Raw genomic sequence first — 144,179 nt, forward strand, 5'->3', positions numbered from 1 at the left:
CAGATCCCAATGCAGCGTAAAACTGACGTGATTAGATATCCACTGATGCGGCACAGAACCAGCTCATTTAACCGTACCTAAACCTTAACGTTTCACTATTTATAACCATCTCCTCTCCCTCATCCTAACCTTAACCCTCATTTAACCGATGCGGCACCGAATCAGCTCGTTTAACCGCACCTAAACCTTAAATGCGGCACCGAACCAGCTCATTTAACCGATGCGGCACCGAACCACCTTGTTTAACCGCACCTAAACCTTAACATTTGGCTATTTATAACCTTCCCCTCTCCCTCATCCTAACCTTAACCCTCTTGCTACCTAAAACGTTACTCTCACTGCGATCAAGCATTTGTTTCCCCTGCATTCTGACTCTGACAGTCAGAGTCTGACTGTGAATTTTCGTATTTGCCGCCCAAGGGGAACGTTAGAACATACCATCTGGCGAGAGGGAGATTACACATACCCTCTACTTTTAACTTCCACCGTGGTAGTTGAAACCTCCCCCTCGCGTTGGCTCGGTCCAAACTCGACCAATCATGAGGCGGCTCCTGCCGTTCACTTCATAGAGCCGGCTTTTAGAGCGATCGACACATCACCAACGTGTTCGCTGGCAAGATGGTTAAGGTTAGGATAGGGGTGAGGGGAAGGTTAAATAAGAGGATAAGGTTAAGGTGAGGTACAATGAGCTGGTTCGGTGCCCTGGCTGCGGACATCCCATCGCTTCAGTTTTACACTGCATTGGGATCTGCAGTCAAATAAGGGGAAAACCCCTTTTCGCACATAAGTAACGAAAAAGGGCACTTTTGGCGTCAGGGGTCTGACGTGGAAGGTGGCTGACCAAGCGTTTGTTTTTGACGCGCTGGGAGTGAGAACGTGTTGCAAGAACACAAAGAGACACATAAATGAGATGCAGACAAAGAACACATGAGGGCGCTAGGAGACACAAAAGGAGAACCTAGAGAGGGATGGAGAACACAAGGAGACACATGAGGGGAGACGCAGACGCAGACCGTGACACCATGAGCATGTGAGGGATTTCACCCGATGCATTTAGAGATTTTTAATTGATTTCAGGTGAGAGTACTACTTGGAGATCTTTCAATAAAATAATTTACTGTGATATTAAAATCTACAACTGAATATGAATAATTAATGTCATTTAATTAAGCTGAATCTATCAAAATTACAGCAGATTTGATTTTTTTATGTCATCTAACTCTGACTCTTTTCCAAAGTTTCCCATTTTAATATTACAAAATAGGATTGAGGCCACTGAAAAAATGATAACAAGAAAAGAAATTCTGACTTTTTTTCTCAGAATTCTTTTTCTTTCCATCCATCCATTCTGTTCCACTTATCCGGGATCAGGTCATGGGGGCAGCAGCCTGGGCAGAGAGGCCCGAACTTCCCTCCTCCCAGCCACTTAGACCAGCTCCTCTGGGGGAACTCCAAGGAGTTCCCTGGTCAGCTGACAGACATAGTCCCTCCAGCGTGTCCTGGGTCTTCCTTTAGGTCTCCCAGGCTGGATGTGCCCAGAAAACCTCACCAGAGAGGCATCCAGGACTGGAGGCATCCGATGCCCAGGCTACCTCAACTGGCTCCTCTCGGTGTGGAGGAGCAGCGTATCTACTCCAAGCCCCTCTCGTGCGACCGAGCTTCTCACCTCATCTCTAATGGAGAGCCCAGACAGCAATCCTCTTGAGTACAGAATGACTAACGAATAGAACTGAGGAAATTAATCAAATAATTGATGTATCGAGTTGCGAACATAAATAATTATGAACCATTGAAGAAGCATATCATAACCAATAGTGTAAAGCGGTTTGTTTGTTTTTCAACCGTGGCATAAATATGTTATTCTAAAGATGTTAAAAGCCAATATATGGACCCCAGGTATTAATTGGACATGTACTATAGGTTTTCAGTCCTTTTAAAGGTGTGTGTGTGTGTGTGTGTGTGTGTGTGTGTGTGAGGTTTATTTGCGAAGCATCTATAAAAACAATGCATTGCTGCTGACCTAAGTGCCGGACAAAGTAATCAATGCTCACAAGACAAATCCTTCAGATCAGGTATGAAAACCTCTGTAGGAAATAAACTCACACCCAAAATTCCATCCGAGACGGTACCAGAATGTTAACAGCGTCTCACACTCTGAAAGAAGTGTACAATCTCGCTGGTTTCCTATAGTTACATAATCAGATTGAAATAGAAAACACTAGATTGGAGGCTTTTAAAATAAATTATCCTAAGATTGTTGCAGCAGGAAAATGTAACGTTTCCTGCGTGCAAAATTAAAGCATTTGAAACATTAAAATACTAATCCCAAATGTATTAAAAACGCTATTCTGGCCCAGTGAAGACAGTGATAACGTGTATGAGTGCCGTTTTGGACATTTGACCACGTACGCACGTTTTCCCCATCGACATATAAATATAAAAAGGTTTTCCCGAGCGGAGTTAGTGGTCGTGTTTTATTTTTTTTATCTGTGGGTGGTTTCGATCTTCTGATTGGCTGCCAGATAATATAGGCCATTCTACCTCCTCTGATTGGCTGCTGAACAATGTAGGCGGTCCCACGCTCTGTGATTGGCTGCTGGACGACGTCTCCTCCGCAGCGTGTAGTTCCTCCCACAGCGGTCACTCAGGCTGACGTAAAGGAAGCGGCACGCAGAAGTCTCGCTTTATACTCTAAAATACACACATTTAAACGTTTATTTACAGTCTTTTATCCACCAAGGTGATACCCGAAACTCAACGGGAACTTGTTTAACCGAAAAGGTAAGTCTGACGCCTGTGTTTACTTCAGAACATTTACAGATGTGTCCGATGCTACAGTTATTACCTCAGCTGGATCCCCCCAACCGAACCTGCTCTGGTTCTGTCCTAAATATCCAGTTCATTCTCTTTCTATGAATTTTTGCATTCATTAGATTAAAGAAGCGCGAATGTCCCGCTGAACGTTGCTGAAGCACGAGGAGAGGCGTTAGCAAAGCGAGTGTAGGTGTTCTGTACAAAACTGCGGTTCAGTTTAGATGAAGTTCATTTCTGTGCTGCTTCATAGAAGTGCGACATAAAAAGATCGGCGTTTTCCTCGCGGTTCCTTCCCGTTTAACGAGTCTTTAAATAGCGGCGCACGTGGCTGATATGTGGCATAACAACTCTATAGGAAGTTGTAGTCGGGTAAAAGGGTACGAGGCCTGTCACGATGCTTTACGGTAAAGAATCCAGCTAAAACAATAAATCCATCAAAGTAACAGGTGAGATACACGCATAGCTCTTACACGGTGTGGAGGAAAGGTCATTCAGTTCATTAAACACAATGAAGCCCAAGTTTTATTGTTTATATAGAGTAATCTAATTTCAGCTAGTCTCTAATTTTGACTGGATTAGAAGAGGAATTACACATGACGAGAAAAGCGTGATTGTAAATCTCTTTTGGCAAATTTTTTAAACTAAAACTTCCTCCTGCATCTGGACCCATTCTCCATAATTATTAACCAGATTTGTCACTTTTACAGGTACATCACCCTGCACGTGACACATGATGGATGGCAATGTCACCAGTAACATAGGAAGGTCACACAGGGGTGTGTGTGTGTGTGTGTGTGTGTGTGTGGTATTAAAACTGCCATCTTGGGCTGTGTTTAGGACCACGTGTCGTGCACTAATGTTTTTTGGTTATCACTGATTAAATGAGCCTACTCGGGTACCAGGAGATCATTGTGACCTTACCGCTGAGTGCTACAAGTCTGTGAGTTTAATCCAGGAATCTTAATATCTTCTGTACATTCATTCTGTGTATCTTTTCAATTAGCACTTCTTGGTTCTTTTTAAACACAGAAAACGAAACGTTAGCATACAAGGTAAAAAACAACTTGTCTTTTCTGTGTTTAAAAAGACCCAGGGATCTAATAATTACCAGTCTTCTGTTTTAGCCTGAGTGGCTCTGCCAGCCTGTCCTCCCTAATGTCCTTAAAAGCACCACGTGGTTTGAATAGTGTTTAGACAACAGGGAACAACCAGGTTTTTGTTTTCACTCATAACAGATCACCAGGAGATCACAATCTACTTCTTTTTAGGAGTTAATCTGTGAACCCCACTCTGCAGGATTATGAACAGTTAACATTTTATCTGCTGTAGATGTCTTTGGACAGCCTGAGTTTGGGCGGAGCATGGACGTTTCCATAATTTCAGTTTTTACGGTTATTCTGTCAGTCGTGCTGAGATCCCAGCCTATGTCTGTCCACAGCTAATCTGCGCTGAAATGACCAGAACTAGATCTTTAATGTAATGTTTAGGCAGATTTAAACATTTACATGAATTGCTATGAAATAATCTGAGATTAGTGTATCTCTGAGACTCCAGAAATGCCCTGTTCAGATTAGCCCATAGCTAACTTTTCAGATCATAACTGGACTAAGCATTGGGATATATTGTTTGTACTCTTTCAGTCCCCATGAATGAGAGCCGGGAGCATGTGGCTGGTTGATTATTACCCTACCATATCATAAGACTTCTTCACCTGTGGGGAAGTTGATCATTAATCCACATCATCATTTGGGTCGTAGCATCTGTAGAGAACTCTTTATCTGGACTCTTGATAGTTTGGTTGTGGAAACATTTACTTTGTTGATTAAAGCAGTCAGATCAGCTGATTTTACCTTCCCTCTGCTCTAAACAATTACAAAGTCAGCTGTGTGTGTGTGTGTGTGTGTGTGTGTGTGTGTGTGTGTGTGTGTGTGTGTGTGTGTGTGTGTGTGTCTGTGGTGTTGACTCTGCTACGGCCTTTTCTGGATTACAACATCTTTTCTGGATTACAACATAGACTTGATGTGTTAGGAGGAGGATTGTGAGGACATGAAAAGATGCTCTTGTGGAGGAGAGGATTTCCTGCTGCTGAGGCACAGATGAACGTCAGACTCTCAGGGGATGGAGGCGGTAATTAAGCCTCGGTGCTGACAGTCAGTCTGCCTTCTTTTCACTTATGGGCCATTCCCATCTGTACCGGGTCGGCCGGGTAGCGTAGGTTGTTTACATATCTGGGTGGCCTGGTATTTTTCCGGGCCAACCAAGGCTCATTCTCAGCCCTCTTCTCGAGGGGGTCTGCTTCAGGCCGACCAGGGCCAACACACCCACTGCTGACAGCAAAGTCACACCTTCCATTAGAGCAAGCCTCTGATTGGTGGGTAGAATCAGCCCACATGGACTTAAGGCAAGGATGTGTGGAAACAACCGGGCCAGGCTGGGGCAGACTGGGGCTACCCGGCCCGGGCCGACCCGGTACAGATGGGAATGGCCCATTAGACTTCAGCCTTTACCAGAGAAAAGCTAAAACCTGACCCGTCTTCTTGACAGAACCAGCCAAAAAGGAAAGGTTCCAGAACCTGCTGCTGCTAACCGATCTGTCCTCTGCTCCGGGCCTGGGTTCTGTTGGTTAACATCTTTTTAAACTGGACCAGCAACAGGATGATCCTGTGTTAAATGAAACATAACCCTGCGGCCTGATAACCAATGTTCATGAAAATGAGGCCAGTCTGTTGGATTCTGTGATTTCCTGATTTTCTTCAGGCTGCATGGTGGTGCAGCTGGTAGCACTGCTGTTGGTTGCAGGTTCAAATCCCAGCTGCTTGGAGTTAGCATGTTTAGCACATTCTCCCCATGTATGCGTGGGTTTCCATCCACAGACCAGAAGCAGGGGTGACGAGTAGATTGGAGAATAATCGATGCATCCAGTTGCGAACATTAACGATTCTGAATCGTAGAAGAAGCACGCGATAATCGATTATAGTGGAATGCCGTTTTGTTTTTTTAACTGCAGCACTAGCGTCCACATTTACCGAGTAGGTAATATTGGTCCCACTTAATGTGGTGTTGCAGGGCTGAGCGCTGGAGTTCTAACCTGAGACTGAACAGAGTTAGCCCGATGGGTTGAGTCAGATTTGGGCCGATGAATTATGTTAAGTGGGTAGAGTCACGCTCGGCTTGAGAGAGATGCATCGGGTCTCTGCTCACACAGCAGAGGAATGGAGAACCACCTCTAAACGCGTCATTTATCCTCCTTGGTGTTTTAAGAGGTGCTTAAAAAGCTCATGTTCAGTCGGGCTCAGTCAGGCCGAGTGTTGGGAGTGCTGGGATGATGTTGGGAGATCTGGTGCAGGATCTGATCATCTGTCTCTTATTTAGGGACATGGAGAAGTTTACAGGAGAGTGAGCTCCACCCTGCAGAACTTCTTGTTGCGCTTTATTTTCATGGTGATAAACTGATGTTAAAGTCAACATCAGAGACTGGGAGGAAGCTTTGGTTCAATTTAAGTTACAGGAGATCTTGTGTCCCATTTGCTCCTCCAGAGACACCATGAGGAGATAAAAGTCCCACAGTGAAGGAGATCCATCAGATGCGTCATTTAATCCTAATCCAGCCCACAGCCTCCTGCTGGTGTTATCAGCAAGAATAAAACCAACATCTCATGTAATACTGGAAGTAGGGATGGGACGATAATCAATACGTGGTTATTTTGGTCTCTATGTCGACAATAACGTCATTTTTCATCAATAATTTGTTGGATATCGTCCAGCAAAGTGAGTTATCGTCCCACACCTAACTGGCAGTTTAGGATTTTTCTGAATATTTTAGTATTTTCTGCATTAAACAGAACTTTCTGCTACATTTCTCAAATGAGACCTTTGGGTTCAAACAAAATAACAAACCACAGTAAGCCAAACATTTCATTTGGTGTCGTTTATTTCTTACACCCTTGAACTGCAGCATTAATGTTTGACTCTAAAGCTGCTCAAAGACATTTAAAGAGACAATATGTAGTTTTATTGTTAATCTCTGCAAATATCCATCAAAATGTTGTTGAAAATGAATGAAATGATGCCCAGTTGTTGAAAATTATTGGCACCTCTGTTGTTGCTTGGCTTCCTGGGGCTGGAGGCTAGGAGGGAGATCTGGCCGTCTGGTTGGGGTCTGGGGTGGTGGGTTGCTGTGCTCAGCGTTGGGCGGGGGAGCCTGCTCATCAGCATCCCAGCAGAAAGGGTCAAACTCTGGTTACCGGTGATGTTTGTACCCAATGTGCAGCAGTACCGGGACCAGAGTGAATAGGGTGTGTATGTGTGAGCATGAGGGAGGGAGTGTGTGACTGTGTATGACTGTATATGTCAGGTGGGGCCTTTGACTCCTCCCTTCTCCTGGGACTTCTTTTGATCATATTGATCTTTGTCTCCCCTCCCCCTGCCACACCTGGTGAGGAGTGTGGTGCCTTGGTCTGCCTGGGTCGTGGCTCCCGGGTCAGGGAGTTTAAGATTTTTGGCGTCTGCCTGACCAATCCCGGTGGCTGCCTGGTGGGGTCTGGGTCCCTGGGCTCTGCTGGGTCCCCGGCGGGGGTGGTCGCCCCTAGGTCCCGGGCTCGGCTGGCTAGGGGGTGGGAGGCTGCGGGCAGGCCTGTGGGCTTGCCGCCGATATCTCCCGGGACTCTGCCGGCTGCAGGTTGTGGCCCCCCCGGGGCGATCCTCTGCGCCTCTCGAGGGGGGCGGGGGCTTTTCTGGTCGTAGTCTCCCTGGAGTTCCTGTGCTCTGGGGCAACTCCTGGATCACTGGGAATTGGAGCTCCCTCTGTCTCCTGCACATCTTTAGGGGGCAGATCTGTGGTCCCTCACACTCTCCAGTGGACGCTCCTATAGAGAAACCTTACATAAACAAGCGCGTGTACACACACAGGTGCTCACATGGTGCTCTCATGCAGTCTTAAGGCTATGGTTGGCACTTAATGCACTGTGATTTATTATCGTGTGATTGTTCAGTTAAACAATGTTGATTTTATATTTCTTCATGTTGACGCAGTGATAGCTTGATCTTGTATTGTTGTTGTGTCCCATTTTTTTGTTGTTTTGCTTTTTTTCTTCTTTCTCTTTCTGCAGGTCTAGAAGCAGACTCTTGTTCATTATTGTTTATTTTTGTGGAACCCACCCCCACACCCACACACACCTTTTGTCTCTTCCTTTCTCTTTCACCTCTGACTCCGTGTCTGGTCGGAATTACAAAGCATTCAGAAACAATAACAATAAAGTTTTAAGTATCAGGCGTGACATTAAAAGCAGACGCTTTGATGCTCCACCTGAGAGTAAATCTGTAAGGCTTGTTACCAGCATTCAGACATCAATTCTGTTTGCTTCACAGCCAGACAGGACACACACACACACACACACACACACACACACACACACACACACACACACACACACACACACACACACACACACACACACACACACACATACAAATTCTTGGCAGCTTCATAACATATAACCAAAAAAATCAGGTCTAAAATACATGGGAGCAGGTCTAAGTCTCTGGGCAACGCCATATTAGATACCATGTTTCCTTCTATGGGAGCCTGTGAGGACAAAATGCATTTACTGATTTGTAACAAACGTTTACAAAACTTTCATCATTCCTAAATGTTGTTTTTCACATTTACCTCTTCATTCCCAGGGATTTTTTACCCTAGTGGCCATCCTATGGTACGGTCCTATTCCAACACAAAAATACTGCTGCTTGCAACGACTTAGGTATGCACTATTGCCAGGTAGAACGCATGTTGTCACTAACGTGGACCTGTTTTGGATTTTATGACCTAAATAAAGGCAAGAACTGGACGCATCCTACAGGTTCTCAGTGTTTTTTAATTTTTTAGCATCTGTAGAGAGTAGAACCGCTGCTCCTCCGGATCGAAAGGAGCCAGTTGAGGTGGTTTGGGCATCTGGTCAGGATGCCTCCTGGACGCCTCCCTGGGGAGGTGTTTCGGGCATGTCCTGCCGGCAGGAGGCCCCCGGGTCAACCCAGGACACGTTGGAGAGGTTACATCTCCAATCTGGTCCGGGAACGCCTTGGGGTCCTGCCGGAGGAGCTGGTGGAGGTGGCCGGGGAGAGGACGGTCTGGAGCTCGCTAGGTGGGATGCTGCCCCCGTGTTCTAAAATAAAATGTTTTATTTTATTTTAATTACCTTAAAAGACTCAAAGTCTCTTTTTACACTTTATATTTATTTAATCAGGATCGTTGTCAAGTCGACGCCAGAAACAATGAAACACAACTTGAATATCAGATGAACAACAAGGCTTTATTCAACCGGCATTCATACAAGTTATCAATCATGAACAAAACATTTCTCTTACCGTTGCTTATGGGTGGAGAGCTGAACACCCCAGTTAGAAAACGTAATCCATGATAGGTGAAGAACTGAACACATGTAATCCATGAACCTCGTCAGGTAGAATCCTTCAAGCAGCTCTAACCCCCTGAGCCCTGCTCTGCTCCTTATACGTTCCCTGATGTGCGTGCAAAGCTGCACACCTCCACCATGATTACCTTGATTACATCCTCATGATCACATTATGTTCGGCTCTACCATGATTACCCTTGATTACATCCTCATGATAAGTGTGATTGACAAACAGTAGTGATCAATAACTTATATAAAGCAATTATACAACAGATGACAAGTTCATTTTTATTACATTCCACTCTTGAACTTTTCATCTAATTTATGTAACATATCCATCACCATTTCCCCATCAAAACCAACGTCATTTATAACATACCTTGTAGTTCCACTTTAATTTTCATCGTAGTCTTTGCATTATTACCCAATTTATTTCTCTTCTTAATCGAATAACATACCAACAAATAATAAGATTACACAATGTTAGAATGCTGATTATAATTAATGCTGCAATCATAGGTGGAATTAGCACTTTATTAGCGGTACTCGACATGCCTGTAAATATATCCCACCAATGATGAGCGGAAGCCTGTTCAATCAATGTAGCAACGTGTTTTATTTCCCCTTGTGCCACAAGAGTAGACACCATGAGCCTGGAAAGGTTGGACCTATGAGAGTCAATCAATTTTGCCACTTCAGTGGAACCATCCAATGCGCATTTGAATCGTTCCAGTGAGAGTGTCCAAGGGGAGTGTAAAACCTCCCATTGTATCTTAGTCAGCCGACTAGATACAGTGTAATTACTCAACCAATAGGTCACGTTATTCCATTCCCACATATGTATACCCTTGAGACAACCTGAAAAGGGAACTGAAGGTACCTGTGGGGAATTGGTCATTGTAGCCACGCATAAGGTGTTAGGACCCACCTGCCAAAACTGTTCCTCTGGGGGTGTGACCGTCCAATCACAGAGTACGACCCTTGAATCAGTGAAACATGGATTGCTATGTCCTTTTACCAATGGGCAGGCTAAACCCTTATCAGTCTCATCACAGTGTTTTACTTCATATGTTCGATTTGTTTTAACATCCCACCACTCTCCACTAACATGGAGATACCAAAACCCTTTAGTGGTTATCACCGGCAGTATCTGATATCTACACACAGTCATTACTGATGTCATATTATACTGATCCCAGTATCCAGTACACATAGATTTATTACAAATCGTCATTTCTGCATGTGGCTGTAGCCATAATGAACTACTGATGTTCCATAATGTTCGCCATGCATGATAGTTATTACTCATTACCTGTATTTGAAACCTATTTCTTTGTGTCTCAGCATGAATAGTCTGCAAGGAACAGACTGTCCAATTACCTATGTGTGACAAATTATGCAATGCATCATAAGTTTCATTCCAAAGCTTTAGATTCCATTTAAATACACTTTTCCACACATCACTTCCTTCTACCTGACTAGATACAGTCGAAGGCATCCATCTTGCAGTCTTGGTGACAGCTTGTGCGGTGTATTCTCCAGTGTTGGACAGCATAGTTCGTGTTACCTCATTGTCTGCTGTGTTAGCCAGACCATACAAAGTTCCAGTTCCTCCTAGCACGGTGTCATACCATGCTCGCCTCCTCCTGTTGCAAGGCGGAATAGGAGGGAATTTCACAGTCCATCGCACATATTCGGCTACCCTTATTTGTCCCATTTGTTGACAAGTGTGAACCAGGGGAGCTACAGCTGTCTGCGTAGCTCTAGCTGTGTCGGGCAGCACCCAGAATATGTACAAATAGGCGTGTCCTCCTGTGATTACAGTTCCATTCCTGATCCAGAAATCGTGATCAACCTTCATACTCCAATTTGTGCCATTTTGTATGCAAGTACCATTCCCCTGATGGTATGCACAGATGCGCGCTGCAGAATTAAAGGTTACTGTTGATCCTTGAACCAACACCCCCGGGCTGATCATCCTTCCTCGGAATTTAAGACATCCTCTGCACCGGTACATCTTACCGGTAGATGTTAGGTTTCCCAAGTAGCAAGCGTCATTTGCTCTGCATGTGAATGTGCCTTGAGTGCGGTTGGACATACTGCTAACCAATTCCAGATGGCCCATGACCCCTTTTTCCAACACTTGTCCTTCCGTGAGCCCCCAACAGAAATGTGCCCTCAGTGCGATGACAGCGAGGACATGGAGGACGATGACCAAACATCCGACACCACCAGGTCCGCGGAGCCCATCCATCGCCTCGACAAGGGTTCAATCCTTTTGTAGGGGAAGGGGACCCAGTCAACCACCGTCACTCAGACACCCGCCTATGGGATACATACAAAACTGCAGATAGAATGACAAGCATTAATTTTCTCTCCTGTAACATTTGTTTATCGGAATATTAATCCATTTTTCCTCTCCGGGGAACAATACACTTACCACAGCATCTTTTCCCTGTGCAATAATCTCTCCAGCTCTGGGAGGACCATTGAGCTGCTCCACCCACACTTTTGCCCCCGCAGTAAAGTCTGATGATCCAAACCCAGTTTCACCCCTCTGAGTGATAGTGGTAGGTTTAGTAATCTCTTCAACTTTAGACATTACACACCGTTTGATTACTAACTGAGCTATCTTGTTTCCTTTTTCCAGTACCAACGGTTCTTTACCTGTATGCTGACACACCACACCTATTTCCCCTTGATAGTCTGAGTCTATTACCCCAGCTAAAATGGTTAGACCCCTCAAAGCTAAACCACTTCTTGGACACACATGAGCATAAGTTCCTGGTGGACATTGAATTCCCAATCCTGTTTTTACCACTGTCACTTTATTGGTTACTAAAGTGATGCTTTCCAAGATTTTAAGATCTAATCCCACAGAGCCCGCAGTTGCTCTAACAGGGAGTTCTGCCTCAGAAGTTAGTTTCCACATTCGTATAGGAGGGTCAGTAGAAGTTGTTTCCCTTCCTGCCCTGGCAACCATTAGCATCAGTGGAGTAACTCCATCCCCCACGGGTCTGTTATTTAACTGATGTACTGCCCTAGTCAGATTTTCTCTCCATTTGTCCAAAGAATTAGTAACCGATAGTTTCCTTAGTTTCTCTTTCAGTAACCCATTCATTCTCTCAATGAGTCCACTAGCTTTCGGGTGATATGCTACATGATAGATCCATTCTACCGCGTTGTTCTCTGCCCATTCTTTGATCTTATTTCCAGTGAAATGGGTACCATTATCAGTCTGAACCTGCAAAGGTAGTCCATAATAGGTCTCTATTAATGACAGACATTTCAATGTAGCCTCCTGATTGGCGTTATGACACGGATGCACCACCAGTACCCCTGACACCGTATCCACGGCTGTGCATGCATACTTACAGTTTTTACTTTTTGGCAATGGTCCAATGAAATAAATCTGCCAACACTGTCCCGCTTGTTTACCTCGATGTATCTGTCCCTGTATATGTCGAGGGATTCTCTTTTTCTGATGTTGACAAGGTTCACAATCTTCTATGGCAGTTTTAATATCATCAATGATGAGATCTATTCCTCTGTCCCTCGCCCATTTCAATGTTCCCTGCACACCCCAATGTCCAGCAGTAACGTGAGCCCATTTGGCTAATCCAGGACTTGATTGTCTTACAGCCTGAATTTTCACTATCTTATCTACAGTCTGATTATGCAGGGATTCAGGATCATTGTTATTAGTATGAGCATCCACATGTAATACTGACACAGGAATATTTTGGCATTTCTCCCAAATGTCCTTCCATAGGTCAGCTCCCCAAACCTCTTTTGAATGTATCTTCCATTGTGTAGCATGCCAAGTTGGCATCCAAGTTAACATTCCTTGGGCTACTGACCAGGAGTCAGTATAAATACTTACTCCCTGCACCCCAGCCGCCATTATTACCATGTGTACTGCTTTCAACTCCGCCCATTGACTACTCTTTCCTGTCCCTGTGAGTTCCATAACTTGTTGTGTACCAGGGTTAAATGCCCCAGCCTTCCATTTCCTGGTTCCTGCCACATATTGACAGGAACCATCAGTGAACCAGGCTCGCTCCTGCTGCTCTGGGGTGAGTTCGCTCCATCTTACCCCCAGTTTCACAGGAGAATCCTGGATTGGTTTTACCTCAAAAGGCACTTCATCCATTTCTGGAACGTCTGCCACTTGCTCGTGGAGCATTGATACTCCTTTTTCTCCTGGTTTCATTCTCTCAGAAACATACCACTTCCATTTTATGATGCTAGCCTCTTGAGCTACCCCTATGCGGTGAGTTGTAGGATTGCTCATGACCCAAGTTAGAATGGGTATATGTGTTCTCATCATTACTTCATGCCCCACAGTTTGGGCTTCTGTTTCCAACAAAGCCCAATAACATGCCAACAACTGTTTTTCAAATGGAGTATATCTCTGTCCTGCATCAGGCAATTTCCTAGACCAAAAACCCAAAGGTTTTCTGCACCTATCTTGTTTTTGCCACAAACTCCAGTTAGCATAATCATTTACTGCAGAAACCTGTAACTCCACTGGTCCTGACAACATCTTCCCCAAAGAAACAGCTTGTTGGATTGCCTCTTTAGCTAGTTCAAATGACTGTTGTTGATCAGGCCCCCATTCAAACTGCTCCTTCTTCCGAGTGCATCTGTACATAGGCTGCAAGATCTGTCCTAAATGAGGTATGTGGTGTCTCCAGAACCCGAACAACCCAATATACCGCTGAGCATCTGTCTTATTCTGTGGTATTGGGAACCGTGCTATTTTCTCTTTAGCTTTAGTTGTTATCTCTCTTTCCCCTCTATTCCAGATAATTCCCAAGAACTTCACTGACTGTGCAGATCCCTGCACTTTCGCTGGATTTATCTCCCATCCATGATTCTTCATATGTGTTATCAGAAGTGGGAGCAATTGCTCAACCTCTTCTTTAGTGTTTCCCTGAATCATGATGTCATCAATGTAGTGTGATAGCAATATGCCTGATGGGATCTTTAAAGTCGACAGATTTTCAGCCACTATCCTATGACAGATTGTGGGTGAATGCAAATACCCTTGTGGTAATCTGGTGAAGGTGTACTGTCTTCCTTCCCATGTAAAGGCAAACTGTTCCATCTTGTCCTCAGGGATAGGTATGGTAAAGAAAGCATTGGCCAAATCTATCACCGCATACCATGTACCAGAGTGATGCTGCACCCTTTCCACAATCGTGATAACATCCGGAACCGCAGACGTTAAAGGAGGAGTATGTTTATTCAGCGCTCTATAATCCACAGTCATTCTCCATGAACCATCTGATTTCTTCACTGGCCATAAGGGATTATTCCACCGTGTGGTGCATGTTTTCAAAACTCCTGCCTCCAGATATTCTTTAATAGTGTCCGTAATTTCTTTCTGACCCCCAGGCAACCGGTATTGTTTTTGTGATACCACCTGTGTTGCTTCAGGAATGGGAAAAGGTGTCATTTTGACCTTGCCTACCAAAATGGTGTGGATTCTGTTTATACCAAAACAAAATCGACCATGTTTCAGATGAAGAGTCATTCCGGCCAATATATCCATTCCAATAATCCATTCCCTTGCAGGAGCCACTACTACACTGTAATTTCTAATAGGTTGATTTCCTATTTTTAAGGGCAAAGTTACTCCCTTTCCTACTAACATCTGCCCCCCAAGTCCAGTCAAAGGTACAATGTTTCCCTTTATTTTATCAGGATTGCCATGAATTACCGAGGCCTCCGCCCCAGTGTCAACCAATGCCATTACTGTCTGTACTGATTTTTTCCAATAAATCTGTAATTCCACATGTGGTCTGATATCATTTATTGACCATCCTGAGGCACTGGCAACAACCCGAGCTTGACCTTCATCCTATTCATCATCATGTTCCCTTCGGTGCTGTTTTTCCTTTCTACGCTTCACTGCCGCCACCTGATAACACTCATCTGAACTCTCCTCCTCTGAAGATTCCTTGGGAGGGGCGGAAGGTTCAGCAGGCTTCGACGCCACCTCCCTGATCACATTCTGCAACATTCCAGCCAATTCTGACACAGACATCCTGTCGTCCTTTTCAGGACAATGTCTGAACTGACAATGGACCTTCAGTCCCATTTGGCTGCATTTCTCCATCAATGCATTAGTGGGCAATCCATCAATCTCCTCAAACGGCACTCCCGCTTGTCGCAGTGCCCTCCACAGATCTGTTCTAGAGGGGCCCATTGCCCCCCCTTTACGACCCCTTGAATGTGGATCAATCCTGGGTTTATTTTCAGTTCTAGCTCCCTCTCTCCTCGTCTCAGACCAATCACCCAGCGTGGTGAGTTCGCCAAGACGATCTTTTATCGCGGCAAAAGTCTGGTCTGCCGCGCCAAACAACAAGCTGGTCACCATGGGTTTATAATGTGGTGGGGCATGTCTGATGAGGTGATCTCTAGTTGCCTTAGAGATGTTACAGTCCACCACTCCAGCTCCCCCGTTTCGAGCCACTTGCTCTCTAATAGTGAGTCTGGTGAGCCGCTGAATGGCATCTCTCACTGTCTGCCATTGCCCTTTAATCTCAGACCAGTCCGCCGTGGTAGGATAGATTACATGACATGCCAGAGCATATGCATCCCCCACATTGAAATCTTCATCAGCTGGCAATGCCCGGACTGTAGCCCGGTATTCAGCATTTATCTGTGCATCAGTACTTAATCCTGAAAATCTCATGGCATCACCGGCATCTATGGCTATATCACACGCGCCATCCTCCATAAGGCGATTAAGCCAGGAGTCAGTTGGTTCGCCTGGGCGCTGTTTCAGCTTCCCATTCATGTGATTTAACTCATCTTGTGAATAATCCTCTAGCGTTGTTAGCAGCCTAGGGGCGGGTTGTGGCTGCTGTTGTAACATCCTTCTTATATTACCCGCCTCATCGAGTTCCGGCCGTCCCTGATCATCCACCATATCTACCAGTATTGGTGGAATAATTTGCTGTTCTCGCCGACGCCTAGTAATAGGTCTTTGTTCTGACATCTTTATCCCCTGTAATGATGGATACAAGGGCTGAGGTGGTGGGTCAGGTTTAATCGCCCACTCCTCCTCCTCATCATCCCCCCAAAGATCCCCGTTCCATTTCTCCGGGTCCCAATCTTCACCAACATTCTTTACAAACGCCCGGATCTGAGCAGGACCTGTTCTACGAGGTCGCTTCTTTTCCTTCCTTTGCGCTCGAGACACAAAAGTCAGCGTTTTATCCAAAACATTCTGAGCATGCTTTAGCTCTTTCCCCATCACACACACTCTCTGCTCAAACTCTGAGCATGATTTTCCAACTTCTTCAGCATGGATTTTCTCCTGCGCCGCTCGCTCTCTACAACTGCTCAATTCTAACTCCTGTTTTTTCCATGCTTCTGCAAAAAGCCACATCATATCTCTCACTCCTGCCAGCGGCGCTTTTTCTTTAACTTCTATCCGCGTCAAACGGTCCAGCACCACGGCGGGGCTGACCACTCCATTTAACTCTCCCCACGGCCCAGGGCGTCCACCGCGCTGCCTTAACATATCACCAATGGTTCGGAACTCCTCCGTTTCCCAGCCGGGAATCGGCACGGGAATCGGCGTTCCCTCCCCAGAAGCACTCGGCTCCTTTTTGCTTCTCCAAAAACACTTCATTGTTGCTGGAATAGCTTGACTGATCCTGTTCGTGACGCCAAAAATGTTCTAAAATAAAATGTTTTATTTTATTTTAATTACCTTAAAAGACTCAAAGTCTCTTTTTACACTTTATTTAATCAGGATCGTTGTCAAGTCGACGCCAGAAACAATGAAACACAACTTGAATATCAGATGAACAACAAGGCTTTATTCAACCGGCATTCATACAAGTTATCAATCATGAACAAAACATTTCTCTTACCGTTGCTTATGGGTGGAGAGCTGAACACCCCAGTTAGAAAACGTAATCCATGATAGGTGAAGAACTGAACACATGTAATCCATGAACCTCGTCAGGTAGAATCCTTCAAGCAGCTCTAACCCCCTGAGCCCTGCTCTGCTCCTTATACATTCCCTGATGTGCGTGCAAAGCTGCACACCTCCACCATGATTACCTTGATTACATCCTCATGATCACATTATGTTCGGCTCTACCATGATTACCCTTGATTACATCCTCATGATAAGTGTGATTGACAAACAGTAGTGATCAATAACTTATATAAAGCAATTATACAACAGATGACAAGTTCATTTTTATTACACCCCGCGACCCGGACCCGGATAAGCGGAGGAAGATGACGACGACTGTAGAGAGCATGGTCCTCCCACAGCCTGAGCTGTTGAATGAGGACTTTGTTAAATCTTAAATGTTTCAGATGTTTTGCACTTTTACATTGTAAGGGCTGTTGTGGTTGAAGAGCTTTTGGGGCGTGGCGTGTTGTGTCAGACATGCTTTTTATTTAATAAAGCAAATATCTGACATCTATTGATGAAAACAAATCCATGTGAAATAATCGTGATGCGTCGAGATACGGAATGGTGAGACTGAAGATTCAGACCTCTAGATGGGACTGGTTTGTCTGTGTGTCCCTTTTGATGGACTGGAGACCTGTCCAAGGTGTCCCCTGCATTTTGTCTGATGATGTTGGAGACAAACAGCTCCCAGAGACAGAAGAGTCCAGAGGATGGAAAAACGAGTTTGGAACGAACAGTTGAAGAAACCTTTGAATCACTCTTGGAGGTAGACGTTATCGCTACTATTGATGGCAGTAGGATTGCATATATAAATGGACAAGAATGGATGAACTGAGCTGAAACATTCCACCATGCCTCTCCCAACTTTTAAAGTCAGACGGAAGCTTAATTTGAAGTCACTTTGCTGGTTTGGTTGGTTTGTTCTGATCGCTCTATGGCTGGTTGTTTTCATATTTTTCACTAGGGATGCACCGATGGATCGGCATTTGATCGTTATCGGCCGATAGCGCCCCTATCGATTTTGATCGGAATTTTCAAAATAGATCAAAGCAGACCGATCAGGTAGGGTTGTCACGGTAACCAGTGTAGCGGTAAACCCCGGTAAAAAAAAAAAAGTTGACAATAATAACCATCTTGTTTTTAAAAAAAACTATATTATCTTGGTGGGTTTACCGTGGCTGCGGTGTACCGGTATCGGTGATCGGCAACAAAAAACCTGATCGGTGCATCCCTATTTTCCACCATGTTGTTTTGGGTGCTTTTGCACCATGCACAGCCCCTTGGGCCTCAGTGGTGGTGGCACTCTAAAAATAAACAATTGGATTGATAATGAAAGTGGAGATAGTTATTTTGGTCAAGGCTTCAGAGCCTTCCTGTCATGCTGCTTTACAGCTTTTATTACAAATGATTCATTAAAGGTTTGCTGTTATCCGCAGAGTCTGAGATTTAAATCTGTATCATCATCATCATCACTTAGACACCTGCTGTGTGTGTGTCTGTGTGAGCCCGACCCTTCTCTCTGTAACCAAACAACATAAGTAATTTAATCTGCCCCAGTTTGGAATTACAGGACAGAAAACAGCTGATCCGTCTGTTCTGTTCTCTCGTCAGCAGCTAGAGCTTGGTTTCATCAGTTTCTCAGTCTGTCTGTTTCACCACAGCTGAAGTGAATGTTCATTGTTCCTGTTATGGCAGTAGCGTGATCAGCATCTGAGGTGGCTTCCACACATTTTGGTGACACTTATCTGATGGATCACAGCCCAGCTGGAGGAACTCTCTGTCTTTATCAACACCATCAGCAGCAGTGAGTGAGCCGTGAGAGGCAAAGCACAGGTGTGCGTGTGTGTGTGTGTGTGTGCGTGTGTGCGTGTGTGTGTGTGTGTGTGTGTGTGTGTGTGTGTGTGTGTGATTTTCCTGCTGCTGTGGAAGTTGAACTCAACCGCTGCTACTGGAGGGCTCTGCATTGCGTCGGCTTAAGTTATAAAATAACTTCACATCATGGTAAAAAGGGGTCACTAAAGTTCAGCACCACCACCAGCTGGGGGGGGGGGGGGGGGGCGCTCTCTCAGAGTGGTTGCCTAGGGCACCACCAGCCTCCACTGAGGTGCTGGAAGAGCCTCGTCCGTGTCTCTCTGGGAGATTGAATTGTGGGTGATCAGTCATCGTGACAGTCAAGCCGACCACTCGGATCAGTCTGTTAGCAGGCCTCTTAGCTCGGATCCACACACGCACCTAGAGCCCTGTGTGTGTCTAGACCAAGCCCCCACAATGCGGCTCAGAAAATGGTCCCAACCCGGAAGTACCAAAAATTGCAGTTCCACCCTCATCCACTAGGGGCTGGTGTCAGAAGTGAGCAAATCCTCATTGACTCCCATGTTAAAAATACCAATTTCACAGCAGAAATAAACATGTTTACAGCCTGGTAACAAAACATGTTTTTGGTTTAAATGATCTAGTTTACACTCATGACAACTCTGAGGGGGTGAATTTTTTCTCACTCTTCTGTTTAAGTGTATTAAAAGCCTAAAACTCTGTATAATTAATGAGCATCAGACCCACGTGACCACAGAGCTAGCTCTGTGGAAAGGCCTCAGTAGAGCCTCGGTCTGGCCTGGAAACTGTTTCGGGATTTTGAGTCTCTCTGTTTGTGTATTCTGTTTTGGATATTATTTGTGCAATTGTTGGACAAAATGACTTGCTGTGGCATTAATTGCATTAATAAAGCGTCCACGGAGTCTCCACTTCATTTATTTCGGTAAGTAAAATTATACTTATGTATTTTATGTCACTGCCGCATTTAAACTAGCTGAGTTTATCGAAGTAGCTAGCTAACTATCATTTTAACATGTAGCATGTACTGTTTAACCATGAAATTTAAATGTAAAATACGGTAAAATAATTAATAGGGCATATGTCGATGGGTAAAAGGGTAAAACCCGGTACATTTAACATAAAAATGGGTTGAAATATGACGGAGCTCTCGGAGGGAAACTTCTGTGTTCCATTCTTCCACCCGGTTCTCCCCGGCGGTCAGCCCGGTGCATGTCTGACCGATGCGGTGCCTACTAGCTGCTGCGCGGGCTGATCGCTCTTGGAGCTCTCGAACGGGGCTGACCGCTCGTGGAGCTCTCAGACTCGTAGAGAGACCTGACTGCAGAAATACTGCAGCTCAGTTTCCTACCTAAATGCAAAGTTTGAGAGACGTGGTTCACTTAGGTCTGCACTGCTTTCGGGCTAATTTGTCAAGTTCACAAAATGTGGAATGGGATGTAAGGTTAGAATTAGCGGCGAATCAACATATCTCGAAGCCCTGGCCTACAAAATGGTCCACATGACTATTTGTGTCAGGCTCGGAGAAAATTCGGGTTGTTTTTGTGTCAGTCGGTAATTCTGCAACAGTGACTAACTTACGCAGCACTAGTTGACAGACATCATTACAGCGTGAAATCCAGCTTTACACCACAGCGTGACCCGGTTCTGTACGTAATTCTGTTCAGGAGGTCGCATTTCAGGCTCTCCACATCATATGTGACTGACTTTTACGTTATAATAACGATCTCACACTAGGAATGTTATAACGCGCCTATATCTGACAGTTTCTTTTGTATATTATCTGACTTTATAAACTCCAACAACAATGTGCTTCTATTTTTTTTCAGGCTAAATCTACCCAAGACATTGGCTGTCAGACTGATTTAGTCTGCAAGGATGCACTTGTCCAGCCTGACGTGAAGCCTTAACCGTAGCAAAGGTGAATTATTTTAAATAATCTTCTATGTAAACCTTTTATTATTACCTTTTAGTTTTAATTAGTTTTGCAGATTATTGTTACACGTGATTTTATGCTCTTTTAAACATTTATAAATGTGCTGTTTCTTTGTTTTTCATATAGCCACCCAGTTTAGAGCTCCCAGCTGCTGTGTGTCTTGTGACACAGGGACCATGACGGAAATTCATCTTCCAGAAAGTCTGGCTCATCATTTAGCCAGATTTCTAAGGTATAAGCCAAAAATGTTTAGGTTAGTTTTGATAAGGTCTGTGCATCTCTCATTTCATGACCTAACTTTTCATATTTTAGTTCCTGGGTGCCTTCAATGTGCAGGGACTGTCCAAGCGGACATTCTGTCGACATCAGGCAAAGCTGTTAATTCCAACAGTGAGCTGGCAGTGGCAGCTACAGCAAGCTGATTTCATCCAGGAGGCTACTGAATCTGGACCTGTGACTCGGTGGTGACATGCGAGCTGATTCACCTGGTGAATACGTTTAAATTTATTTATTTTATTCCTTTGCTATCAAATGTAAATTAAGTAATAACTTGCATTTCTGAAGGACACTCAGCCAAATATGGCAGCTACACCATGATGGATCTCAAAATAAACAAAGTTATTGATATCCAACTCGTACAGGTACAACATTACCTGATGATTATAATACATTTCATGGTTAATTATTCACAGATCAATGGAGAATTATGTTTATTTTCAGAGCAATGAAGTTGGAAATAGTGACCGAATGGAGAAGGAGGGATTTGTGAGAAGTCTGAGCACACTTTTGGAGAGGGGGGTCGATGTGCAGCAAGTTGTGACTGACCGCCACACAGGGGTGCAGATGTATTTGCGTGAGGAAAAAAAGGAAATCAGTCACTACTTTGACCCCTGGCACATGGGAAAAGGTAATCTTTGGGGATGTATATAGTGAATATTACAGGATTTTTTTTTCTATTTTAAATGTGGGTCTATTTGGCTCTCCATGAATTGGTAAGAAAATCGAAGAGCTGGGGAAGAGAAAGACGACCCAGGATGTGAGACTGTGGAAGCAAAGTGTGGTGAACCACCTCTACTGGTCAGCATCCCTCTTTATTCCAGATTGGTTCAGCATTTACATGCTAATGTGGCGACACATAACCCAAACCAATGTTACAATAACATAAACTCGTACACGAAACGCTCCTCTTGATAGAGCAAATCTGTTCAGCACATTCTGACAGACAGACTACCTTTCTTCTGTCATGTTGCTGTACAGGACATTTTTAGTTTTTCTTTTTAAAGATAAATAGTATTACATTTAAAGAGCAATACTTTCACATTATCGTTTTCCCACACTTTCTGTATACCTGTATTTTGTTGTTTTTCAATAAAGAATGACAAATTATTTAAGTTTATGGTTTTTTTAGCACACACATATCTATCTGTAAAAAATATCTACAAAGCTAATATTTACATAACAAGTATGATTTGGTTTTGAAATACAGCACTCTGTTTATTTTAGTAAGATTTTTAAACCAAGTGAAGTTAGTAAAGAACACATTTCTATTGGCTGCTAAGAAACTGTTGGACTTAAAACAGGCCTGTTGTAGAAACAACTTGGCATAAATGATTCTTCCTTTTTTGTCTTAACCAAAGAAATTCCAGTAATTGAGCAAAAACATTTATTTTTTACGTCACATTTTATAAAATAACAGGACACAAAGTGTCGGGACATTTAAAAAATAATTAAAATAATAAAAGGGGCCCAGAGAGCTGCAGAGTGAGTGGAACATTGGGTTGTGAAGGAAGAACAGTTCTCAACAGTGTGATATGAGGGTGTAGAAGGTGAAGCCGGTGCAGGTCCTTCATCATGTTGACCACTGCTGACCACCCCCATGTCATTGGCGCCACAGTAGATGAGAAGAAAATCAGGAGCTGCTCTTTCATGCATGGAATTGAAAAAGAAGGTGAGAAGGTCTTTCCACCTCAGTCCGCCCCAACCGAACCAAGAGACACAGACGTCAGGGAGGCCAAGGTTGTCTCCGAGGGTCTCTGCAGCTCTCTGGGCACCACGCCTCACTCAGCTGTCACCGATGATCCAAATGGCTATGGAGAAAAAATAACAGGTTTGGCCTAGCTGTTCAAAGTACAAAACCATACATGAAGTGGTCAAGACAGGTATTTGGAACTTACACGCTGCGTCGTGTAGCTGACGTTGGAGACACACAGGCTGCCATGGTAACCTTTTAACAGATCTAAGAAAAAAAATGTAATAAAAGAATGAAACTTAAAACTCCCAGACCTCATTTCATATTTACTAATCAGCTATGGCTAATTTATTGTTTGGATCACAGTGAGTTACACAAATTCTAATATATTTTTATTTCTATTATACATACATACTTTTTAATTATTATTTTCACATGACTGTTATCAGGCTGTCTTGTTCTGGTTCTCATGATAATAATTCTGTTTCTTCCAGTAAGTTATCTTGTGCTTACTTCATCTGTATAATGTCTCTTTACTTTTGGTGAGTTGTACTGAGTCCAGAATAAAGGCTAGTTGGCTGTACAAGATACAAACAAGGATTACGTTTTGGAAATATATGAAATGTATTTAGCTTGTTAATTTATCTCAAATACTAATAACTACCGTATTTTCCGGACTATAAATCGCACTTTTTTTTCATAGTCTGGCCGGTCCTGCTACTCCGGAGCAACATATATAACAAAATATGTACGCTATACCGCGCTGCTGCGGGCCGACTCCGACCCAAGAATGAGTTCCCCTGTCCCGCTGGGAGGGTTTCAAACACCGCCTTCCTCTGCTGGAGACCGTGGCGCGCTGCTGCGGCGCTTTATTCGGTTATTGTTACCGGTACTTGTCTTGCAATGTGAAACGCTTGGTCTCAGATTTTGTAAGAAAAATAAAATTTCCCCCCAAAATACGACTTATATATGTTTTTTTCTTATTCATTATACATTTAATGGCTGGTGCGACTCAGGAGCGACTTAATAGTCCTGAAAATACGGTACGTGAAAAATAGTGAAAACTTGCTCAAAGCAAAATATATTTTCATTACGGAAATAACTTATAAACTTACCGATTTAATATTTTTTATTCATAGAAAGGTACTTCTCATGAAAAAGTGCTGCAAACCTCCACCTGAACTCCATGCGGTCGGTGGGTGTTCCACAGAGTTAGCTCCGGTTGTAGCTAGGTGGCTACATCCGTTAGCTCGGCTCCCACCTCCGCGTTAGCTTCAGATTAGCTTGTAGCTAGTTTGACCGGGTGTTGTCAGTTGATCCCAGCCTTACAGCCCCACCCTCAGCTCCTCCTCTCTTCCCTTTTTTGGAATTGTCTGGGCTTGACGGAACCTGTGACACGGTCAAAATGGCGGTGGTGGCCACCTCCCATTTTAGTACAAAAACTTATTTTTGGAGCCTATGGAAACCCATTGTCCATATATTTATGTCGATGGTCCAGACGGACATCTTTGGGCTCGAAGGCTTGTGTGACTCTAATGTCCCAACACCCCCCCCCCACCACCACCCCCCCACCACCACCCCACCCCATACACACACACACACCTTGTTGAGCTGGTTCTGTTATGTTGTGAGCTGGCTGGACCCAGCGCTGCTTCTTCTGCTGCCCTTGTCTGACTATGGTCAGCAGATCCAGCTGGTACTCCAGCAGGACACCACTGCTCTGACTACTCTGCTGGCTGTGACTGAACACACACATACACACTCGAGGCACTTTGTCTTTCTCCGTGCTCTCTGCACAGCCGAGCATGGCAGAGGAAATCCCAACAGACCCGCAGCCAGAGACAGGTAGTCTATTAGCAGCTGAGTGCAGGGCCGACGGCTGCAACCCTTTGCTCTTATTTATAGCTACATAGAGAAGAGACGCCCTCAGACCTCACTCCCACTGGTCCAAAGATACACACGTTTATCTTCTGTTAGTGATTCTTTAGTTTAAACCCAACCTCACCCATTTCCTGCTCCTGCATCAGAGTCCTATTCTGTTTTACGTATTAAAAACATGCAGCAAGCAGCCAGTAATGCGGTTTTTCTGGGTTGTCTTTGAAAAGGATGAGGCAGGTCGGCTTTTAGTTTACATACTCATCCAAACTCCTCCTTTCATTCTAATGATGAACTTAGACAGTTGGGTCTCATACAGATGCCGACCGGTCTGCAGGAATAACGAAAATCCGATTTGGCTCACGTTGATTTCTTCGATGTAGCCAAGACTCGGGTTTAAGTAACTTCATAATTACTAAGCTAAATTTATCTTAGATCGTTGTTCATTTTCTTAATTTTTTGTAATATAAATGGCTTCAGGCGGTGATTTAGCTTCCGGGAACAACTTTTGAACTAAGATAATGAACCAACAGGCAGGCAGAAAGAAACGAGCAGCTAGCTTTGGCTTGTTTTAGTTTGCAGGTGGTCTGAATGTTTCCTGGCAACTCCTGCTTCATATCTTTAACCATCTTTATTTGAGTTAAAGTAAAGATGATGTAATTCAGGCTTTTCCATCACTGATGCAGATGTGTGCTACAGATTATTTTAGGGCCAATTTTCATCCTCAAATGAAGGTTGGATGATGCATGCAAGTCTTTCAAGCCACATTCGTCAGTAAAATAAGTGACAATGGGCAAAACATTCTTGAATGTGATGTTTAGACATTTAATGGGCCTGACACACACTGCATGAACGATCCACCAATCACAAATACTTAAACGGACCAGAATAGGGGAAGCACTTCTGACCTATTGGCCGAAAATTGACCGTTTTGCCACAGCAGGGGAGATACCTGTTGGATTAGTAAGGTGTCGTTCAAAAGTGGAAACTAATATGACGACGCCAACAGAGATTATGACTAGATCAAGACACATCGGGAGGATATTTAGATGTTGTAGCTTTGGAATATGTTGGGTTGTGAACATCAGACTTTTAGTAGACTAACATTTTATTAGAGGACATTAGTCTGACCCTTAATGAAAAAAGACCATTTTTGTTCAAATTTGCTTTATTCTTTCAGTGATTTGAGACTTTGAACAATATGCATTGTTTATCAACCAGTGGAGATTTATTAAAAATGGTAACTATCAACCTGAGATATCATTCTGTTCCTTGATCAAAGTTATAATTGAGTCTCTTAAAGTTTGGCTCTTGGCCTTGTTTTACCTGAATCCACCCGAACAGGTGGGTAGGTAGGCTCCGTAATCACCTTTAGGTGCATTTTCCTGATCCATCTTGATTGTTGCTTCCAGTTCTCCCTTGCTAAATTTGGCTGTTTCATCTCTTGCTTTGGGACCTTCACACACTGTAGTCCATTGAATTGCAGTCTGGAGCTAGGGCTGGGCGATATGACGATTTTAGACCGTTTTACGATCTACACATCTGACGGTCTGTCATTTTTGAGAGACCGTTTTATCACGATTCACAGCTCTGCTGTTGAATTTCTGCCTCTGAATGAAAAGGGAACTTACCCCAGGCGAATGACACGCCTTTGTTTGATCCTTAACCAATCAGAGTGAGTCATAGTAATATATTAGTGCCCCGCTTGTTTTCATTTGTGTGTGAACAAACATGGCTTCGGCCGCGGCTGAGAGCGACACGTTCCGAAGAGGAACGCAGGGTTTCCTTAGCGCGCGGTGCTAACAACTTAGCGACGTGACATGTCTCGGAGAAAGCGTAAAAACACGTTGGACGCTTCTTCTGAAGCAGGAAAATAACACTGCTTCTTAAGCAGAGCACGACGTCGCCTCGGCTCGTTCACCCTCTGCCGAGCCGGTGTCGGTACCGGACTGAGCTCGGTCACCGGGTCGCTGGAGCTGCCCCGTGACTGCCTGATGGAAAACCAGCGGGTTTCATCAGACTCGTTGTTTCTTGTTTTTGTTAGGGACCTCTGTATTTTACCGCTCCCTCCTGCAGTCTTCCCCTATTAACATTTAAAATGATTCTGTAAACTCCGTGTATCAATAGAAACAATCTCTGCCTCTGCCAGCTGCAGTAAATGTAGTTTCCAAATAATAAGAGGTGCATTCATCTGTGTATCTCCTTTGATCCGCATTAGTGATATTCTCAGCACCAGAACAGTGAAGCAAAGAAAGATTCCTGAGTTTGTTAGTAATTTTATTTATTAGGTGCATCTAACCTGTTCTATTTTTCTCTGAAATGAGATCAAATCAGTGCTTCTATGGGTTGTCTCCAATCTGCACTGGAAAATTTTACTTTATTTAGAGACTTGTTGCAGAAAATATTCAGAATTCGCAGTTATTTGCTACCACAAGCGATCTCTGGTCCAGCCGCACATCAGAGCCGTATTTGAGCTTAACTATCCACTACATGAGCAACTGGGAGCTACATAGTATTTTGAACAAGTTAATGTTTGCACAATACGTTTGCAATTGACATGTTTGCACTTTAAATATGTTTACGATTTTAATTTATGTTAAGTTACTTGAAAAACGAGAAAAACTGATTTTTGTAATTGTTTCTCTCAGGGCTTTTATCATCTCTGGTGTGAGTTTAAAATATAAGCACTGTGCGTATTATCCCTAATATGAATAAATGTTTATTTATTCAATGTTTCTCTTCTTTAATACACAATTAAAGTTATGCTATTCATGGATAAAAAATCGTGATAAAATCGAAATCGTGATAAAATATTGGAAAAATCGTGATATTCTATTTTTGCCATATCGCCCAGCCCTATCTGGAGCCCACTCATTTTTTATTAATGCAGAAACCTAATTCTCTTGGCTGGAGTCTCATGTTGTTCCAGTCATTATCAGGACTGGAGAGGTCCATGGGATGCACCACTTATGCATCCCAGCATGCACCCGTATCAAAATGGTACAAAGGTTATGGTGTTTCAGTGGCTTACTGTAAAACCTTGCAGGTGACTTCTATCTGTGGAATTGGGGCATCTACAGATTTATGCTGCATTCGATATAATCCACATGTTCATGTTCCAGCAAACACTCAGTAAAACCAGTTTGTTTCTTATTACCCCACACGGGTCCATCTGCAGTTTTCATTCCGTCATTGAGGCTTTTTAAAACATACGTTAATTTTTAGGATTTTGATGAACTGATAATTGAACTTGGTGCAGGAGATGGTTCTTTATTAATGCATGAAGAAGACTCAGTAGTTTTGTTAAGCCAAATATACATATGGGGGGTCATGGAAGACTGTCTCACATTCTAGCACTTTAGCTGCTGCATGCACTTATTCCCTTTCTGGTACAGGAATAATGACTGGATTAAGTTTCCAGTCTGCTGCTCTGAAGCATCACTCCACCAGCAAGAAGTGCAGCTTTTGGTCTTGGGTCTGGTTTATCAAGTTTGAATTAGAGGGTCTGTATTGGGTCAACATTTGTGGGTCTGCATTCATGAGTCCATAGTGGATCTGCATGAGTGGGTCTACATCAGTGGGTCTGAATGAATGGGTCTGCAACAGTGGGTCTGCATCGGTGGGCCTGCATCGGTGGATCTGCATTACTGGGTCTGCAACAGTGGGTCTGCATCAGTAGATCTGTATTAGTGGGTCTGCAACAGTGGGTCTGCATCAGTGGATCTGCATTGGTGGGCCTGCATCGGTGGATCTGTATTAGTGGGTCTGCAACAGTGGGTCTGTATTAGTGGGTCTGCATCAGTGGGTCTGTATTAGTGGGTCTGCATCAGTGGATTGGTGGGCCTGCATCGGTGGATCTGTATTAGTGGGTCTGCAACAGTGGGTCTGTATTAGTGGGTCTGCAACAGTGGGTCTGTATTAGAGAGTTAAACCTGCCACAGAAATATATGGCAAATAATTTCATGAACTGCAAGACTCCATGTGGGAATCCACTCAGTTTATTTCTCATAGCATGCTTCCTCCAGAGGCCAAGTTGATGATGATACAGTAAACGAGAGGTTAGAAGGGAAGGATGATGCAGCTGTTTATGCTCAGTGGACCTCTTTGAAAGCTCCTAACATAATGAAAAGGGTTTTGTATGACCATGCTTCTGGCTGCACGCATGCCGAGTTTATAGATGTCTGTTGAGATCACGAGGCTGTTGGTTAGTTATTATCTGTGAGGGCATTCCCCAAGTAGAGCTCAGGCTCCGGGTGAGGAGAGGAGCCCCCCGACCCCCCCCCCCCCCCCGACCCGACCCCCCCCCCCCCCCCCCCGGCAGGCAGATCAGCACACATTCTCTCATGTTGTTCTAGTTATTATCATTGCTAACAAACCAATATCCCCACAGACAATCTGACATGCACATGTTTGGTTTTTATATTAAACACACCCAGACACACTAGATTAATGTTCCTCAGGCTTGTTAACAGAGTTGAGACGCAGTCATACATAGCATTGAGTTAATGCTGTGTAGCTTGTTGGTTCATCATGTCTTCCTTTTGTTATCTGTCCAGGGAATAGCCATGACCTTGTTTAGGGATTCTCTACTTGGCCACAAAGTTTGACAACGTGTTGGTGGTAGTGGTGGTGGGGGTGGTGGTAAAGATGATGGTAGTGACCAGACCGCATTGCTCGCCACGGCGCCCTTGTTTAATGTCACGTTCACACATAAGATTTGTGTGTGGAGGGTTTGACAGCTAAGCGAAGTTAATGTGTTCCTTGTTAGCACATCGTCCCTTAGCCCTAAAGCAGTTAGCAACTGTAGCTAACCCATCATGGACCTCAGCTGAGTGGTCACCAGAATTGGGTGCTTGAGGTGTGGGAAACATGTGTGAAACGCCGACAGAGTGCTCAACAGAACCATCTGATGAAAACACTGTTTCAAAATCCTGTACTTATGATGTGAACATGAAAATAACCACACATACCTCCTCCAAAGAGTCATTTTGGCTGGCAGGGAGCGTGGAGGCCTGCCTCCACAATTAAGTAAATAAACAGTACCTGTCCGGTGTAGAAGAACAGCTCCGGTGGACATGACCCTTTCCAGTAGGTTGTTCTTGTCGTATAAATCCTGGGGAGCACAAAGATGTAAAAAGGAGACAAGCTATGCTCGCTGTGCCCTTTTTGGTGGCCAGGAACCGCCTAGGAGGCGGGTGTACACAAAAGCTCTTCAGTGATTGGTTAAGGGGATGGAATTAATCCAATAGGCGATGGCTTAAAGGGCAGTGCTATATGAAATGGAACTGCTCAACACTGGAACGCTGCGTCATTACCTTCAGCCATCTTGGATTTTATTCCTGCCGTTTCAAGGCAACCAAACCGACACTACATGCAGCCACTAAAGGGAGCTGGGCTAACTACAACCCCATTATCCACTGTAGCTTACACAAGGCAGAATAACAAGGGTCAGAGTTCAGAAAACAGGAGAGGTGGAGCGATGTTGAGTAAACCTTCTACAAACGGTCCTTTTTACATTATAGGTGATTTACTTGGAGTTGCGTTTATTTACACACATAAAAATCGCAGCAGTAGCAAAAAAGCAGTGAGTGCATGAATGACAGAAAGCACTTTGAGTTCTTAGGAAAACTCTTATCTATTATTATTATTATTATTATTATTATTATTATTTTAAAGTAAATGTCTCCCTTCTAGTGCGTTCAGGGCCCAGGTTGACCACTGTGAAGTTTAGGAAACTGCTGATTTATAACCTTTGCACTCCTGACTAATCTATTGACTCTATAGTTTTAATAGCAGTGTTAAATAGATGCTGGTTATTTTCTCAGACCTGAAAACGAGTGATTATTTCAGGTTTTTACCTTCATCCCATCCTGTTACATTAGTTTTGCTATATTCTTCAGCAGCAGAATTCTTGTAACTAACTGTCTGGCGTTTTAACGACGGCGCTTTTATTCTTGGAGGTTTTTCCAAAGGGTATTATTTTAATGTCGCGCTGCGGCATCACTCATTTCTCAGCTGCCAGGTCGGCTCAGCGCTCCAGTGAGATTCAGTGAAATAATAAGATAAAGGTGAGCTTGAAGTGTGTGATGATTGACGGCTCAGACACCTGGATTCGAGCACCTCAAACAGAAATAGGAATATTTTATTCAGCCCTGTCCAGTTAGTCTGTGATAGTTTAATAATTTGTGAGATGATGGTGGAAGAGGAAACGGGTCCTATCAGAGGTGTATTTTATCATTCTGATAGTCTAACGGTGCGTTTAAGGCTCAACAGTTTCCCTCGGATAAGAACTGATTATATCTCATTCTGAAAAGGAGCAACTTCAGAACATGCAGTTCACACATCAGAGGATTTTCTAAAAACGAGACCCTACACATGATGGTTAAAAATCAGATAGAACAGTGTTGGTCCTACAGTGTGTGGTGTGTAGCCACACACTGCACATGAACCGATCAGATGGGAACTGTCACAAGACCTTGCGAGGAAACGTGACCACACAGGTAGGACTCAAGCTTGGTTTATGCTTGACGCATTTACTTTCCGCTTGGTGACGCGGCTCGCGGATGGAACGCGCTTCACAACTCGCAGCGTTTATGGTTCATGTGGCTCGTCTCTGCGGTGAGCCAATATTCTCCCAAACTGTAGGGGGCAGCATGGAGCTCTACGGCATGCATCCAACACTACACCATAGTAGAAGTAGAAATGACTGTTGTTTACAACATGGCATTCCAGCATTATTTAACAGCGTTCTCGTCTTTTCCGACAGTGCGAGCTATTTCTCTCCAAGAATTATTAACAACATGTTGATCACGGTGATCTCTGAGAGCTGAATCATACAAATGTCCGTATTGACGAACCTCTGCCACACTAGTTCTTGCCGGTCCGCCATGATTTTCCGCGTTCGACCATCTGCGTGGTTAGAAAATTTCCTAGGTGCGCGGTGCGGAAATTTTGGGCCATGCGGAGGCGCGGTGGAGGGGAGTGGTTGTTAAAATGACGCAATTTCGCCACGCGGAGCCGTGCGGACCTCGCACATGCGTCAAGCATAAACCAACCTTAAGCAAACATGGTGAATGAGGAGCTTGCTTCTGTGTGTGTGCGCGCGCTCACATGCTGCCATGAGCTATAACGAAGGACAAATTCCTCTGCAACAGAAAACGTTCTCAAACTAGACACTCTCTCAGATGATTTTAGGTTTGAGTTTCCGCCTAATCTGTCGGTGTGCATCTTGGAGAAGCGCCTAACACCTCATGGACAATGCCAGATTAACAAGCATACAATCACACAAAAATCTAATCTGTGAGGCTTTTGCCCTGTTGATGCAGTGTCACAAGCCAGAACCTCTCACACTGCAGCTTACCAAACTTGTGCACCATGTCCACGTTTCCTTGTCCATCTCTCTTTCTTTTTACACTTTTTTCACCACACTAAATGGCATGGAAGTGCATTTTAATTATGAGTGCTTTCCCATTCTTGGACAAGCATCTCCTCCCTTCTGGGGTTTCCTTTTTCTTCGTTGCAGCTCTAGATTAAGTAGTCAGACGCGTGGCGTGTGAGCGGTCTGGCTGAACTGAGCATCAGGTCGTACAGAAAGAGAACAAGACTCGTGAGTGGAGTCTTTGAACCGTGTGGTAGTCGTAATGCTCAGCTGGAGTTCACACAGCCCAGCCTCAGATGTTCTCACACATAAGTTAACAGAAACCAATTTTGTGTTTTTCTTTAGTAAAATGTAGACATTCAACGTGAGATTGTGTTCAAAGACCTAGTGGGTCCTAAGTGGACGCCTGTGCGCAGACCCAGTGGCGAGTGTGGGTCCTAAATCTCAGCAGCTGTTTCTGTAGTATTGATCCATCATGTGTAATGCCCCATGTTCTGTTCTAGTACGCATGTTTTATCACTTATCTATTGAGTAAGTCTGACTGGAGTGGAGGCCCAAAGACACCATGTCAGACTCTTTAAAATGTGATCTCAACAAACGGGAGATTATTTAGTACAGATGGAGCAATGGGGATTGTGTTTAAGGTTTACAAATAAACCGTTATTAGGGACTCTCTGACAATATGTTGTAAATATTTTTATTATTTGTCAAATTGTTAAAAGAAGAAACATGCTTTCAGGATGTATTATGACACTCCTGTGAGCAGAGGACCGCCCCTCAGGACAGTGAGCTGTCATTTAATTAAGCCTGTGTGTGTGTGTGTGTGTGCGTGCGTGCGTGCGTGCGTGTTCCAAAGCATCATCAGGGAATCCTGACCTCATTAGCTTTTCTGCCACTAAGAGCGAAAGATCAGATTTCCTGCTGAACCTCCTTGATTTCCAATAAATTTAGTAAAATCGGTTTATGTGAGCCTGAAGGGGAGGGCAGGTGGGGGCTGCAACCCCACTCAGAGGGATTTCTCTTCCTGTAATTCTCTGTCCACATGGCCCAGGTTGGAGCAATAATCTGGACCTCAGCCCTGTCATAGTCCATTAGTTTTACTGTGGTGCAGACGGCTACCTCTGCAGACTGGAACCTGTAAACACCAGTCAGGCCTTGTTTAGAAAAGTTGGAGGATAAATAAATTGCTGGTGGCGTGGTCTTGGAAGCCTAGTCAAGCACAGTGTGATGATGCAGAAAGGGGTTGTTTACTTGTGTTTGTGGCCATCGTAGCAAAGCAGAAAAACAGAAATGAGTCTGCAGGAAGAACACGTCTGTGTGATGAGGCACTCTGACCAAGGACTGTGGCTGCTGAGAGGGACAAATGTCCTCTGATTAGAGGAATTTCACTTACAGAGAGCAGCACTATCTAAAACCAGGCATGATGGAGCCAATTAAAGTGGATCTGTAGAGAAGCTGAGAGCTTTGCTGAACACATGTCTGTCAAAAGGTATGCACACTGGTCAACTGAAACAATAAGATGAATGTGTGACTGACTGTAAGTTACCAGTTACTTTTGCACACGTCCTGGTCAGAAAGCACCTTATTGCAGTTGCAGGTAAAACGTGTTTTGCATGTTTTTCATTCTTTGCAGGCTGAAGAACTTTTCTGCACAAAATCCGTTGAGAGCAAAAACATTTATGGAAATTCATGCACAACTTTGATGCAAGAAATTCCCCCAAACATTCTTCAAAAACATGCTTTAAGTAGAGCTCTGTGGTGAATGTGAAAGTCTAAGATGGATGAAAAAAACTATAAATAATTTAGTTTAGTTCTTCAGTTTTCTGGGCTAATATTAAAACCAAATTTAATTTGTTGTTTAATATAAGCAGCTTGGTGTTTCCAATGTAGGGAAAGCCTGTGCCATCTTTGACCTGCTTTCCTAGTGGGATTGGCCAATTGGGCTGAATTAACCGACCATCTGTGATTGGTCAAGCCCTTCGCCAATCATTTTTATGAGCGATATTTTATGTACCTATGAAGTAGTCTTGCAGATGGGACATTGCATACTTCCACATCAGCAACTTTTTTGTGATTGATTCTATATATATATATATATATATATATATATATATATATAAAAGGAGATATATATATAAGGATATATATATATATATATATATATATATATATATATATATATATATATATATATATATATATATATATATAAAAGGAGATATATATATAAGGATATATATATATATATATATATCCTTATATATATATATATATATATATATATATATATATATATATATAAAAGGAGATATATATATAAGGATATATACATCCTTATATATATATAATAAATATATAAGGATATATATATATATATATATATATAGTTGTGGTCAGAAGTTTACATACACTTGTAAAAAATATAATATAATGGCTCTACTGAGTGTCCCGTTATTTCTAAAACTCTGATTTTTCTCTGATAGAGTGACTGGAACAGATACTTCTTTGTCACAAAAAACATTCATGAAGTTCGGTTCTTTAATGTCTTTATTATGGGTTAACAGAGAAAAGTGATCACATTTGCTGGGTCACAAATATACATACAGCAGTGCTAATATTTGGTTACATGTCCCTTAGCCATTTTCACTTCAATTAGGCGCTTTTGGTAGCCATCCACAAGCTTCTGGCAAGCTTCTGGTTGAATCTTTGACCACTCCTCTTGACAGAATTGGTGAAGTTCAGTTAAATTTGATAGCTTTCTGACATGGACTTGTTTCTTCAGCACTGTCCACATGTTTTCAATGGGGTTTAAGTCAGGACTTTGGGAAGGCCATTCTAAAACCCTTATTCTAGCCTGATTTAGCCATTCCTTTACCACTTTTGATGTGTGTTTGGGGTCATTGTCCTGTTGGAACACCCAACTGCGCCCAAGACCCAACCTTCGTACTGATGATTTTAGGTTATGTTGAAGAATGTGAAGGTAATCCTCCTTCTTCATTATCCCATTTACTCTCTGTAAAGCACCAGTTCCATTGGCAGCAAAACAGCCCCACAGCATAATATTCCCACCACCATGCTTGACTGTAGGCATGGTGTTCTTTGGGTTAAAGGCCTCACCTTTTCTCCTCCAAACATATTGCTGGGCACTGTGGCCAAAAAGCTCTATTTTTGTTTCGTCTGACCACAGAACTTTCCTCCAGAAGGTCTTATCTTTGTCCATGTGATCAGCAGCAAACTTCAGTCGAGCCTTAAGGTGCCACTTTTGGAGCAAAGGCTTCCTTCTTGCACGGCAGCCTCTCAGTCCATGGAGATGCAAAACACGTTTGACTGTGGACAATGACACCTGTGTTCCAGCAGCTTCTAATTCTTGGCAGATCTGCTTTTTGGTGATTCTTGGTTCACTCTTTACCCTCCTGACCAATTTTCTCTCAGCAGCAGGTGATAGCTTGCGTTTTCTTCCTGATCTTGGCAGTGATGAAACAGTGCCATGCACCTTATACTTACAAACAATTGTTTGCACTGTTGCTCTTGGGACCTGCAGCTGCTTTGAAATGGCCCCAAGTGACTTTCCTGACTTGTTCAAGTCAATAATTCGCTTTTTCAGATCCATGCTGAGCTCCTTTGACTTTCCCATTGTAGCGTTTGTGGGCGTTTGTATCCAATGAGCCCTATTTACCTGGCCTAAGAGAAGTCACCCGCTGTAGTCACTCATAATCACTCACAAGAAGTTAAGAGGCCATGCTATGAAGCTCAGTTCACTGACACGTTTCTAAGCCACCAAAATTGCTAGTTCATGTTGCTGTATGTATATTTGTGACCCAGCAAATGTGATCACTTTTCTCTGTTAACCCATAATAAAGACATTAAAGAACCGAACTTCATGAATGTTTTTTGTGACAAAGAAGTATCTGTTCCAATCACCCTATCAGAGAAAAGTCAGAGTTTTAGAAATAACGGGACACTCAGTAGAGCCATTATATTATATTTTTTACAAGTGTATGTAAACTTCTGACCACAACTGTATATAGGATTCAACCTCAGGGTTTCCCTTACATAGGCGTAGCCGTGGCGGTCCGCCACGGCTGAAATCCCACCGCCACGCCTACAACATCCCAAGTTTTATTGATGTTTTTTTTTTTTTTTTTTTTTTTTTGCGCCGTTTCCCGAAGAAGCAGCAGGAACTACTGTGTTGTTGCTTGTGATCACAGCCGGCAGGTAGCAAGGAGGAGGAGGCAGGGCAGGGTGGTTACAGCTATGAGCGTACGGATAAAGCATTTTTCACGAATACGAGCAAGAAACGAGTGTAAAACTCGGAAATATCTGTAATCGTGCTGAATGAAATTCTCATTGGGTAACTGGCTGTCTTCAAGCTCTGTGATTGGCCAGTCGGATAGAGCGCCCGCCCCTCCCTACACGCAAAACTGCAGCCGGGAGCTCCGTCAGCTCGATCCAGGCATCAACGCACACACACACAGACAGTAAAGCCGGGCGGACACTGTGCGACTTTTTCACTTTTTTGAGCAGATTTTCCACTCGTGCGAGAATCCACAAGATCGGGGCGAGTTTTGCGCTGAGCGTCGAGAGGCGATTAACACCACGTGACCAGCTACCGATCAGCAATCGTGAGCTCGCACGGACTTCTGGAGTGTTTAATATTTATCTCGTTCCTCATGAGGGTTGAAGCGGCGCTGCGACCCAAAAAGTATCAGAACCGCTCACGGCGCATTCGCAATCCTGCATCAACGCCGCTCCCCGCTATTTCCCTAATAACACACGTTGTTCATTTTTGTTTCTACACGTTTTTTTACTCACAAAGATTGTCAAGAAAGCGTGTTTGTCGTGTTCATGTCAAATTAAACTGATCACAAAACACAGATTTACTTTCTTTATTTCGTTTCCTCATCCAACCCCCATAAATCCCTGTGTCCTCCTGCAGCACTCCAGAAGGACAACAGGCAACATGACAAAAAAGTCTGACGTGTTGTGTAAAAACTGCTATTTTTAGCATATTTTAGGTCCGACGTGTTGCTACCAGACGTACAGTGTGAGCACATGACTCGTGAGATCTACCCTGCGCTGAAGTCGTACAGTTTGAGCTGAAGCTGTGTTATGAGTGAAAAAGTCCCACAGTGTCCAGCTTATTATAATGTTCACTGTAATGCATCTTGATGTTCTTAACAAATAAATCAAATCAAAAATATTGGTCAATAATGCCAAATAGTAAATTTGTGTTTCAGTCATTTTTATACTGGCTTAAAAATACTTCATTAAGTCTACTAAGCAGGGGTGTAGAACGTTTTTATTAGGGCCAGCCCAGTAATGATCTTGGACCAAAATAAAGGGGGCAGAGAGTCAAATAAAGGGGGCAAAAGATGTTTTTCCAGACGCCAAGAAAAATTAAATGCCAAATCCACCCTGCAAAGTGTGTCACTGAGAGTTTAAAACAGAAATTATTATTGTGCAAATATTGGTGTACTCACCTTTAATACTAGTTATTACAATGCAGCAGTTGCTGGATTGGTGCAGTTCAAAGTGGAGTGCGTCAAATAAAACATAAAGGTGAGACGTGTCATTTCCCCCCCCCCCCCCCCTGCCAACACCACCACAGCTGGAAAAATTCCTAGGGGAAACACTGAACCTTAACTGTAGACATTTTGTCAAACCAGCAGAAATTTAAATTAATGCTCAACTCACCATTCGAAACCTACTGACAAAGTAGAGCCATCTCCAACAACAATGAGTGCGTTTACATGCAGCCAGTAACCCTTTTAAAACCCGAATATTCACAATAACCCGGTTCCGCACGGCCATGTAAACCCCGCCAAAAACCCAGATATGCTCATAACCGGGTTTTTAAAAACCCGGTTACTACACCTGGGGTAACCCTTTTCTAACCCGAATGTTTGGTCGTGTAAACGCATAACGGGATATCCCCATCAAAGCGTGTGTTCTGCGCATGCTCTGTTCGCAAGGAATCTTGGACTTTTGAGTAGCGAGACGTCTTGTATGCGCCAGAACACCGGAAGTAAACAACAAGTTGGGGACAAAATGGCGAGTCGTGGCACAGCACCACACATTTGGAGTGACGAGGAAACTAAAGCGCAAAGAAACGCGGTCGCTATCTCTTCCGAACTGGGAAACATGTTGTTGTTTTCACGGATACCGGAACAAGAAGAACCGGAAATGACGCACATTGCATCTGGACGTAGTCCATACGTCCTGGCGCTACCCCAACGTCCGCAGTTAAATCGGGTTATGCAAGTTAGAGGTAACTCTTTCTATTTATGCTTGTAAACGGGTTATTCTGATCAACTCAGAAACCCGAATCCCGACCTTAACCCGATCATAACCCGGATACTGGTTGCATGTAAACGTAGTCAATGTTCCTGAGCTACCACTGGTGGCTGTAAGATCTGTCCCTACCTCTAGATCTCTTATCGAGTCACACATCGAGTGCTGAACTTTCAACACCATTAAAGCCGACAAAAGCAGATGAATCTGCTCCAAAAATATCTAAATATGGTAAAGCTTTTGGAAGAGGGATTTTTAAGATCTTACCATTTTTTTTGCTCACCTCAACTGAACATTGTTAGACTCGTTATTGATGGCAGCCATGCAAATCTTCCAAAAAGCACTTTTTTGGTTTGTGTTTGCTTCCGTCTTTCATCCTTGCTGTGCATTGAGCCGATAAGTTGTTGGGCACAAGCACAGCAACGCGTGCATCCTTGGGACCGTGCACGATTCAATTCCATTCAAGTTTATTTATATAGCGCCAAATCAGGACAAGAGTCGTCTCAAGGTTCTTCACACAGTAAACATTCCAATTCAGGTCAGTTCATTAAGCCAACCTGTAAAAAGTTTCCTATATAAGGAACCCAGCAAATTGCATCAAGTCACTGACTAGTGTCAGAGTCTTTACATCAATCCTCATACTGAGCAAGCAGTTAGTGACAGTGGAGAGGAAAACTCCCTTTTAACAGGAAGAAACCTCCAGAGGATCCTGGCTCAGTATAAGCAGCCATCCTCCACGACTCACTGGGGATGGAGAAGACAGAGCAGACACACACACACACACACAACATATATACCAAGTCATGTTTCTATGGTTACATTGTGATGTCTTAGTAAATATTCTATTTGGTGAGAGATAAACTTTATTGTATTTATCCTAGTGAATCTATAATTAAACGGGTAAACTAGTAGTAGCACATTCAATGTCAAAGAAAGTAAAAGTTATTATCAGGAGAGGGAGAATGTATTAGTGGTTAGCAGCAGTGTGCTAGATGATGGCCCCCACCATGAGGCCACCACAGCTCAGCAGAACATCATTGTAGCTTCTTCTGGGGAGAAAAACACTTAGAGAAAAAATAAAGTTAACAGCTGAAATAGCAGGAAATAATACAGTTAAAGAGCAGATTGTAGAAGAAAGTAGTCGAGTGTGAAAAGTGGTCAGTATGTCCACCAGCAGTCTAAGCCTATAGCAGCATAACTACAGAGATAACTCTGGATAACCTAGCCTTTTAGATGGAGGCATGTTGGAGGCAGGGCATGGGAGAGTCGTCTTTACCGACTGTACACTCCACCTCCCTCTACTCCCCCCACTGGACAGCAGTAGCTCAGGAGGTAGAGCAGGTTGTCCAGTAGTTGCAAGGTTGCAGGTTCGATCCTGGCTCCAACCAGAGAATTCTGCTGTTGTGTCCTTGGGCAAGACACTTAACCTGCATTGCCAGCTGCTGGTGGTGGTCGGACGGACCGATGGCGTCAGTACCTCTGTCAGTGCGCCCCATGGCAGCTGTGGCTACATCGTAGCTCATCCCCACCAGTGTGTGTATGTGTGAATGAATGACTGTGTTGTGAAGCGCCTTGGGGGGTTGTAGAACCCTAAGAAGGTGCTGTACAAATATAGGTCATTTACCATTGATGATATACCCAGGTGCAGCTGCGACTGGTCCTAGTGTGAGTTGGTGCAGTCACTAACTCCAGTCATTAATCCTGACTTGGCTAAGTCAGGTGTAAGAGTTAAAACTGGCTTAAGTTGGGACCATCTGGTGCACTCCACTCCAGAAGTTCAATAAAATAGGCTCAATAAAATAGCTGGTCCACAACAAGTCTTACATTCACAATACAGCAGAAAACATTCCAATTTTCCCTCAGATGTGTCTCTCTACCTCCGTAAGCATCTAAATGCTAGCTTAAAATGTTTGAGCGACATCTTCCCATACCAATAGGGGAAGGTTCCCCCCCCCCCCCAAACATTGGTCAATGTAGTGCCAGCAGCAGAACGCCAACTCAAGCTACTGCCAATGCTAGCTCAAGCTGCTGCTAACGTCACTGATGGACAAGTGGTAAACTACAAAGAGGAATGTGGGTGCTCACATGTAACGTTCCAGGATGCACTGGGAATGTTATCCGGATTCTGTACACAGCTGTACAGAGAGCCATGGGGTTAAACTGGCCAATCAGCACGCAGCTCATTTAATATTCGTGTCCTTGCAGAGTGGGCGAGGCAAGCCAGTCTTTCCACCGTGTTTGGCAGGGCTTCTGGGCTCAAAAAACAATTTCCAGTTGGTCCTGCTTTTGTCTCGTCGGTCCACAGGATACTTACTCTGATGTCTTTTGCATCATCGAGATGTTTTTGTTAAACGTGAGATGAGTCTTTGAGTGATTTTGCTCAGCGGAGGTTCTGTTCTGAACTCTCCTATGGAGGCCTGCACAGCTTTAGATGCTTTTCTGGGTTTGTTTTTGGGGCAGGGTGAGTTGCTTTTTGAGATCTCTTAGCCTGATTAATGTTGCCAGACAGGATCTGGTGAGGTGGTTGTTAATTCCACGGGTTTGTTGTTGATGAAACTTAACTCGGCTTTATAAATTTGTTAAAGAGGTCAGATCCTTTTGTTGTATAGTTTTCTTCTTAAGAAGGCAAATGATCATCTGAACCTGCATTTTCTGTGTATTCTAGTTTTTTGCTAGCTGTGCTGATCCAAACCAAAAACCTGAACAAAGCTGTAAGGAGCAAATGCCTTTTTACAGTAGAATATTAAAAACATGAAATCCAGTCCAATAGTGTAAACGTTACTAAAGCAGAATTGTGCTTTGTGGCAGTTTAACGGCAGCCTGTAACTCAGGCCTCAAGCATCACCACAGCAGAGTCGGGATGGTCACAGAGACGACTTGTCGCCACGTTCAGCTTCAACCGGGAGAGTCAAAGTGCAGCCGTGACAGTAATGATGACGTTAAGCAATTCTGAGGTCATGGTTTCCATGACGACAAACAAGGAAGGGCGCTAATTGAAGAGGCTCGGGGTCAGTGGCACACCTGGGCTCTGGGTCCTTCATCACGACGCGTGCTTAGACGTTCTGACGGCCTGAGGTGTGGGGAGGAGATGAATAGGCAAAAGAAAGGATGAAGATGAGGCAGGGAGGTAGAGATGTGCTCATGACTCACTCAGGGCCATCTGCTGACATGACAGGTACACTACTGGATGGATAAATACTACGTAGGTGTTGTTGCTGTAGATGTCACAAACTGTTCTCCTCTCCTGGTAAAGTCTTTTGTTAGAGTTAAAACCACACTGCTGCCACTAGCTGTAGTAAATCTGACCTTTACGACACACAAGGTCTTCCCCCAACATGATTGTTCATTCAGCTCAGCCTCCTTGCATGCTAGGAACTCTGCAGCTGAGCTGAGGCTCCTCTCAGCGCCACGCCGTATGGGTGGGATCCACCACCACAGAGCTGATGGTAGGAGGTCTTTCTGTCCCGCCTCCATCCTGCTACACATTCTTGTTGTGGTGAGAATGTGGGACAAACCCCTATGAGCTGCACGATCGGAATTCCCCCCCCAGTCATCTGGGACCACATTTGCCGCAGCGATCCAGATCTGCAGAGCTCCGCTGTCATATCAAACGCCTGTCAGGAGGTGAAGCTGTGAGTTCCATCACCACCCCTTCTTCTCGCCTCACATCTGTCCCATGGGTCTATCCCAGTTTAAAATAAACACCGGCTGCCAGCCTTGTTGCTATGGCAACAGCATTCAATGCTGAAAGATGGAGCAGACATGAGGTGAGAAGAAAACTGTGTGTGTGTGTGTGTGTGTGTGTGTGTGTGTGTGTGTGTGTGTGTGTGTATGTGTGTGTGTGTCTGTGTGTCTGTGTGTGTGTGTGTGTGTTAGCAGCAGATACCTGGCCACCCTGACCTTTACCTCCCATTAACCCGGTCACCAGCCTAACCAGCTCTGATTAAAGCTGTCTTTGCCCCGCTCCTGTTTCCCGTGGCAGCCTGAGGAAGTGTTGGATTTATTCGCCCAATACTCTCAATCTGCTCAGGCATGCAGAATAAGAATATTTGTTTTCCTTTTCCTTCTTCAGTTGTCTAAATATTGTTGCGTTTTACCCCTTGAGCTGGATTTGTCAGCAGGGATTGTTCCAGGCGTGTTTTCACGTCCCCCTCCTCAGTGTGCGCTACCCTTTCTCAGCAGTTTCGTGTTCGTGCAGGATTGTGCACACTTGTGCCCATCTGCTTGTTTTCATGCAGAATGTGATCTGTAGCCAGAGCGCGGTGACCCCTGACCTGATTATTCCACCAACAGGCAGATCATGGCTGCTGTGTTCCTGCTGGAAGTTGGCTCATCTCTACTGACCTTGGAAATTATCCGACACCAGCAGCTCAAGGTTGTTCAGGGCTGACTGACTCCGGAAGTGACTGTAGTCCTTCCTCTTATTTCCTGCTTCAATGTATAATTGCTCTAATAGAGATTCTGACTTGACCTCTAATAGTTTTGAAATTGTTGACCTTGAAGAGCAGCTTGATCCACCTTCATGTGCACCTGATAGCAGCGCCTTGGCACAGCCAGGTAATTCAACTCTACTTCCTGTCCTCGCCTCCTGCAGACAGGCAAGGCTGAGGAGGTAGCGTTTCGGCTGGTCTCAAGGAGAAAACGAACGAGCTTGGCTGTGCAGCTCTGATCCAGCGCGGTGTGTTTGTGGGCATGTTTACTCCCCTCCTGTGTGGGCCAGAGACCTCTCTGTCGCTGATCCCGGGATGGATCATTTCTAATCGTTTTACATGTGACGATTAAGGGATTTAATGTAACTGAGATAACAAACTGATGAAGTTTATTCCTTCCTACATTATAAACATGCATTTACAGCAGTAAGAGTTTCATACAGCTATCATAGACCCAGGATTGTGCTGATTCAGGCTTATGCCAGATTACTGATCAAACTGAGGTTTCTAAATTAAATCATTCACAAAGATGAGTTAGAGATGAACAAAATTGTAGAATGTTCTCTACTAATCATAACCTGTAATGAATGTAAGTGTGTAAAGCAGTGAACTTCAGCTGGCGGCCCATGGACCACATCCGGCCCGCCAGACCTCTCCACCCAGCCCCCACCCCGTTGGGTCCAAACGCACCCATTTGGGGGATTTGGAAGATTAGCAGCTAATTCATGTCTAATTGTTTACGTTCTCCAAACACAACTAAAACTACAATCCAAACAGTTTAGAGGTGAAACAGCCATTTAAATATTAATACTGTACATTAAGATACAATAATACTTTATTTTAGAAGATCATCTGGCCCTTCAGCCCTTGAACATATTTAGTTGAAGACCCCTGATGTAAAGCATGACTTGTTGATGACTTGTATTTTAGAGAATGCTGCAGAGAGCGCACCATGTGGCTTTTAGAGGAACTGCAGTCAGCAAAATGCACATTCCTGCGATGTTGTTGTGAGGATAAAAGAAATTAAAGGAAGAAGCGGCAGACGATGAGAAACTAATCTAGTTATAAAATAAAGATGTAAATAAACACGGCTTCTGTAATTGGAACAGTTCCACAGAGCTAGAGTACACACTTGTTTAGTTACTCATGAGAAGTGTTTGTCTTTAGTGATTTATTTGGTATAATTTTTTAACTGAAGTGTGGTGCAGTCTGGTGAATCACAGGTGTAGCCAAACCATGAAACTACATTTGCAGAAATGCTTCAAATGTATGATTTATGGATGAATGTGTTGCTCAGAAATGCACCACTGTCAAAAAGCTAAACACCTCAGGACCCATTACTGCCACCTAGTGGTCATGCTCGCAGCATGTTGCTACCAAGTACCAGAAGCGTTACTATGTATATTGTAACAGTCACTGCAGATTACCTCTTGGAGTCAGCCCTATTCAAGATGGCCGACAGCTAATCAACATTGGCACACACACTAAATGCTTCTGCGCGGTCTGTTTTACCGACTTCAATCTCATTTTTGATGTGAGTCAGTCATAACACTTCCTCCAAATGAGATTGTAGAATATCACGTTAAATTAGATATTTTAAAGGTGTGGTTCACTAGGAAAACATGTTTTAATGATTATTTCTGGTTATAATCTGCCACTCTTGAGTTTTTCATGCAGGCTGAACATGAAAATAGTCTCCTACAACTATCTCCTACACAGTGTTGGGAACGTTACTTTTAAAAAGTAATTATAGTTACTAATTACTTTGTCAAAAAGGTAACTCAGTTACTTACCGAGTTACGAGATTATAAAAGTAACTAATTACCATGAAAAATAACTACTTAGTTACTTTTTTCATTAAAGAATGCAAGAAAAATGGGTTCCCCATTTAATTAAACTTACTTAATTTACTATGAATTACTACAGTAGTGAAATATAAATGACTGACTGGAACATAATAAAATGTATGTTTTATAGTAACCTGAATAATTTAAATAAATAAGCACTTAACAGGAGGAACTACTAACAGGAACATTACACTAATCTAGACTATTAAAAGGTCACTGTGTGATATTTAACAAGACCCCAATCAGCTAAAATTTAAAATTGCTAATAGAAACACCTGTAAACTAGGGCTGCACAATATATCGAAAAATTATCGTCACCGGGATAACAGGACGTGCGATAGGCCCATCGCAAAGCACGTCAACAACAGCGATAAATGTTTGGTTCAACATTTCCATCCGTGTCATACATCAACTTTTTGTAAACCAGCTCTGTTTTTTACGCAGAAGTAATATTTGACCAATCAAATGTAGCCCTTCTGATATGCGGCCAATCGGATGGGTCCGTTCACGTAATACGCCCGCCCCCTACGTAGATCTTAGGATGGAAAGCAACATCTGAACTGAGTTAGCGGCGTCGTTCCCTTGTTCGTCTTGCTGGCTCAGAGCAACGAAAGCACTTTGTGCTGATGTTTCTGGAATCAGCGCTGCTTTCAAACGTGAACACGAGTCCGCTCGGTGTCGTTAAGCAGCTGATAATAACCGGGCTGACTCCGACACGTGCCAGTGAACCAACCCACCTTCATGTCGCTAGTGTTCCACCGGGTGGTGACGTTAGCCCCAGGCTCCGGTTAGCTTCCAGCTAAAAGGCTACAGCACTCTCCTCCCAGTCCCACCCTGCTAAAGAGGGCCTGGAAAAGTTCCCCCACACATCAAAGTGATTTTTCATTTATGAGCTTTTATAACCTTGTTAATCAGGAGAGTTGATTTGCTGCTGCACATAAACTGTCAGTCAGAAGCTCTGCTAGCCGGTTATCTTAGAGGAGCTAGTTCAATTTGTTAGCTTGTTATCAGAATCATAGTTGCAGTTTCAACATCTGAGCTGCTTTTTAAGATCTAGGTAAACTTGTTCAATTTGGGGTTAAAAACAAATGTTTTCACATATTTTCCATGTAGTTTTTTGCCAGTTCCTCTTCTGAAAGGTAGACAATTGTTTTTCCCTCAGAAAATCTTAATATTCTCCTAGTTTGGCCCAGCACAGTTCACTTCCCAATAGCAGCAACAGCCTTATATCATAACCACATAAGTGGAGAAAATGCTCAGTAGCAATGAGAGAATTTGCTGTTGCATTTAAGTGATGTTAACTACTATTTAACATGTAAACTTATTTTCTGATTTTTTCATTTATTCTAAAAACCCTGGTAAGGGATGTTTTTCTGTATTTGGAGCATCAGAAAAAGTTTTATGGTGGTGGTGATGTTTTAAAGTCACTGAGAAACTGCATGCATGCAGTTTGTTGTTTTGCTGCTAATACAGCAGCAGGTGCAGCTGCTAATACAGTAGCAGGTGCAGCTGCTAATACAGTAGCAGGTGCAGCTGCTAATACAGCAGCAGGTGCAGCTGCTAATACAGTAGCAGGTGCAGCTGCTAATACAGCAGCAGGTGCAGCTGCTAATACAGTAGCAGGTGCAGCTGCTAATACAGCAGCAGGTGCAGCTGCTAATACAGTAGCAGGTGCAGCTGCTAATACAGTAGCAGGTGCAGCTGCTAATACAGCAGCAGGTGCAGCTGCTAATACAGCAGCAGGTGCAGCTGCTAATACAGTAGCAGGTGCAGCTGCTAATACAGCAGCAGGTGCAGCTGCTAATACAGTAGCAGGTGCAGCTGCTAATACAGTAGCAGGTGCAGCTGCTAATACAGCAGCAGGTGCAGCTGCTAATACAGCAGCAGGTGCAGCTGCTAATACAGTAGCAGGTGCAGCTGCTAATACAGTAGCAGGTGCAGCTGCTAATACAGTTGCAGGTGCAGCTGCTAATACAGCAGCAGGTGCAGCTGCTAATACAGTAGCAGGTGCAGCTGCTAATACAGCAGCAGGTGCAGCTGCTAATACAGTTGCAGGTGCAGCTGCTAATACAGCAGCAGGTGCAGCTGCTAATACAGTAGCAGGTGCAGCTGCTAATACAGCAGCAGGTGCAGCTGCTAATACAGTTGCAGGTGCAGCTGCTAATACAGCAGCAGGTGCAGCTGCTAATACAGTAGCAGGTGCAGCTGCTAATACAGTAGCAGGTGCAGCTGCTAATACAGCAGCAGGTGCAGCTGCTAATACAGTTGCAGGTGCAGCTGCTAATACAGCAGCAGGTGCAGCTGCTAATACAGCAGCAGGTGCAGCTGCTAATACAGTAGCAGGTGCAGCTGCTAATACAGTAGCAGGTGCAGCTGCTTATACAGTTGCAGGTGCAGCTGCTAATACAGTAGCAGGTGCAGCTGCATATGTTTGCAATAAAAATGTTATGTTGTAATGGAATTCATGCATTAGTTTTTGTTTGCTTTGAACCCAGAGCAGACGTCACACGCCAGATGACATCAACACTGCATACTTTTGTATTTGTTCATTTATCTTGAGTAATATCAATATCGCAATATTAAGCTCTGTTACTGAATATCGCAGGTTTTCCTAATATCGTGCAGCCTTACTGTAAAGGTTCCTGAGCCTTTTGATGGTCTCTCAGTTTAGTTAAATTACAGAAATAAATGTAATTATGACAAGTATATAAATTTTTCCAGCTTCACATAATTGTGTGTTATTAGCAGCATTTCTGTTGCTGGTAATCTAGTAATGGTTAAATAAATAAATAAAATCCATTAAAATGACACTAGAAGAGGCACAAGCCTGATGGAGGACTTACATTTACTAATGTGGGTCAGACCCAACCACAGAAGAGCTGAAGCTGGGTGGTAAACACACACAGGTAGTTCTAATAACACCTGAGCTCCATGACGTCTGAGACTGACGCATCAGTGCTACAGCGGGACTAAAGACATGATCAGAAACAGGTTACAGCTGGATGATCTAGGAAGGTAGAAGATCAGGACGTCTGAGCGGTGAACAGGTGAGCGGACCTTCGGGGCATCCCGCTGTCAAGCTAAGAACGGCACGGCTGCAGATCCACACCTGCAGCCGTAGATATTCATCACGTCTTCCTCGTTCTTCACGGCCGTGATGCGCTTGGATGAACACATCTTCCTCTTTAGCTCCTGATCAGCTGATGATGACAGCTTCAACACACCGCGCTGCTTAACGCACGCATTTCCTTATCAGTAACAGAAACGACCGTTTTGTTAAAAGAAGACGTAATTAATTAGTTTGCTCGTTACTGAAATAAATATTTTTTTATTAACGCGGTTATTTTAAATGGCGTTATTCCCATCACTGCCCTGTTGGGTCTACAGCATGCAGTGACAGTGAGAACACTGAGGGTCTCCGCCCACCCGGCCAATCATCATCGTGTTTGTAAGTGTGTTACCGACACCTCTCTCCCTTGCTGCAGCTGAAGTGTGGCGGTCAGAAAGCCTCACACTGTTGCTCATCGTTCGACAAGCACATAGTAACGCACAACCTTCCGTCCCCAGTAACGGTAACAGCGTTGCAACAGTGGGAAAAGTAATTAGATTATTCCGTTACCTAAAAAAGAACGCTGTTAGTAACGCCGTTATACTTAAACAGCGTTACTCCCAACACTGCTCCTGCATTAGCTTGTGATAGAAAACAGACGGTGAAACTGTAGGATTAGAAGATCCTGACAGATCTCCGTCACACTGTCACTAACATTCATGGACTCACCCATCTTGACTCACGACGGGGAAGGCTGTTGCTGGTTTAGCGTCCAGGAAACCGCAGAGAATGTCTCTGCTAATAGAAGCTAATTGTTTGCGTTAGCGCTCCACCACACAGCAGAACTCCTCCAGGTTTGTGCATTTGTGGAGATAAAACATCAACGTTGCAGAGCAAACAGAGTCAGTGGTAGAGTCGTGCTGCTGTTAGCCAATCAAAGGACGGGTGTGCAAATATCAGGAAATAAGACTCCGTATCCTGTCGTCTAAAGCTACGTTCGCCTCTAGCTGAATTATCTGTGCTAAAACAGGCGCACCGGAGCTTTTATTCCCCAGAGATCATTTTCCAGGCACTCATTCCTACTACAGACCACTGCAGATGTTCTGATGACACGAGTGTCCCACACCTTTAACTTGAGAAGAGAAGAGTAAACTTCTGTTTTACCACAACAATGCTTGGCTAAATAACTAAATGTCTAATTCATGCCACTGCTTCAATGCAACATCTGCATATAATACATACACTAATACAACATAATAAATAAGAATTAGTTTAATTACTTGGATTCATTTTCACCAAACACAGAAACTTATGCAAACTGATCTGTCGGCCCAAATAATCACTCCCAGCTGGTTACATAAGGTCCAAACAGCGTTGTTGGGAGATGCAGGCTGTTGTTGCACGTGGACCTGACTGTGCGGTCGTCCCGCTGGAGAGTGATACGTTCTTATTGCTTTAACAGAGGGGTTCTTGGAGATCTGACAGGAAGATGGATGAGCTGCAGGATGTACAGCTGACTGAGATCAAGCCGCTGCTGACCAGTAAGGTGAGTTGTTGTGACATCATGTTAAGACCAGCTGCTGCACACATACAGATGTGCACCTGAGCGCACGTGGGCCAAGTCACACCATGGTGGATTCTGAAGGATGTTAGGCGTGCACACACTGCAGTCCTGGTCATCAAAGTGAATTATTCATAAATGCTGAACAGGCAAGGAAATATTACTGCACTAGTTGATGTAAGAAGGGTCTAAAAGGATGGAGGCGTGAGAGGAAATGAAGGAAATGGAAAATGAACAAAGAGATCAAAGGAGGAGCAGCAAGAACTTTAGTTTGATTTTTTTCAAATCTCAAGAGTCTGGATAAAAGACGGGCAGAATAAACAAACGCCTGGCTCAAAAAGCAGGATGTGAGGAGGATGAGCGTGACCGGTAAAAGCTACCATCCTCTTCTGGCGTCGTTCTCATGTGACCATCATCTCAATTATGACACAAAAACCACGACAGCCTGGGAGTTGGGACTGTTTCTGACGGTGTGAGCAGACAAGAGGCTGTTGTACCTCCAGACAACATCCAGCGTGATGCGGCTTTGTCCCTGTGTTGATCTGAATAAAGAGAAAATCCCCCTGGTGCTGCAGGATGAGGAGAGACATGATGGATTCAACACATCAGAAGACTGCTGCTGACCTCTCACCCCCCCTAGTGGCCATCTCGTCTGACACTGGCCTGAAAACAAAGTTAAACGCATTCACAAGGACGAGCATGTTGTTGGTGTAGTAATCACTTATGCTAACGTCTGTGGAGACGTGAACACCTGAGGGGTCAGATCAAACGGATCAGCTTTCATGCAAGAAAATGGGATTTATATAACCCATCTTAATCTGGGCTGTTACAAATGTACAAACTATAAAAATCTGGTCAGATTATTAAAGGATTAAATTGGGAAATGCCACAGTTCAGACACTGCTCAGAAGCCATCAGACCTGAATGAACTAGAGATGTTTTGTAAAGAAGAATGGTCCAAAATGCCTTCAGCCAGAAACCAGAATCTGATTGGAAGCTATAGGAAGCATTTAGAGGCTGTTATTTCTGCTAAAGGAGGATCTACTAGTTCATTTCTTTTTATTTATTCACCTGTCTAGTTTAGTTTAAACAGTTATGGCACACTTTCTATAAGCAACCCTGTAAACTTAGTTTCACTTCTCAGACATCACTGTGTGTGTCTCCTATATGATATATTTACTGTAACAACCAACGATTTATCAAATCATTAAGATTAACAAGGCCGTCGAAACTTTCGCATCCCACCGTGATGCAGACATCAGCAGCATGTTCTACAGTTGACGTCACTGCACAAGTGCTGGTGGGTGCTAATGCTAGACAAACCAGCCGCCTTTGCCAATAGCACAAACGGAGTGCTTGGACGTGGATGAAAGCAAAAATTCAAATGTTTATGCTCAAATAGTGATTGATGACTTTCCGTGCTCAACATTTTCTCTTAAGCTCTTTTTTTACTCTTCGGTTACTTTTGTCACTACTTTTTACAAACCGGCCGCCCTTTCGTCCACGCTTGGATGCTGTTTGGCCGAGACGTGCAGCTGGACCTCTTTGTTTACACCACCTGGCTCCTGGATGACTTCACATCTGAAACTGTTGCTAGTTTCAGCGTTACGTTCGACAAAAACAGATGAAGACCGTAGTCCTGAGTCGGAAAAGGGTAGAGTGCCTTCTCTAGGTCAGGGAGAGAGCTGAGCCAGAAGGCAGAGCTCTCGATTTACCGGTGGATCTACGTTTCTACCCTCACCTATGGTCATGAGCTTTGGGTAGTGACCGAAACAACGAGATCACGGATACAACCGGCTGAAATGAGTTTTCTCTGTAGAGTGCTTGGGCTCTCCCTTAGAGGTAGGGGGAGAAGTTCGGTCGTCCAGGAGGGGCTTGGAGGATCTGCTGCTCCTCCACACCGAGAAGAGCCAGTTGAGATGGTGCGGGCATCTAGTTCGGATGCCTCCCTGGTGAGGTTTTCCAAGCACATCCAACCGGGAGGAGACCTAAAAGGAAGACCCAGGGCACGCTGGGAATTCCTTGGGATTCCCTGCAAGAGCTGGCCCAAGTGGCTGGGGAGAGGGAAGTCTGGCCCTCCCTGCTTAGACTGCTGTTCCGGCGCCCCGACTCTGGATAAGCAGCTGAAAATGGGTGGATGGATGGATAAACCAGATGCACCTTGCTAAAACACATCTCACTTCCTGTCTGGCTCATATCATTTCTTTAAATTGACGATTTGCATGCTTTGGCTTGAAAGGTGGAAGCTTTCCAGAGCTCTACATCCAAATCCTGACCCACCGACACCTTTAGGTTCAGGATCAACAGCTGTCCAGCTGATCTCCATGGCTACAGATGAAGTGGAGGCCAGGGCATGACTCTGGTGCTGCATCAGCTGAATACACGTGTCTCATAAATTCAGTGTGAATTGTTAACGCCTAATTAATAACCAGGTGCCTCTGAGTGTGCTCTAACATTTGGTCTTTTTTTTTCCCATAGAATGCACGAAACTTTCAGGATTTTGACTGCCAGGTGAGTTCTGCCCCGTCCTACAGCTGAGCTTTGTGTCAGAGAAACGTTTTAAAGGAAAACTATAGAAAACGAGTGTTATTCTGCTCCACTTGTTCTCCTGCTTTTGAGTAACCATCTTTTCCTCGCGTGTGTCTGTGGTTCTGCTCTGGACTGGGAAAAGCAAATGTTCCCTTAGAACAGTGGTCCGCAAATGGCGGCCCGCGGGCCACATCCGGCCTGCGAGCCCTCTCTTTGTGGCCCCTAAACTCCGCGCTCATCCCCCACCCCCGACGGCCGACCGGGAGGTGTAGGATAGAGCTGAGGAAAATAATCTAATAAACACTGCGTGAGATGCGGGCATAAACGATTCTGCATCATAGAAGAGTACCATAATCAATCATAGTGGAGGAGCATCCACATCTGTCAGAGCGGGCGTTCTCCACATGTGGTACTGGAGAGAGAGTCAGAGTCTCTACTGTTTCTCCTGTGATGTCGGGAGAGCCGGTCTTGGGGCGGGGTCAGTGATGGCGGGTCCAGCGATCCAAACAGCAGCAGCACCCTATCCCCATCCCCCCTCCGGCCCTCTTGCTTCTGGGTCTTTTTTGAGAGTGGCTCTCGGACCATTATAATTGAGGACCCCGCCTTAGAGCGTGTTTGGCAGACACCATGGTGCAGCAAGTCAAACTCATATAATAATCCCTAACATGAATCTGGGGCAGGATTACACAACGTTCCTGTTTAAATCCTCCTGTTACAATCTACAGGAAAATCACTGGAAAACATGGATTTTTAGTCTTGGATGTCGACACCCCTGCGATTAAACTAGCTTTACTGAGGGAGTAAGGCGGCATATTTCCCACACAGATCATCAGGTTTAGGAGCTGAATGAAGATATGTTTATAAGTGATCATGTTGGGTTTGCCTGAGAGGGATCGGTGGGATTGAGCTACGTCTTTGTCTGAGGATCATGGCTGCAAAGGGTTAAAGCATCCCTCTGTCTATCTGCAGCCACGCCTGCTTCCTGCATCCCACCACTGCTAAATATAGCTGCTGCAGGCAGGGAGACGGAGGAAGCATGTTCACTGGAACGGATTATCTGCGGGATTATTAATATGCACACACACACACACACACACACACACACACACACACACACACACACACACACACACACACACACGATCTGACGCTCTTTCTCTCAGTGTGACATTTCATTCCAATCATGTTTTTGTCATTGGATTCAGGTCGAGCAACTGCTGAATGGTACCGAGGCGTTGCGTATGTGACCTTATTTCCTCAGCACCTCGTTTACCTCAGACAGGCCTAACTGGGAATGTTTTAACAGATTACATTAATAGATTAAAGTTTCTTTAAAGAAGAGCATTACACCTGACCCATCTCCTGATGGGATTTTAGTCTCAGTCCTACGTGCAAATGTTGGATAGTAGCAGCTGGTGTAAGTCCTCTTCAGTCTGAGAAAAGTCAGAATGACTCAGCCACACCGAATTCTACCAGGTTACCTGATTATCTGTAAAACCGTAGCTGCTCTTGTGTTTGCTGATTAACGCAGATGTGTGTGAGTTTCATTTAAGATCATCCCCAAGAGGTTTTCTTAACACACACACACACACACACAAGCAGAAACATTTAGTGGTGGGTATTAATAATCCTAATAAGCCTTTGATAAGTTGTTCCAATCAGCTGAACTCGGCTAACCCTGACCCCTGACCCCAACTTCTGACACGTTCTCCACATGTAAACATCCCTCAGTGAGGTAGGGGTCCTTGCTGCTTCATCATCACCTGAGCTCTGACTCCCCAGCAGCAGCTTCCCCCTACAGGTGGCCTGGCGGTACTGCAGCAGGGATGCTGCTGTGGCGCAGGAAGAGGTCGGTGCTGAAGGACCCCCAGCAATGTCCTGCTTATGCCACGGAGTGGAGAGAGGCGTGAGTCAGACTCCCACGAGACACTAAAGCAAACTCCAGAACATCAAGTTACCTCAGGGGCTAAAAAAGGCTGAATCAGCTGACTGAGCACTTAAAAATAGAACATGTACCTGATGTCTGTTTTAGTGTTCTACTTACTCAGCTGCCCGAGTATCATTTAATAACATTTAGACTCCGTTTTATCTGTAAGCATTTACTAATTCACCATAGCTCCGGGCTGTAACGGCCTCTAGAACATCAGATGTTTTTATTGTTCCCGATCTTGGAACCATTGTGTCATTCATTCATTCATTCATTCATTCATTCATTCATTCATTCATTCACTGCATCGTCAATCAGACATTTGACCTCACTGTTTAACTTTGTCCCAAGAATCCAGCGGAGGGCGCCATACGCATGTGTTGTAATCACTGAGCGTCATAAATGTCCCATAACCATGAATACGTTGTGAAGACTGCTCTGACCTGTCCTACAGCCCATTCAGCCTGGCTGTAGGAGACAGAGACGTCTCTGCAGGACAGAGCTCAATCAATCAATCAAAGCTTTATTTATAAAGCGCCTTCCGCAACCCTGTCAGGAAGCCCAAAGCGCTGAACATGGTACAGTTGTAAGTAATTATACTGAATAAATCAACAATAAAAGAAATTCAAATTACAAAATACAAATTACAAAATACAAAATGGAAATAACAAGATAGATGAAACATTCCGGTAAAATACAAATGTGTGAAACACAATTGGATTGAGTGTACCAATGAAAACTGTGGAATGGATTCAACATAATAGAGGGCCACAATCAAACATGTTCTGGAAACGCCAAGCGGAGGAGTTGTGTTTTTAGGTGATTCTTGAAGACTGGCAGAGAAGGGGACAGCCTAACTGAGGGTGGCAACTGGTTCCAGAGTAACGGTGCTAGGACTGAGAAAGCCCGGTCCCCACGGGTACGACACCTAGACCGAGGGACAGCGAGCAGGCCTTGGTCAGAGGAGCGCAGAGCGCGTGATGGGGAATGTTTGTTCAGGAGTGTGGCCAGATAGGGGGGAGCACTACCCTGGAAGAAATGATAAACAAAGACGAGTATTTTGAACTGTGAGCGATAGCAAACCGGAAGCCAGTGCAGGGAGGCCAGAACTGGACTGATGTGGTCCCGTTTCCTGGTCCCAGTCAGGAACCTGGCAGCGCTGTTCTGCACAACCTGTAGGCGACGCAATGTTGACTGACACAACCCTGCATATAGAGAGTTGCAGTAGTCAAGCCGAGAAATTACAAAGGCATGCAGTACCCGCTCCAGGTGGGCTCTCGACAGCATAGGCTTGATATGCGTTACAGGACTGCAGTGAGTTAATAAACATCCGGTGTTTGTGTTAGGATAGACTGAAATATCATTCAGAGAATTTATCGGGCCTAAACTTACCATTTTACACACACACGTGTATAGGCGTGTGTGTGTGTACACTGCTGGAAGAAAAGGAACACAAAAATCAAACATCCTAGATCTAAATGAATGAAACTCAAATAAAATACTTTGTTCCTTACATAGTTGAACGTGCTGACAGCAAAATCAGCAATTCGGATTAGGAGTCTCACTCTAAAGTGGAAAAACGCACCAGAGGCTGATCCATCTTTGATGTAATGTCCTTAAAACAAGTCGAGGTCAGGCTCTATAGCGTGTGTTTATGTTGTTTATTTATTTGGCAGACGCTTTTATCCAAATCGACTTACAATGTATAACCTATAGGGCATGTTGTGATCTGTGGGGGAAACCGGAGAACCCGGAGGAAACCCACGCATGCATGGGGAGAACACGCAACTCCACGCAGGAAGGCCGCAGCCGAGTTTCGAACCTGCAACCTTCGTGCTGCGAGGCAACAGTGTTAACCACTGCGCCACCATGCAGCCCACGTGTTGCCTCCACATGCCCGTATGACCTCACTACAACGCCTGGGCGTGCTCCTGGTGAGGTGGTGGATGGTCTCCTGAGGGATCTCCCCCCGGACCTGGACTAAAGCATCTGCCAACCCCTGGACGGTCTGTGGTGCAACATGGTGTTGTTGGACGGAGCGAGACATGACGTCCCAGATGTGCTCAGTTGGATTCAGGTTTGGGGAACGGGCGTGCTAGTCTATTGTATCAATGCCTAGGGCCAGCCGTGCCAGCATGTGGTCTCACAAGGGGTGAGGCTACCTCATGAGCACACGAAGGGCTGCATGCCCCCCCCCCCCCTCCCCAAAGAAATGCCACCCAACAGCATTACTGACCCACTGCCAAACCGGTCCTGGTTGGTGTTGGTCTGTAAGCAGAACCTCCTACCACCCTCGTGGAGTCTGTTCCTGACCGTTAGAGCAGACACATGCACGTTTGTGACCTGGAGGTCATTTAGCTGGGTCGTGGCAGTGCTCCTCCTGTTCCTTGCACAAAAGCAGAGATGTTGGTCCTGCTGCTGAGTTGTTGCTTTCCTACAGCCTCCTCCATGCCTCCTGATGTACCAGCCTTACTAGAATGTCTTGCTATCTGCCGGTTATTTCCACCTGTTGTCTATTCCATTTGCACAACAGGGTGTGAAACTGATTGTCAGCCAGTGTTGCTTCCTAAGTGGGCAGTTAGATTTCACAGAGATGTGATTGACTCGGAGTTGCATGGTGTTGTTTAAGTGTTCCCTTTATTGTTTGAGTAGTGTATTTACACAGGTAAACAAAACAGGACCCAAAAAGTCTGTGCATACAAGCTTGATCAATAATAATAATAATAATAACTATTAAATTCCTGGAGAATTTTTAAAGGGACCTGCCCACTGGCACAAGATAGTGGAAATGTCATAATGATGTTTAGGTGACGTTGGGTAAACAACCCAAAGTCAGGACATGCCACTCTTCCCACGGCCGAGACCGTTTTGGTGTAACATTTGTGGGGGTGCGCACTCCAAATCAAGAGATGTCCGGTGAAGTAGAGTAGTTGGCTGCACACGTACGTCGGTGTGTTACCTGGCTAGGCAGATTGACGCTTGCACACACCCACTGATGGATGAAGCACGGAGCCTCGGCTCTTATCTGGAGCTGGTAAGTCTTATGAGGCAGGACCAGTTCCTCGTGATGTTTAACAGGTTGTACATAAAAATACACATATCCTTTCACATGAAATTGGACACTTTTTCATGTGCCGTCAACGCCCTCTATGGGTCAGAGTCGTATAGGAAGGAAAAGCAGCAGTTTACAGCCAAACGTGCTGCTTCACTCACCGACCAATTAAAGCCCCTCCTGGTCCCAGAGTTCCCAGTGGCTCTGTGGCATTCCATTGGCTGAAACAGCAGCTTGTCTCAGGCAAAGTCGCGATGCCCTGCTGCTGGTAGCATGCAGAGGAGAGAGGCATGACGTGGATCAGATGACTTAAGCAGAAATTCCTGTGAGGGGGTGTGGGGTCATGGGGTGTGAAATAAGCAGCCTCTTGTGTTTTAATGCTCCTATTAAACATGGTGGTCAGAAGGCTGCTGTCACGCTGCAGCAGCAGCCTCGCTCCTGCATTTAGAGGTCATCAGGTGGTGCTGCTTGTCCTTCACACTGATGAGTTTAATTAGGAGGTTAAGGAGTGGGTTCTGCTGCTGGTACTGGGTAACCGGACTATATGGAGCCATTTTGCTGATGCAGAAACGGCCCAGAGGAAGCTGTCAAAGTCAGCCTCCTCCATCAAAACCAGCGTGACGTCAGCAGCCTGCCCATTTTCCTGGACTGCTTTTGCATCCTTTGCACCCCGTCACCCCACTCACTCCCACCCACCGCCCCATTCTCCTCCAAGCCCCACCCCCTCCCAGTACCCACCTGACCCTCTGCAATCCAATTGGATGCACCGGTGGCTGAATGCACGTACGCGCTGTGACTACCAAGCACAAACTGCAGTCTCACTCTCCTCCTCGTCCACTGCCTACTGTTTTGCTTCCTATCTCTCCTGCCTCTCCTCCACCCCCTCACTTCTCCTTCTCTCCTGCTGTTCAAGTTGTTCACCCGTTTTCTCCTTGCTCCTTCTGCTCCATCATTCTCCTGCACTGCTTTCTCTCTTCCTCTGCTGCTGCTCTGGCTGCCTCTCCCTACATCCCTCCCCTCCAACCAAAGCTCCCTCCCTTCTCCTCCTCCTCCTCCTGCTGCTTCTTGGAGCTCTTTAGAGCTGCCCTGCACAGGCTTGCACATAGAATAACACACTCCTCTGCTGTGTGGGTAAAACATGTCAACTGTTCTGGACCTGGAGCAGATTTCATGCACTGGGAATGAAGTGGTGAGTGGCTTCGCACACCTGGCTGGGTCTTTGCAGCAAGAAGGTTTTGCTTCAGATCAGGAGAGTTGTGGGGTTTGGTCTTAGGAGAGGCTGGCAGTAGCTTCTGGGTCGGTCCTGGCTTCTTCATGGTTCCTGTGTGTGTGCGTGCGTGCGTGTGTGTGTGTGTGTGTGCGTGTGCGTGCGTGCGTGTGTGTGTGTGTGTGTGCGCATTGCCTAAAGTTGAGCAGGGTGTGGTGATGTGTGTTAATCTGATTACAATGATCCCTAAACTCTGTGTTTCAGGTTATGTTTAGGTGTGTGTGTGTGTGTGTGTGTGTGCGTGTGCGTGTGTGTGTGTGTGTGTGTGCTGCTCTCGCTCTGACCAGCATTCATGCTCCGTGGGTTTTTTATTTAGCCATCAGTGAAAACAGGCAGAAAGGCGGGTCACCCACCCTGACACACACTGTGGCAACAACACATCAAAGCCAGTGGTGAGGTTGCTTCGCCTCCCTGCAGAGACCTTAATGTTGTAGTCTCAGTCCGCTGCTTGGATCACACATGCAAGCGCGCGCACACACTCACACACAGAGGTTTCTGGCAGAACGGGGCTGACACCGCCACAGGATATAATGGGACGTATGGATGTTTGCATGACTCAGTCATTTACCAGCCCTGCGCCTGATGCCTTTACTTGCAAGGCAAACATAAGGAAGGAGGGGTTTATAACACTGCAGGGCACAGGTGAGCATGACTCTGAGCTTTTTCAGTAACCAGAAAAAGGGTCGGCCCGTAAACATCCCAAAACTCCCGATAGCAGAGTCCTGCTGCAGCCTGTGAACACTTAGGTCTAAGTGTTTTAGAGGGAGAAGACATGATGCCAGGGCCCTGTCCTCCCTATCTAACCCGTTCATCTGTTTAACCCAGCTGCATAAATCCATGTCGAGGTTTTTCCACAGATCTGTCTGTGCCTTGGTCCACCAACATGCTGAGAGGAACAACTACAGCTTTCTAACCAGCTGTCCCTCATTATTCTCTGTCTTTGTTCCTGGATGTTGCAGCAAAAGTCATCAGGAATGAACACAGCGCGTCTCTTCTGTTGTCTTTGTCCCCATCACTGCCTTCATGCTCTGTTTCCTCTCATCTACCTGCAGACTCTCTTATCTCCTGATACACCTGTCCCATCTTCACTCCCATTTCTTCGCACAGATGTTTTCATTTCTTATCACCACGGAAGAGCTTGGTCCTGCTTTTCTAGTGCATGTTCTGTGCAGCACACAGTCTCCCACACTCCACAGAGAGCAGGGCAAAGCCTGTTCCTTACTTTTAAGAGTGTCCTTGACTTCATCTTTGCCTGAAAATGAAAATTATGCAGTGACAGAAGTGGAGAGAGAGTCAATTCTTGATGTGTAACGGGTTGTTTTGTCATCCCACCAAGCTGAGGTGGTTGGGTGTTTTATCATCGGAGGAAAGGCTCCAGGGCTTCCTGTCGGCTGCAGCTCTTCGTCAGGGTTTATCTAATCTCAGAAAGAGAAATAGCATCTAGTGAACTTGTAGATCCGTGTTTGACTCCCACTCAAATGAAAACATCTCATCCGAGCTTTTCAGCGCTCCACTGGTGTTGTCCATTTTAGACAGCAGACACAAATAATTACTGCTGCTGCGTCTCTGAGAATTAGCTTTTGTCTGACGGGAGGAGGTTGTGACACACGTCCGTCTCGTGGTGCTGGATAAGCATCGGGGAAAGTCAGGCTTGATCTCTATATTATTGATGACCAGCGGGCTTTCAGACGAGAGCTGGTGGACCACACCCGCTGGTCTGTGCACTCACAGATGTAACGTCGTGCACAATGCTGTTTGCTACATCCACGCTGACCTTGGAAAGTGTGTGTGGTCTTTATAAAATGATGATTCTGTGATTTGTAGTCAACAAAAACTGCTGAGGTTCTGATGTGCTATTTGTACTTCAATTTCGCATTTAGCTCCAAACAATCACAAAACAATCTAATACACAAAAATTGTGATTATGACAATGATTCTGTCACATTCTGCTCTTATTTTGTTACGCCTCCCTAATCAGGTGCACTTCCATCCCCTCTGAAGTCTAAACTCACACCTTTCATCTTGTGTTTTAAAAATAAGACCAAGGACAGATGGCAGAATGAGGGTCAAACATACAGGCAGCATACGATGCTTCGTAGGGCTGGACGATAATTCAATAGATCAATATTTCTATCGATAGACATGTGGTGCGATAGAAAAAAATGGGTAGATAAAACTTTGATTTAAAAAATATTCCTTTTTTCATTATAAACTTTTTTCCTGTCAGGTAGCAGCATACTAGACTCACTACTTACACCTAACCAATCAAAACCACAGACTTGGGCACGCTGCGTCACCAGGCCCTCTCCTCTCAAAACAGAGCATGAGGCAGCAAGATGTTGCAGCAAGAAGAGGCGGAGAAAAAGTAAAATGGCCATGACTGCACGTAAAATATATTTTAAACAGTATTTTTTTTATTTTTAAATAATTATCGGTCAATATAAAACATTTCTTTATCAATTTACTATTTATCTATTTTGTTCAGCCCTAATGCATAGCATAAAGTACTCCAAATATTTTGTTATATTTAAGTATAAACAGTCCAAGTTGATGCCAAAGCCATCTTTTTTTGCTCAGTTACAGTAACATCCTGTCCATGAAACCGATAGAGCGCTGTGATTGGCCCACCAAACCGATAGAGCGCTGTGATTGGCCCACCAAACCGATAGAGCGCTGTGATTGGCCCACCAAACCGATAGAGCGCTGTGATTGGCCCACCAATCCGATGGAGCGTTGTGATTGGCCCACCAAACCGATGGAGCGCTGTGATTGGCCCACCAAACCGATGGAGCGTTGTGATTGGCCCACTAAACCGATGGAGCGCTGTGATTGGCCCACCAAACCGATGGAGCGCTGTGATTGGCCCACCAAACCGATGGAGCGCTGTGATTGGCCCACCAAACCGATGGAGCGCTGTGATTGGCCCACCAAACCGATGGAGCGCTGTGATTGGCCCACCAAACCGATGGAGCGCTGTGATTGGCCAGCCACCAGACTGGCCAGGGCTGTGGAGGTTCCAATGTAGCGTGGCTAGACTGACTTGCAGAGCAAAATCATTTTTGCTTTGCCCACACTTTAAATTGTTTGTATCTACACTAGTGTTGAAATGTTACATTAATATGAATTTTCTATATTTTATTTCGTAAATGGGCTCGGACATTTTCCAGGAAATCCATCTTTAGCTAGTATTATAAAAGTTATCATGTTATCTTCATTTTGTTTTCAGAGATTTTAATAGAAGTTTTACTTCCTGCTAAATTAAATGTGTGCCTTTATGATTCATTCCCCTTGTTTGCGTCTTCTGACTGATCCGAAACTAACTTTAGTTGTGTCTTTAGCAGCAGCGTTGTCTGAGTGTTAATAATGTGGGACCTCCATGACAGAGACCGCTGCTATGAACCCTTTTTGAATTTGAATGAGACTCATTCAGCTCTAAAACAAATGATGCTGGCGTTTTTGCAGAGTCATCCTGAGTCATACCCCGTAGTTTAAAATCCCTCCAAGTAAGAAAAGTTCTGCAGAAAACTATCTGCCCTGTTTTCTCTGCTGGGCCTTTGGATCCATAGCATCAGATGTAGGGTTATTTAGGAACTTCCTGTCCAGGGTAAAGGTGTTCTGCTCCGAACTGGATGGAGAGCTTTAATGTGCTTGCTTCCTTGGTTAACAGGTTCATTTTAGAATTCACACAGTAAACATACCAATTCAGGTCAGTTCATTAAGCCAATCAGTCAAAAGTTTCCTATATAAGGAACCCAGCAGGTTACATCGAGTCACTGACTAGTGTCAGAGTCTTTACATCAATCCTCATACTGAGCAAGCATGCAGCGACAGTGGAGAGGAAAACTCCCTTTTAACAGGAAGAAACCTCCAGAGGATCCTGGCTCAGTATAAACAGCCATCCTCCACGACTCACTGGGGATGGAGAAGACAGAGCAGACACACACACACCTCCCAGGAAAAAACTTTAAAGCAACACTAAATATGTTTCTCACTTCTCCCACCTGTTTGTTGAAAGTGGAATTACAACTGTTGTAAACAACACTGCCATAGCCTAATGTAGGTACCGCTAACAGGGAGCTAAGGCTATCATGACCCAGCTGATACTAAAATAAACCACAAAGTAAAAAGATTCACACTGTTGGACACAAAAATATTCTTACTTAAGCTTGGTTTATGCTTGATGCATTCACTTTCCGCGCGGTGATGAGGCTCGCGGATGGAACGCGCTTCACAACTCGCAGCGTTTATGGTTCGTGCGGCTTGTCTCTGCGGTGAGCCAATATTCTCCCAAACTGAACGGGGCAGCATGGAGCTCTACGGCATGCATCCAACACTACACCATAGTAGAAGTAGAAATCACTGTTTACAACATGGTATTTCAGCATTTTTAACAGCGTCCTTGTCTTTTCCGACAGTGCGAGCTATTTCTCTCCAAGAATCATTAACAACATGTTGATCACGGTGATCTCTGAGAGCTGAATCATACAAATGTCTGTGTTTACGAACCTCTGCCGTGCCGGTCTGCCATGTTTTTCCGCGTCCGACCGTCCGCGTGGTTAGAAATTTTCAGAGGTGCGCGTTGCGGAAATCTTGGGCCGTGCGGAGACGCGGTGGAGGGGCGTGGTTGTTAAAATGACGCAAAATGACGTAACTTTTCTGCGCGGAGCCGTGCGGACCTCGCGGACGCGTCAAGCATAAACCAACCTTTACAAGTCCAGTAGCAACAAAGCCAGGTCATCATCAGTCTGTGATTTTTAGCCTCCTTCAGCTCCCTCAACCTGGTGGAGGCCGCACCGATGTTCACCCTGGTTTAGTGATTTGCTTCACCTCCAAAGACTTTCACTTCCAGGCTCTGCCATGATGCCAACAATAAAAGCTTTATTGATGGTTGGAGAACTGTAAAAGCAAACTGCTAACCTGGATATTGGCTACTGGCACAGCACCAGAATACTGACATGATAGGGCGCATGCCTACTGTAGGAGAGTGGGACACACTAGAGTGTGGTTTTCTAATGTACATGTAAACTAGGATAAAGGCTCCCAGTTCATTGCCGTAGATTGATCTAGGTGTTTGTGTAAACACGCTGTTCAAAACTATTCAGTGTTGCTTTAAATAGTCATGAGTGAAAGATGAGTATTTCTGTCTCGCTGCTCCTAAAGCCTCCTGTCTCCCTCTTGTGCCTCCGGTTGCTCCTAAACGATTTTTCCCTCTCCTTGGCTGCAGGAGCACGACATTGAGACTCCGCATGGCGTTCTCCATGTGACGATGAGAGGCATTCCCAAGGGCAACAGACCTATTATCCTCACCTATCACGACATCGGCCTGAACCGTGAGTGAGCCTAAACCCGGGATCACCCCACACACACATTCACCATACTGAAGCTGAAGCCCATGTGTCTGCTTGTACTTCAGATAAGTCCTGCTTCAACACCCTGTTCAACTATGAGGACATGCAGGAGATCACCCAGCACTTTGCTGTGGTCCACGTGGACGCGCCTGGCCAGCAGGAGGCTGCTCCTCCTTTCCCCAGCGGGTGGGAGTCACTGAGAAATGAAAATGTCTCCATGCAGCTGGAGGAGCAGTGACTGCATTTGCTGATGGAGACATTTTTATTCATTATTGAACTTCTCAGTCAGGTTTAATTTATGCTGAACTTAATTTCTGCAGCTACATCTGTCTCCAGGTACCGGTACCCGACCATGGACGAGCTGGCTGAAATGCTGCCCTCTGTGATGACTCAGCTGAAGTGAGTCCCCACCCCTCTGCACAGTGATGTGCTGAAAGCGTTTTCATTATTTATCTTCGGTGTCGCGGTAACGACTGGTCTGCTTCTGTAGGGTGAACAGCGTGATCGGTATCGGCGTGGGAGCAGGAGCGTACATCCTCACCCGCTTTGCAGTGAGTCCTTTATTTGTCCACCCACTCCCCCTCTGACCAGCAGTAATTAGAGGTTTTACACCACAGCTTGTTAGCTCCAAACATTAAAGCCTCGCAGGGTGCCTGCCACAGCATTGCCATCCATCAGGTGATGAATCACCTTGGAGATTCCCTCCTCTTTTCATTGCGACCTCCTTGTTTCCAAGCAAAGCTAAAATAGACACAAGCTTGCAGAAAGCTCTGAATGTGACAGAGAGGAGCCAGGAGGCTCCCACAGATTCATAATGAAAGGGGAAGATGGTAGCGTGGAGGTGTGGAAATGTGAAATGGCAGCGGTGGTCTCTCCGAGGAGAGTCTGCTCTTGTTCATAATTAATGTGGAAGAGTTGATTGTGAGTGCATTTGCCAGAGCTGAGTTTTCCCTCCGTGATGGACTGAAGAGCAGCTCTTGCTGCACTGCGTTTGTGTGGAGCTGAAATCTGCAGCGTTCCTTCAACAGCGACTGAGATGGATGTGATATTTCCTCAGACGTCCGCTCTCTGCCTGCAGGAGCCTTCAGAGCCACACCCTTTCATTTAAAAGCTCAGCAGTCCATCTTCAGACCTCATCTAGCAGATACCCTTCACTGTTTAACATCTGAGACTGGCCCAGAGGTTCTGGTGCTGGTTCAGGATCAACCAGACTTTTGACTCATGCACTGGCGTGGTGGTTCTGGTCCGTAGTTGATGACTGTGTTCAGTTCCAAATCCTAATAATGAGTCATTAGACTAGCAGGGTGTCCAAAGTGTGGCCCGCGGGCCTCCGAGTGGTGTCCTCAGCCTATGAAGTCATGGGTGGATGGTTCAGTCAGTTACTTTATTACCCATTTACTTTAAGGTCACATTTATTGATGTGAGCCCTGGTGAAATAAAAAGAACGATCACATTTCATGTTTAAAATGACGATCACATTTCATGTTTAAAATGACCACGGTAGACCATAATATAATCAGCCATTTTTAACTAAATGTGGTGGTAAATAAATCTGAATTTCCTGCCAGAGCTACGGTAGGCAGCATATCCCAAAAAGGACTCAGGGCTACAGAACAGAACAAGGCAAACAACCGAATAAACACAAATAAAGACCAACATGCTGTTTCAGACGTAAAAATATTAGTAAGCCTGTTTACTTTGTTGTTTTCATTTGAATACCATCCAGTTACTTTGAGGTTGAGAGTGAAAAGAAAACTGAATGATTCTTTTATCGTCTTTGATCATCAAAGGTTTTACTGCATCATCCTAACAAATCTGCCCCAGATCAACCAGTTTCTGTTTCTAAATGAAGTTTGACCAGATTATTGATGCTAGTCATTTACCGTTTCCACCTGAGTAACAGCTCCGCCCACAAGAGGCTAACAAACACGACACAAACCAAGTCTGAGAAACTCTTTCTGAATTTATTAAAGGGATACTTTGCAACATTTTTCATATGTTTAAATCATTTTCTTGAGCCAGTGTGTGCTAAAATGACTCTTTACGGGGTTAATGAAATGCCTCCCAGCCCCTATCGACCCCTGTGGCCTGGATAATCCACTTGCAACTTCAGACTGGCGGGATGGTCTGTTGGGACTTACCTGGAGCTGCAGTCTGCCTCCTGCCCTTCTGCATGTTTTGGATCATGAACACAGATGATTTGTTTGGTTTAGTGGTGAATCACTCCTGTAGACACCAAGGAAGACTGGGAGACGTTTTAGCTGTCAGATTATGGTGTTAAAAGGACGAATGCACATTGAGGAGATAAGTTTTGGTTTTGGTTCTACAAACGGACACTAGGGGGTGCTACAAGCAAACTAAAACTGCCTAGTTCCCCTTTATAATGAACTTTAGATCATTATATTTTCTAAATCTTCAGCCTTGTAATCCTTCTCCCATTCATTTCTTGTTTTTCCTGTCAGTTATTTTAGGTTCTTCTCCTTTCTTTACCACTTGGCTTCAAACAAAAATTAAAACTATTACTTTTGTTTAATAAATATTTAAAAAGGAATCATGTCAATGCATGCAGGTCCATTAATAATAATAATTCAGGCATCTGAATTTGTAATATTTCAATAATATCACCTAAAATACAGTCAGACTACTGCATGTAGCTGTTGCAGGCAAAGCTGTCCTGCACTTTAGTCTCTTGTTGTGATCAGACCAGAACCACAGGTCCTGCACAGAGAACACAATATAACCATTAACAAGCTGTAAACCATGAGAGATGCATGTTTGCATGAACAACATCTCACATTCAGGTGGTCAAATTAACACGTTTTTAACATAAGTGAAAACCATTAAGCCTCTTTATGCTGTAAAAACATCAAATGTCTTCCCAGTTGAACAACCCCAGCCTGGTGGAAGGACTGGTTCTGATCGACATCGACCCGTGTGCTGAAGGCTGGATCGACTGGGCTGCTTCTAAGGTTGGTGTTAAACCGCAGACCTGGGTGTTAGACAACGGCATCGTTACGAGAACATTTGGGCTCATGGGACTCAACTGGAAAACCTCAAATCAATAAACATGAGATTTATTTGTAAAAATGAAAAGAGAAGGCCTGCATCACTTACCATGGTACACCTGTTTGGTCAGGTGACCAGAGTCGGCTGATTCTTCCCACCAGGTGAATACGTCATTCAGGCATTCACACAGATCTGGTAAAAGGCCACTTAAACGTTGTTTTATGCTTCCTGGATACAAATTTCTCAATAAAAACAAGTAAACTGACCTGAGAAAAAAGTTCAGGACTTACAGTATATCTTGGTCAAACTGAGGGTGATGATTTCATTTGTATTTGTATACAGCAGTGCGGTAAGATGGAGCCTTTTACTTTTAGGTTTAAAATCTAAATTACGGCTCATCCATGACTATCAGAGTTTTTATAAGATTTAAACGCTGTTGCTCACAGTCTCCTCCTGCCTGCAGCTCTCTGGATGGACCAGTAACCTGGTGGACATCATCATGGCCCACCACTTTAGCACTGTGAGTACTCACTCTGAGCTGTACTTGGTGCTGCCGACCCATTTATTTCCTCTGTGATACTAATAAGAACATATCTGATTTCCCTTGATATCATTCAACCTCTGTTTGCTAATTAGTCTCTCATTTAGCCTGACCTGTAAAGGTGCAGTCTGACATGTAGTCTGGACGTGTAGAAGTGTAGTCTGACATGTAAAGGGCAGTCTGACGTTTAGTCTGACGTGTTGACGTGTAGAAGTGCAGTCTGACATGTTGTTGTGTAGGCTGACATGTAGATGTGTAGTTGTGTAGTCTGGCATGTAGTCTGCCGTGTAGAAGTGTAGTCTGACATGTAGTCTGACATGTAGAAGTGTAGTCTGACATGTAGTCTGACATGTAGTCTGCCGTGTAGAAGTGTAGTCTGACATGTAGTCTGACATGTAGTCTGACATGTAGAAGTGTAGTCTGACATGTTGTTGTGTAGGCTGACATGTAGATGTGTAGTTGTGTAGTCTGGCATGTAGTCTGCCGTGTAGAAGTGTAGTCTGACATGTAGTCTGACATGTAGAAGTGTAGTCTGACATGTAGTCTGACATGTAGTCTGACGTGTAGAAATGTAGTCTGACATGTAGTCTGACATGTAGAAGTGTAGTCTGACATGTAGTCTGACATGTAGAAGTGTAGTCTGACATGTAGTCTGACATGTAGAAGTGTAGTCTGACATGTAGAAGTGTAGTCTGACGTGTAGAAGTGTAGTCTGACATGTAGTCTGACATGTAGTCTGACATGTAGAAGTGTAGTCTGACATGTAGAAGTGTAGTCTGACATGTAGTCTGACATGTAGAAGTGTAGTCTGACATGTAGTCTGACGTGTAGAAGTGTAGTCTGACATGTAGAAGTGTAGTCTGACATGTAGTCTGACGTGTAGAAGTGTAGTCTGACGTGTCGTCTGATGTGTAAAGGTGTAGTCTGACTTGTAGTCTGCCATGTAGAAATGTAGTCTGACATGTAGAAGTGTAGTCTTACATGTACTCTGCCGTGTAGAAGTGTAGTCTGCCGTGTAGAAGTGTTGTCTGACGTGTAGAAGTGTAGTCTGACATGTAGAAGTGTAGTCTGACATGTAGTCTGACATGTAGAAGTGTAGTCTGCCGTGTAGAAGTATAGTCTGACATGTAGAAGTGTAGTCTGACGTGTAGAAGTGTAGTCTGACTTGTATTCTGCCGTGTAGAAGTGTAGTCTGACGTGTAGTCTGACATGTCGAAGTGTAGTCTGGCATGTAGTCTGACATGTCGAAGTGTAGTCTGACATGTAGTCTGACATGTAGAAGTGTAGTCTGACTTGTATTCTGCCGTGTAGAAGTGTAGTCTGGCATGTAGTCTGACATGTCGAAGTGTAGTCTGGCATGTAGTCTGACATGTCGAAGTGTAGTCTGACATGTAGTCTGACATGTAGAAGTGTAGTCTGACATGTAGTCTGACGTGTAGAAGTGTAGTCTGACATGTAGTCTGACATGTAGAAGTGTAGTCTGACATGTAGTCTGACGTGTAGAAGTGTAGTCTGACTTGTAGTCTGACATGTAGTCTGACATGTAGAAGTGTAGTCTGACGTGTAGTCTGACGTGTAGTCTGACATGTAGTCTGACATGTAGTCTGACGTGTAGAAGTGTAGTCTGACATGTAGTTTGACGTGTAGAAGTGTAGTCTGACGTGTAGAAGTGTAGTCTGACGTGTAGAAGTGTAGTCTGACGTGTAGTCTGACATGTAGTCTGACGTGTAGAAGTGTAGTCTGACGTGTCGTCTGACATGTAAAGGTGTAGTCTGACGTGTAGAAGTGTAGTCTGACGTGTCGTCTGACATGTAAAGGTGTAGTCTGACGTGTAGTCTGCCATGTAGAAGTGTAGTCTGACATGTAGAAGTGTAGTCTTACATGTACTCTGCCGTGTAGAAGTGTAGTCTGACATGTAGAAGTGTAGTCTTACATGTACTCTGCCGTGTAGAAGTGTAGTCTGACATGTAGAAGTGTAGTCTGACGTGTAGCACTACGTGTAGAAGTGTAGTCTGACGTGTAGAAGTGTAGTCTGACATGTAGTCTGACATGTAGAAGTGTAGTCTTACATGTACTCTGCCGTGTAGAAGTGTAGTCTGACGTGTAGAAGTGTAGTCTGACGTGTAGAAGTGTAGTCTGACATGTAGTCTTACATGTACTCTGCCGTGTAGAAGTGTACTCTGCCGTGTAGAAGTGTAGTCTGACGTGTAGAAGTGTAGTCTGACATGTAGTCTGACATGTAGTCTGACATGTAGAAGTGTAGTCTGCCGTGTAGAAGTGTAGTCTGACGTGTAGTCTGACGTGTAAAGGTGTAGTCTGACGTGTAGTCTGACGTGTAGAAGTGTAGTCTGACGTGTAGAAGTGTAGTCTGACGTGTTATTTGTAATTTGGACCAGTTTAAGTTCTCTCTGATTCCCAGGATGAGCTGACTGAGAACCAGGAGCTGATCCAGACCTACCGCCTCCACATCGCCCAAGACATCAACCAAGACAACTTGGCCCTGTTTTGTGGCTCCTATCAATAGTAAGATCCAGCATGTAATTATCCAGAGTATATGGCAGTACCTGGTAAAATTTCTTCCCTCTTAATAAAGTTTTAGTATTTTTTTGTGCCATCCAGGCATTGAAAAGGGAATTTCTACCATTTCTATTAGTGTTCGTGTTAAGGTTAACTAAACTCACGTGGTTTGATCTGCTCAGAAACAACAGCATCATGTCTCTAATAGAGTAATGAAATAACAAAGCCTACTCCTCAGCCCAGGCCTTCATACCCAGACAGCAAAGCTGAACGAAACCGTTCCATTTCTGAGGCTGTGAGGTTCGTGACCTCTGACCCCTGAGCTCTTCTCTGTGGTTTTAGATGTTTATTAAAGACTTTCCTTAAGGCTCTGGATGGTGTGGAGCTGTGTTGGTTGACGCGGCTCTGCAATATCGTGTGGTCATTGGGGTCAGTTCCACTGGACTGGCAGACCGGGGTGCTGGTCCCCTTATTTAAAAAAAAAACAGGTGGACTGATGTGTTCCAACTACAGAGGGATCACACTCCTGAGCCTCCCTGATAAAGGGTTCTGGAGAGGAGGGTCCGTCAGATAGTGGGCTGAGATTCAGGAGGAGCAATGTGGTTTTCGTCCTGGCCGTGGAACACTGGACCAGCTCTATACCCTCAGGGGTCCTGCAGGGTGCGTGGGAGTTTGCCCAACCAGTCTATGTTGTTTTGTGGATCTGGAGAAGGCATTCAACAGCGTCCTCTCTGGGGAGGGTACTCACGGGAGTATGGGGTACCAGGCCCTCTGACACGGTCTGTTAGGTCCCTGTATGACCGGTGTCAGAGCTTGGTCTGCATTGCCGGCAGTAAGTCGGGCTCGTTCCCAGTGAGAGTTGGACTCCGCCAAGGCTGTCCTTTGTCACCGATTCTGTTCATAACCTTTATGGACAGGATTTCTAGGCACAGCCAAGGTGTGGAGGGCATCCATTTTGGTGGCCTGAGGATCAGGTCTCTGCTTTTTGCAGATGATGTGGTCCTGTTGGCTTCATCAGAACGTGATCTTCAGCTTTCGCTGGAGTGGTTCGCAGCCGAGTGTGAGGCAGCTGGGATGAGAATCAGCTCCTCTAAATCTGAGACCATGGTCTTGATTTGGAATAGGGTAGAATGCCTTCTCTGGGTCAGGGATGAGGTCCTGCCCCAAGTGGAGGAGTTTAAGTATCTCGGGGTCTTGTTCGCGGGTGAGGGAAAACTAGAGCATGTGATCGATAGGCGGATTGGTGCTGCATCTGCAGTGATGCGGGCGTTGTACCGGTCTGTCGTGGTGAAGAGGGAGCTGAGTCAGAAGGCGAAGCTCTCGATCTACATTCCTACCCTCACCTATGGTCACGAGCTTTGGGTAGTGACCGAAAGATCGTGATCGTGGATACAAGCGGCCAAAATGAGTTTTCTCCAAAGAGTGGCTGGGCTCTTCCTTAGAGATAGGGTGAGAAGCTCGGTCATTCGGGAGGGGCTCGGTGTAGACCTGCTGCTCCGCCATATTGAGAGGAGCCAGTTGAGGTGGTTTGGGCATCTAGTTAGGATGCCTTCTGGACGCCTTCTTGGTGAGGTTATCTGGGCACGTCCAACCGGGAGGAGACCCAGGACACGCTGGAGGAACGATGTCTCAGCTGGCCAGAGAAAACCTTGGGATTCCCCCGGAGGAGCTGGTCTAAGTGCCTGGGGAGAGGAAAGTCTGGGCCTCTCTGCTTAGGTTGTTGCCCCCACGACCCGACTCTGTATAAGCAGCTGAAAATGGATGGCTGGATTAAAGATTTTAGATTAATTATTTATTTATTCAAGCCAGCCTGAATAACCATTTGTTGTTGTCTCGTCACTCTGAAACGAGCCAGAAGCAACCCTGTGATGCTACATGTAGCAGAGTAATCCTGCCAGCTACAGTCAGCACCATCAGCTTCACGCTGAGGCGCTCTCACTCACAGAAACACTTTTGTCTGCAGCCGCCGGGACCTGGACATCGAGAGGCCCATCGTGGGTCTAAACGAGGACACGGTCAACACGCTGACGTACGTTTTCAGACTGCCGCCATGTAGGCATGTTGGGACGTGTTGAGCTGATGCCGTGTTTGTTCTCCAGGTGCCCCGCCCTGCTGGTGGTCGGTGACACGTCTCCAGCTGTTGATGCTGTGGTAAGTTTGAGTTGTGTCAAATCATCAGAGAAGACATATTAAACATTTCTTCTGTCTGATGCTTCCTTTGTGCTGCAGGTGGAGTGCAACTCCAGGTTAAATCCCACCAAGACCACTCTGCTAAAGGTGAAACGGTATTTTTGTTTACATTAAAAAAGCATCCTATTTGGAATGTGAACTATTGTGGTAATAACTGTGGTGATTTTGCTTCAGATGGCTGACTGTGGAGGCTTGCCACAAGTCGTTCAGGTTGCTTTACTTATAGATAAACAACCTTTAGAGTCCCACCACGATGACATACTTTTAATGCTTGTTTTCCTCTTTGCAGCCTGGGAAACTCGCTGAGGCCTTCAAGTACTTTGTTCAGGGCATGGGATATAGTAAGTAAACATGCGGTTGTGTGTGTGTGTGTGTGTGTGTGTGTGTGTGTGTGTGTGTGTGTGTGTGTGTGCGTGCGTGCGTGAGAGGCCTAAAAACAACCGACTCCGGTTCAGACTAGTTAGCAGTTGCGCTGAAGCGGCTCTGGGATGACGTTGCTGTGGTCCAGAGTTGTCTTTGTTCATCTCTGAACTTCCTGTTGACGTGAGTGCAATTGCAAAAGGTGCTCAGACGGGTTGTTGGGTTGTTTTCACCGGAGCCTGTTGCTGGCGGGTTTGGAATGCGGCCAGCTGCGCATGAAAGGAGACTTTGGGACGCGGTTAACACTAACAGCTTTTCCTTTGTGCTCTTTGCAGTGTGCGCTACTCACAGTTCACAGTAGGTGAGACAAAAAGCTCCCAGCATGACTGAAGTGACGGTTGTGCCCGATGTGCTGAACAGCGTTTTCTTCCTGTTCAGCGGAGTGTGGGCGTCAGAACTGACTCCTGACTTTGGTTTGTTGTGGTGCTCTCCTCTCTTGTCCGCACCGGTTTGCTGTCTGCTCTCTTTAAAAGAGTCAAACACGCCTCCAGGTTTGACAGTCACGCGTTTGAACGGCAAGAACCCAGAGTGGCTGTGATCCGTGGAGGGTGTTATCCTGACAGTGGGCGTGTCCTCCTCACAGACTACCTGTCTCTGTGACTGTCCTTTTGCTCTCTGCTGTTTCCCACCCCCTCGCAGCCGGCTGGATGGCGCGCAGCTCATCCGTCGGTGTTGCCTTTAAAGGCCAGCGGGTCCCCCACCCCCGTTGAGCAAATGCCACTGCAGGATTAGAGCCGATTTAAAGAGTGTTTTCATTCAGGGGAAGTGTGGAAAATCAAATTAAACACCTCAGCATGTTTCTGAAAGCTGCTTTTCCCTCATTAACAAGTTTCACAGGAAAATATCCACATAGTTCAGGGAACAAACCCCCATCGTTTAAACACGTGCTTTGATTATTTTACAATAGCCAGCTCCTCTGCAGAGCAGCAACACCTCCACCTTTAAGCAAAATAGATCAAGGAAACATGAGATGTGCCTTTAAAATGTGTCCTTTTCTCCTGTTTTTCCTTCCAACCATCCCGTCCAGTTCCCTACGTTCTCCTCAGTCACCTGAGCAGCGAATCAGGTACCAGCCAGTGGAGCAGCTGCCTGGCACGGAGGCTTTGAAAGAACAGCAGGCCTTTTTAACGGTCTACAGTGGATGAATGTCAATGTATGCAGAAGGTTCTCCAGAGAGCGCTGTTAGACGTCTCTGGAAGCGTCTGAGGACCGTGGTTAAGTCTCTGCATACATTCATGTCCCTGTAGGAGGCTGTGTTCGCACTGAGCATGTCCAAAACGTGCTGCATGACCCGCTGCTACAAAAGCTCCTGTGACGCTGCTTTTGTCCTTTTATGTTGAAGTCCGTCACGTTTTTGTCGTCTGTTTTATTTGGGAGATGTTTGCATGACGAGCACTTTTCCTTCTTGTCTGCCGTGTTCCTGCGCCGCGCTCGGGCCGTGCCGCCTGTGACTGGAATATCAACGCCTGTTTTTCTCCCCGTTTCAGTTCCGTCAGCGGGAATGACCCGCCTGGCCCGCTCACGCACCACCTCCTCCTCCAGCATCACCTCCATGGAGAGCAGCCGCAGCCGTAACAACATCAGCGGGCTGCTGGAGGGCGGCGGCGGCGGCCAGGCTGGACCCCAGACCATGGAGGTGTCGTGTTAAACCCACATTCAGCCCCTCTCTGCCTCTCCTGTCGCTCTCATCCACCTCCTAAGCAACGCAGAGGGGTCTACGTGATTAAACCGGAGGACCTAAGAGAGAAATATATTAACAGATCCATATTATAAAGTGTAATATATGCTGTCAAAGTCACATCACTAACAGAAGCTACATGCAGATGAGTTGTATATTTAAATGGTTAAAGCGTGAGCTTGACTCGACCGTCTAGTCTTGTATTTATTATTGTTTTAAACCTTTAGATCCTGCCTACGTTCAGTTTTTTACTCTTACGTTTTCTGATTCACGTTTTAGTTTGTTATTTTCAAACCTCCACAGTGCAAGTAGGTCAGATCTGAACTGAACAATGACACCGTAGCACCGCTGAGTGCAGCACAACATGTGTTCGGTTTAGTTTTATCAAACTCGGCTCCGCGCTGGTGTTTGTATTCAGCTGTGATGTTTTAACCACTTCTAACGCGGGCAGTCCGAAGTGAAAGGTGTAACAGTGCTGTCGCTGTGGGGCCAAGAGCTTCTTCTGCTGATTCAGCTCATTTATATATGACTACTGAATAAAAGTACAAGAGGACAGCACGTGTGGTGTCTTTTGTCCTGTCAGTAAACACCGGTTCCTCCAGCAGCGTGTGCGCTCTGGTGTTAATGGAAAAGTGAGGCGGCTGTGGTGAGATCGTTTCCAACCACACTAGCTCTTACTTCCTGGTTGAGTGAGAACTGTTGTTGTCACAGATCAGTCGTCTAAATTTAGCTCACATTAAAAAAAACATGATGCCTGAGGGGACAGCTCGTCTCTCACCGGGCTGTTCAGCTCCGTCAGCAGCTTCGCTCGTCACCGGCCCGGCCCGGTTTGGTGGAAACTGGTGATTCTATCATTTGATCGGATCTTGTTTTTGTTGTTTCCATCTGCACGTGTGGCTGAGAGCAGAACCTTCTAGAGACCAAATCCTCTGCATAGATGATGTGTTTCCTGTAGAGGTAACATGCTAATTAGATCTTTATTTACAGCTAATTCTGATTATTTAAGCCTCATTGCTGCACCGTTTCCACCGAGTGACACAGAGTTTATTAAACATTTGTGTCTAGATGATTTGAGTCACCAGTATTTATTATTTGTCACTAATCAGGTAGAAACATTTTAACAAATCTTTAAACAGATTAAATAGAAAATACTGTTTTCCCCTGATTAAATAAATGTAACAACATTCAGCTCTATGGTTCCTGCAGTTCAGATGCACACATTTCAAAATAAAAGTCTGGACCACAGAAACATACAGGCTTCAATGTTTAGAAACGTGTGCATTTTTACCAGTCAGTGTAAAAATCGACTTAGTTCAGACGCTAAAGCTTGTTGGGTGACGACCTGCCTGCAGTCCTGATCAGCCTTTTTGGAGGAGAGCGGTGCCGAGATCCCGCTCTGCTACACGTAACAAGACCCATTCAGAAGTCTAAAAACCAGAATGCTGAAGCTTTTTTAATACGTGTTACCTCACATGCAGAAAATAAGTTACTGTATATTAATAAATGCAAAAAAAAATCTTAATTTCATCTCTACTCAAGGAAAAACGAGATTACTTATAATTACTAAAAAAAACTCGTAATGAGATGGGCTGGTATTTATGTTGCACATGAATCTGTGTGATGGTTTAACTCTGCAGTATCTAGAGCTTGATGTCTACGGCGGCGGTGCAACATCAGCGTGATGATGGTGAACCTGTGACTTCAGGAGCAGCGGAGTGGAGCACCACTCTTACCAGATGTTGCCGTTTTCACTCGGCTCATCACGCCAGCAGAATTTACTCATTTGTTCACATTTATTCTGAGTGAAATGATGTCATCACATCAGCCCACATGGCTGCACCCCAGCTGGCATGTAGAGCTCTACGTGTGTGTGTGTGTAAACATCGCTTACGCAGCTCTCTGGTCGATTCCAGAAACGAGCTGCATCTCGGCTCACGCAAGAGACCGTGCAGCTTGAGTCAGGGTGTGAGAGTTGTGCACGTCACAGGAAGCTGCAGCAGAGCGACATACATAAAGACCTCCTCCTCTTAGTCAGCCCACAGAATGAACAGCTGCAAAAACACAGGAGCCTTCATGTGAAGAGAAGAAGAAGGAGTGCAGCCAATCTGAGTGGTCGGCAGGCCTGAGTGTGGAGCGAACTGCAGAGCATGCACGAGTGTGAGCCGAAGGCAGACGAGCATGGATTTACTGGAGGCTTCAAGGAGGAATCTGTGAAGCTATCTGTGCAGGAACCAGGTGAGCTAAGAGGTGTTTTTTATTTCCTTTAAGCTTAAACTTATCTTTTACATCCAGGCAGTCTGACCTTGTGTAGCTGCTGTTAGAAAAAAGATCATTTTAGAGATCATCTAAGATATTTTTATCAGCATCTCACATTCCCATCACTCTTGAGAAGTAGACCTTAATCCTCATGTTGGATGGAAATTTAACACAGGATGTCAGAGCTTCTTGTTGTGGTTAGGCCCTTCCTGTATCATCCCCCCTCGTTGCCTGGTTACAGCGAACCTTCAGCATCTATCGGCGCGCACACTGCTGCTGGTGGAGTCCTAGTGTGACAGTCAGTGGGATGGCTGCAGTCCAAGGCCTCTGCATGTGTCTCACTCTTTCTGGGTTCTTTTTAACAGAACGTTTCAAACTGAGCAGAACATGGGGATCTGCTTCACCAGACGCTGTTCCAGCCGGACGGTTCTGGAAAACCAGCCAGATCCTGTGCCCCCAGGTGAGTTCAGCTCCAGAACACAGGTGTGCAAAAGGAAAGGAAGAGAAAATACATCAAACTTTATACATCTGCAGGAAACGAGGAGAGTGTGGTCGTGGCTCTCCATGACTACCCGTCGTTTGAGGGCACGGAGCTCACCATGCACCTGGGCGAGAGCCTGACCGTCATGTCTGAGTAAGTGTCCCCGAGTCCTTGGGTCTCTCCTGAGCCTCGGACAGATCAGTGACAGCTGCCTCTTCTCCTTCTACTAAACAGTGATGGTGATTTCATGATGGTGAGATCCACAGCCAGCGGCCGCAACAGCTACGTTCCCACCAACTACACTGCCAAGGTGACACACAGGTGAGGAACGTTGGTGTCGAGGGCGGCGGGGAAGGAGGGAGAAGTCTGTGTAGGTGAAGGAGCTTTCCCTCCTCCTCCTCAGTGGTGAAGCAGCTCTGACCCTCTCTGCTCTCTCTCCGTTCAGGTGGCTGTTCACGGGCATCAGCAGGTATAACGCAGAGGAGCTGCTGAAGCAGCCAAACAACCAGAGTGGAGCCTTCCTGATCCGAGAGTCCGAGAGCCTCAGAGGTTAGAGGATGTAAAACTCAAGCGTGGCCTGTACCATCGAACACCCACATTATCAGTAGGATGTTTGCACTTTTACATTTCATGCAGTAAATGTGCCAACAGGCGAAAACTGAATGGAAAAAGCCGCCATTGTTGGTGACAGTAAAGGTGGCCACATCCTGCCAGAGCGCCTCGGTGTTCCTGTGTTTGATGTTGGCACGGACTGCTGACTGTTTTTAAAAAATCCTCTGAGCACAAACTCAGAATCTGGTTAAAGGCCGTGGATAATACCTGGATCAGGTTTACCTGCACAAGGTCTCTGTTAGGCAACGAGGATCAGGCTCTGTGGGAAGGTCGGGAACAGAGAGAGCACTAATGTTTTACCTTTTAGAGCGAGGACTTTGGATGAGATTACTTATGATTGGACTGGCAAGCTTCTGGTCCCCGTAGGACCAAACCAAACCTTCACCCCGCTGTAACTTTTACACTTCCTGGTTATTTATGTTTATGTATTTAGCAGACGCTTTTGTCCAAAGCGACTTACAGGTGATAGTCAAGCCAGCAGGTTGCCCTTGAGGCTAACAACAAACACTGTCCATCATAGAGTGAAGCAAACATGGAGTGTGCAGTAGAGTGGGGGACAGGTGCAGGGAGAGTGCTCATATAGAAGATGCTCTCTTGGTCTTCAGCTGCGTCTTCAGGAGTTTCTTGAAAATCGACAAGGAAGCCCCTGTTCTGGTAGTGCTTGGTAGGTCATTCCACATCTGTGGAACGATGCATGAGAAGAGTCTGGATTGTCCTGAGCGTGGTGTAGGCACTGCTACCCGACAATCCTTCAATGACCGGCGTGAACGAGCGACGGAGGCATTGTGATCTTTAAAGGTCAGCTGGTCATCAATCACAACACCCAAGTTTTGAACTGCCTTCGAAGGAGCCAGAGATATGGAATCATTTTGGATTGAAATATTGTGCCTTGTGGATGATTTTGCTGGGATGACAAGCAATTCAGTTTTAGAGAGGTTGAGTTGGAGATGGTGGGATTTCATCCATCTTGATATGTCAGAGAGACAGTTTGATATTCGTGCGGAGACTGTGAGGTCATCCGGCAGGAATGACAGATAGAGCTGGGTCTCGGCATAGCAGTGGTAGGAGAAGCCATGCGATCGAATGATCTCACCCAGTGAGGTGGTGTGTAAGAGAAGAGGTCCCAGTACAGAGCCCTGGGGGACACCTGTGGCAAGCTGGTGAACAGCAGACGATTGTCCGAGCCAAGATACACTGAGAGATTGTCCTGTGAGGTACGATTCAAGCCAGGAGTGTGCTTTCCCTGTGACGCCCATGCTAAAGAGTATGGACAAAGTAAGCCATGTTTGAGAGTGTCAGATGCAGTCGACAGATAAAGCTGTTGATATCAGACTGTTGTTATGTTGGAGAGCAGCAGCTGAAGCAGCTAGCTGTAACACCTCTGGCTATATTTGTGACAGAATAATCACACGCCACGTCAAACACATATGCTTCTGTCTCTAGATTGCTTTTCTCTCTCCATCCTGAGGAGAACCAGCTCCTCCAACGTGAACCCTGTGAAGCACTATCGCATCTCCCGCCTTGAGAACTCCTGGGTCTACATTTCTCCAGGACTCACATTCTCCTCGCTCCATCACCTGGTGGAACACTACTCAGGTTTGTACTAGATCTTTTCTTCTTTCTCCAACACCAAAGTCTTACCGCCTGACTAACAACACAGTTCCTCTTCCCACAGAGTCCGCCGATGGGCTGTGCTGTCGACTGGCGGAGCCTTGCTTCATCCAGGGTTTAGTTGGTGCCAGAGAGGCTCAGCCCATTCCCGTTACGGTCAGGAGACCTACTCTGAACTGGAGGGACATCACCAGGTTAGAGAGAACTTCCTCTGCTGTGTGCCTTATGTATTGAGCCCTGTGCTCCTAATTCATTCAAAAATGCACCTGAACTGACCGAGTGACTGTAAGAGCTGAATCTGAGGACATTGATTTAGAGAGTGGCAATTTAATCCCACGGCATCACAAGATTAAAAACTGAGTAAACTGTCAAGAAGACTGGAAAGACGATAATCCAACAGATAGGACTGGGTACACTGGGTCAGTACCAGTTGTGGAACCAGCAAACAGAAGGCAGGATGTTCAGACTGCTGTAGAACACCTTTGTGATTGTGTTTAGAGAAGTACTTTGCCGAAATTTCCTCTCTGATTCAGAGTTTTGTTCCCACAGGTCTGTGATCCTCAGGAGGAAGAGAACAGAGTCAGATAACTCTCTGGTGAGTGAGGGGCTGAGGGAGGCCATCAGCTCTTACCTCCAGATGACCGAGTGCAAGGATCACTGCTGGGACACATGAGGAACACATCTGGGTCACTTTGAGTAAAGGAAGTCAAACAGATGTGGTTCTGTGGAGTACTGCAGCTGGGGACGCCCCCGGAGGAAGCCTGATCCTTGGACCAGTGCTGGACCGAGACACTACACTGCCCGCTGCTTTATGGGAGATGAGAGCAGCATCAGGAAACTCAAAGGAACATGTATGTTCTTTTGATCAAATGAGTATGTTTTCCTAATTTATAACTGAATGCGAAAAACTGATGCAATGTAATTTTTTTAATGTTACAGTAACAATAAAATGTACACGCTGCTTAATGGATATGCCTTTCAAATGCAACCATATACACCACTGCTGTGTGTGTTGTTTATTTTATGTTGGTCATATTACTGTAGACCCCATCTCTGACACTTGGGGGCTAAAATACCATTTTTTGTATTAATATTGTTCAATGGGTTAATATTGTTGCTTTTAAGCTTATTATATTACCTTTACTTATGACCAATGAGATGTGATGTTCTATATAAATATAGGATATGACATCTTATTAGTCTTTGAATGTTTAATCAGAAGATTCTAGGATTCTTTGCTTTTTCAGGGATCAAACACACTTTGTAATAATTCAGACAGAGTCGGGTTTATAAAAGTAAGACTTTTATTTTCTAAACAAATTAAAAACACGACACGTTAAATAAGACTAATGTGATGGATTAGTGGATGAATGTGATGTATGATGATTGAATGCTGTGTGATGTTATCAGAACCTTGGGTCTGGTTGTGAAAAGAATTTGGATTGCATTAAACTATGAAGTTGGTTCTCATCAAAACCACATCAGACGCAGTCATGCTGTGTCTACCTCACCCTTTCTTTGGAGGCCCTCTTAGCAGATCTGGAGGTAAGGAAAGGTCGGATGACCTCTGGGCGCCGAGGTTCAGTAGATTAACCGCGGCACCGACTTCTCCAGTCCAGAGATGTCACCAGGCACAACAGGTTGGAACTAGTTTGTGTGCAGAAGGACTCTTAGGGAGTCTGAACTGTATCAGCTTTGTTCTGCAGGAACCGTTTGCTGTGTCAGCTTCAGCGTGTAGCAGGTTTTTGACTGCTTGTCAAAAAGTGCTCTGGGTTAAAGAGGATTTGCTCCGGATGGCCGGTCCGCAGCTTTCTCTAGAACTGACTCACGGGGAAGTGAGTCCTGTTTTAATAATCGCCATATTTTGATTTACTAACAAATCAGAATTTGACATGTAAAAAAGGGTTTTACCAACGAACCTCAGAAAACACGCCTTGCGTCAGATACAGGAGTTCTGATTGGTGGAACAGAAAGCAGTGTGTCATATTAGTTTAACCGTGTCATTGTCACGTGTCTGTGTGTGTGTGTGTGAGCTGTCAGTAGATGATGATTCACTTGTTAAATCTAAAATTACCGATCATAACATAATTATATTCATTTCAACTTCATTGAATTAGGCACAGATTATTCAAACATCAATATTATTATTCATATAACATTTGTTTATTCCACTGTATTATTATTTAATGATTATTTAACCTATGAGCTGTAAAAGTTCTTTCATGAGAGTGAGCCGTCCTGTGGTCTTATCAAAAGAAGGCTTTGTTTGGGAACATAGGCTAGCACCTTGTTCCCCCTGAAATGTCAACAAGGGCTGCAGAATCTTCTGGGCTTTAGAAGACAGAATAGAAACTCCACTCAGATAGTGGAATTAGGTCTGTAGGTGACCGGACACTGTAGGTCAACATTTAGGTGAAAATTGACCATTTCTGGACGTTACAATATGACCTTTAACCTCATCAGTTATTATTTAGTGCCATAGTTGGGACATGCTTTGCACATTGTTTTAGATGGCAAAAATGGTTTCCACACACATATGTTAGTTTATTTAATATATCAACATTTAGTGTTTATAAAAGCTGCTGCAGCACATTTGGAAAACAAATTGGCTTAAAATATTTTTTTCATGCCTTTTCTTAACAGCATTCCAGCCTCTAAATGTTTTGTGGAGATAAACAAAAATGAAAATGGTTGTCTCGTATTTGTTTATAAACCCCGGCCAATAATGTGTGGAAGTATAACATTTTCACCTGAAAATGCCGTTTTTAGACATTGAATTTTTGACACTGAAAACGTAATCTTAGAATTAATGTTTGCTGCACAGAGTTCAGGCATTTGTTTTCTTAACAGTTTTTTAAACAATTTTATGGATCTTTTAGAGATGAGATTTTAACCCTGATGAACTGCTCCTTTCCGACAGGGGGTCTTTCCTGCTGCCTTTAAAGGGGCGGTGGTGAGGCCCCTGTTGAAGAAGAGCAACTTAGATTTAAATGATTTAAACAATTATCGACCAGTATTTAACTTACCATTTTTAAGCTAAATTGTAGAAAAGTTGGTTTAAAATCAACTAAATGATTTTATAAACACTCCTAATGTCCTAGAGAAATTTCAGTCTGGTTTTAGGGTGAACCACAGCACCGAGACGGCCCTTTTGAAGATTTTCAATGATTTTAGATTGATTTATGATAAACGGAAGGTGACTGTGTTGGTTCTACTGGATCTAAGTGCTGCCTTCGATACAGTAGACCACACTATTCTTTTAACCCGTTTAAAACAGATCGGCCTCTCTGGTGCTGTTCACCGATGGTTCACATCCTACCTCACAGACAGGACTTTCATGGTGAGTTTGGATACCTGTTCCTCTAGGATCTATGGGATTACATGTGGTGTGCCCCAGGGTTCAATTTTAGGCCCTGTCCTTTTTAATCTCTATATGCTCCCTCTTGGCGGAGTCATCAGGAGACATGGGGTCAACTTTCACAGTTATGCTGATGATACACAGTTGTACATATCTGTGTCTCCTGATGACTCTCGACCAATGGATGCACTTTTTAACTGTGTTTTAGACATCAAAAACTGGATGGCAGAGAACTTTCTCCAGCTCAACCAGGACAACTGAAGTTTTAGTCATTGGTCCTGAGGCCCAGAGAGAAGCTTTTACCGAAATTACAATCTCTGTCTTCCAATCCATCTGAACAAGTGAAGAACCTGGGTGTGATTTTTGACTCTGAGCTGACTTTTATTCCACACATTAAAAATATCACAAAAATAGGTTTTTATCATCTAAAGAACATCGCCAGAGTCCGCCCTATTCTCTCTCGGGCCAATACGGAGATGCTGATGCAAGCTTTTATCACCAGTAGGATAGACTACTTTAATGCTCTGCTTTCTGGTCTTCCCAAAAAGCATCTCAGGCTTACAACTCCTACAAAATTTGGCGGCACGTATCCTGACGAAGACCAGGAGGCGTTGAGCACATTACACCAGTTTTAGAATGTTGGGTATTTTTAAATCCTGAAACCGAACCCCGAAATGAACCACACACAGGAGAGAAGTCAGTAGATTTTTTACGCTGTGGATAGAGGCAGCGGAGAGAGAGAGACTAGCTCAGAACCTGTTTAGGCCCTGTTCCAACCAACACTCTGGCACGTTCTCTCTCTTCAGCTGGTTTTATTGAAACAGGCAATCGGAGACAAAGGACGATCCATCACTGTCCACACTTAACCAATAACACTGTTTTCTATCAAAGGCGGGACCTTCTAAAACAGAGATCTCAAGTTACAGTGGTGGCTGCTAGCTTCCCCGTTTCCAAGCAGAGCATTCCACAAAGGAGGTCTTAATTTATGACTGACAGCTAGAAACTCGGTAACCATGGATACCTGTTGCCAGACAGGCTATTTCACCAACCCCCGCAGCATATCAGACCGCATACCACAGCTATGAGGAAAGGAGAAATCCCTCTGTGGCTTACTTATTAACATATGATTTCTTAAAAAGGAAAATTTAAGACAGTAATACTTTAAAAAAATCTAACATGAGCCCTTTTCAGATTGACATTTTGGAATATGTGTGGACAATTCAGTCCGGTTTTTAACCAGAACTGTGTTTTCAGACACACCACTTTTGTACCTAAACTTGTCCTTTCGGCTGCCTTCACACAGCAGGGAAATGTTCCAGATGTCTGAGGGGGAGGAGGTGGGAAGGCTGTACCCAGATATTGCATAAACATAGTGCGGCGGGCGTACATGCGTCATTTACCCAAACAAAGCTATTCACTCAAACATGGCTGACAAAGAGAATTCCTCTCACTGATCGGACTTATGTTAAGCATAATTCTGCGCACACGAAGACGCATAAGAGACCTGGATGATGAAGCTCAATGGTTAATAAAGGAATCATGGAAGTGGTGTGAAGCGCTCCGTCGTGCGTCTAGGAGACGGTACCGTAGGAGGTGAGCTGCCGTGGTTCGCTGCATGTTACAGGAGCGAGCTATCTAGGTGCACACAGCGTCCCCCGGTCCCCCCCTCCTCCCCCTCCTCCCTGTCCGGAACTCGACCTCACCAGTCTGAAGCAGCCACCCTGTCCGTGACAAGTCCGGTCCTGTTACTAGGGGCTTCGTCCGGTTTAATTATGGAAAAGGTTATCCGGATGTTTGTATTCAGACACAAAGGTCTTACGGACAGAGTCCCTAACATTTCCGTTTTTCATTGCCTGTCTGAAGGGGGCTATAGAATCATTGCATTGGCCCTCTGTATGTTTCAGGATCATCTGAACCCTCACGGCTTCTGCGCTTCTCTGGCAGGTGTCTCCTGGTCATCCCTAAAGTCCGGACACACACTCACGGGGAGGCTTTGTTCCAGTATTACGGCCCTTGCCTCTGGAATGAACTGCCGGAGAACCTCAGGGCCGCAGAGAACATTCATGTTTTTAAGTCCATGCTCAAGAGCCACCTATTTAGGTTTGCTTTTATTTAATTATTTACTATAATTTTGTTTCTTGTTTTACATGATTATAGTTTACTTAATTCAATTCAATTCAAAAATACTTTATTAATCCCAGAGGGAAATTGATTGCTGTAGTAGCTCAGAATAATAATAATAATCAAGTCGTCAAAGAGTTGTTGTATATTACAATGGCTGTTGGCAGGAAGGATCTCCAGTAGCGGTCAGTGTTGCAGCGAAACTGAAGAAGCCTCTGACTGAAGACACTCTTCCGTTGTTGGACAGTCTTGTGAAGAGAATGCTCAGGGTTGTCCATCATTTTCTTGATTCTCGGGAGAATCCTTCTTTGCATGATCTCCTCCAGTGGTTCCACAGTCGTCCCCAGAACAGAACCAACCTTTTTTATTAGGCTGTTGAGCCTTTTCAGGTCCCTGCTTCTGATGCTGCTACCCCAACAGACGATGGATGAAGAGATTACACTCTCAACAACAGACTTGTAGAAGATCTGCAGCATCTTGCTACAGACATTGAAGGACCTAAGCGTCCTCAAGAAGTGCAGTCTGCTGTGTCCCTTCTTGTAAACAGCTTCGCTGTTCTTTCTCCAGTCCAGTCTGTTGTCCAGGTGGACTCCAAGGTATTTGTATTCCTCAACCACCTCCAGTTCTTCTCCCATGATGGAAACAGTGTTTGATTCCACCCTGTTTCTTCTGAAGTCTAAAATCATCTCCTTTGTTTTGTTCACGTTCAAGGTCAGATGATTGTTTCCACATCATGCCACAAAGGGCTCCACCAGCTCTCTGTACTCAGCTTCCTGTCCCTCTCTGATACACCCGACAACTGCAGAGTCATCTGAGTATTTCTGTAGATGACAGGTCTCTGATTTGTACTGGAAGTCTGAGGTATACAGGGTGAAAAGGAATGGTGAGAGTACAGTCCCCTGTGGTGCTCCAATGTTACTGATCACCTGGTTTGATGTGCAGTTCTTCAGCCTCACAAACTGTGGTCTGTTTGTCAGGTAGTCTTTAATCCAGGCGATAGTTCAGGCCCCCACCTGTGTCTTCTGGAGTTTCTGGCAAAGTACATCAGGCTGAATTGTGTTAAATGCACTGGAGAAATCAAGGAACATGACCCTCACTGTGCTGCCTGCTTTGTCCAGATGACAGTGGGTTGGTTGAAGCAGCTGGATGATGGCATCTTCAACTCCAACTCCATGGTGATAAGCAAACTGCAGCTGGTCCTGATATGTCCTAGTTTGCTTATTCAGGTGGACCAACAGGAGTCTCTCCAGGACCTTCATGATGTGGGATGTCAAGGCAACCAGTCTGTAGTCGTCATTGACTGATAGGCGAGTTATCTTTGGAACTGGAACAAGGCAGTCTTCCACAGGACTGGAACCTTCTCCTGGGCCAGGCTGAGGTTGAAGAGGTGCTGCAGAATCCCACAGAGCTGCTCTGCACAGGCCTTCAGTACTCTGGGGCTGACACCATCTGGACCCGCAGCCTTGTTCCTGTTCAGTCTCTCCAGCTGCCTCTTCACCTGACTTCTAGAGACAGATAGGTGGGAGGGGGAGGTAAATGGGGCAGCAGCATCTCCTGACTTGGTTGAAGACAGATTTATAGAACCAGAAGAGTCCATGACTGCATTAGAGGAAAAAAGAGCTGACGTGTGACAGGAAAATGTTGGATCAGAGGAGGATGGGATGTCTGATTGGCTGGGGACAGGCGAGGAGGATGCTGGGTTTGTTCCTGAACTGAACCTATTGAAGAACTTGTTCAGTTCATTGGCTGTGTCCAGGCTGCCATTTGTGCAATCCTTCCTCTGCTTGAAGCCTGTGATCTTCTTCATCCCTGACCAGACATCTATGATATTGTTCCTCTGTAGTTTGTTCTCCAGCTTCTTCCTGTATGCCTCCTTGCTGTCTCTGATCTTGATCTTCAGTTGCTTCTGTATACTCCTCAATAATTCCCTGTCTCCCTCCTTGAAGACTCTTTTTTTCTCATTTAGCAGATTCTTCAGTTCACTGGTGATCCAGGGTTTGTTATTAGCGAAGCATCTCACTGTTCTGGTGGGTATTATATTATCCACACAGAAGTTTATATAGTCAGTGACACATCCAGTCATGGCATTGATGTCCTCTTCATGTCCTTGGCAGAGAGTCATCCAATCTGTGGTCTCAAACCAACCCTGCAGGGCTTCTTCAGTGTCCTGTGACCATTTTCTCACAGTTCTTCTTGTCACAGGTTGCCTCTGAACAAGTTATTTGTATTGTGAGCAGAGAAAAACAAGATTGTGATCTGATTGTCCCAGAGGAGGTCTTGTTTTTGACATGTATGCATTCTTTACATTTGCATAACACAAATCTGATGTCTTGTTTTCTCTGGTGGAGCAGCTGACAAACTGTTGAAATGTTGGAATTGTAGCAGAGAGCTAGGCATGATTAAAATCACCAGATATAGCCACAAATGCATTGGGGTGCTGGGTTTGTAGCTTAGCAACAACGGAACTGATGGCATCACATGCATTTTCAGCAATGGCTGAAGGTGGAATATAAACGGTTGCCAAGACAACACTGGTGAACTCTCTTGGCAAATAATATGGGCGACAACTTACTACCAAGAGTTCAACATCTGGGCTGCAGAGACGACATTTCACTGAAACATGACATGGATGGCACCATCTGTTGTTGACAAGCACTGCCACTCCACCTCCTTTTCTTTTCCCGCTCCTCTTTAGATCTCTGTCTTCTCATACAGTCTGGAATTCCGGCAGAGAGATGCTGGAATCAGGGATATGGTCCTGCAGCCACGTCTCAGTGAAACACATAACACTACACTGCCGATACTCTGGCTGAGTCCTTGAAAGGGCTTGGAGTTCTTCCATCTTGTTAGCCAATGATCTCACATTGCCCATTATGATCGATGGAAGAGATGGTTTGAATTTCCTCTTTCTCTGTCTCCGTTTTGTTCCCGCTCTGCACCCACGCTTCTTGCGTTTTAGCTCATTTGGGATTTGTAGCTTCAGTTGAGGTATTATTTCAGCCTTTCCAATGTTAATCAACTGCTCCCGATTGTAAACCAGCTTGTTGCCATGGTTACGCATCATAACAAATGCTCAAAAAGTGAAAAAATAGCAGTAAAAATCCTCCAAGCTTCACAGCACCAGAAACAGAAAAGTAAAATGTCCAGAAAATAATACAGTTTTTCTTGAGAAACTAGAAGAGAAAATGTCCAAGAAAAGGCAAAACTTACATATTTTCAACAGAGCTACTCCAACATGCAGCCACCCAGAGCTGCGCAGTTCCGGAATTATAACTGGCTTTGCATGTTTTATATGATTATATTTTAGCACAGATTCATTATTTAATAATATTATTATTTTACTGTCCATAGGAATTTATTTATTATTTATTTTCTTACTTTTGTCATTTATATTAGCTCTTTTAGATTCATATATTTACTCATCTTAATCCAGTGTTTTCTCTGTAGGGGCCCTCTGCCCCGGGGGCGGTGGTCAACTGTTGCTTCCTGGGCGCCCTGTAGGTAGTGTTTGAGTGGAGGTGGGGTCTATCCCCCTCCTCTAAGCGCTTTGACTTAGTTGCTGTGGAAGACCTGATGATGTGTTTCTTTGCCTTGCCTTACTTGGCTCATCTGGACTCAGCTGAATATACATTTTTACTGATGTGATTTTGTGTGTGTGTGTGTGCGCGCGTGCATATGTCCGTTAATGTTTTCAAACTGTTATGGGAATTTGGGGTCATTTTGATTCTGTAAAGCACTTTGAGTCACACTTTGCTTGAAAGCGCTTCATAAATAAAATCTGATTGATGTTTGGGTTTAAGGAGTCTGATGTTGAGCAGAAAAACATCCTCAGTAAAATAGTCTGGTTGACAGTAAAGTCTAGCTTGTTGATGCAAATTAAATGCTGTTCATTTATGAACACATGAACACACAGGCTTCCAAACTTTGGCATTCTATAGTTTTTGGTAGTATTTGTTCATTTATGACAAAATTACTGAAAACTATGAAAACTGACATTGTTGCTTAGGCTCCGGGCAGTGCACAGAGTCAGGGACTGGTTAGCTGTTTGTGTGCTCAAAATGTTATGTTACTGATCTATCCTAAAAATATATATCAAACCATTCGCACAAAGTAGATTTGTATTTCATTATCTGAAAGTATCCACTTAGTTAAAAAAATAAAACATTTTCTATTTTCCTTACCTCATACAATTTTATTTATCTATCTAATTTTTATGATAATTTAAAATATTCTTTTGATGTTTATATTTAAAAAAAGTTGTTGTTGTGATTCGCCTTGTGATTCTTATCCTGAAAGGTGCTAAATAAAAGATTTTGACTAAATCGTAATGCTGTAGCTCTTCTGTACTTTCATTGTGCAAAAGTAGCTGGAGATCCCTGGGCTTGGGTGGTAAAAAGAATTCTCAGGGAGGAAATAAATTTTGTTTTCGGTTTATCCACGGCGAATTAATAACGGACACTAGGGGGTGCTAAAAGCAAGCAAAACTGTGAAGGATGACAGTCCCATCATGTTCTGAAGCGTGCAGCTGCCGGCTCTCTGCCAGCAGATGGCGCTAACCCGCCCCATTACGCTAAATAAAGCCTTTTCCTGCCTGAACAGATCTGTTCAGGAAGAAGAAATGATGGCGACTCTTGTAGGGTCCGACTTTACTTGTACTGGAAGTAAACGAAGAAACCGCAACACAAATATAGTCACGAGGTTCATGTCCAGTAAAGTCATCGGAACGGGTTTCAGTCGAGGAACACAGGTGAGAGAAACGCTCGCTATTTTCACAGGTAAAGTTGAACGGCTGAGAACTGGTCTAGCGCTCGGAGTTTAGCCTAAAAACGAAGACGCTGTCCCGCAGATGTGACGGGAGATACGCCCGCTTCAGGGAGATTGGTCTTCACTGATTTGTCAGAGCATTCCGGAGTGATTCTGGACCATGTATTTAGTTACAACGGGTCACACGAGAACAGCGTTGTCTCGCTGACAAGCTAACGTTATCATCATGACAGAAACATCCGCTTTCAAGTGAGTCTTTTGTTGTTAGCTCCTCGTTAGCTTGGCCGGAATGCGATGGTTCAATAGCGACGTAATTTGTTATAAAACGAAGCTATCCGGGTTAACATGTTTGCTGTTGGACAGTAGGGTGTATGTGTACCCACAGAGCTCGTGGTTTAACTTCAGAGGAGCCTTGAGCTCGTCCTAATCGCAGCAAGAGTTGCTAATGTTAGCATACGGAGCTAAAGCAGCAGCTGAGCTACTAGTGATGACGTAAAGACCACATAAACTACCGTTTCCATAAATGCGTGCGTCACAGCAGCTGCCCGGGCAAGTTTACATGTTCATTTTTGTTACCTCTTAAGCGAGTTTTTACTAATTATTTCTACTTTCTGCATATTTTGGCTTTACGTAAAACGACAAGCACGTCCTCTGTTTTATGAACGGCCTCACGCGCACAAACGTGGCACCTTAGCGTGACTCCACTCCTAAAGCCCAATTCCAGGCACCACAACTGGATTTTATCTAACCTTCTGAGCCAGTTTTATAGTTTAGTTCTTGCTTTAGAGTTAGTATTTTAAAGTCCCCTCTAGGGTCAAAGGTCATTGTTGTTTTATCAGAACTGTGCGCTGCAGTGGTCGGCTGTGTGAGCTGAGCTGTTGCTCTCCAGGTATGTTTATAAAAAGGTTTAGAATGTCCTACTTTATGTAATTAAAGAAGAAACATATTAATCTGATCTTTATTCAACCATGATTGGTTTGCAGTAATTGGTTTAGCATGAAACCAGATGTTTTCAGTGTGTGTAGTGTGATTTAAAGTGGTCTTTTCCGTGTCCTGCAGCTCCCCGGAGGCCTGTTGCAGGAGAGAGATAAACATGCCAAGTGGCATGGCATCCCCGTCTTGCTTCAGAAGCTCTACGAGAGCAGCCATCCCAACAGTGACCTCTCCCACGCTCACAGCTTTCTCAAGGTGCTTTACTCATGCCTGTTACAGAGGGTTTGTCTCACTGTATCTCACGTACATGCAGGTAGCAGGGAGAGGGCTTTGGGGGGTTTAGCGACTAAATCTTTACATCCACTCTGTGCTCCATAGCGCCGCTGAAGTGTGAGGCTGCTTGGTTCAATTACTCCATCCTTAACATCTTGACAGGATTAGTTACTTCAAACTGAGATGAAATTCCTTGGATCTGGCAAATGTACATGCTCATCTATAAACAATCATTTGAAAGTCAGACACATTCAACCATCTCCTCTTCACTTGTAAAAATGATAATAAACCCAGTAATGCTACTAGATTAGCCATAATTTCAGTCTGTGAAAGTGTAATTAGCTCATTTTCAACACATTTTAAAAAATACTGTGGTGATAGATGCCGGGCTGCAACAAACAATTATTTGGATTATCAATCAATGAATCTGACGTGGTCTCGCCTCAATTAATTGATCAGATTAAACGGGAAAATTTAAAAAATTGCTAGGGAAACATTTTTTCTCTCCCTTTACTTTAACAACAGAACATGTTTGTGCTCTGTTTGTTAACATAGTTGTTAAATGTTTGAATAAAGTTAATTAAATAAAATGTAAGAAACATCCTGGATCTGTTTCTTCACTTTAATGAAGTGTCAGATCTATCAGCAGATTCTCAAAATCAAATTATTTGGACTCGAGTGCAAAATAAAACTGAAAAGAAGAAAATGTTTTTTTTTTTAATTTTCAAATGTAAACATTGCCAGGGAAACATTTTTCTCTCCTTCCTTTACTTTGACAACAGAACATGATTAGAAAACAGTTCAATAGTGTACAAAATCTACATACCATCATCTAAATATATCCATAATTAAGCTATAATCAGTAAAATTGTATGTATTTCATTACCATGTTCAGTAATAAGCTACTGGAAATGTTAATAACATTTAATTTCTACTGCTTCAAATGTAATTGTGACATATCTATTATGTATGGGTTAATAATAATCCAGTTTAAATTGTGTTTGTGAATAAAATGCTACAGTGGCTTGCCGTACCCCTTCAGCGGTGATGGGCAGAGCAGACTCGAAGCCGTAATCTGACTGCAGCGGCGCCGGTTCTGCTTCTTAGCGCTGCAGACAGCTAATGAGCATGATGATGATGGGGACTTTTCTTCCGCTTGTAGAGTTTAGATATTCTTAGTTTCACAACCATCATGTTTCTTTGGAGCCCACTCGATCGTGAGCCTGCTTCCCGCTAGCATTAGCTAATATGCTTGTAGTTACACTTTTGATGCCAAACTTTGGACCGTTGGTGCCTTTGCTGGCTTCTCTGTTTTCCTCCACAGCACCTAGATTAGCACAGTGCCAGTAAAAAGCATCTTCCTTACTATGGGTGTAACGGTAGACTAAACTCGTGTGCGGTTCGGTTCCGTGTTTTGAAGGTCTTGGTTCAATTCATTTTCGGTATATTATCACTAATTTATTTATTTAATATCTGAAGCGGCTCCTATAGTGAGCAGAACCAGGTGTCACCACCGGCTGCTGATCTAGCGTGATGTCTTTACTCCACAGGTTATTTGCGCCACAGACATATACACATAGATGCCCCGTGGACTGGCACTGTCTATTGGAGATGCCGTAATGGCCGACCGCCATTTTAGATAGATTAGCCCCCGGTGCATTCATTTCCACTGAGGAAGGTGCTTACCCAACTAAAAAACACATTTTATCAAGCTTTTTCACAAAACCAAACACAAGGTACGGCATGATGATTAAAATATAAATATCATTAAATAAAAATAAGTATTAAATATAAAATCCTATCAGGTAGGCTAGAAAAGTCCATGTGATCTGTTTCAGTAGTACGCTGGTTGTTGTAACAGTACCGTAGGCTGCACAGATAGTTGCTCACTCTGCACTGACTTTGGAGAGGGAGGAGACCCATTCAACATGGCGGCGATGCTGTTACACTCTCCAGCACCCAATGGGGCGTCTACACATTCATGTCTATGATTTGTGCAGCGCGCTCTCTTACAGGCGAGTGTGGTGTTTGATGAGTTTTTATTTCTTAAAAACTCCCCTCACACCGCCCAATCGTTTCTTTAAAACTCGTGATAAATGACGAGCGTCCTCCACGCCGTAGTTTTCGTTGTAAGATGAACATTTTACATCAGTTGTCACAGCGGAAAAGTTCAGCAGACATGTTTGTTTACATTTTTGCCGCTGCGTGCCTGCACACTGTGAGAAGGGAGGGAGAGACGACACGATGCTTCGTTCAGTCTCTACAGACTCCACAGCAGCAGCGACAGCCAACTGGTTCGATCTGCTCTGAAAGACGTTGATCAGAATTTGCAGATCACATTTTTTAAACGGAGATCGGACGCGTGCAACAGTCACGCGTCACTCAACACCTCAATACAGCATCTGTGCGGAAACTCGCCGAGGAATTTTTACCAGCTGCACTTAAATCACACAAATATGTGAGAAATTCATTATTTAATGGAAAAAATAAACCGAAACGGTACACAAGTGGACCGAACCGAACTGCCTGAACTGAAATGGTTCAAGTAACGCCCGTGAACGTTACACCCCTATTCCTTACACAGTAATTACACGTGCAACATGTATGTGTCTCGGTCTGCTCTGCCTCGGTCTGCTCTGCTGCCGCACCAGATGAGCTGCGCGCATGGACTGTTACTTAAAAGTTGCACAACACAACGAATCAATGACCAAAAGCGTTGCCGACGCATTTCTTCTTCTAATTTTATCGATTCTATCGAGTCGTCGCTGCAGCCCCAGATAGACGTGTTCTCGGTGATGCTGATGCGGTTTGTGTGTTGTTTCGTGTCCACGTGCTGCTGAATCTTCTCTGGAAACACTCTTCAGCTGAAAGTAGCGTTAAACTTCTGTCCTCAGGTCTTATCCTCACAGCTCTCTATGGAGGCCATGTCGTTTGTCACGGAAGACCGGAAGAGCGCTCAGGAATCCACCTTCCCCAACACATACACCTTTGACCTCTTTGGTGGAGTGGATGTAAGTTTTCCTGATGGAGTGGTGTCAGGAGCAGCCAGGCTTTTCGACTGAGACGAATCACTGACTCTAAAATGGTGTTTTATTATTTTGAAGCTGCTGGTGGAAATCTTGATGAGGCCCACACTGACCATGCAGAAGAAGATGCCTAAAAGTGAGTGGGACCAACATCTGAAAGGTCTTTGCTTTGTGGAAAGTGAGAACGGCGTTCCGTGAAGATAAATGATGTGATTTTTACCATTCGTCTCTGCTTCTGTGACAACAGTGAACGATGACCTGGTCAAAGACTGCCTCAGTGTCCTGTACAACTGCTGTATATGTGTAGGTATCTCTGTTAGCCTGGTGCACCGGTCATACAGGCAGTTTAAGTAACAAGCAGTGTGTTGGTTCTGTCTGCAGACCGAGGGAGTTACCAAGAGCCTGGCAGCGAGGGACGACTTTGTCCTGTTCCTCTTCACCCTGATGACAAACAAGAAGACCTTTCTGCAGACCGCTACCCTAATAGAAGATATTCTGGGAGTGAAGAAGGTTGGTGTTGGAGTTTTCTGAAGGAGCTGGTTTCTGGAACAGTCTGAGGGTATTGGTGTTGTTATGGTGGTGGTGATCTTGTTCTGGTGACCTGGTTTAGTTAAACACCAGCTGGTGAGGTCTTCACACATCCATTCATGATTGTTTAAACGTCACACCCGTCTGTGCCTTTAAGGAAATGATCCAGTTGGAAGGAATCCCCAACCTGTCGGGCCTGGTCCAAAGCTTCGACCAGCAGCAGCTGGCCAACTTCTGTCGCATCCTGTCCGTCACCATCTCAGAACCCGACATAGGAAATGACGACAAGCACACGCTACTGGCCAAAAACGCACAGCATAAACGTAACTCTAGTCCGTCACGGGCTGAGGTCAACCAAGGTGGGTTTTATTGGTACTCCTGTAACTTATCATCCTCTCTGTCATTTGTGCTCCTTCTGAAAACACTTTTGCCAAACTTTCCTCCTGCAGTGACGATTCTGAGCATCCCCGGCTTCATCGAGCGGCTCTGTAAGCTGGCCACCAGAAAGGTTTCTGAAGCCACTGGAGCTAACTTCCTGCAGGAGCTGGAGGACTGGTACACCTGGCTAGACAATGCTCTAGTGCTCGATGCGCTCATGCAAATGGCCACCGAGGAGGCGGAGCAAAGTAGTACAGGTGAGACGGCAGCCGGCTGTGAGGCTGCTTCTCCTCGATAAGAACTTTGAATGGTTTATTATTTTCCGTTTAGAGTCGTCGGACGAGAGCTCTCTGGCCACCAGCCCCCTGAGACACAGACTACCACAGTCTATGAAGATTGTCCATGAGATTATGTATAAGGTGGAGGTGCTCTATGTGCTCTGCGTTCTCCTCATGGGTCGACAGAGGAATCAGGTAGGTTTCCTGTTGGGAGTCGGATACGTCGTGTCAGCTGAGCTGAACCGCGTTTCTCTGTAGGTCCATAAGATGCTGGCAGAGTTCCGTCTCATCCCAGGACTCAACAACCTGTTTGACAAGCTCATCTGGAGGAAATACGCGGCCTCCAACCACGTGGTGCACGGCCAGAATGAGAACTGCGACTGTAGTCCAGTAGGAACTTTGTAACAGCAGAAAAAAGATCATATCGTATTATCACTAATAAATGCTTTTGTCACGCAGGAAATATCCTTTAAAATCCAGTTCTTGCGACTCCTTCAGAGCTTTAGTGATCACCACGAGTAAGTATCCTCCAGATCACACGACTCCAGTCAGACTCCTGACCTCTAACTGGGTTTGTCTGCCAGGAACAAGTATCTCCTCCTCAACAACCAGGAGCTGAATGAACTGAGCGCCATCTCCATGAAGGCCAACATCCCAGAGGTGGAGGCTCTGGTCAACACAGACAGAAGTTTAGTCTGTGATGGAAAGAAGGGCCTCCTCACGCGCCTTCTCACCGTCATGAAGAGGGAGCCTCCCGACTCGTCCTTCAGGTTGGGATCAGCTGTTATTCGCTGTAACAAGGGTGAGAGTACTCTCGTCTCACTCTGCTGGCATGTCGTCTCTAATGTGTGGATAAAGGTTCTGGCAGGCACGAGCGGTGGAAAGCTTTCTCAGAGGAGCTACATCCTACGCAGATCAGATGTTCCTCCTGAAGAGGGGCCTGCTGGAGGTGGGGCTACGACAGAGGCCGTCCAGGATCTTTGGATTCGTTTTGGATCGTCACATTAACCTCCGTCTTCTGGTTTCCTGCTTCCACAGCACATCCTGTTTTGTATCATCGACAGCGGCTGCACATCTCGAGATGTCCTTCAAAGCTACTTCGATCTCCTCGGTGAACTCATGAAGTTCAACATTGATGCTTTTAAGAGGTTCAACAAATATGTCAACACTCCAGAAAAGGTATCATTTATGAGGGCTCAAAAACGAGCTTTTCAGAGTAAAAGTATAAATGTAAAACTAAACGCTTCTTCAAAATAACATCAAGACATTCATTAACATTCCTGCTGCAGTGAGGAGAAAGATGTCGGCCGAGTTATTTCTGCATCAGTTATTAGTACTTATTTTATTTATTATTGATGTAAAATTAATATCTGCCTAAAAAAACTCCAGACCTGTGCAGGAGCTTCGACGTTGGTTATGTCGGTGAAGACGTGCTTCTTCAGCACTAATCCAGTTACCGTCTACAGGTGGTTCAGAACGCCTGTGCTCGGCTTCTGACCAAGTCCTCCAAACACACCCACATCACCCCGCTTCTCCTCCAGCTTCGCTGGCTGCCAGTCAACTTCAGGGTTCATTTCAAGGTCCTGGTTCTGGTCTATAGGGCCTTACATGGACAAGCACCATCTTACATTGGTGATCTTCTTAGTCCCTACACCCCCAGCAGGTCCCTGAGGTCCAGTGATCAAAGCCTACTGGTTGTGCATCACCAGGCTAAAGGTCAAAGGTGACGGATCATTTGCTGCTGTGGCCCCCAGACTCTGGACCTCTCTCCCCCTGAGCCTGAGATCAGTGGACTCAGTGGTCTCCTTTAAAAAGCAGCTGGAGACTCACCTGTTCATCGCTTTTATGTGACCTTCGTAACCTTCTCCTTGTTCTGCCTGTTCCACCTTTCCCAGGATCCATTGATTTCCCTCTTTCCCATTCATTTTCTCTCTCCCTTTCCTCACATTATTATTTTATCACAATTAAAAAACATTTTGGTAACGCTTCCTTTTCACAGTCCCTAATTACTAAGTACTTACATGGTAATTACATAGTAAGTAAAGTGTATTATTGTGTAATTAGTGTATAATAGTAATAAAGTGTAATGTGTAAAGCAGTATTTACTGCGAATGATTAATAAAACTAGAGTTGAATCTGAGTTACATGGTAATAACCGTTTAAGAACTCAGAAACAATAATACACTTTAACTTACTATGTAATTACCATGTAAGTACTTAGTAATTAGGGGACTGTAAAAGGAAGTGTTACCAAATTTTTTAGTCCCAATTTAAACATTTTTTAATAACATTTTTAATTCTTTTATATTTAACTTTGTTTTGTTTATGTGAAGCTCCTCGTGGTTTTTATCTTGAGGCGCTACAGAAAAGAGTTTTCTTTCTTTCGTTTGCTCCAGTTGTTTGTTGTGTGAGATGACTCCCATCATAGCCGTTCCAACAGCAACGCCTCCTCTCCTCTAGTTTCAGGCCTTCCTGACGCAGATCAACAGCTCTTTGGTGGACTCCAACATGCTGGTCCGCTGCATCGTCCTGTCTTTGGACCGCTTTGAGAACCAGACCGAAGATGTCAAAGGTACCTGGAGTTCAGATGCACGTCACCCTGCTGTAGTCGGGAGATGGTACCTGACCTGTGTTTGGGTCAGCTTCTTCAGTCATGTTTGTGCTCTGCTTGTTTCTTCTCCACCCAGTGATGGAGGTGCTTTCTCAGTGCTGCTTGCTGTCTTATGTGGCCAGAGTTGAGAACAGGCTGTCCTTCCTCTTCAGACTCGTGAACATCATCAACGTGCAAACTCTCACTCAGGTTTCTGTTGTTTATTTGCACATGCTGGCATTAGAGCAGCACTAGTCAGGATTTCTGATGAAGCCTAAAGAGCTGCTTCATGCATCGTTTATTTGTTTACCTCCAGGAGAATGTCAGCTGCTTAAACACCAGTTTGGTGATCTTGATGCTGGCCAGGAGAAAGGCTAAACTACCCCCTTATCTAATCGCCCTGCGGGAGAAAGAGTATGCTGAGAAGTACCCCGGATGCCTGCTCAACAACTTTTACAACCTGCTGCGCTTCTGGCAGCGCCACTACCTCAACAAGGACAAAGACAGCACCTGTCTGGAGAACGTGAGTCTCTGCTTACCTCGTTACAAGCTTTCCCCCGCTGCTCCGTGCTGCAGCTAGAGGGAGTGTTCGGACGTTGGGAGAGGCGGCGAAACGGCTGCAGGGTAGACCAGAGAGCTGTACAGTACAGAATTCCCTTTGGTGTAAATGTTCCCAGGTTTGGGAATGGGAGGACATGCTTCATGCCTAAAAAGGCACATTTTTAACTTTATAAAAACAAAGCCAGAAAGAATGAGCTTGCTTATCTAAAATGATCAGAATTAACCTTTTGGGCGCCGGAGTTTTCTCACCTGTCTCAGTTTTGACATAACTATTTAAGGTTGTAGCTTGGAAATGATTAGAGATAAAGGTAGACTGTAAAAGAGAAACATCTTCAGTAGGACCCAAAGTTTGTGTTGGGAGCTAATTCACTCATCTGATTAGCATATTATGACATCATCAGGCTGCCGTATTGGAATGCATCGTTTTTACAGATGTTCCTTATTTCATGTTATTTTGAATTTGTTTATTTTTGCCATTTTAATGAGATTGTTTAGCTTTTATTTTGTGTTTTTGGGTATTTATATTGGCCTCACTTGAGAGAAATGCTTTTTCCATATTCCTCAGGTTTCTTTGGGCTTGTACAGATTCAGGGACGTCCTTCCCTTGAACGTAATGATCGCTTGATCCAAGGGAAAGAATAGTTTTATGATTATGTGGCACACTTTGACTTCCATACATAACGATCTGCTGCTCTTACAGCTTTTTTTACATTGTCGCTACATCTGTCACATTAGCTGTGTTCAAACACAGTGAAACAAACAAATCCAGCGTTTGGAGCTTGTGGATGAGTGAATTTCTTCATCAGAGTCAATGTTGTGATACATAGTAAGAGTCAGTCATGACCAGACAAAGACCAGACCTGCTGGCAATTGTAAGTTGTATCTCTCTAATGGGGTTAGGGTTCATGCTGCGCTCATCTCCTCTGCCTGACCAAGAACCTCTCGGCGGGAGGTGGTTTTCAAACTCTAAACTCCCAAACTTCCAGTATAAACACCCATTAAGTGTTGCTGAGCCTGAAGTTACACTTCTCCACTATCTTCTGGTGTGAAGTAGTAACTTTAGGGATCATATGTGTAGCTGTGGCTTGTTAAAGTCGCAATGACGCTTGTCGCGATATTGCGACTTTGGCTTTAACACTTGAAGCGGCAGACTTTCCCTGCATGACTGCAACGGCTGAAGCTCAGAGGTTTTTAAACGAACATCAGTGGAATGTGTTGGCTGACTCACCCATTCATTCATCTGAGTTAAGCTGATGAAACTGATTATCTTACATGTGAAACTATTCTCACGGTCCTCTCACCAGCAGACAGGAAGTTCTCTAACTTGCTGCCCTGATCTGGCCTAAATGGGGTTGCATGATCAGTTCTTGCTGCCCAACAGCACCACCTGCTGACCACACCAGGTGCCTTGAACACTGCTTTGGTCCGTTGTGTTTCATCCTGACAGATGTGGATGTTGGAGCAAGAGAGCACTTCTGAGCGAACAGATTCAGGCTTTGACCCAGCGTGTGTCTCTCTGAGATTCAGGTGTCCTCGTCCATATAGTTTGTGTTGTTGTTTTCTTCGTGGGTTCAGTAGGACCAGAGCAGAGGGCTGTCCACAGGTAGAGGTTCTCGGGGACAAACACCTGGTTTAACGGGATCATCTGTGGTGGTTCTTGCACCAGATTATCCTGGTCCTACTCTTACGTCCCTGTTCATTATTTTCCGAACCGTTTTAAGATGAAAGACCGACCCAGGTGAGTTTCAGAGGGGGCAGCCTGTGACCTGTGTGTGGTTTGTCCCTTCAGAGCTCCTGTATCCCGTTCAGCTACTGGAAGGAGACGGTGTCGGTGCTGCTGGCCTCAGACAGGACTTCTCAGAGTGCCATAGTGAGTTACATTGATGAGCCTTTTGTGGATCTGGACAGAGACCTGCTGGAAGATTGACCTCCAGGCCGGTGGGGATGCAGATGGTTGCAGGGAGAACGGACCCCTACAGCCGGTGCCGAGCCTTGGGTGGGTGTAGTTGGTGACTGCGTTTTGGGAATGTTCACACCATGAAAACCTCTTCCTGTTTTCATCGACGGAGGAACCACGGACACGTCTGAGACGGCACACGGACATCCGATAGAAGCTTTTATATAATCTATACAGAATTCTATAAAAATGTGTATGATGGAACAAATGTATGTAAGATGAAATGTTTTCACTTGAACTTAATGTGGAAACAAGCCCAGATATGCAGGATGGTGTGTGTCAGTCACCAGCCTCACTCTCGCACTACTCCCGTGATCTCCGATGTCACCCCTCGCCCGAGGGGCGGTTGTTGGTGGGTCAGCTTTATTAAGTGGCTACTGTTGATTGTTGCTTCCTGGTTCTGCTCGGCCCGTTTTGTTAGTGATCGGGTTGGCTCATGTCTCTTAAAGGGTTCCTCCAGGTGTGTTGTGGCTTCAGAAGCTTCAGCCAGGGACTGCTCTTCTCCAGCTGGTTTCTGTTGTTGAGAACAACGGCTTTTAGCTCTGGAGAAACTGTAGAATAAAAGGTTGCACAGAATAACTGTTTTTACTGTTTAATATATGTTAACTCATTTGTTCATTAAAAGGTTTTCATTCAGAAAGATTTCACGTGAGAGATGCTCTAGAGAGAAAATAAACAATGCAGGTGCTAGTATTGAACACCGTTGGATGTTCATTCTGCCTCAGCACAGAAGAGCCACCATCTACGTAGTTTTCATTGTGTCTTGAAGGAAAACAAATCAGTTGTATTAAAATGAAATGACCTCAGAGAGAGCTGTGGCTGGCACACGAGTGCTTTTAGTCACTAGTAGCCGGTTTGCCTTCTAACGTATTTCCTCGGGTCTAAACTGAGAGGGAATTCATACAAATATTCCTGTTCAGTTTGTTTTCTAATTAAAAACTTGTAATTTCTGACTTGTGGAATCAGAATGAAACAGATCTTCGTTTATCCAGCAGGGACAAGCATTATCTCCTCTTCCTCGTCAGCCCTGGAGGATCTCAGGACCAGCTCCTAACCAGGAGGAGAAAGTTTAACGTGTGCAACACTGCCACCTTGTGGTCAGCATGTAACTAACCATTGAATTCTTCTGAGGCATCAAACACAGCATCACTGTATTTGTGTTGTGCAGCCACCAAACGCCTAGCAGTGGACATCTGCAAGTCTGAAGCGGACTACGCTCCTCTCCACAGGCATGGGGCCTCCTTCAGATTCCTGGGAGTGATCATCTCCACTAATCCATCAGGATCTGGGAATACCTGCATGATGGTAGTCCAGGTCCAACATTTCCTACTTGTTAGGTAAAAAGGACTGTATGGCTCCACCACCGAGAGTGTTACTGCTCCTCGGTGTGGTACGCTGGAGATGGCAGCAGACCGCAGGATCCTGCAGTGGGTCATCAACACTGAAGATCAGCTCTGGAGATCACCTACTCCAGACTCATCGACTCCTCCCACCCAGCTCATCACCTGTCTGACCTGCAGGTCAGATCAGCATTGTTATGTCCTCCTGGATTAGCTGTGTTGACCCCAAAGGTAAGTACCGGTAGTCATAGATGAACATCTGCTGGTTATTCAAATCTGACCAGTAGACCTTTATAATCTTCAACAAGCAGGGCTCCAGTTTGGAAAAACATGGAATTGTTTTGTTTTACCCAGGATGAAGACATGTAGGAACAACTAACAGTATGGAAGGCATTCGATTTTTTAAATATTCGATTGATTTAAAGATGAAAATCAGAAATTATCAAACAAAACTACTCAGTTCTTTTCTCATTTTTGTGGAAAGCCTAAATAATTCCCAGTGGCACCAACAAACATGGTGGGAATGCCGTGAGGCACTTTGAGAACCAAACTTATTTTAGTCCAAGTGGTGAATGTGAAGTTTCATCCATCCACAGGATTTCCATCCCTCCTGCTCCAGATGACGCAGAATAGCTGGAGTATGACCTGCAGGTTCGGGAGAACTTGATGCTACACCAGGAGTTCAAGGAGGGACTTGTGCTCTGACACTAGGTGGCAGCAGAGCACGGCCTGTAGAGAGACTGGAAGTACTGCTAAGAGAATAAGGAACCACCTGTCGTCAAGGTTTTTGACAGGTCTATTGTTCTTTGACCTTTATGCCCTTTCCCCAACCTACCTTTCATCAAACTTGACAGGTGTATTGTTAGTAGTCCCCTTTTGTGATGTGATCTTTAATGACCCTGTATGTCAAGAAATGAACTGATGACTGTTGTGTAATGATGCATGAAGTCCCCTTTTGTCATGATCTGCTTTGATCTGAACCACTTTAGTTAGGGTTGATAACTGGTTTTGTGTTAACCTCACAACCCCTCCCTTTCATACGTGAGAGCCCACATCCCTCCCGCCAGCCCTGCTTGCCTTTTTAAAAGCTCGGATCCATTTCAGCAGACAGACTGAGATCGTATCAGAATGGTGAAAGGCCGAGGAAATACCTCTAAGAAAATGGTCAAGCAAGTGTCTACAGCCGATGCTGCAACTTCCACCCAAGAGGTGAAAGACGTGAAAGAGGAGAGCGTGGACACGCCATCGCTGCTATCACAGACCTTGCTCTGTGAAAAATCCATAGCGATCCATCAGCTGCCTGCAGGGGGTGGTGCTCCCCGCAAATCTACATTTTACATGTGAAGAGTACAGCTTCCTCCTTTTGTCGGTAAAGAGTTCTTGGAGCAAATATGGCCGCTGGAACCTTACGGCTATACCGGTAGTTTTGGGTACCGGTTCAGCTATGACTAAGGAGATGTGGCTGAGGACAAACCTCTGAAACCATATTCATCACATTCAGCAGATCTCTCCTACAATGACTGGGCAGTGCTCAACCTCGCAGTTCCACGCAGGGTGTACAAAGATGATCGTGAGAGACCTCGCCCGGCTGTAAAACGCAACAGGCCTCAAGCTCTTCCATCGCTGGATGAAATCCAGAACGCCGTGATAGCTTTCAGCGCTTCATGGGAGGGGCTGGAGGATGCGGACGGGCAGTGGATGTTCAAGGCCTCGGTCCGTGAGAGAGGATTGGAGCTCTTTTTTGTGCTGGAAAATGTGCGTGCTGAATGCGGTATTTACCGCCTTTTACAGGTTGTACCTTTCGAGGCCTGGTGTAAGAAAATAGATGAAGTGGCGGATCGTATCACTTCACTTCTTCGTACCAGCCGCTGCTGGAAAGACATTCTGACAGTGCGAAAAAAAGCTGAAATTCTAAGCCCCGCATCAGGAGGAGAAGGAGCGGCGGTCGCATCACCCCCCAATCACTAGTTATAAAGAGCTCTCAGTTACAAACCATTTCATCCCAGATGATCTAGCACATCAGCAAGATGGGTTTCTACACTCAGTCAACCCTTGATGAACCATGGACCTTTTCCCCGCAACCGAGCTGGGTGTTAGTGGCTTCATCACCACCGAGATACAACGGCAGTCCGTGGCCCACGTCGGCGCCACCCCATCATGCTTTCCAGAGAATAACTTCCCACGACTCCCCACAATCATGGAGGTTCCTGCTAATGTACCATTCCGACCCTGGATCAACGAGACTCCGGCGAGTCCTGATACTGCACAACCTTCAGTGACATCAATCACTGACCCGCCACCGGTTTCACCTCAACCTGCTCGGGAGGAGGACGGTGTGCAACAGCAGCAGACCCTCGACATCCAGAGCACCGGTGAGGAGCCTCAGCGTCTGCCTGACTGGGTGTTTTCAGAAGACAAGGTGGACCGAGTGAAGATGGGGCTTCTTCACTTGGTCAACATGGCGATCAAAGCTTACTTACCTATAATCTGCCACGGATGCAAGATCGATCACCCCAGTCAGCGACAACACAAATGTCTTTACGTAGCTGAAAATGAATTATTTTACAATTTTCACTTTACGGACATTATTCGCTGGATTTTAACACCTAACCTGATCCCGGCTCATCAAAGTTTTCTCAGTCTGCACGGCTTCCAGCCGCTGGACGCTGAGATCCTGTTCACCATGGTTGTGATGCAGCTGCACGGATTCAGGGCTGTGATGCCCATTCACAAAGAAATTTTTCCTGTGTACGGTTGCCTGACCAAAGCTGACCTGGATGCACTGGCTGCGTTATTGTAACAGAATGAAATGACTGTTTTCCACCTAAAAGTCATTTCCCCCCTCTCCTCAGCAAGAACTAATCTGCATGAGATATCGTTCAAGGTCTCATGCATCTGCTTCTAAACTGTTTTCCTTTCCAGCCCAAGAGAAGAATGAAGACAAAGGACTCTTTCTTTTTAATAAAACAAAGAACTCTATTTTTAATAAGCTAATCAAACAAAGTGTTAGTCAATAATAAAATGTGAACCAATTTGTGAAATGAAAATATTAATTACTTTATTATAATCCTATAGAATATAATAAGTAATATAACTTTAAATGTTTCCACTAGAGACTGACCACACGTAAGGTTAAAGGTTGGTTTATGCTTGACACGTCCGCGAGGTTTGCACGGCTCCGCACAGCAAAATTGCGTCATTTTAACAACCGCGCCTCCGCATGGCCCAAACTTTCCACACCGCGCACCTAGGAAATTTTCTAACCACGCGGATGGTCGGACGTGGAAAAACATGGCGGACCGGCAAGAACTAGTATGGCAGAGGTTCGTAAATACAGACATTTGTATGATTCAGCTCTCAAAGATCACCGTGATCAACATGTTGTTAATAATTCTTGGAGAGAAATAGCTCGCACTGTCGGAAAAGACGAGGACGCTGTTAAAAAATGCTGGAATGCCATATTGTAAACAACAGTAATTTCTGCTTCTACTATGGTATAGTGTTGGATGCATGCCGTATAGCTCCATGCTGCCCCCTACAGTTTGGGAGAATATTGGCTCACTGCAGAGACGAGCCGCATGAACCATAAACGCTGCAAGTTGTGAAGCGCGTTCCATCCGCGAGCCGCGTCACCAAGCGGAAAGTAAATGCGTCAAGCATAAACCAAGCTTTAGCCACATCACACATTGCTTTTACTGATCCAGTCAGAATCTGCCAGATCTGACGGAGGCATGGTTTTGGTGGTGCTTGGTAAAGCTGTCATCTTTTCATTCGACCGTAAACCAAAACATCCAAAGTATAAAACTATGCCCACGTCATCTTTAACCCCAGTTCAAAGCGTTCTAGAGAAGTTGTCGGAGTGGCCAATCCGTAACTTTCCTCTTCAGCCGAAAGAACCAACGACAAGCTGGATAAAATCTGTTGCTCTTCCAACTGCTGCAATGGTTCCTTTCAGAATAAAAGCTGAACCATCACCACCCCGTTTTGGGTCTTGCTAGATGCCAACAAAGCTGTCGTGACCCGGAAGTATCTCAAAGACTGGACTGGTCGGTGGCCGCGGCTGTTCTACAGGCTTCGGCTCTAGAAAGGTCCAAGCTGGACCTCTTCACCTCCTGATCTAGACGGGGACTTCTGCCAAGGGTACGTAGACCGACAGAATGGCGTCTTATGTGTTTATGAATCTCCAAATCAAAGCTTAGACATCACCTTCACTCCCATCAGAACTAATCGTTTCTCCGGATTTGCTGGTTCTGAACAACATTCCACACTACACCATTCTCCGTCTCACTTCACCTTAGTTACACCATACATTTAGTGTTTAAAGTTAGTCTAGTTTTAATTTGTTTTGTAATACATCTTTAAACTTTTAAAACTTGACTCTCTTTTGTCTCTCAGCAAATACGAAGTTGTTACATAATCCCTGCAATAAAAAGTTCCAATCTTCTGGTTAAAAGTGCCCAAAGATCCATAAGATTGATTTCATATTTGCTATGGAATCTCACATTTTATGGTTCATTAAATAAATGTAAAATTAACCCTTTACATTATATTTGACTAGATTGTACGGTATATCTGACGGCTGTTTTTTATAGTGTGATTATATTTTATATTTGACTAGATTTTAAGTCTGTTTTTTGCAGTACAATTAGATTTTATTCCTTAAATTTGACGGCTGTGTTTTACAGTGCGATTAGATTTTATTCCTTATCTGACTAGCTTCATTGTGTAAAATTTATGAAATAAAAAAAATGAGAATGAATATGTATCATTTTTTTCAAGCATCCATCAGAGATGGAGGAGGTAATGAAAAGGGTTATTTTTCACCAAAACATCAGGGTAGTTAGGGAGGTGTGGAAAGGTTTAGAACTGGTTTACAACGAGAGATTGGGGAGAAAGTTTCATCGGATAAGGCTCGTGACTTTCTCTCAGAACAAGACGCTTATACACTCCACAAACCTGCAAGAGTTCATTTTCCGAGAAATAAGGTTTTTGTCTCAGGGCCACTAAAGCAGTTTCAAGCTCACTTATGCGACATGCAAGCCTTGTCAAAATCAAACGACGGTTTTAATTACCTATTAACCGTCATAGATGTATTTTCAAAGAAAGCCTATGTACGAGTCCTGAAAAACAAATCGAGGAAAGATGTTACAGAAGCTTTTGATTCAGTTTTGAAAGACAGTGGTATCCCTAAAAACTGCAGACGGATGCTGGTAAAGAATTTTTAATAAGAAATTTGAAGCCCTCATGAAGAAACACGGCATTGTGCACTTTGCCACAGCTAGCAGCGTAAAGGCCAGCATTGTGAAGAGATTTAACAGGACTCTAAAAAGTAGAATGTGGAGATATTTCACAGCAAAAAACACCCAGCACTACATGGAGGTGATCCAGGATTTAGTACAAGGTTATAATCATAGCTACCACTCTTCTATCAAAATGGCCCCCTCTGAAGGAAACATGGAAAATCAATGGCAGGTGTTTCGTAACCTTTACGGAACCACCTCACTGAAGCCTGCAAAGAAAATGAAGTTTGAGGGGAGACGTTGTGAGAATTTCCAAACTCAGAGGTGTTTTTGATAAAAAATATGAGCAGTTTCTCGCACGAGCTGTTCACAGTGGATGAGTGTCTTCATCGATCGCCACCGATTTATAAACTCAGATTTTGATGGGGAAAAAATTGAAGGGTCATTTTATGAACCTGAGTTGCAGAAAGTAAACCATTCGACCGAGAGATCCTTCCACGTTGAAAAAGTTTTAAAACGCCGAACATTCAGAGGAGAGCGGCAAGTTTTTGTTAAGTGGCTCGGCTGGCCCGAAAAATTTTCCAGTTGGATTAAGGCCTCAGACCTACATGACGTTTAAAAAAGAAAGACAATTAAAAAATATATATATGGATCTGAGACAGGAGGGTTCTTATATCACATTGCCCTGTAACGCCAGTGCCGATGTATTTAAAAATAATACAATTTCCAGTTACAGAACCGATCTCACGCGTCAAATCAATCTGAATGGCAGGTGGCTGTAGGGCTAACAGAAATTACCTACATCCACTCTTGGTTTAATTTACCGAACGAGCGTGCTTTTATCGAATGGCGAAGAATGAGTGAACCTGAGAAAGTCAACAGAGCATCGATTAGTCCCGGGTATTATCAAAATGTACAACAACTTAGAAACGAGTGCGAGACTGTTATGAGAAAGATTAATCCTGATTTCTATCTCATTTTCAGAATCCCCGATCCCACTCTCAAATATCAGATTGATGGTGAAATAGAATTTAGACTTGTAGCGCCTCTGGCCTATATGCTAGGTTTCAATGTGAATGAGTGGTTGACATCTGAAGGGCCTGCCAGCGATAAACTGGTCAAACCAGTGCCTCCCCCCTCCCCCCACCCCGATTTAACCAGCGGTTTATATCAGTTTTATTGTTATTCGGTTATAGTGACCGAGCAGTTGGTGGGTGATGTGTATGCCCCGTTATTACGCACGGTGAAAGTTAAAGGTACCTTTGGGAACACGATTACTCATGTGTTTAACCCTGTGTATTACATCCCCGTCTCTACAAATCATATAGAAAACATCCATATCGTAATAAAATCTGATCAGAATGAGCCTATTCAATTCTTATACGGAAAAACAACGGTCAGGCTTCATTTCAGGCCCGCTCATCAGAGAAATACGATAATATAACATGCGTGAAACGGTGTGAGAGAGTCAGTTAAGCTCTTTTACTCAGTGCAGCATACATCTTGCAAACGAAAAACGATTTATCACCTGCAGAGAAATGACCCTAACCGTTTTATTAATTATTACGTAACTCAGGCTGGTCATGGTTTACCGGGTTTTTCCGGCGTTTCTTCTTTATATGGGCGTGGCTTTGGCTCGATATTTTCAAGACTCTTCAGATTTATATCACCCTTTGTTAAAAAAGGATTTGCTTTGGCGAAGCCACATCTCAAAAAGGCTGTGGCAGGGATCGCGTCAGATGTGTTGACGCAAGCCGTCAGTAAAATCACTGAGCCTAACGCCCAGGAGGGGTCAGGGCTCATGGTTCTGTCAAGGCGAGTCCGGAAAAGATCCCCCGGCCGGCGTGAAAAGTGATCTACTTCACGAAACGACCGGCGCTTAAAAGCTCCAGTTACAAAACGCAAGCAAAAGAGGAAGAAGTATCAACAGTGAGGCTCCGATATTTTTGTATCATGTCACTGCTTCCCAGTAAATCATCAGAATGCACACTGAGCGAATTGGACCTCTTCACCGTGCCCATGATGCAACTGTCTATCAAAGATAAGATCTACAGCGAAATTTTACCCATAGCAGCTCTGACGGATGACGGGCCTGTAAAATTTTTTGTCCCTGGAGATGGTGAAAAATATTTAGATTTAAACGACAAGCTGCTGCTTTTACGTGTGAAAATTGCAAACGATGATGGGACTCCGCTGGCTAACGGAGCGGCCATTGCTCTGATTAATTATCCTATAAACACAGTTTTCTCACAATGCGACGTGATCCTCGGGGACCGCTTGATTTCTCAATCCAGCGCCACGCATCCCTACAGCGCAATTATTGAAACTGCTGAACTTTTCGGAAGCGAGTTTGGCATCTCAATTCAGCGCCGGCTTATTTTTCAAAGACATGGCAGGTGCACATGATTCCATCGTTATAAATAACGAGCCGAATTCAGGCCTTAATCAGCGGGCGATTTTTACAGAAAACTCCAGAGAGGTGGACCTGATAGGGTCCCTGCATTCTGATATATTTTTCTGTGAAAAACTCCTTTTAAACTCGGTTGATCTCCGAATCAAGCTGACAAGAGCCAGCGATGCCTTCAGCACTGTTGAAACTGAGGTGTTGACGTACTTGAGAACAACTGAAACAGGTATGGAGATTCTCAAACAATTTCCTACAATAAAGGGGATTTCGCTGAAGAAAAATGCAGCTACTCCTTCCAGCGCACCAGTCGAGAGACTTTTTAGCTTGGCAAGTCTAGTGCAGTCTCCAAAGAGAAACAAACTGTCAGACCATCGATTTGAGAGGCTTCTTCTCATGCGTTACAACCACTGGTTTGAAGGCTAAACCTCAACTCAAACATTCATTTGAATCTTTGGATATTTTATAACAGAGATCATATACAACAGTAACTTCATGTTGAAACCAGTTTAATTTTTGCACTTGAAATAATACAGTTTAGTTTAAACAAGTTGCTGGCATGCAACTCTCACATAATTTCCTTATGGTTTTTCACAGTTTAATATTTGTTCAATTGGAAAGTTCATTTTCCCCAAGTGGCTAAGTATCTGTGAGTGTTCAGATATTAGGACAATTCTGATCTTCAAAGAGACATTGAGGGATTTTTCCATTCTGTTCACCTACTGATATGTATTCAAAGTGTCTTCATTCCATTTTGTATGAGACCTGTACATTTTTCAAGTAGCATGTACGGCATACAACCAGATGCTTGCATTAGTGGACATACATGTTCTTTAAGAAAATTAGAATGAGTTTAACTTTCAAATTAGGTCAAACTTAAGTCATTTCTTTTCGAGGTCTGCATTTACTGCAAAAAAATAAAAAATAAAACATGTGTAACACTAACATGTGTTAGTTAAGTAGTCACTGTGACTTTTGTTAAATTTCAGAACACTTATTTCATATGAATGCATGGTGTTGCTCAGAAAAGGTTTGAAATATTTTTCAAGAATGTTCTATGTGTCATGATCCTGTTCCTGCCTAAGACCTGTTGCCACAGCAGCCACAGCCCGCACCTCATCAAGCTCCAGCCAAGCTGTTTCCCCAGCAACCAGTCAACTCACCATCCACATCATCCTACCACCTGTCTCTCATTAGCTCCTCATCAGCTCATCACATACACCTGCTCCTCCTGCTATATAACTCCCAGCCTGCTCTCCAACCGGTGCCAGATTATTGAACACGTTTCTGTTAGTAAATTCTCCAGCCTTTCACCCACCTTGACTCCACGGATCCGAACCTTGCCTCGTCCTCTGACCTGCCTGCTCCTCGTGCCCTCCTGTGATTACCGCTTTGCTCCCGACCACGTCTTTGGATTTCCCCTATTGGAGTTACTGCCCCTCTGACCTCCTGGCCCAGACCCTGCTCAGTCCTCGACCACGTCTCTGGATTCCCCTGTCGGATATTCAACCTCTCGGATCTTCTGGTAACGACCGCCTGTCTTCTGACCTAGCCTCTGCCTCTCCAGTCATCGCCCCTTTTCCCTCTTTAATAAACATTCTAAAACGTGTCATTCTGTGTTGGGTGTTTTTACGGGTCTGCCAGCTTGAGTTCATTACACTATGGAAATAGTACACTTCGGCAGTTGTATGGTCCTGAAACCACTTTATTATTTGCACTTTACCTAATACATCCAGCCTACTTTAAGTTACTGGCATTGAAGTTGAGCATTGCTCATAGATTTAATTTTTTTACCAGGTGCTATTTTTTTTATTTATTTGTATTTGAAATCATTCACTGGCCTGACTTGATTAAATAGTCTTTACAAATTACACTGTGCTTGAGTTTGAATTATATTTTGTACGTTAATGTAGATTCTCAGTCACCTAGGACATGATGATCTTGAAATTTAAAATGAAAGCAACTGTACTTTTTTCTTGAAGTCCAGCTTCTTAACTCTTAAAGAGCAAGTCACCCCCTACCAGAGTCTTACTCCAGTCCAACTTCGTGTTTGAAAAATGCAACAAATGCTGTTGCTTGGCAGACGAGAGGGCAAAGCCACTAACAAATACACACGCATACAGGCTCACAACAAATTTGTGACATCATAAGGTACCAGCTAAGCCATAGAGTACCTCTTAGCCATTGACGATGTCAGGTTTAAATTCAAATGCAGTGCAGAGTTTTTACCTGAAGAGGGTGCAACACTAACAGTTTTAGGCAGAAAATTTTAATCTTAACTAATATGTTCTAAAGTGCCAAATTATTGACTGCACATGTCTACTGCACGATTAGACACTCATTTATATGATTTATCAGCAAAAAATGTTGATTTGGGGGGTGGCTTGCTCTTGAAATCTCAAGATTACATTTTGTACAGCATTTTTAAGAATATATTTTAAATAAGTAACTAAAAAGTTACTTTTAAGAGTAGCTCATTTATTTTTGATGTGAGTAATCAGTAAAGTAACTAAGTTACTTTTTGAATGAAGTAATTAGTAACTGTAACTAGTTACTTTTTTCAGTAACTAGCAACACTGGTCATGTGTTATCGCGATATCGTGGTATTGCGATATAGCCAAAAACTCTATCATTACCCAATTTTATATCGTTTCTACCTTGTATCGTTTATATTGCCCACCCCTAGTGAGACCCTTTCTGCACATCACCTTTATAGATAAATTCACCTGTTGGACCCCAATTTAATCGTGTCATCTTCAGCAGATACTCTGGGTTTTTCCTGCCGCGTGCCGGTAAATTCTGCAGCGCGTCTCGAATGACAGCTTCAGCTGGCACAACCGCAGCAGCGAGATCAGCTAATTCAGTGTTCTGTTCGGTGGGGGGGAGACAATCTGCAAATCCTCTTGTAATCCGCCTCTCACCAGAGCGAGATAACGCTGTAGCAGCGTGTTATATTTTTTAATTTTCTCATATGGCGTTAGTCCCGTCTCCTGCTTAATTAATTTCATATCTGAGTCAAGATTATCTTCTGCCACATCTCTGATCTTGAGCTTTGCGAGATGACATAATTGTTGAGGGGTAACCATGATAATTTTTTGAGAAGCCATAATCTATTTGTTTATCAACTCCCAATGAGTTCTCCTATTAGAGGGGCTGCAGCTGCTAGGAGAATCGGCAGAAATCTGCCTTTTTGACTGATTAAAAGCTTTTTCTTTTTAAAAGCGCTAGTTTTGTTACCAGCCAACTTCCGCAGGAGTGTTTTGTTTTTAGATAATTATACTGGAGAGGAGAGAGCCGGATGTTCCCTTTCAGCACGTTTAAAGCAATCTCGCACAGAGCGTTCAGAATATCAGGCGAACAGCCTTTAAAAAACTCCTGACGTTTCCGTGGTTTCATGCGAGACAAAGCCTTGAGAATCCTGGCGTTGCATTATATCCTGGCTGACATTGCTCTATTTTAGGCAAATAGACCACCGTCATCTGACCCGGAAGTGCTCCGCTGCGCAGCCTTAGATGTTCTGGTGTTTCCAGTTTCAAATCTACAATTAAATAACCGTGAGGGTCCTGTGTTGCATCTTGAAAACTCTCCAGAAAATATCTTGTCTGAGTAGGGTAGATTTTATTTGCTAAAATATTTATTTGTAATTTATCTCGTGGATTTTTAAACAATTTAAAAGAATTTGTATTTAAACTGATTGATCTATTACTTTTTCCTTGATGAAAGACATTTTGTGTGAGTAAAAAAAACACTAATTTTGCGGTGATGTCTGAACTGAGTAAATAATTATTTATTTTTTTATTTCCTTGTGTCCTGTCTGGCAGTGAAGCAAACAGAATTGATGTCTGAATGCTGGTGACAAGCTTTACAGATTTACTCTCAGGTGGAGCATCAAAGCATCTGCTTTTAATGTCACGCCTGATACTTAAAACTTTATTGTTGTTGTTTTTGAATGCTTTTTAATTCCGACCAGGCACGGAGACAGAGGTGAAAGAGAAAGGAAGAGACAAAAGGTGGGGGTGGGGGTGGGGGGTTCCACAAAAATAAACAATAATGAACAAGAGTCTGCTTCTGGACCTGCAGAGAGAGAGAAGGAAAAAAAACAATAAACAAACAAAAAAAAAATGGGGCACAACAACAATACAACAAGATCAAGCTATCACTGCGTCAACTTGATGAAGAAATATATAATCAATATTGTTTAACTGAACAATCACATGATAATGAATCACAGTGCATTAAGTGCCCACCATAGCCTTAAGACATGTGTTGAACGTGCCCAAGTCCATACTTATGTGAGCACCTGTGTGTACACGCGCGTGTTTATGTAAGGTTTCTCTATAGGAGCGTCCAATAGAGAGTGTGAGGGGCCACAGATCTGCCCCCTAAAGATGTGCAGGAGACGGGGGGAGCTCCAAGTCCCAGAGATCCAGGCGCAGCCCCAGAACACAGGAACCCCAGGGAGACTGCGACCAGAAAAGTCCCCGCCCCCCTCGAGAGCAGGGGCGGATTTAGCAATTTTGGGGCCCAAGGCGAACACAGACATGGGGCCTCTTACATTAAATTTTCGACAATCTTACCTTTAACTGGATTTGCGAAAATCTACCCTCTTCTGACACGATTTATTTTCACTTTTTATTAGTCCTCCTCTTTTTTCCTGTTTTTCTCTCCCTTTGAGTGCTTTCTTCTTCCTGTCAGTGCTCCTGCTTTTGCCTTTGTTATTTTATTTCTATTTTCCATTTTGGTCTAGGTTTTCCTCCCTTTAAACATTTTCCATTGTCTTTCCTTTCTGCCTCCTTTTGATGTTTACATTGAGAAACGACGTCACTTTCAGAAGTGAAAATAAAAGCTTTTATGAAGCAAGCTGCTTCTTTCTCTTATTGGAGCCACTAGGATAACTCCATTTCATGCTTCATGTTTTGACTATCGCTTTGAGTTTGTTACGAACGCTCCCGCCTCTCTTATTCTTCTTATTTGTGGTCTCATGGCACTTGGCAAACAACAATTTGGTGCATTACTGCCACCAACTGGATTGGAGTGGAATGACTACCAATCACTTCCTGTTTGTGCATCACCGTCTTAATGACCCTCTTATGACCATAATTATAACAGGGCCGCCTGGTATGTATTTAATCTTATGGCTGTAAAATTGTAATAAAAAGTACAAAGTGTGTGTAACTCTCTCCTTTTTGAGAACAACCTCAGCTTTTAGTGTATGGTTTGTATTTAGAATTTATTTCTATTAAAGCCTTTAAAAAATCAGCTTCAAAGTGAAAAAAGCAAAAAACGGATTTGAATTTTTTACATTTCTTACTGAACAGGAACTTCAAAATGACTGGGCAAACAATTTAAACTTTGAACTGAAATGCATCTATTCTTTAAAAAGTTTGAACCTTGGTATCTTTTTTAGCTGTTTTTAAGACCATTTAGTATAGTTAACTTTCAGACGTTTTTATTTGATGTGGTAGACCTTGAAGCAGTTTCTCTCTAGCTGCAGGCAGAGTCACACCTCACACCGCCATGGGGTGCTTCTCTGGCACACTGTGCACTGCTATACCAAAAACTTTTGTTTTAGCAAAAATAATTATTTATTGTAAAAGGATAAATAATGCTGGAATGAAGCTGAATCTTACAATTAGCAAATAGTTGAGGGTTGTTCAAATAAAAAAATAAAGACTGAACAAACATTCATATCCTGGTTCACTGGAGATCTGTCCTTCTTCGTGGTCACTGACTTCAGATATAAGCCTTCTGGGACACCTAATAGATCGTGTTGATTTTCTTTGAGGCATTTCCATAATTTCGTGCTGGCTTTTTATGCTAATTAGCTTCCCCGTTCCGATATCCGCTTTCACCGCGGCACTGCGCTCCGTTTCAATCAGGCTGTACAGCAGGATTTCCCCTCGTAGCGATATTTTCCATAACTCTGATTGCTTCATGCTATAGATCGTTGGAAAGCTGCTTTTATGTACTTTTAGGAACCGTTGGAATTATTTGAATCTGATCAGCCGTTCAAAAGTTATAAAACTGAGCATTTTGGATGACAAACTCAGCACGTCTCTGAATCTGTGTTGTGATTTGTTGCGCTCAAGACAGGGAATCCCGGTGGCTACCGTAATGTATTGTATATGCACGAAAAGCCCCATTTTTAATCTTTTCAGCACTTTTGGAATTTTAATGATATCTTGAACGGTTCAGGAATTATGGTAATGAGGAGTGCGCATGTCCAATCCCGTCTGCGGCCACAGGTTGGTAATAAGAATATTGTGGCATTAACAGAGGGGTGCCGGCAGTCAGGGCTAGGAGGCCCCCCACCACTAGGGGGCCCCAGGCGGCCGCCTACCTATGCCTAATGGTAAAACTGCCTCTGCTCGAGAGGTGCAGAGGATCGCCCCGGGGGCCACAAACAGCAGCCGGCAGAGTCCCGAGAGATATCGGCGGCAAGCCCACAAGCCCGCCCGCAGCCTCCCACCCCCTAGCCGGCCGAGCCCGGGACCCGGCGACCCGGGACCCAGGGGCGACCACCCCCGCCGGGGACCCAGCAGAGCCCAGGGACCCAGACCCCACCAGGTAGCCACCGGGATTGGTCAGGCAGATGCCAAAAATCTTAAACTCCCTGACCCAGGAGCCACAACCCAGGCAGACCAAGGCACCGCACTCCACACCAGGTGTGGCAGGGAGAGGGGAGACAAAGATCTATCATCACAAGAAGTCCCAGGAGAAGAGAGGAGTCAAAGGCCCCACCTGACATATACAGTCATACACAAACACAGTCACACACTCCCTCCCTCATGCTCACACATACACATACAACCAAAGACTTACAAAAATGCATGCCTGACACCCACTCGTGCTCCCCATAAACACCCTATTCACTCTGGTCCCGGTACTGCTGCACATGGGGTACAACCACTACTGGTTGCCAGAGTTCGACCCTTTCTGCTGGGGTGCTGATGAGCAGGCTCCCCCGCCCAACGCTGAGCACAGCAACCCACCACCCCAGACCCCAACCGGACGGCCGGATCTCCCTCCCAGCCTCCAGCCCCAGGAAGCCAAGCGACAACAGAGGTGTGCTAAGACCCCTAGTCTCCCTCTGCCTGCTTCAATATGGTGTTAGTGAGTGTTGATGAGGTGTATTCCATGGCTGTGGTGAGCGGGCAGTGCGGGTATCGTCTGGCCTATGCCAGCTGATGCCTCTACACCACCCCACTTGCACCCACAGCCCTCAGTGTCTAAGTGCAGTTTAAAATTGGAAGTGGGCACCTGCACTTGGAATGAGGCTGAGAAATCCCCCTGCCAAATGTCATTGAATGTGTTCACTCCCAAGGCCCTAAGTGTGTGTTTGCGTGGCATGTCATTGGTGGAAGTGTTTAAGGTGCAAATAAAATTGGGGGCAGGTTGCCACAGGAATGCGGAAATGGGGTCCATACCCGCACTCCCTGACTTGTCCACCCCCCAAGGTCCTATGTGCATGTCTGTGTGACGATGTGAGGGAGCAGGAGGAGAGAAATGTGTGGGGATGGGGAGGAATGGCTGGTTGGGCTTAGCCCTCTAGGGAGCCAGCTCCCCCACTGTCCCCTATAGGCACCTCTGTTGTCAAAATGCCACCCAGAGCATGGAGACCCCAGCCCATCCTGCCAGGGCCCAAAGCAGCAGCATCACAGAGCCTCACTGAGTCAGAGGGCACCAACCCAGCCCCACCCCAGCAGAATATCTACGCCCACCCCTGCATTTGCACAACTTCCGTATTATAAAAGACATTGGACATCCAGGTAAGGTTGGGTCCTCCCCCTCCTGGACTTCCCCCTCCCCTGTGATGGGACAGCAGAGGAGCCAAGGTCTACCTGAGAACCCTGAACCCGAGCCAGGCACTGCTGCATGTTCCTGCCTTCTCCCCAGCAGCATACATGTCAGGACCCGACCCCCAAGGTCCTGCCCAGATCCCCCCATGGGGCCGGCCACCCCCACACCCCGAGCCCCCAGGCCTCCACCCAGACCCGCCCAGGGGCAATGCAGCTGCCGGGCAGTGACCCATGGCCACCGACAAGACCTCCAAGGGGCCCCACTCACAACCGCCAGTAGTCCACTCCCCGAGGCAACCCAAGCACCTCCAGAGGGGGGCAACGGCCTCCCAGTCCCAGACACCCCCCAGTGAACCCACCTCCAGGGAATGTCCAGATACTCCAAACTCAGACCCTCCACCCCTCACCCACATCATCCCGCAGGACAATATCAATGGTCCCCCGTCATCGCTATGTGATGGAACCGATCAAAGGAGCCCAGAGAGATTGATTTGAAGTGGATGCAGAGGCTATATAAAGTGTAATATGATCTAACAAAAGATTTATATACTGGTTGATGCAAAGAATATCTCTACTTTTCCAATTCAAGATGATAGCTTTCTTAGCGATACATATGGCAGTCAGAACCACTTTAGCCAAAGATGTTTCGTTTGGAACAACGTCCAGGTTTCCCAGTAAACAAAGAGAGGGGGTGGTTAGGATATGACATTTCAGACACTTTGACAGGTCTTCACATACTCTACCCCAAAATTCCTGGACAGGTGGACAGGACCACAGTGCATGAATGTAATTGTCAGGAATGTTGTTTGTGCAGTGTGTACAGGTGTCAGACGACACAAACCCTATCTTGAGCATCCGATGACCTGTATAGTGTACTCTGTGTAAAATTTTGTACTGAATTAATTGTAATTTGGAGTGTCTGATCATTTTATAAGTTTTTTAACAAGTTTGGGACCAGAAGTTCTGGTCAAAGCTGACTGATAGATCCACCTCCCATTTTTCAATAGGGATTGCTATTCTATTGTCTATTTTGGACAGTGTCTTATATACTTTAGACAGTAGTTTGGCGGGGGTGTGTGTGTGTGTGTGTGTGTGTGTGTGTGTGTGTGTGTGTGTGTGTGTGTGTGTGTGTGTGTGTGTGTGTGTGTGGTGGTGGTGGGGGGGTTGAGATTATAGAAGTCTAATACCCTTGGTGGTGTTTAATTCCATTTTATTGAGCTTAAATTTTTGTTTGACTACAGATTTAATTTGGTGATATTCTGAAAAGCTATTCTTATCTATTCCAAATTGGGAGACTACTCTATTAAATGGGATGAAGTCCAATCCTTCATATATGTGTTCCAGGTATAGGATTCCTTTATTTTTCCAGTCCGGAAGGTTAATCATTTTATTATTTTGCAAAATATCAGGATTATTCCAGATAGGTGTGAGTCTGCATGGTACTAGTGAAGACTCTGTCATTTTAAGACACTCCCACCATGCTGTCAGCGAGGTGCTGATACTAATACTTTTGAAGCCTTCATGTTTTCTTATGCTTGAGCTAATAAATGGTAAGTCTGAAAGCTCTATCGTATTGCAAAGTATCTGTTCTATGTCTAACCAGGACTCATCTAGTGGGTTATCTTGCAACCATCTTGGTATATATTGCAGCCTGTTGGCTAAGAAATAATAATAAAAGTTGGGTAGATCCAGTCCTCCTTTGTCTTTGGTCTTCTGAAGCGTTTTTAAGCAAATTCGTGGAGTTTTGTCCTGCCAAAGGAATTTGGTAATTGAGGAGTCCAGAGATCTAAATCAGTCAGCTGGTGGTTTGTTCGGGATCATTGAAAATAAGTAATTTATTCTGGGTAAGACCATCATTTTAACTGTAGCAACTCTCCCCATGAGTGATATCTGTAAGGATTTCCATTTTGCAAGATCATCTTCCTTTTTCTTTAAAAGTGGGATGTAGTTTAGTTTAATTAGATCTGCCAACTTGGGAGAGACATTAATTCCCAGGTATGTGATATTCCCTGACTCCAATTGTGTATTAAGTAAATTGACAAAAGAGAAATTAATTGGTAGAACTGTGTATTTTAACCAGTTTATAGAGTAATCTGAAACTTTTATCAGTTCTATTGAATCGGAAAGAGAGGATCGAGAATTCCAGAGAAAGAGTAAAACATCATCTGCATAAAGACTGATCTTATGTTCTATTTTCTTTCACTTTATCCCTTTAATACCTGTTGTTTGCCTAATTGCTGCTGCTAGTGGTTCGATAAAGATAGCAAACAGTGAGGGGGAGAGTGGGCATCTCTGCCTGGTCCCCCTCTGAAGATAGAAGCTAGCTGATATTTGGTCATTTGTCCTGACACATGCAGTTGGTGAACTGTATAATGTTTGTAGCCAGTTTATGGAGAAGTTCCCAAAACCAAATTTATGTAAAGTTGCAAATAAGAACTTCCAGTTAAGTCTATCAAACACCTTTTCTGCATCTAGAGATAATATACTAGTTTCTAGGTTTCTACTGCAAGAGAAATCTATCAAATTAAGTAATCTATGTGAGTTTGTGGATGACTGTCTACCCTTGATGAAACCAGTTTGGTCAGGGTGTATTATGAAGGGGGTTACCTTCTCTAATCTTTTTACTAGGGCTTTACAAATTATTTTGAGATAAACATTAATAAGAGAAATTGGGCGATAGCTGGTAGGAAAAGCAGGGTCTTTGCCTGGTTTTAACAAGAGATTAATATTGGCTCAGTTCATGTTTGGCTGTAATCTGCCACTCTCTTCGATTTCCTTCACCATTCTGAAAAATATTGGAGCCAGAATGATCCAGAATTCTTTGTAGAACTCTGCTGGAAACCCATCTGGACATGGAGCTTTCCTATTCGTCATGGATTTAAGGGCTTCCTGGAGCTCAGCTGATGTTAGTGGCGAGTCCAGGACTGTAACTTGGCTGTCTGATAATTTAGGAAGTGTTATCCTGTCAAGGAACTCATTGATCTTGTTATCTGATGGGTTTACCTGTGGTGAGTACAAAGTTTGGTAAAAGTCTCTGAAGCCCCCTTCAGACAGGCCATGAAAAACGGAAATGTTCCGGAATCTGTCCGTAAGACCTTTCTGTCTGAATACAAACATCCGGATAACGTGTTCCGGAATTTATCCGGAAGAAGGCCCTAGTAACAGGTCCAGAATTGTTACGGACAGGTTGGCTGCTTCAGACTGGTGAGGTAAAGTTCCGGACAAGAGGGAGGGGGAGGAGGAGGGGACCGGGGGACGCTGTGCGCACCTATATAGTCCGCTGCTGTAGCATGCGGCGAACCATGGCAGCTCGCCTCCTACGGTACCGTCTAGACGTGCGACGGAGCGCTTCACACCGCTTGAGTGATTCCTTTAACCATTGAGCTTCATCATCCAGGTCTCTTATGCGTCTTCGTGTGCGCAGAATTATGCTTAAGCGCCTCGTGATTTTTATCTTGAGAGGCGCTATAGAAATGATATTTTCTTCTTCTTCTTCTTTTATCCAAAGCGACTTACAATTTATAACCTATAGGGCATGTTGTGATCTGTGGGGGAAACTGGAGTACCCGGAGGAAACCCATGCATGCATGGGGAGAACACGCAACTCCACGCAAAAAGGCCGCAGTCAAGTTTCGAACCTGCAACCTTCGTGCTGCGAGGCAACAGTGCTAACCACTGCACCACCATGCAGCCCATGTGACGAGAAAGAGAAAATTTTACCTCTCATCATTGCCTTTCCTGCCTCCCAGAGAATAGATGCGGATGTTGCAGGCAGGTCATTATTTTCTAAATATAAAGCCCACTCCTTTTTTTTAAATTCTATAAAACCTTCATCTTTAAGCAGTGATGTATTGAACCTCCAGTTTTTTCTTGGTGGGATTGTCTTCTTGTATACCAGAGTTAAAGAAACCGGAGCATGGTCGCTGACAACTATGGGGTGTATCTCAGTGTCTGAAATGTCAGCCAACAATGAGATGCTGACTAGAAAATAATCCAAACGTGAATGAGAGTGATGGACGTGTGAAAAAAAGTATACTCTCTATGGTTAGGATGAAGAGATCGCCATGCATCACAAAGCCCATAATCACTCATGTACTGTTTAACTATATTAGTGGATTGCCAGCTGCGCTGAGTCCCAGCTTTACTGAGCCTGTCTGTTAAAGAGTTCATCCAAAAATTAAAATCGCCTCCAAGTATTAGTGGACAGTCCAAGTGTTCGGAGAGTACAGAGAAAAAAATTATGAAAGAATGAAGGGTCATCAATATTTGGACAGTATATGCTGACAATACATAAGCTTTGGTTCTGTACATATATTTTTAACATTATAAATCTACCCTCTGGATCAGAAACTGTGTTCAATACTGTGAAATTGTGTATTAAAATAGCTACATCTCTTTGCCTAGAGTTATAGCAGGCAGAAAACATACTGGGAAACTCAGGTGTTTTAAGTTCATCTGGGGATGTGGCAGATCTATGAGTCTCTTGTAATAATATTACGTCTGCTTGCACTCCCTTTAGCTGATAAAAAATCTTTAATCTTTTCTCTCTGGAGCCAGCTCCATGTACGTTCCATGAGACAAACTGTAGTGCACCCATAGATGTGTGTGTGAGTAGCTAAAATATGACGCCTTCATGTGAATAAGATGGAATAAGTAACCAAATGTATAAAATAGTATGTTAATAAATAACAGAAAAGTAAATAATAATAATAAATATCCAACAGTGTTTGTGGTTGTGTTATTTGACACATAAATTATGATATTGTGCTGTGGATTATATATATATATATATATATACATATATATATATATACATATATATATATATATATACATATATATATATATATATATATACATATATATATATATATATATATATATATACACACACACACACATATGTGTGTGTGTGTGTGTACGTGCGTGTTGAGTCTGACGCTGTGTTGGAAAGTTGTGTGGTTGTGCCATACAGATGTAAAGGTACAGAAGCAGGTAAAGAGAGGAAAGGAAAGAATTATACAGGTTGAAGAAGAAGAAAGAACTAAAAAGAAAAGGTGATGGGGTGTGAGGTGGTGATGAACAGGTGATTTCATCTAGAAAACGGATTTAGCAGCTGTTTAATCATGACGTGATCAAACCCAGTGAATCCTGATAAGAATAATAAATGTCTGACCTGATGTTGGGCTAATACAGCCAGTCTGTCACTCCCCGCTCCTTGTAAAGTTTAGTGTCCACATAAAGCTTATCCACCGAGATGACAGCCCTCTTCCCATCCTGGATAAACTTTTTGCGCAGAGGAAAGAGGACTCGGTGCCGATCCAGAATTTCCTTAGGGAACTGTTCATTTACGCTGAAGTCTTTTCCTTTGAGCTCTCTTCCGTGACTTTTAACAAGAGTAAATAATTTTAATACATCCGTGTAGGGTTAATGAACTACATATCTAGGAATTAAAGGCTGTTGCTATCAGCTCATGTTTTAATTCCTAAGAAGATCAAACAAATTAACGAATGAAATCTACATGTATATCTATCTATCTATCTATCTATCTATCTATCTATCTATCTATCATATATATATATATATATCAAATAGATATAAATTCATGTACCAACTTGCTTGGTCTATGTTAATCAAAATATTATAATATTTATTTTAAAAGATTTAATTTAATAGCAAAAGTTATTTGTTAATTCAGAAAATCTAAAGATCTTTGCTTGTTCAGTGATCAATATTCACCCATCTGTGGTTATTTCAAGAAAGAATCAAGTTTAAAAAGGTTAAGAAATTTATTACTGAACAATTTAAAACATGACAATTTAAAAAACAATTTATAAAAGCTTTGGTATTAAAAAGGCTTTGGTATTAAAAGGCAACCCTGGTGAAGTGTGTTTTGTTTGCGGGTGAATGCATGTATCAGAATGTGTATCTTAACGAGAGGACGCATTCTGGGTGGAGAAAGAATTTGGTTTTGTCAATAAGCTAAGTTGTTCTTATCAAAGAGCATTCAGATGCAATCTGTGTTCTACCTCACAGTCAGGCGATCCTCATTGCGGATCCCGAGGTCAGAGGAGAATGCTGATCAGCCTCAGGGTACTGGCTCCGGTAGGGAAGACCGATGGTACAGGCTCGTTCCGGTCCTAGAGATACCGCAGGCACACAGGTGGAATTGGTTTGCGTCTGCAGATTCTTAAGAAATCTCGTAGCATCAGCTTGTTCTGCTTGTTTGTTGTGTCGGAGCAATTCTGCCAGAGTGACAGAAATCGCTTGTTTGGTTAAAGAGAGTGTGGGCGGGCGTCCCAACCTTCTCTAGAACTCACTCGCAAATGATGAGAGGTCTGTGCTGCACATCTTCTACAAGTCTGTTGTTGAGAGTGTAATCTCTTCATCCATCGTCTGTTGGGGTAGTAGCATCAGAAGCAGGGACCTGAAAAGGCTCAACAGCCTAATAAAAAAGTTGGATCTGTTCTGGGGACAACTGTGGAACCACTGGAGGAGATAATGCAAGGAAGGATTCTCCAGAGAATCAAAAATGATGGACAACCCTGAGCATTCTCTTCACAAGACTGTCCGACAACGGAAGAGTGTCTTCAGTCAGAGGCTTCTTCAGTTTCGCTGCAACGCTGACCGCTACTGGAGATCCTTCCTGCCAACGGCCATTGTAATATACAATAACTCTTTGATGACTTGATTATTATTATTATTATTCTGAGCTACTACAGCAATCAATTTTGCTCTGGGATTAATAAAGTGTTTTTGAATTTGAATTGAATTAAAAGATGGCTATTATCATTTCTAACAAATCAGGTTTTGACATGTAGAAGGAAGATTTAACAAACCCTCAGAAACACACCTCCTGAAGATGGAAAGTTCTGGTGTTATGGGAAAAGATCATGTGAGTGCAGTTACCTTTAACTTAGTTACTGTGACCTGTGTGAGCTGACTAAGTGCACATGATTCTCATCATAGTTAAACATTACTGATTATCAAATGATTAACCAAAGAATAATAATTCATTTCAGTAATTAAACACAGTTATAATGATCCTTGATGATTAGCAGTATAGAGAGTTTATTTAAATGATTCTTTTAAATCTTGAAATGTCCTCTTCTTGCTGGATGGAATAGCAGTCAGATAAGCAGACAGCTGCATAGATTAAAGGAGTGGTAGCGAACTTTATGTCTCCTGTGAAGGACTACATTGCAGATTGGAGTCGTAGCCAGGGCAAGGTGACCCAGGCTGTGGATCTGACCTGTGAGTCTTAAAATCAGGCCATTCGTGATGTTACATAAGGATGGTCGGCAGTCTGGACCATCAGGTCATCTAAAATAATCAAATGAAATTGCTCAGGCGGAAACATTTCATAGTCATCGAATGAAGAAGGGAGACCTTGAAAAATCTAATATTTTTATTACAAATTTTCAGATCATACATTTTCTGGTAAGAAGTAAAAAAAACCAGATGATATTATTTGGCATTTCAGTCATACATTCCAGGCAATTTTTCAAAATATTTTTTACAAAAAAAGTTTTCCCACAGCCTGATGGGCCTGCTATCACACCGCTAAAAGGGACTTTCAGTCTGGGATCAAAATGAGTTTCCATTTTCACTAAAAACCAAATGGTTGTTCCGTCACGTTTTACAGTTTTTCTCGATTGGTTTGGCTCATTTCCTGAAACCGAGATGACATTCTCAAAACCATAAGGTCATATGGCCAAACAGTCTGACAGTGCTGCCCAACATTATAGCTCACTAGCAAAATCAAATATCTTTCCCCAAACTCTTCGTCCATGCTTCAAAAGCAGATTCCTTTCCCATATAAAAGGTCAGTACAGTCAAAATAGCACAGATCCTTCTCAATTGCCTTTGCACATGTGCATTCATTTAGTGCTTTTGTCAAAATAACATGGATGGTTTAGCACAAAACCATGGATCCCCTGCAAAAGCTCATATCTCTCCCAAAAGAGTTGATCCCTGTGTCAAAACTAAATATCCTTCCCATATAAATAGTCAATGCCCCCAAAATGCATTATACCTTTGGCATTGTTTAAGCACTGCAAGTCAAAATGCTCAGACGTTGTGTCACTGAGGCACAAGTCTAGCAACAGAATACCACTATGAATAAAACCAATAGATTTCACAGTAAAATCGGCCTCCAATTAACCACTCATACTCAAGGAAACTAAACATTTTCATTCGTACGAAGAAATGCTAACATTAGAGAACATACTGTGAAAAGAAAACATACAGGATTCTGTAAATGTGAACAGTTATAAACACAAACAAAAAAACAAAAAACAAAAACAACTCTAGCCCACCATACTGTAAATAAGGCTTCAGAACTATAGTACAGTAATATTTTCAGTGGCCGCCATTGTCACCCTCTTTCCTGGCCACCATCCTCATCCTCCTGGCCATCGACGCACTGCTCTCTGTCAGGCCATAAATTCTCATCCACATCGCAACAGATATTTTCACGTGCGATGCAGCGAGGGAAGAAACGGCGTGAATGTCTCAACCATCCCCTACATTGATCCCCTGTGATGTCCTCACATGCAGCATCCATTGCATGCAGCAGGGCCCTCTGGTCTTGAGCCTGATGCTCATACACCCTCCACCTCCAAGCTGAAAAAAACTCCTCAATTGGATTTAGGAAAGGAGAGTAAGGTGGAAGAAACTCCATTAGCATCTGGAGATGGGTGTTGAACCAGGTTCTGATGCATGGGCCGCGGTGGAAGTTCACATTATCCCACACAATGACATAATGTGGTAGCTGAGGTCCTTCTACACCTCTCTCATTTTCTGGGATCAGATCAGTATAAAGGTGGTCCAAAAAATTGAGGAGCTTTTGTTTATTGTAGGGCCCTAAACTGGGAATGTGTGTGGCCACACCTCTTTCTGATATAGCGGCACACATTGTTATATTTGCCCCTCGCTGGCCTGGGACATCCACAGTGGCTCAGTGGCCAATGATGTTACGGCCACGCCTTCGACCTTTGGCCAGGTTGAAGCCAGCTTCATCCATGAACACTAGGATGTGAGGGGTGTCGTTGCCTTCTAATGCCATTATTCTCTACAATAGAATAGAAATAAATCTAATCAGTCAAGTAGAGACAGATACTGCAAGGAGGATCTAAATTACTGTACAAACAGGGAGTGGGAAACTGACGACAATTTCTAGGCAAAATGCTCTAGTCACACAAAGCTGCATTCTGAAGGTGAAAAGGATACCGCGAAACAGGAAAACAGTGGTAACCATGTCTTACTGTAATAGTGTTACAATGATAGACAACCAGTAGTTGACTTACATGCACATACTGGTACTGCAGCCCTTTCACTCTGTCAGAGTTTCTCTCAAACGGTACCCTGTAAATCTGTTTCATGGTCATCTGATGTTTCTTCAATACCCGGTCTATTGTGGAGATGCTGATAGAGTTCATATGTTGGAACATTACATTGTCTAGCAGGATTGCATTATGAATCTGTCTCAGTGTGATGGCATTATTTGCAATGACCATTTTGCATATTTCTTGTTCTTGTTGTTCATTTAGAAGTTTTCGTCTGCCACCCACTTGAGGCTGTCGTCTAATCCTAGACATACAAGTCAAAGGTCAACACTGTAAATTTGTTACAAAATGAGTTACCACTGTAATTGTACTGCTGTCCTATGGTACTAGAAGTGTGATGCACTGCACAGTGACTGGAATACTATTCACAGTATTTTCTCAATTTTTCTGTCTTTGTCATTTTTATAGTATCACATAACATCACATGACGATATTACAGTACACTAGGCCTACACACACACCAACACTGAATAGTTCAATAGCATAGTTCTGTACCTGTTTTCCCTGTGAAAGGTTTGGATGATGGAGGAGACTGTAGACCGAGCCACATTAGGCTGCACTCGGCGACCTGCTTCTGCCATTGTGAGGCTATGGTTTATAACGTGGTCAATAAGGGTGGCCCGGATTTCATCTGGGACATCATGGTGCCTCCGTGCTCCTCGGCCTCTTCCCCCCTATTCCTCCACGCATTCTCACTCCTCCTCTTCCTCTTCCTCGAGCAGTAAGTTGCTGTTGTACTTGGCGAGGTGCTTCCATGTTCACACTGCAAATGAAACTGGCCCCGGGCCAAGCTCTGTCTATATACTTTTGGCAGCAGTCATGATCATAGACAACACCTGTCAGGTATCTGAACAACCTGTTTGATTGGTCATCTGAGATGTGGGAGGCTGCTCCTTCGTTAGTTCTAATTTCACCTGATTGATTGTCAAGTACTGTCATAACTTTATCAAATGTTCCAAGAAATTCTTTCATGGTATTATATCTTTGATTAATTTTGACAGTTGAACAAACAATTGTGCATATGATGACTTACACAATTAAACCATGCTGATATGTTGTGGAGTGAGTGGCCATTTCACTGACAAATCAACTAATCAGTTTAGATTGGCAAGATCTATTTATTTGGGAAATGTGCTAAATGTGGGCTCATTGTGCTAACTGTAGCTACTTGTACATAATCATTTGAAAAGAAGCACAGAGTCACTTGAGACATGTACTAAAGCATTTGCAATTTGATTAAACCAATGAAAACTGACATTCTGTTGTGAACAATTGCAAGGTGGTTTGGAGATTTGTCCATGTTATTTTGTGAATGTCATCTCGGTTTCAGGAAATGAGCCAAACTATTCGAGAAAAACTGTAACATGCGTTTATCAAAAATCACACTGAACTTTTTCACAAATGAAGCATTTGAGAGAGCGAACCCTTCTTTATTCCTCCTGATGGTGTCTTGATGTGCTTGCAGAAACTCCCCTCTCTCACCACCGACATATCCCTCCACCAGCTGAGATAAACTGTCAGAATTAATCTGATTAGATGAGATAAAAGATTGAGTGATACCCTTAGTCTTTAACACCACCTGCTGGTGGTCCCGGGTTTTGTAAGCATAGCTTTTGGGTCCTGATGCTGCAAACTCTTGGATGGAATCGCCTCGAAGTTCGTCTGTCAAATCGCCCAGAAACAAACCTGTGGGTAGAACAGACTCACCCGGTTTTACACAATAAATTACGGAATCTGTGTCAAAATAGAGCACGCGGTTTTCCAATTTATTCAATTCTTTTAATAATTTGAGACGTGCATGCGCTGTTGTAAAGGCGAGAAAAACATTGTTGCTCTTGCCAGGAGGTGACACACATCTCTCACTCAAGCTGTGCTGCACCAGAACGACTTCAGAGGTGATGAATTGGAAGAATTTAACTTCGTATTTACCTGAAAACGGAAAGTCAAAAAATTGATTAGGACTTTTAACGAAAGTGGACTGAACAAGTTCATCTCGCCGTCCGAATTTTCCCCACAATGAATTGAGAGATCATTTTGAAATGGAACGTTTAGCAGGATTGCACTCAATTTTTGCCATATCTAAACGTATGCCCTGATGAAGTTCATAGTCCTGGACATATTTTCTTTTTGATTCATCGTCAGTCACGCCTTCAGGAAAACCAGAGGCCTGTTGCTTGTGTTTCAGAAATGTGTTAATATAGCCAGCAAACACATCCGTGCTGCTTTTCTTAAAATCCCACACCTCGATCATTTTTATCACCTGGTAGCCTGCATCCAGAGCCACACTGAATTCCACACTCACCCAGTCACCTGTTAGCGCTCTCTGAGATGAGTCGTGCCTGCAAGAGTCAGTCTGGTTATTCAACTCAGCACAGGGTCGGCAAAATCTGATTCAAATTTAGAAATGACTTTGTCAGTTCTGAAAAAAATTACAATTTTTCTTTGAACAATATTTTCAAATTAAATCACGTCACTGAATGAAGCAGGGGTTTGAACGGAAAGCCCGGCTTGATAATGAATATTTTTTGCCACATCCATTAACTCCGTATCTCTCGCTGCGGGGTTTAATGCTTGGATATAAATATCCAAGATACTTATATAATTGATAGAAGTTCATACATCAACCTGTTTGGTCTATATTTAATCCAAAGATTAATGTTTAATTTAAGATAATTAAGTTTAATAGCAAAAGTTTATTTTTGAATCAGAAGTTAGGAATCTTTGCTTTTTCAATAACCAGAAATATTTATACCGTTCTGTGTTTCATTTCAAAGATGAGAGTCAAGTTTTTAAAGTTAAGAATTTATTACTAACAATTTTAAACTTGACAATTTGGAACGACAATTCTGAAATGACCATTTAAATGACAATTAAATATGACAAAATGACAATTTACCAGCTTTGATATTAAACTTGGTTTAAAGGCAAGCCTGTGATTGGATGGAAAGCTAAATGAAATAAGAGCTTGGATACGTGAATGAATTCTCAGAAGGTTTCTTTCAGAGAGAAAAGCGCGTTCTGGGTTGGAAATGATGGTTTTGCAGCTAACTGTTGTTACTTAGAGAAACAGCATCAGACGTCATCTGTCGAAAATTTCTACCTCACCCAGTGTCGGGAGAACCCCTGTCACGTTACGAGCAAGGAGGAGGTTAGGAACCAAAATGCTGAACCCAGGTTGACACGAGGCAGGAGTGGAGATAAAGGAAAATCCTTTTATTTAGGATGAATGAAACAAAAATAATCCAAAAGGGGCTGGAGCCAAAAACCAAAATATCCAAAAAGCTGAGCTGGAGATCCAAAAACACTTGAGACTAAGAGACACTGGAAGCACTGGAAACACTAGAGATAACACGAGAAGAGAGTGACAGAAGTACAATGGACCGACACAACAATGAGACAAGGACAGGGTTATATACACTGGGGCTGGAGTGATAGGAGACGAGGAGCAGGTGTGTGGAGAACTGGCAATGGTGAAAACAATAACTGGGAGGAGGAGCAGAAAGGAGCAGGGGAGGACACCAGACCTGACTGGGGAAGGACACACACACACACACACACACACACACACACACACACACACACACACACACACACACACACACACACACACACACACACACACACACACACACACACACACACACACACACACACCGAGCTGAGGAAGGACACACACACAACTGAAATAAAAGACCTATAGAAAATAAGGTGGGGAGACTAAGAGAAATGAAGAAAACCAGGAGGGAGCTGGGGACAAAAAGGCTGGAGCTACAAGGACGCAGGACCTGGGAGGAATGCTCTGGAGGGTTGTAAACAGGAGACACATGAAGAACACAAAGAGACACATAAATGAGACGCAGACCAGGATACATGAGGGCGCTAGGAGACACAAAGGCGAACCTAGAGAGGGATGGAGAAAACAAGGAGACACATGACACAGACCATGACAGTGCCAACCCCCCACCCTCCCAAGGGCGGATACCAGACGCCAAAAACACGAACAAAACATCACAAGCAAAAGACAAGACAAAACAGGACCCGAGAAACCAGAGGGAGGGAGAGGAGGGACCAAACAAAAACAACCCAAGAGGGCGGGCGAGGAGGGAACAAGAGACTCTGGGGGTCGGCGACAGGGAGACAGGAACCGGGCACAGAGAACTCTGGGGGGCCGGCGACGGGGAGACAGGAGCCGGGCACAGGGAACTCTGGGGGGCCGGCGACGGGGAGGCAGGAGCCGGGCACAGGGAACTCCGGGGGTCCGGCGACGGGGAGACAGGAGCCGGGCACAGGGAGGTCTAGGGCTAGGGAATGCCGGAGGAAGAGGACGAGGAAGGGACCTTGGAGGAAGAGGACGAGGAAAGGACTCAGGTAACGGGGACACATGGGACACTGGGAACTCAGGTAACGGGGACACATGGGACTCTTGAGACTGGGACACAAGGGATACTGGAGACAGGGACATAGACTCCGGAGACAGAGACGTAGACTCTGGAGACTCGGGAAAACACTGGAAACTCTGGAAGTCGGGACACTGGAACTCGGGAACTTGAGACTTGAGACACTGGAAACTCGGGAACTTGAGACTTGAGACACTGGAAACTTGGGAACTTGAGACTTGAGACACAGGAGCTCGGGAACTTGAGACTTGAGACACAGGAGCTCGGGAACTTGAGACTTGAGACACAGGAGCTCGGGAACTTGAGACTTGAGGCACAGGAGCTCGGGAACTTGAGACTTGAGACACAGGAGCTCGGGAACTTGAGACTTGAGACACAGGAGCTCGGGAACTTGAGACTTGAGACACAGGAGCTCGGGAACTTGAGACTTGAGACACAGGAGCTCGGGAACTTGAGACTTGAGACACAGGAGCTGGGGAACTTGAGACTTGAGGCACAGGATCTCGGGAACATGGGACTTGAGGCACAGGATCTCGGGAACATGGGACTTGAGGCACAGGATCTCGAGAACATGGGACTTGAGACACAGGATCTCGGGAACATGGGACTTGAGACACAGGAACTCGGGAACTTGAGACTTGAGACACAGGAACTCGGGAACTTGGGACTTGAGACACAGGAACTCGGGAACTTGGGACTTGAGACACAGGAACTCGGGAACTTGGGACTTGAGACACAGGAACTCGGGAACTTGAGACTTGAGACACAGGAGCTCGGGAACTTGAGACTTGAGACACAGGAGCTCGGGAACTTGAGACTTGAGGCACAGGAGCTCGGGAACTTGAGACTTGAGACACAGGAGCTCGGGAACTTGAGACTTGAGACACAGGAGCTCGGGAACTTGAGACTTGAGACACAGGAGCTCGGGAACTTGAGACTTGAGACACAGGAGCTCGGGAACTTGAGACTTAAGACACAGGAGCTCGGGAACTTGAGACTTGAGGCACAGGATCTCGGGAACATGGGACTTGAGGCACAGGATCTCGGGAACATGGGACTTGAGGCACAGGATCTCGAGAACATGGGACTTGAGACACAGGATCTCGGGAACATGGGACTTGAGACACAGGAACTCGGGAACTTGAGACTTGAGACACAGGAACTCGGGAACTTGGGACTTGAGACACAGGAACTCGGGAACTTGGGACTTGAGACACAGGAACTCGGGAACTTGGGACTTGAGACACAGGAACTCGGGAACTTGAGACTTGAGACACAGGAGCTCGGGAACTTGAGACTTGAGACACAGGAGCTCGGGAACTTGAGACTTGAGGCACAGGAGCTCGGGAACTTGAGACTTGAGACACAGGAGCTCGGGAACTTGAGACTTGAGACACAGGAGCTCGGGAACTTGAGACTTGAGACACAGGAGCTCGGGAACTTGAGACTTGAGACACAGGAGCTCGGGAACTTGAGACTTAAGACACAGGAGCTCGGGAACTTGAGACTTGAGGCACAGGATCTCGGGAACATGGGACTTGAGGCACAGGATCTCGGGAACATGGGACTTGAGGCACAGGATCTCGGGAACATGGGACTTGAGACACAGGATCTCTGGAACATGGGACTTGAGACACAGGAACTCTGGAACTTGAGACTTGAGACACAGGAACTCGGGAACTTGGGACTTGAGACACAGGAACTCGGGAACTTGGGACTTGAGACACAGGAACTCGGGAACTTGGGACTTGAGACACAGGAACTCGGGAACTTGGGACTTGAGACACAGGAACTCGGGAACTTGAGACTTGAGACACAGGAACTCGGGAACTTGAGACTTGAGACACAGGAACTCTGGAACTTGAGACTTGAGACACAGGAACTCGGGAACTTGAGACTTGAGACAATGGAATTCGACAGCAGCAGACGTGGGACACTGGAACTCGACAGCAGCAGGCGCGGGACCCTGAAGAGGCTGCAGCAGGCGCAGGACCCTGAAGAGGCTGCAGCAGACGCAGGACCCTGAATAGACTGCAGCAGACGCGGGACCCTGAAGAGACAGCAACAGACGGCTCGGGAAATGAAGACACTGCAGGTGAACACTCTGCAGGCTGGAACATAGACTCTGGAGGCGTCGACCCTTGGACTGGAGGCGTCGACCCTTGGACTGGAGGCGCCGACCCTTGGACTGGAGGCGTCAGACTGGGCGGAGCCTTGTGGAAAAGCTGGGCCGCAACCTCTTGGAAAGGCTGGACCGGAGCCTCTTGGAAAGGCTGGACCGGAGCCTCGTGGACGGGCTGGACCAGAGCCTCTTGGACGGGCTGGACCTGAACGTCGTGGACGGGCTGGACCAGAACCTCGTGAACGGGCTGCACCGGACTGGGCGGAGCGACTTCTGGATCCATCGCTGGAACAGGGTACGGAGATGGCAGATGGAGCTCAGATGTGGTTCGCAGAGCAGGGGCCTCTTGGTTAGGCGGTTCAACTCTGGCCTCAGACGGATTCATGAGTCTTGGCTTGGGCTGCAGAGCAGGGGCCTCTTGGTCAGGCAGCACAACTCTGGCCTTGGATGACTGAATGAGTTCTGGCTTGGGCTGCAGAGCAGTGGCCTCTTGGTCAGGCGGCACAACTCTGGCTTCAGATGGTTTTTTGAGTTCTGGTTCGGGCTGCAGAGCAGGGGCCTCTTGGTCAGGCGGCACAACTCTGACTTCAGAAGACTGCTGGTGATGGCGGTGACGTCTATGTGGGGGGGGGGGGGGTTGGCTCATTGGAGGTGAGGAGATGACGCCGGCAGAAACAGAGGAAGATGAGTAGTGACAGCCCACCGGAGATGGACAGGTGGCGCTGTCAGGACCGGGTGAGGGTAGGGAGGTTTGGTAAAACCGGGTCGTGGAGATATGGACGGAAGGTGGTGGTGGAGTGGAGCCAAAGGTTAAGAACAGGTCCTTCGCGAAGGTCCAAAAAGAAACCTCTTCAATGGGGTGAAGATCTAAATAGCTGGCGGCCCACCATGAAGGATACTTTGTTAAATTCAGAAGAATTTAAGTCCAGGCAGCCAGCACAGTCTTGGATAAAGGCCCGACAGGTCTCAGGATCACCGTCGTACTGTTACATCTGGGTCTGCTGGGTCCTGGTTGGTCGGTCCATTCTGTCACAGTACGAGCAAGGAGGAGGTTAGGACCCAAAATGCTGAACCCAGGTCGACACGAGGCAGGAGTGGAGATAAAGTAAAATCCTTTTATTTAGGATGAATGAAACAAAAATAATCCAAAAGGGGCTGGAGCCAAAAACCAAAATATCCAAAAAGCTGAGCTGGAGATGCAAAAACACTAGAGACTAAGAGACACTGGAAGCACTGGAAACACTAGAGATAGCATGAGAAGAGAGTGACAGAAGCACAATGGACCGACACAACACTAAGACAAGGACAGGGTTTTATACACTGGGGCTGGAGTGATAGGAGACGAGGAGTAGGTGTGTGGAGAACTGGCACAGGTGAAAACAATAACTGGGAGGAGGAGCAGAAAGGAGCAGGGGAGGACACCAGACCTGACTGGGGAAGGACACACACACACACACACACACACACACACACACACACACACACACAACTGAAATAAAAGACCTATAGAAACTAAGGTGGGGAGACTAAGACGTGAAGAAAACCAGGAACCATTTTTTTCTTTTAATTGTCTGGCCAACAATTTCCCCATTTTCTCCCCTCCTTCATAATAACTTGTTTTTAGCCTATACAAAGCATATTCTGCTTTCTTGTTATAGATGCTGTGTAGGGAGTATTTAAGTTTACATAATTCCTGAAGTTTACTATCAGAAATGCTTTTTGACAGTTCTAGTTCTTTTCTTTTTATTTCCTCCTCTAATTCCTTATTCTTGTTAATACTCTCTTTGTTCTTTCTAGCTGCATGTGCTATAAATTTTCCTCTGATGTATGCCTTTGAGGCCTCCCATACTGTGGACATACTTATTTCTGCAGTACTACCTATATTGATTTCAAAAAATACTTTCAAGTCCTCCTCCACTGCCTTTCTAAAAGATAAATCTGACAGTAATCCAATGTTTAGTCTCCATCTTCCCCTTCGTTCAACCTTCTGGCTCGCCAGAAATAGTAGTTCCACAGGTGCATGATCTGTAATAGATATTGGTTGTGTGTTGCAATTAGCTATTTTGTCTACCAGTAAGTAAGAAAAAAACCTATCCTTGAAAATGTTTTATGACAATGTGAAAAGAAGGTGAAATCCTTTGTATTTGGGTTAATCAGTCTCCATATTTCTATTAGTCCCATATCTCTACACAGCATTTGCAAGGCTCGTCTTACCTTATTCGTGAGGGGAGGCCTGAAGATTGGATCTCCCTTGTTGGGTGCATGTATGTTGCACAGTACTAGCCGGACTCCTTCTATTACTGCTTCCACACATATAATTCGGCCCTCTGTATCTTTACTTTGCTTTCGTAAAATGAAGCTCACATTTTTGTGGACCAGGATCATAACCCCATTACATTTACTCGAAAATGAGCTGTGAAATAGATGTCCCACCCATCCCACCTTGAATTTCCCTACTTCAAGCTCCCGCATGTGAGTCTCCTGTATAAAAACAATATCTGCGTGGTTATTCTTCAAGAATGTTACAACTTTTTTCCTCTTAATTGGGCTACTGCATCCATTTATGTTCCAAGAAATCAACTTCAATTGTCTGTCAGACATGTAAACTTTTAAATGCTACTGCTGTCTTCAGCTCCTTGCAGAAAATAATCCCGTTTCCAACATCTACATTAACAAACTTATACCAGCCTTCTTCTGAACCCACAGAACATAGAACAACCCAGACCGGGCGCATAAAAAAACAAAGAAAAAAAAAGAAGACAAAACTAAAAATGTCCGGCTGTTCCTAGACAACCAGTGTCCATGTGGTAAACACTCTTCGGTGTTGAAAAACCATGTGAAAAAAAAAGAATATAAACCTTGTCATGATCCGCGGGATTAACACCGTTCCCATGGTAACCGTCCAATGTGCCGAGAAGCTCTTCGTCATCCTGCACAGCTCTATCAGTTCAACCAGAACGCCTAGTTTTTGAAGTAAACAGCTCACCTTCCTCTGAAGTTCACATCACCTCCTTCACCGCTCCTTTATTATCTTCTCCGCTGACTCCACAGTGTTGCAGCTCACGTTTTTTCCCTTCCATCTGAAGTGCAGCGTCGCCGTGAAAGCCAGAGTGTATCTAATATCCAGGTCTTGCAACTTACGCTTTACCGAGGTGAAGGCCTTCCATCTCTCCGCCAGCTCCTTCGACATGCCCGGGAACACAGAGAGGCGGCATCCCTCCCAAACAATCCCTCGCTTCTCCTTGGCCGCGCCGATCACCTTGTCCCGCACCGACTGCCTCAAGAAGCGGATCAGTACCGGCCTCGGGGGTTGCCCTTCATTCGGCATTGGCGCCATCTGTCTGTGCACCCACTCCATCTCAAAGTCCTCACTCATCTGCACGCCGAGGCCCTCAGCCAGGATCGTCCGCACGCATTCAGGCAGCGTTCCGTTGGTTCCGAAGGTCTCTCTTAGTCTCACCAGTCTCACATTATTTCGCCTGCTGTGGTTCTCGAGGGTTTGTATCCGGTTCCACATCTTCTCCATTTGTTTGTTCCCTCTTTCCTTATCTTTCTGAAGCCGTTCTGACGTCTCCTCCAGCTGCGTAATTCGCGTTTCGACCTCACCGAGCCTCTCCTACATTGCTGTCACCGTCGTAGTCAGCTCGGCAGTAGCCTGTTTAATAGACACGACATCTGTTGCGACATTCTGGAGCATTTCACTCATTTTCTATATTTCTGCAAAAAGTCTTTCCAGGCTGACTGTCGCAGTCATGGGTGCTGGGTTTTCTCCCGTATCGCTGTCGTCTTCGTGGACCTGGCCTTTCCGGGTTCATGCTCGTGACGAGCTTTTAAAATATTTCGACAACGTCGACATAGCTTTGTAATATTTTCAGACTAAATATCAAACGTACGCAGACTCAGTACTCCCAAGGAACAATATTCCACCAGCATAGTTGCTATTTCAGCTAAAATCCTGTTAGTAGCATGTGTGGGGAAGAGAGCTCCCTAGCTTGCGGCCATCTTGGAAGCTGCACCCGCGTGACTCCGTTTATGATCTTACATTAATTAATTGGGGCACCACCCAGTTTTGTCTGTGTGAACTGGGACACTGGATTTAATATTTATATTTTCTCAATGTAATTAGTCTCAAAGTTAACACCACATTTTAATCTGAAAGCTGAAGTCTTGTTAGAATGTGCCGGCTATTCTCGAGATCGCTAGGCAACGATCAGGCATGATTTAAGTTTTGTGAATTTATTACAAACACCAGTTGTGACACTTGACAAAGAGAACCAAACACAGCTTATTGTTTCATGCATGAGAATAAGTAAGTGGATAAACACAAGGCTTTATGGCAGTGCTATGACTTAACTAGTCTGTAATAAAAGTGGAAATTTGGTGACACCAGGATTATAGTAAATATTAGGAATAACTTCTGTAAGGAGAACAAGTGAGTGTGTGTGTGTGTGTGTGTGTGTGTGTGTGTGTGTGTGTGTGTGTGTGTGTGTGTGTGCATTCCTATGGGTATAGGAATACAGGAGGGTGTGTGAGTGTGGGAGTGTGGTCAGGAGCTTGTTATGGCAGAAGAAGAAAGGGGATCTTGAAGGCTAACGTGAATCTGGGATCGAAATAAAAACACGCCATAAAGAAATTGACTAATCTGAATTCACTAATCGAGTTTAGCACAAAAGTCAGCCAGATGAGATGTTTCACAGACCTAAATTTCCGTTGCCGAGAGGGTGGCCAGCGGCTCCAACCGCCTTGGGTTCCTGGCTCATGACCTTTTTGGATTAAATGTTACTGGCTCCCTGTTCGGTCAACGTCGGTCTTGAAAGGAGAGGATGTGGTAATCCTCGATCGTGGCTTGACCTTTCGGTCCCTTCACCTCTGCGGCCTTGAAACATGGAATTCAGATCGCGGGCCCAAATTATTCCAAAACGGAGCCGAATCATCAAACTGTGTTCCAAATTGCTTTTACTTTTAATGTCTCGACAAACTTTTAATGGACTTCCGGTTTCACGTAGGAGGTCAAAACAAAACAAACGGAGTTGCTTCTAAGTTTTTACTGTAACTTTTGAGATCGACGCTTTGCTAGGCCATGATGGAAAAGCCAAGCAGAGGTTTGCTGAAGGCATCTGTGGTTCTTAAACTGCTGCCACGAGGTTCGGATGGGTGCTTATATAACCTTTTGGGCACGCCCGCCTGTATCTCACTCAAAAACCACTGGAGGGCACTGTGGCTCTTCCAACTAGACTCTACCTTCTCCAAGATGGAAAGCCCATGCTCACACTTTAACACAGTTATTCATATAAAGCCTCAAAAAGTATTACTTTAGCATCAAAGTATTACTTTAAATGGGAAAGAATAAAATTAAAGTCTTAAACTGGACAGTTTTACCATTAACATGAATGGCAAAAAAAGTCACTACATACAACCCCACAGCTGATTGGTCAGGAGCTTCCCACTGGTGTTCAGAGGGTAATGGAGAGCTCACATGCAGGGGGTTATATTTTTGTCATGGCTCTTATCGAACTCCCTCAAAGGTGGACATTAGTGTTTTTTTAGGGAACCGGAGCTCTCTGTTAGACTGCTGGTTCTAATCCTCCACGTATTCCATCAACGTGATCATTTGGAAGTACAGACGCTGCGGACAAAAGAAGCCGGGGGGCCAGCGGGCATCCAGAGAGGGACCAGGAGCCGTATTTTTAGGAAGGGCCTCAGCAGCTGCCACTTGACGTGTGTCACCACCTGGCTCTGGGGACACGTCCGTATTGTTTAAATTAGAAAGAGTGGATGGAGAGAATGGCCAGAGACCTGTGTGTGTGTGTGTGTGTGTGTGTGTGTGTGTGTGTTTGTGTGTGTGTGTGTGTCCTTATTAACAGCGGGGTCACACACATGCCAGGTGACCATACAGGGCCGAGCACACGCCCCACACACGCCGCTGGCATTGCCCCTGCGTGCCGCTCATGCCCAGGTCAGGAGGTGTAGAGTGTCCCAGGCTGGAGGCTCGTGGCCGAGCGTGTTCTTATTAAACCTGCTGCTGCAGGATGACTTCCCGGGAGCGATAGCTCACGGACCTTCAGATGCGTGGGAACGTCAGATCATCTTTCAGTGGCACAAGAAATTTTTCGTCAAAAAACTTTTGTTCAGGTTCTCTGTCATTTTCAGCCCAGAGCTGCTGCCTGCAGCCATGGCCGTAAATTTGCGGAGGGGGGGGGGGCAGTTTTAGTCCGTGGGTGACTTTTATTTGTTTTTATGTAAGTACCTAAAACAAAATGACTTTTATTTACCTTAATCAGGACCAGGGTTAGGGTTGTGGGTCAGAAATCCTCTGAGTCTGACTTAAGTTGTTTTTCTTCTTATTTAGATCAAGTTAGATTTAGTCCATCACATAACTTTACTCAATTAGCAATAAAATAAAAATAAACCAAACTGAATTTAAAACCACTTGATTCAAACATGTTTATTGTCGTCATGAGGTCATTTACATCATAACAATGAAATATTGTGAATTATTAAACACACATTAACAGTAAATGTAACTGATCAGTGCAGAAACTCATCAATGCTGTTGAGAATTTGGGAATTAATCTGTGAAAATAAATGATTAAGTATTAATGAACCTGTAGCTCCTGCTGCCTGTACTCCAGCTGGTGTGTGTGTGTGTGTGTGTGTGTGTGTGTGTGTGTGTGTGTGTGTGTGTGTGTGTGTGCGCGTGTGTGTGTGTGTGTGTGTGGGGGGGGTGCTCCCATCATCCAGCCTCGGATCATTTCTGAGATCCTGCATAAACAAACATCCCAACATAAAAACCGTCAAACACACTTAGTAAACTATTCTAAACATTTTCCTCCAAACACAAAACAGAAATGAGTTTTTTATGTGACGACCATGGCGCTCACATGTGAAACCCTTGATGAGGAGGAGATCAAAGGCAGCACAGACTTAAAGTGATGTTCATGTGATCATTGCCCTAAACATCACTGCAAGTCTTAACTGTCTCTGTCCCACATGTCCAACACCCACAATCCCTCACTGAAGCTCAAAGCACTGATGCCGGTTTTATCGGACTCACCAGGAGGACCTGAGACACCACCAGGAAGGATTGTCCAGTAATCGGAGGGTTGTAGGGTCTAGCCCTGCTCCCCGCTGGGAATGCTGCTTATGTCCTTGCCTGCTGGTGGTGGCCGGAGGGACCAGCGGCCCCAGAGCAGCAGTGACTACATTGTAGCTCAGTGTGAATGGATGAATGATGCACTGTAGTGTAAAGTGCTTTGGAGTCCTCCCACTCTGAAAGGCGATCAGAAACAGTGACTGAGTTCCACAGATAATCAACATTTTCCTTCTTCTCACTCACTCACTCACTCACTCACTCACTCACTCACTCACTTGCTCGTCCTCTGTAGGGTCGTGGGGAACGAGTGTCTGTCTTCAGCGGTCAGCGTTCCAGAGACGGGGGACACACTGGACATGTCTCCGTTCCACCACAGAATTTAAGATCCTTAAATTAAACAACATGTTTTATTCTTAAACAACGTTTTATTGATGATCAGAACGTGTATCTGAGCTGTTTAAAGTCCAGACTTAAACGTCTTTTACAGTCAGGTTCAAATGGAAGCGGATAGTATTTATAAAAACAAAATAAATGAATACGACTTGTAGAAGTTGTATGTATATTAGATTTTCTGCATATTAGCTCATTTCAGTTCTGTTTAAATTTAGCTTTAATAAGAAATGAGGGTTAAAAGGTAATTTAAATGGATGACAAGAATTTTAGATTTTAGAATCTTTGTAATGAAAAGAATGAAAACAACCTTTTTTCTATAGCACCTCTCAAGATAAAAACCACAAAGTGCTTAAAAACAAAACGTTTTATATATAAAAATGAATGAAAAAATAAAAGATTTAAAATATGTATAAAATAATAAAAAATAATAGTGATTAAAAATGTGAGGAAAGGGAGAGAGAAAATGAACAGGAAAGAAGGAAATCAGTGGATCCCGGGAAAGGCAGAACCAGGAGAGGGTGGTGAAGGTCCCACCAAAACCTGAACAGGTGAGTCTTCAGCTGCTTTTTAAAAGAGATCACTGAGTCCACTAATCTCAGGATCGGGGGGAGAGAGTTAATATTATTATTATTATTATTATTATTATTATTATTATTATTATTATTATTATTAATAATAATAATAATAATAATCTGACATCTAAAAATGACCAAAAAGATTGTGAGTCATCAGCTGAGACATGATAAATTCCACGACGAGTATGATTGTTTTAGATAAAACAAGAATCATCACGGCAGCACAAACATATCCTCAGACTCCGACTGTCCTGCAGGACTAAAATACAACAGATGAGTCGTGTTGTCATAGAAACACATCTGATCGCTTTCCTGTTTATTCCTGCTCGACTTTTCACTGAAACGCTGGAGTCAGAACTAATCCTGACTGGCAGGTTAGACAGAGTAACCAGTGTAACTAGTATAACCAGGTTTAACAGGTTAGCCAGGGTAACCAGTGTAACCAGGATAATCAGGGTAACCATGATCAGGGGAAAAAGGAGTTGTCTGGTTAAAAAAGAGCATCGTATAAATAACAGATAAGAACTAAAGATTTAGGCCTTAAATAGCAGCTGGACGTGTTTCTGCATCAGAGTACAGATGAGGGAATGTTTAACGGTTCCTGTGAGTAAAAGGAAAAACACAGAAAAAAAGCTTTAAATATGAGATCCCACTAAAAAACCAGATGTTCCTGCAGCTGCAGCGATCAAAAGTCTCCTCATGATGGAACAGGAGACTTTTTAAAGCAGAAAGTGAAAAAAGATGAAATTGAATAATTGAATTAAAAATGTAAAGTACATTTGCAGAAACATCTAAAAGCCGAACTTTATTTACACAACGTTGATAATAAAAAGCATTTTGGAAATACTGATGAAAAACATTTTGCTTCAGCGTGTAGTAAAACAGCAAAATGTTAGAGGTGAAGAAGACCTGACTGTTGGTGGAGGTCTGAATGGTTTTAAAACCCTGACTTTTATGGATATTTTCTCACAAACAAGATCTGATTGTTAAAGTGTTTTTATTTATGGTATTTGATAGTTTTTTGTTGTTTTTAAAGGTTTGTCACGACTATGCAGCTCATCCTGGTGGTCAGCTCATTTGTGGAGCCGCTGGCACGCAGGAGAACCTGGAGCGGCTCTGAGGAGGGGTGACGTCATCAGCCTGTGACACGTGACCTACGACCGCCCTGTTCAGTTGATCTCTGTTATCTAATCAGGTCTCAAACTAAAACATGGACACACACACACACACACACACACACACACACACGTTCCATGTTCTCAGCAGGACTGTCACTGTTCAGGTCTAAAATTATGTTTCTGAAGGAAAATGATGATGTGAAGCGAGGAGAGGAGGAGAGGAGAGGAGAGGAGAGGAGAGGAGAGGAGAGGAGATGAGAGGAGAGGAGAGGAGAGGAGACCAGTCTGCATGAACTTCTCACCTCCAACCGGAAACGGTGCCATTAGGATCCGGGCCTGAAACACACCAGAGAACTTTTACTGAGCGGGATTCTCAGTCTGAAGCTGATGAACAGAGTCATAACACTACAAATGTCTGACTATTTTAAAAACAAGATGCTAAAAGGTTGTGATTTACATAAACAAAAGCAAAGCAGTCAGCAAAGAAGTAACTTTATGTATTATCAAAATCTGGGAAGTATAAATGATAAAGTTTAATTATTAATATAATTAAACTCACTGAGTCATTAATTCAGACCTTAATTTGTTTCTTGCATGTTGAAAGATTGCCACGCCATTTAAATCCTCACAATGTCAGTCACAGAGAATGTTTTATTATTATTATTATTATTATTATTGTTGTTGTTAATAATAATAATAATCATAATCATGGTTATAATAGTGATAGTAATGGAAACTTACTGCATCTCATCCCGCTCCATCAGACTGTCTCCCGCAGGCCTAATGCGTGCGCGCGGCTCCAGATTTGCGTAAAACGGTGCCGCAAAACTCCTTCACCTAACGACGCGACATGATGGCGACTCCTCGACGTCCAGGCTGACTGGAGGCATCGAGAAGATGTGGGGAAAAAAATCTGAGATGAAGAAGATAATCTGCGTTCAGGGCCGAAGGTGAAAAACCACCGGAGGGCTGGCTCACAGGCGCGCTGTCTCCAATCTGAACTCTAAACGCATTTAAATGTTTAAATGTAGCTTCGGAACTTTCCAGCTGCGCTGTAACAGCATGTCAGCACCACGGCCTCTTGAACAGCAAAGAACCCCGCGCGTAAACTGCGTACGTCTCACGCGCCAGCCGAGCTGCGCGCTGACCTCAGGGCGACCACAGCGGAGTGACACCTCGCTCAGATGAGGCCTGTTTTATAGCGAGTTCCTCAAGGTCACGATGAGTGGACATTTGTCCCTCATTAGCATGAGACACCTCCTCCGCAGCTCATTGGTGCGGCGCGTCGGTCTCAATTGACACAAAAGGAAAGCTGCGTTTTTGTCATAGCGCTAAACCCAAGCCTGCTATTTCTGTGTCCAAGTTATTCACACACACACACACACACACACACACACACACACACACACACACACACACACACACACACACACACACACACACACACACACACACACACACACACACACACACACACACACACACACACACTGGGATCTTTTAACCCTAAACCCTGAAGGTGGAGCTGACTCCTGCCCAACACCAGCTCTCTGGGTGAGTGATGCTGCAACACACCGGTGTAGTGCTGAGTCCTGCAGCCTTCGTGTTGTTGAACCTGCCAGGGACGTTTGCCATTGTGTGTGAACGGAGGATGCAACCTTAGAGGAGATTATTTCAGGAGCTGGTGGCATTAAACATGCTGCTATAAATACACATATTTGTATTAATAGAAACATGGCGCCTCACAATGACGAGAATTTAAAACTAAAATGTTGAAATGTTCTTCTGTCTTTATCTTTTTTCTATTTTATGAATTTGTTTTATTTTTAGGGCTGCAGATGGAAACATCTGTAAAACAATTTAATGTGAATTAACTAACACACACACACACACACACACACACACACACACACACACACACACACACACACACACACACACACCAGGCCTGATCCACCAGACCTGACCTTCAGAGTGAGGGGGGAGGTTGGAGCCGGTATGGAAGCAGGGGGACAGCGCAGCATGGAGGGGGAAGGAGGAGGACCAGAGCTTCTCAGAATAGACAAAGCCAGAGTCCAGCATTCCTGGTAGAGCTTGGTCATTAACCATCAGCTGTGATGTCGTCTACTGCACATCTACCACCAAAAATCTGCTTTTTAACGCACATAGAAGCCAGAGAAAATCATTTGGAGTAATGTGTCCGTCAGGGCCAGCCATCTTCACTGATGCTGCTATCTGTTGCCGTGGCAGCTGGAGAGGTGTTGCCGTGATGGCTGAAACTTTCACGGGCATTGTTTAGATAGAGCAGGCTGTAGCTATTCTGGGACAAGGGTCTCTTCAGAAAGGCAGAGGCTGCTTTCTGTTCTGTGTCACTTGGTGCAGCCTGCTGATAACACATGAGGAGACGAGTACCAAAGTCCCAAAGAGCTGCTGGCTTTAAATAAGCTCACTAACTCGTAAACACACACCCACACAAAACACGTAGTGAAGTGCATGCACACCCATCCCCATCCCTCTGTGTGCTATGCTGCAGCTCCATGCAACAGCTGAGTCCAGAGCAGCAGCTCTCCTTACATCCCCAAGGCTCCTCAAAATCATTTAGAGCTCTGAGACGACGGGCTGTTGCTGCCTAAGTTTTAATTGTTGGACATCCGAGCTGCTTTGAATCCTCTTTGTAAATAAAATCTGAGCTTCAGAGAAGCTGCAGGCCTCAGCACCAACATGGTGGCTCGTGTTGGAGGAGGAGGACGGGTCCACTGGTGATTCGCTGATGTTGGACTCTGTTTAGGGGACACTCATCCTCAGAACTCT

At 44.5% G+C, this 144,179-nt stretch overlaps 3 protein-coding genes and 1 long non-coding RNA gene across 9 annotated transcripts; 3 read left to right on the plus strand and 1 right to left on the minus strand.

The window, feature by feature from the left end:
- Positions 1-2,636: 2,636 nt before the first annotated feature.
- ndrg3a (ndrg family member 3a) lies at positions 2,637-73,996 on the plus strand. 3 transcript variants are annotated; one of them, XM_054747825.2, is made up of 17 exons: positions 2,637-2,781; positions 49,240-49,323; positions 51,817-51,849; positions 63,338-63,443; positions 63,527-63,647; positions 63,798-63,860; positions 63,952-64,012; positions 66,344-66,430; positions 66,931-66,987; positions 69,428-69,531; positions 71,489-71,554; positions 71,625-71,676; positions 71,755-71,802; positions 71,890-71,925; positions 72,005-72,056; positions 73,163-73,201; positions 73,623-73,996. In XM_054747825.2, exons 2-17 carry the CDS (start codon positions 49,267-49,269, stop codon positions 73,781-73,783), a joined length of 1,143 nt encoding a protein of 380 aa, XP_054603800.2. In that variant the 5' UTR covers positions 2,637-2,781; positions 49,240-49,266; the 3' UTR covers positions 73,784-73,996. The 3 variants fall into 3 exon arrangements, with proteins under 3 accessions (XP_054603800.2, XP_054603803.2, XP_070405262.1); XM_054747828.2 differs by lacking the exon at positions 73,163-73,201; XM_070549161.1 differs by lacking the exons at positions 2,637-2,781; positions 49,240-49,323; positions 51,817-51,849 and adding an exon at positions 57,856-58,035.
- A 609-nt stretch (positions 73,997-74,605) lies between these two features.
- Positions 74,606-79,774, plus strand: sla2a (Src like adaptor 2a). 2 transcript variants are annotated; one of them, XM_015974968.3, is made up of 9 exons: positions 74,606-74,770; positions 75,845-76,048; positions 76,435-76,529; positions 76,604-76,703; positions 76,785-76,871; positions 76,996-77,099; positions 78,606-78,758; positions 78,838-78,967; positions 79,323-79,774. In XM_015974968.3, exons 3-9 carry the CDS (start codon positions 76,457-76,459, stop codon positions 79,444-79,446), a joined length of 771 nt encoding a protein of 256 aa, XP_015830454.1. In that variant the 5' UTR covers positions 74,606-74,770; positions 75,845-76,048; positions 76,435-76,456; the 3' UTR covers positions 79,447-79,774. The 2 variants fall into 2 exon arrangements, with proteins under 2 accessions (XP_015830454.1, XP_054603807.1); XM_054747832.2 differs by lacking the exon at positions 74,606-74,770 and having other exon boundaries at positions 75,815-76,048.
- A 9,009-nt stretch (positions 79,775-88,783) lies between these two features.
- On the plus strand, positions 88,784-100,238 carry trpc4apa (transient receptor potential cation channel, subfamily C, member 4 associated protein a). Of its 2 annotated transcripts, none has more exons than XM_054747843.2 (18): positions 88,784-88,999; positions 90,076-90,204; positions 93,117-93,233; positions 93,327-93,408; positions 93,496-93,551; positions 93,630-93,758; positions 93,934-94,135; positions 94,226-94,411; positions 94,485-94,627; positions 94,691-94,822; positions 94,892-94,950; positions 95,017-95,202; positions 95,291-95,381; positions 95,471-95,611; positions 96,893-97,004; positions 97,120-97,232; positions 97,339-97,545; positions 99,373-100,238. In XM_054747843.2, the coding sequence occupies exons 1-18, from the start codon at positions 88,799-88,801 to the stop codon at positions 99,508-99,510; spliced, it is 2,424 nt and encodes an 807-aa protein (XP_054603818.2). In that variant the 5' UTR covers positions 88,784-88,798; the 3' UTR covers positions 99,511-100,238. The 2 variants fall into 2 exon arrangements, with proteins under 2 accessions (XP_054603818.2, XP_015830455.3); XM_015974969.3 differs by having other exon boundaries at positions 93,327-93,384.
- Positions 100,239-139,176: 38,938 nt separating this feature from the next.
- Positions 139,177-142,342, minus strand: LOC107385874 (uncharacterized). 2 transcript variants are annotated; one of them, XR_011520092.1, is made up of 4 exons: positions 142,110-142,342; positions 141,671-141,704; positions 139,558-139,669; positions 139,177-139,458 (listed from the first exon to the last, which is right to left on the minus strand). It is a non-coding gene; the product is annotated as an uncharacterized lncRNA (long non-coding RNA). The 2 variants fall into 2 exon arrangements; XR_011520093.1 differs by having other exon boundaries at positions 139,177-139,482.
- Between the last annotated feature and the right edge of the window lie 1,837 nt (positions 142,343-144,179).

The sequence above is a fragment of the Nothobranchius furzeri genome, chromosome 3 (assembly GCF_043380555.1).
Source record: "Nothobranchius furzeri strain GRZ-AD chromosome 3, NfurGRZ-RIMD1, whole genome shotgun sequence".
NCBI lineage: Eukaryota > Metazoa > Chordata > Actinopteri > Cyprinodontiformes > Nothobranchiidae > Nothobranchius > Nothobranchius furzeri.

What these genes read in the sequence shown, in the direction of transcription:
- trpc4apa (XM_054747843.2), top strand. Translation starts at nt 88,799, where the DNA reads ATGGCGCTAACCCGCCCCATTACGCTAAATAAAGCCTTTTCCTGCCTG. An exon ending in AGCTTTAGTGATCACCACGA is followed by an intron (nt 94,951 to 95,016) that starts GTAAGTATCCTC and finishes TTTGTCTGCCAG; the next exon opens with GAACAAGTATCTCCTCCTCA. An exon ending in CCTCCCGACTCGTCCTTCAG is followed by an intron (nt 95,203 to 95,290) that starts GTTGGGATCAGC and finishes GTGTGGATAAAG; the next exon opens with GTTCTGGCAGGCACGAGCGG.
- ndrg3a (XM_054747825.2), top strand. Translation starts at nt 49,267, where the DNA reads ATGGATGAGCTGCAGGATGTACAGCTGACTGAGATCAAGCCGCTGCTG. An exon ending in TCTGTGATGACTCAGCTGAA is followed by an intron (nt 63,861 to 63,951) that starts GTGAGTCCCCAC and finishes CTGCTTCTGTAG; the next exon opens with GGTGAACAGCGTGATCGGTA. An exon ending in ACATCCTCACCCGCTTTGCA is followed by an intron (nt 64,013 to 66,343) that starts GTGAGTCCTTTA and finishes ATGTCTTCCCAG; the next exon opens with TTGAACAACCCCAGCCTGGT.
- sla2a (XM_015974968.3), top strand. Translation starts at nt 76,457, where the DNA reads ATGGGGATCTGCTTCACCAGACGCTGTTCCAGCCGGACGGTTCTGGAA. An exon ending in AGCCTGACCGTCATGTCTGA is followed by an intron (nt 76,704 to 76,784) that starts GTAAGTGTCCCC and finishes TCTACTAAACAG; the next exon opens with TGATGGTGATTTCATGATGG. An exon ending in CCTGGTGGAACACTACTCAG is followed by an intron (nt 78,759 to 78,837) that starts GTTTGTACTAGA and finishes CTCTTCCCACAG; the next exon opens with AGTCCGCCGATGGGCTGTGC.